Source organism: Phyllostomus discolor, chromosome X, assembly GCF_004126475.2.
Source record: "Phyllostomus discolor isolate MPI-MPIP mPhyDis1 chromosome X, mPhyDis1.pri.v3, whole genome shotgun sequence".
NCBI classification, from domain to species: Eukaryota; Metazoa; Chordata; class Mammalia; order Chiroptera; family Phyllostomidae; genus Phyllostomus; species Phyllostomus discolor.
The window spans coordinates 10,806,200-10,915,617 of record NC_050198.1 but is presented as its reverse complement, the minus strand read 5'-3'; the positions used below and the strand labels follow the sequence as shown (position 1 = coordinate 10,915,617).

Below are 109,418 nucleotides of genomic sequence, written 5' to 3'. Positions count from 1 at the left end.
AATGTCAAGTTTGCAAAAGAAATTACGAGGCATGCAAAGAAACAGAAAAGTGTGACCCCTACCTGGACAGATAAGGAGTCAATAACAAACTGTTTTAGGGATCAGAGTGTTAGGGAGAGCAGTATAATTATAGTATTATATCCTGTATTTCACATAAAATTTTATTAGAAACAATTTCACAAGTCATTACAATTTCTTTGAAAATAACACTTACTGATTGCTTCATGTTCCATAATATGTCTATCATAATTTATGTAATCATGCTCCTACTGTGAGACATGACTACATTTTCAAAGTAGTTCTTTCATTTGATTTATGTTATATATTATCTATACTTCCAATTACTTCCTGAATGCAGTTTTCTAAAGGTGAAAGAAAATGAACTATTTAAAGTCCCTGACAAATACTGCTAGATGAAACTCCAGGAAAGTTGTATAATATTAGACTCACATCAGCAATTAATATGTATTTCTTTTTAAAATTTTTTAAATTTATTTTTAGAGAGGAAGGGGAGGAGAAAGAGAGGGAGAGAAACATCAGTGTGTGGTTGCCTCTTGTGTGCCCCCCACTGGGGACCTGGCCCAAAACCCAGGTATGTGCCCTGACTGGGAATCAAACCAGTGACCCTTTGGTTCATAGGCCGGCACTCAATCCACTGAGCCACACCAGCCAGGGCTGAATATGAATTTCTTTATTACCACACTCTATACTTGAAAAAGAAATAAAGAATTATTAGCAATCTGATAGGTGAAAGTTGTATCTTCATTTTAATTTTTTTGATTATAGTCAGGGTTGACTAATTTTTCACCTCTGTGTGCCAATATGTCATTTATGCATTTTCAGTGGTATTTTACTGTTTTTGTTAATTGATTTGGAAGGATTTCTCATAAACTATGCTTGCCACATGAGTACACTATCCCAAATGATGACTAGGTATCTTTAACTATTGGGGCAATTTAAAAAAATCATATAATCACATTTCATTAAGTGTGGAAAGCAAGTAAAACAATTTAGAGAAAACAAAAGGGATGGGAATTATATCAATGGAGCAAAATGATTAAGAATCAACTATGTTTAAGAGATAGCAGCAGCTGACAAAGACATTATGAAAGGCATGGTATACATTATAGGGTCAAAAGAAACCCTATTCAAAAAATTCTCTAAGGAAAATTAACAGCATTCTCCCTAGATCTAGGGTGTGAGAGGTTTCTGTAATGAAAACATACACTCAAACATCTATTGAATAACTGCAGTGCATACTAGTGAGTGAAAAACAAGGTCCACTCTGCTCTCAATCTAGTGAGGAATCATAAGTAACTAAAACTCACTTAAGGCAAGTAAAAATGAATAAGGCAAGAGGAAAAAGCAGGGTGCTGTGGAGCGCAGCAAGTTAGAATTACTGTATTTTGCCGTGTATAATGCACACTTTTTGCCCAAATTTTTGAAGGGAAAAATAAGGATGCACATTATACATGGGTAGTACTGAAATACCCTGCATCTGTTCTTGTGTTTTCTAATTATTTTTGACATAAAATTTTTTGTACCATAATATGTTCAAAAATAAATGCTAAAATTCCTTTATAATACAAAAAACTAGTATCTAAGTATAAATAAATAAATAAGTAAATAAATACTTGAATAAATAATTGAATTAAAAACTTAAAAGATTTTTTTCATGAAAGTTTGGGCCAAAAGCATAAGTGTACATTATACACAACAAAATACAGTACTATTGATGAGACTCAGGAAATTGTTCATGGAGGAATGGGTATTTCTACTTGGTCATGTAGACTAAGTAGGATTTCTCTAGGTGGAGATGACAGAAAAGCGTTCTCAAGAAAGGATGTGCCCTGGCTGGTGTAGCTCAGTGGATTGAGCGCGGGCTGGGAACCAAAGTGTCCCAGGTTCGATTCCCAGCCAGGGTGCATTCCTGGGTTGCAGGCCAGAACCCCCAGCAACCGCACATTGATGTTTCTCTCTCTCTCTTTCTCTCTCTCTCTCTCTCTCTCTCTCCCTCCCTTCCCTCTCTAAAAATAAATAAATAAAATCTTTAAAAAAAAAAGAAAGGATGTGCAAAAAAGCACCAAAGGTCACAGGAGGCAGAAAGTTCTGACCCAGGCATGCACCCAGATCCAATCTATCAGTCTTCCACTCAGATGGATTCTGGTACTGGTGTAGATAACATAAAATACCACATAGTAAAATTCATTATGAATGAAAAAAATGGGTGAAGACCCATCTTATTTTACTTTTTTTTAATTCTATTGTATTGTTTATGCTATTACACTTGTCCCCATTTTCTCCCCTTTGCCTCCCTCTACCCAGCCCCACTCCCGGCCCCCTCAGGAAATCTGCACACCACTTTCCACATCCATGGGCCATGCATATGTGTTCTTTGGCTACTTATATTTCCTATGTTGTACTTTACATCCCCATGACTATTCTGTAAATACCAATTTGTACTTCTTTTAATCCCTTCACCGGTTTTGCTCATCCCTCAACCCCCTCCCCTATCTGGCAACCATCAAAACATTCTTTGTGTCTATGATTCTGTTTCTGTTCTTTTTGTTTGTTTCTTTTTTAGATTCAATTATTTTTTATTTTTAAAGTATTTTTATTGATTATGCTATTACAATTTTTCCCCCTTTATACCTCTCCACCCTGCCCCCCTAACCCTCCAGCATTCCCCACCCCCTCAGTTCATGTCCATGGGTTGTACATGTAAGTTCTTTGAATTCTCTGTTTCCTGTACCATGTTTTATCTCTCCCCATCTATTTTGTACCTACTAATTATGCTGCTTCTTTCCTGTACCTTTCCCCCCTACTCTTCCCTTTCCCCTCCCCACTGAACTCCCTCTGTGTGATGTCCATTTCTCTGATTCTGTTCCTATTCTGGTTGTTTGCTTAGTTTTTGTTTTTGTTGTTTTTCTTTTCTTTTAGGTTCATTTGTTGACAGTTGTGGGTTCATTGTCATTTTACTGTTCATATTTTTGATCTTCTTTTTCGTAGATAAGTCCCTTTAACATTTCACATAATAAGATCCGGGCGATGACGAACTCCTTTAACTTGACCTTATCTGGGAAGCACTTTATCTGCCCTTCCATTCTAAATGATAGCTTTGCTGGATAGAGTAATCTTGGATGTAAGTCCTTGCCTTTCATGACTTCAAATACTTCTTTCCATCCCCTTCTTGCCTGCAAGGTTTCTTTTGACAAATCAGCTGACAGTCTGATGGGAACTCCTTTGTAGGTAACTGTCTCCTTTCTTTTTGCTTCTTTTAGGATTCTTTGTCTTTAATCTTGGGTAACTTAATGATGATGTGCCTTGGTGTGTTCCTCTTTGGGTCCAACTTTGTTGGGACTCTCTGAGCTTCCTGGACTTTCTGGAAATCTATTTCCTTCACCAAATTGGGGAAGTTTTCCTTCATTATTTGTTCAAATAAGTTTTCAATTTCTTGCTGTTATTCTTCTTCCAGCACCCCTATAATTTGGATATTGGAACATTTCAGGTTTTCCCAGAGGTTTGTAAGAGTCTCTTCATTTTTCTGAATTCTTGTTTCTTTATTTTGTTCCGGATGGATATTTATTTTTCCTTTTTGTTCCAAACTGTTGCTTTGACTCCTAATTTCCTTCCTGTCGCTGTTGGTCCCCTGAATATTTTGTTTTATTTCACTTTGGGTATCCTTCATTTGTTTTTTCATTTTTCAGACAAGCTCAATCAGATCTATGAGCATTTTCATTACCAGGACTTTAAATTCTCCATCAGATAGGTTGGCAATCTCCTCATAGCTGAGCTCTCTTTCTGAGGCTTTACTCTGTTCTTTCATTTGGGCCACATTTCTTTGTCTTGGCGCAGCTGATAGGTTGTAAGGGGTTGGGGAAACCCTGCTGCGCTGTGGCGCTGCCTATGGGGGAAGGGCCAGAGAGGGAACAATGCAGCTCACCTGCTTGTCTCTAGCGCACTTTCCAGTGGACTCTCCTGTGAGACTGGGAGTTTCTCCCACCGTAGCAACCACCATAGCCCGCAGTCACCTCTGAGTCGCAGTTTCGCTTTCAGTCAGCCCTGCCCGCAGCCCGCAGCCCGCAGCCCGCAGCCCGCAGCCTTGAGGCAGCAGGCCCCACCTGCTCGGTCCGCTGCAGTTCTTTTGAGTTGGCCTGTGTGCTCTGCTGCCTTACGGGTCTGTTTATTCTGTTTTTTTTTTTTTTTTTTCTTAAATTCCTTGGTAGTCGGAGTTCCATGCAGTTTGATTTTCTGGTGCTTTTGGTTGTTTATTGATTTTAGAGTGGTTGTTATCCTCCTTTTGGTTGTGTGAGGAAGTGAAGGGTTTCTACCTACACCTCCGTCTTGGCCAGAACTCTCTAGCTTCAATTATTGATAGATATGTATTTATTGCCATTTTGTTGTTCATAGTTTTGATCTTCTTAAAGAAGACCCTTTAACATTTCATATACTAAGGGCTTGGTGATGATGAACTCCTTTAACTTGACCTTATCTGGGAAGCACTTTATCTGCCCTTCCATTCTAAATGAAAGTGTTGCTGGATACAGTAATCTAGGTTGTAGGTCCTCGCTTTTCAGGACTTGGAATACTTCTTTCCAGCCCCTTCTTGCCTGCAAGGTTTCTTTTGAGAATTCAGCTGACAGTCTGATGGGAACTCTTTTGTAGGTAACCAACTGCTTTTCTCTTGCTGATTTTAAGATTCTCTCTTGTACTGAAGACCCATTTTAACTCGTTAAAACATTTTTTATAAGACACTGACATGGAAAATTTAGACTCCACAAAAATAGTCAACACAGTAAAACTGACAATGGCAAAACTTTATACAATTAAACTTGCAGTCTTAGCTTGGGCTCCCTGCAAGCAGACTCCGAGGTGAGAATGAGAGTTTAAGTGTTAGTTTATTTGAGAGGTCATTCTAGAAAGCATCAGCAGGTGGGCGGGAGCAATACAGGGACTGGAATGAGCCAGTAAAGGGTGCATCATCAAGCAGTTTTCCACTGGGGGTGAATGGGTTCAATCCTCAACACCCAGGCAACTGGGGAAAAAAAGGCATAGAACATACCTAAGAGGAATCTCACCAGAGGAGGAGGAAGCTGGGGTATTCATCCTCCGTCTGCCATCTGTCATTGGCACATTAAGTCCCAGCACTTCCAGCCCGGGAGCGTCCAGGCTGAGAGAAAGCCCAGGTTGGGAGTTACAGGTCTTCACACTCAGAAGCCACCCACCATCTTGTGTACTGGAGGGTAAGTGCCAACGAGGCATGGGTGGGCCACCACTATTACCCACTACGTATGTTATTGACTCACAACTATTGGAAGAACCACATTTTGACAAAACTTAGGCCCCCAAAATTTGCACCACAGGAAATTGGTAGACATAATTGCCATAAAAGTAAACTCACTTGTAAAAGGTTAAAAGTTTAAAAAAATTTATTTGGACAAATGTTAAAACAAATCTTCATGGTGACATTTTTATGAAGAAACATTTTCCAGATGAAAATAGTTTCAGTAATTCTTAATCCTTTCACAAATTGGTAGTTACAGAATAGTCATGGGGATGTAAAGCACAGCATAGGGAATGTCATCAATTATATTGCGATAACTATGTATGGTGCCAGGTGGGTACTGTAAATATCAGGGGGACATTCTGTAAGGTACATGATTATCTAATCACCATGCCGTACACCTGAAACCAATACAAAATAATATTGAATGTAAACTAATTGAAAAATTAAAATTAAAAAGCAAAAGAAAATAAAATCAAAGCAAATAGAAATAGCTAGAAACATTTAACCTGAATTATATAGAAAATTGATATCAAGGAATTAAATTGACTTGAATTTGCTCAGGAAAATATGTTCTTCATAAAATTTCATCGATGCTGGCATGATTCTGATTTAGAGTGTTTTTACTCACAAACATGGAGTCACAGTGTCCTCCGGCTCAAAACAAGAGAAGGATCGAAACATCCTGTTCTTGAGCTGCTAGAGGCCAAAAAATGAAGAGGATTTGTGCCAGGGGAAATTGCATGGGTAAATGCAGAGTGGAAAAGCATATGGAATGCTTTGGGAATGATGAATTCCTCACTGACAGAGCTATGAGAGCAGATGTTAAGCAAAAAAAAAAAATCATTCATGAATATTCTGTGGATCTGCAGATTTCTTTGTTGAAAGAGGATAAGAGAAAAATTGGATCTTACTGCTTTTCAGTGTAACTCTTCGCAACTTTTCACTGAAATATCCATGACCTTACAGGAAAAGAATAAAAACCCATTAAAATAATGAGAGATTGACAGACAACATAATGTAAAATTGTGAGCAGCCTTGAAAATAATCTTAAGGCAAATGGAGTTTGAGAAAAATAGATCCACACTTCTTCACCTTATAGAATACACAAGCCTTCTTCATGAAAGAGCAACTAGAGAAAGATTTTTTTTTTTAAAGTATACTGCTGTTGCCCCACCAACCATATCCTGACTCAGAGATTCTGGCCTTTGCTAGCCAGAGGGCTGGGCATTCATCTCCCTTGACCCCTTCAGTTTACCCACCGTCTTTTTACAGTTTTGCATGGAAAAAGAACCACCACAGTAATCACCTACACAGGAAGGAAGGGCAGACTGGCCATGGTATAAAGAGTATCCTACTAGAGGTGACCGCAGACATAGGAAGAGCTATTTCACTGCTGTTGGCTTCTGGTACCAGAGAAGGAGACAATGTGAGGAGAGCCGTAACCACCAGAGTACAAAGAGGTACAGTAACAGAAAGCCCATTAGAAGCTGAAATGTAGACTGGAAGCTGTGCCCATCAACTCACCCCCTTTCCAGGTACAGACTTACAAGGGGGTGGAGCCACTACCTAAATGGATAGAGGTTGGGACTCAAGGCAACCCACATATTCTATTGACACACTGAGTCTAGAAGGAGCTTCCCTTGTTTGGGTATGAGTTAAGAGAAAAAACAAATTGGGGGCTACAAACAAAGACAAGATAAAAAGAAGAGTCAGAGGAAGGGAATATGCTTCTGGAATATTATTTGCTTTCAGAGCCAGAGGAAAAAGTCAAGCTATTGCAAAAGGTCGTAGGTAATACCTGAAAACTATACAATTTTATTAACAATGTTACCCCAACAAATTTAATTTAAAGATCAAAGGTAGATGCAGAGCAAAAGTTGAAAAGTTAGTTGACTCAAAGAAAGACTGTAAGAACATTCCGAAGACCGCAGCAGAATTCAAATCCCTATGCAGTCAGTAAAGCACAGAAAGGGTGGGGCAGAAATCCACCTGCTGATATCAAAGATATACTTGAGATGCTTCCCAGAGTGCAGATGAAAATGACAGGTTCAGATCTTCACCACATGCTTCATGAATACTTATGTGCCAGTCAGTCTGCTAGGTGCTGGACCTAAAGGCTTTCACATTATCTATCCTCAGAGTGTGAGAGGCAGCCGTTAAACCCTTAAACAAGTTAACAAGTTAATGCATAATTGCAAATCATGGTAGCTGCCTCAACTGAAAACTGGCACTATATGAGTTGCCCATGCAGGGGAAGCCAGTTCCAACCACGTGGTTAGGGAAGGCCTAGCTAAAGAAGGAGTAGCCTTGGGTGGTGTGGCTCAGTGGATTGAGTGTGGGCCTGTGAACCAAAGGGTCACCGGTATGATTCCCAGTCAAGGCACATGCTTGGGTGGCAGGCCAGGTCCCCAGTGAGGGGTGCATGAAAGGCAACCACACATTGATGTTTCTCTCCCTCTTTCCCTCCCTTCCCCTCTCTTGAAAATGAATAAAAGCTTTTAAAAAGAGTGAAGAGAGCCCTGGCTGGCGTAGCTCAGTGGATTGAGCTCGGGCTGTGAAGCAAAGCATCGCAGGTTCGATTCCCAGTCAGGGTACATGCCTGGGTTGCAGGCCATGGCCCCCAGCAACCGCACATTGATGTCCCTCCCTCCCTCCCTCCCTCCCTCTCTCTCTCTCTCTCTCTCTCTCCCTCCCTCCCTCCCTTCCCTCTCTAAAAATAAATAAATAAAATCTTTAAAAAATGAATAAAGATGCATTAAAAAAAAGAGTGAAGAGGTAAAAAACAGCACTGAATACATAAATCTGGATGAAGCTCAGGAGAGAGGCTGGAACTGAAAACCCTCTACTATTACAAATAGTACTTATTTACTTGGGTTTTATGTATCCTTTTCTTATGGAAATACTCAGAGATACACAAAAGCAGACAAAATAGCATACTGAATCTCTATATACCCATCATAGTACAAATCATATTTTGCCAAGAAAATGCTAAGTCTCCTAGAAAAGAGAAATATCCCAATCACTCCAGTCCAAGTTTTCCCATCTGAAAAATGGGAACATTGCAACTGACCTCATGGAGTTCTGGTGAGAACACGAAATTAACCATGTCAACAGTGTGCAGTAAACCGATTTTAGCTGATTAATATTTTGTTGTTTTGGGGTTGGCAATATTGACCCAATATTGGAGAAGGAAAATATATCAGGCTTAAAGAGAGGTTTAACGAGCTCCAGGGCGATGCTGAGGACCTGGGCTCTCTGGGACCCTGCAGGGCTCCGACCTGGCTCCTCACTCTGACTCTGCGTCAAGTCTGTCACTGAGAAATTCTGTAGCGCAAACACCTGCTCGCACGGCTGCTAGAAAGACAGCGGGATGGGCACACGGCAAAAACCCATTTCCTCTGAAACCTTCCATCCAGGGGAGGGGCTGGGTTCTGTGTCAGCCAGGGGCTTAGAGTCCTCCCGTGGGCATGAGATGGCCCAGGAGGGTTGGGGGCATCAGCAGCTCTGGACATTGATACTGTGTCACCCACATCCGTGCCCCCAGGAACCTGATGTTCAGAGGCGGAGACAGAAAATGACACAGAACAGACACTGAACAACAAATTACAGGTGCGTAATGTTCCTGGCCGAGAGACACAGGTGAAAGATCTTTGAGAATAAGGTTCTCCTAAGCCTGAGGGAGATCTCTATGTGGAGACTCAAAGAACTTACCCCATTTCAGGGAGAATTACCTATCTACCCACAAACACATTTGGCAACGAGTGTTAGCTACAACAGAAAAACACCTGCAATCATCAAGACAGTGGAAAACAAATCATCATTTGTTCTGCACACTACTTGGTGCTTTACAGAAATTCTCTCATGTAGACCTCACAGCATTCCAATAAAGGGTGGTGCTGGCCTTCAAGTTGACCAGATTCAGGAATTTGAACCATGTTGACAGGTTTCCTCCTGACATGACACCGGCAGCCCCGTGCTCACATTCTCCTAGCTCAGTAGCCCCAGGAGAAAGAGACGGGGTCTCTTTCCTGGTCTCACCATACCAGGGCTCCAGCCAACGTGTATGCCATGTGCTCGCCCTTGAATCCATCCCAGTGACCAAGAGAATGGACTGAAGATAATTGGCCAGGTGCTGAGGTACTATGATTAGAAATCCCACCAGATTTAAAAGGGTGGAGTGAGAAAAAATAAACGAATAAAGAGAGGTTTGGCCAACAAATGCAAAAGGTCCTCGAGGGGACAGTCTATGAGTTGCCCCGCTGTACAGATGAGGACAGTGAGGATGAGAGAGGCCAAGTAACTTGCCCAAGGTCGCCCCTGCAGTACACATCAGTCAGCCAGGGTGCAAACCAAGGCAGTCGGACCAGAGCTCTTAACCACTGTGCTACAAGGCAACGAAGTCAGTTTGGTTTCAGACTTCTCTGCGGCAACAGCTTTTGGAAGAAAATGCAGCAACAGCTAGACTTTTTAGAGTAAAAAGACCGTACCCAAAGAGTCTTCCACTCTGCCAAACTGTCCTTCACAATATAGCTAACAGATATTAAACATGCACCGTGTGACAGGCACTGTTGTAAGTGCTTTATGTATATTGAGTCATTCATGAACAATCCTGTAAGACAGGAATTCTTTTTTTAAAGATTTTATTTATTTCCCTTTAGAGAAAGGAGAAGGGAGGGAGAAAGCAAGAACCATCAGTGTGCAAGAGATACATCAATTGGTTGCCTCTCTCATGCCCCCAACTGGGGACCTGGCCCACAATCCAGGCAGGCGCCCTGACTGGGAATCAAACCAGAGACCCTTTGGGTTCACAGGCTGGTGCTCAATCCACTGAGCCATACAGCCAGGGCACAAGAATTCTTATTATCCTCCTTTTACACAAGAAAACTGAAGCCCAGAGAACTTAGGTAACTTATCTCAGAGCTAAGATGGCACCTATGCAATCTGGTCTTCTGACCCACGGTGTGAACTGCCCTTCCATACTGCCAGGGTTCAAAAGCATACCATCGATGCTCACTTCTTGAAAAAAACTACATTAAAATAGACATCGCAATGACAAGAGATCAAAAACAATTAAAAAATGAGACAACCTTGTGAAAACTACAAAGTTAGTTTTTAAAAGTCTAAAAGATTCATCTATATCTAAATCTAAGATTTTATTAAAGAGAAGAAAAAGGAAAGTAAAAGTGAGCTCAACTTGGCTGAATCAGGGGGAACTAAAAGACTATCATTTCATGTTAAGAACAGTATAGGAAATTGAAAAGCCAAAGAGCTTACACGCACGACGGATGGACAAGAACAAAGGGGCAGGGATTGCTGAAGGGAAGAGAGTTACGGGCAGAGGGGGGCAGAGGGGGAAAACTGGGACAACTATAATAGCATAGTCAATAAAATACCCTGAAAACAATATAAATAAAAAAATAAAAAAGATTACCATTTCAGTTTAAGAATTCTGATAATTTAAGAAATATAGGCCACAGAATGAATGCTTTTAAAATTGTTCTGTTTGACTCTTTTTTTTTAGCAGTTTTCTCAATACAACTGGTGCCATAAACTCCTCTACAGGAAAACAATAAGGTTTTTTTTTCCAAAGGTAAACAGGAGGTTTTTAAAAATATGAACACACAGATTCAAACTTATTTGATGTGTTTCATCCATGCAATTATCTTTCCTGATGCTCAAATTATCCCACCTGTGACTAGCTGGGACTTTAATTTGGCACGAGTCCTGTTACCGTGACCTAGCAGACTCTGAAAGCTTTACTGCCATCGAAACACTGTGTATGTCTTTTCCCAGACCCACAGAAAGCTTAAAGGTCATATTTACAATTCTGAAAGGTGTATATATGCTTTCCAAAGCAAAGAAGATACTAGCAAAGAAAATACTCAGAGAAACAAATCATTAAAAAAAAAAAAAGAAATAGCAAAGAGGCATTAAAAAGTAGCATAGAAAAAGATGAAATATAGGCTAAATGTATCAGTTATAATGATAAATATAAATGAAACCTACTTCCGTATTTAAAAATAATGTTTCCCCGGCTGGATTTTTAAAAATTAGTTCTGTGATATTTAAAAGAATCATAAAATGGCACAAGAAGATCCATGTAAAAGAACCAGGAAAATATGCAAAACAGACACAAATGAAGGGAAACCAAAGGTTGAAATACTTAAATTAGTTAAATTTGAGACCCAAAAAACCTGCATAAAATGGCATTGAAATGTATAAACCCAAAATTAGAATAGAGATTCACTTAATAATACAATTAATGTCTTATTTAATAGCTTCCTGGAAAGAAGCATGCATACTAGACAAATAGACCTTTTTTCCTGGTGCCCATGGGACACATAAAAATTGAGCATGTAGCTGTACTAACAGTGGCACTTCAACAGGGTTCAGTTGCTGAATTAGACTCATGGAACTTAAAAGGACAAAGCTTTCAAATACACAATTTATTACAGGGAACAGACACACTATAGCAAGAGCCTGAAAATCAGAATAAACGTCAGCACATGACTCACAGTGGGGGTCTGGCGAGGCCAGGTGCAGACTCCTAATGTCCTCTCTCTCTAAGGGCCAGGCCAGATGTCTGTGGATGGGCAACCCCTGATGTGTGCACAGAACACTTCGGAACCAGGGGGACAAAAAATGAATTCTTTGCTGAAGTTTTTTCTATTGTGCTTGTCACCTAGGCATATCCTTGCTGTGGAGCCGGTGGAAACTGGGGCGGGGGGTGGGGGGGATGGTGGCTGGGGAGTGGCACGTGCAGACCGGGTGCAACCCCCCAAGCTCGTTGTTATTTGTAAACGGTGCTGACAAGCTGGGTCAAACTCCCCTGAAACTCTTTGGATTGACTCATGGTTCCACAGAGACACTACACATCAATGTTTCATGCTTTGACCAGGAGTCATGTCAGGCAGGAGCTTTAATTTAACCAAACAGCTCAGGTTAATTGTAAACCTGCCATGATTAAGCTTTACAGCGCAAAAGCAAAGCACAAAGTCCATCTCAAGAATTTCCAAAATGCTGAAACCACACAAGCCCTATTTTCAGACCAGGATTCAAACAAAAAATGAATAAATATGATAAATACAAAGTAATCAAAATGCAAATTAAAACAAGGTGCCTTTTTTTTTAACACTGTAAGCCTGATGAAAATGAATATAGGCATGATCGTATCCAGTGTCAGTGAGGATCAAGGGGAACTAGGCCTCTTCGTTCACTGCTCTTGGAAACGTAAATTTGTAGAATCTTTCTCAGGTAAGTACCAATCATTTTGGTAAGCTGGATTAAAAAAAATCCTTCAAAAGGTACATTCTCTTGGCCCAGAAATTATATATTTGGCATTTCATCCTGAAGACACTAATCGAGGATATTGACAGGCAAGAATGCTTATTGCAGCACGGTGGATAACAACAAAATGTTGGAAACAGTCAAAACGTCCAGCAATATGGGGACTCTTTCACTACGTTAGCGCCATAGCCAACTGTCTGTGGCAGGCTCCACTGGGTCCATGTCTACAATGATGTCCCCTCTTCTCCTGTAGTAACGCAACCACCAGCAGTGCTCACTGCTCCCGGCACAGAATCTGACAGTGCTGTTCCCACTTGCTGAGCTTGCCCTGCACCTAGGGGTGACCATGTGATCCAGTTCTGGTCCATGAGATGTAAGGAGAAGTCTATCAGGGGCTCTGAGAGAGATTTTACTTTCCTAATGAAAGGAAAAAACGCTGTTGATGCTACAGCTATCACCTACTATTAAGTGAGAAAGATGAACTGTTTGTTGAGCAAGAGTTGTTTGGGTTCTCTGATAATTGGAGCCCAAAGAGTCCCTAATTCTGGTGGATACTGTGATGGGCCTCCCCAAATCCCCTCAGGACTCCCAGAAGCTGGGAGTGTTACGGGCTGACAGTTGTCAGCTCTCTCCAGGAATTGAACTCATTGGGTCGGCTGCCTTGCCCAGTCCCCTTCCTGGGAGGCAGCCCATAGGAGTATAAAGGCTCAGCCTTCTTTCTTGAATTTGGGACACAGGGCCCTGCCAGCTCCGGAGCTGCAGCCCTTGTCACTACCGCACTGCCTAGCTTCCCCTTGTGCCTAAACCTGCTTGATTCCCTTTCTTGATGGTATCTTAAGAGCACTTCTTAATAAACTTCCTGCACTCAAATCTCTCTCTTAGAGAGAGGGGAAGGGAAGGAGAGAAACATCAATGTGCGAGAGAAACATTGATCAGTGCCTCTAACACACCTCAAACTGGGGACTTGCCCTGCAACCCAGGCATGTGCCCTGATCAGGAATTGAACTGGTGAACCTTTGGTTTACAGGCCGGCACTCAATCCACTGAGCCACACCGCGGCTGGCACTCAGAGTCTGTTTCCTAAGGAGCTCTACCCACAGCATCACTGACACATTTGTTCATGTAAAAAGATGTTCAAAATATATTGCTAAATGACACAAAAGGAGGTTCTAAAGCAGCATGCATGGTGTTTTTTATTATATCAATTATACAGAGGTGGGGAAAGGTAGGTTAATAATAATAATACAATGATTAATAAATAACGATACAAGAATAAACTCTGTTTCATGTACTCACAACTGTAAACTTACTTTAGCCCCACCCTATACCTCTGCATAGTAAAAAAGCAAAGGAAAACACTTAAATGCCAAAAAATAAGTTTTAATATTTTAATACATAGAGTAGTGGTGAGAAAGCAAAGGAATCCCAAGGGTGGTGGTCAGGGTGCAGAAATGATTGGCAAGCACCAGTCCACAAGAGCTAGAGGCCAGATTTACTCTGGAGGTGGCTGCTGACTCCTGAGGGCCTACAGCCAGGTTTGCCTGAGTCATTGCTATGGGGGATGGGAGACAAAGCCTAGAACTTGAGCAGTGTGAGAGTTCAGGATGGACACCCTTGCATTAAGGCAGGAGAGCCAAAGAGCAACAAATAGCCTTAAGAAGTCCAACTGGAAAAGCCCACCCTGTAGATGGTGCCAGGAGAAGTCAACTCCATGGGAACCACCAGGCACAAGCAAGTTCACCGAACTGTACTTAACCACTAAGATGGCAAATTTATTTTATGTGTGTTTTACCATAGTAAAAACAGGGTGGGGGGGGGGATGGAATGAAGTACTGACACACGATACAACATGATGAACCTTGAAAACATTAGGCTAAGTGGAAGAAGCCAGACACAAATACCACATATTGCATGACTCCATTTATATGAAGTGCTCAGAATAGGCAAACCTACAGAGACATAAAATAGGCTGATGGTTGCACAGGGGAGCAATGGGCTGCAGCAGCTCATCCTGGGCTTACCCCCTGATCCTGTCTCCAGGGACCCTTCCTTTGCCTCACTGTCCCAAGCTTTAATATCCTTACTCTCACTTTCACCTGCCCTTGTGTCTTGAAATTTTCCCTGCACAAGTCAAGAACCTGGTGGTGCCCTGACACTGAGATCCTGGACCTTGGCAAGGCAAGTCCAGCCCCGCCCCCCCCCGCCCCGCCCCCCCCCCCCCCCCCCCGCCGGAAGCTGGTAACTGGTAACATTTTTGCATCTAAGATAACGTGCTCCAGAAGGTCAGTCACCTGCTTTTCCAGATCCCTCAGGGCACACACACACACAAAGGATGATGCTATCAGTTTGAGGAGGTTCCGCTGTATTTCTAATTTGCTGAGAGTGTTTATTATGAATGGATATTTAATTTTGTTAAATGCTTTTCTGCATCAATTATATTATCATGTGATTATTCTACTTTAGCCTGTTAATACGATTGGTTACACTAACTGATTTTTAAATATTGAACCTTGACAGCCTGAAATAAACCCCACTTGGTCATGGTATAAACTTCCTCTTATGTATTGCTGAATTCCATTTGCTAAATTTCTTTTGAGGATTTTGGTGTCTAACTTTATGAGTGATACTGTTCTGTAGTTTTCTTTTTTGTAGTGCTTTTACCTGGTTTTGGAATTACGTTGTCCTCAAAATGAGTTGGAAAGTACTCCCTCCTATTCAATTTTCTTTTTTCTTTTAAAGGTATTTTAATTAATTATTCATTTATATATTTTTAAAGATTTTATTTATTTACTTATTTATCTTCAAATAAATAAAGGAGGAGAAAAGAGGGAGAAAGAGAGGGAAAGACACATCAATGTGTGGTTGCCTCTCATGTGCCCCCTGCTGGGGACCTGGCCCACAACCCAGGCATGTGCTCTATACTGGGAATTGAATTGGCAACCCTTTGGTTTGCAGGCTGGGCCTCAATCCACTGAGGCACTCCAGCCAGGGCCCTCCTATTCAATTTTCTGGACTACTTTCCATAGAATTGTTGCTAAAACTCATACAATTTTAAAGCTGGGAGACACCCTGGAAATCACTAAGTACTGACCAGGAATTTGATTTGACTTCATCAGACACCAGAGACCCCCACCCCTTTTTCTGCAGGTAGCCAAATTCAATGGTAGATGTCTACACCTTGGAGGGTTAGCAAAGGAATGAAATGATTTTTCTTGACATTGTGTAAAAAGAAGATAATATGTTCAGAAGGAGCTGAAAAGTAATTTCCTCACAAAGTTGACAGTTGCTCTCTTCATTGTATTATAAAACCAGGAAATAACAAATGAATTGAAATGTTGAGGAAAGAATAAAACAAAGGAGGAAGAGCTGCTGAGTCTTTGGTTGGTTTTCCCCAGAAGCTGACTGTGAGGCAAGGGTTCTAGTGCAAGTAGTTTATTTAGAAGGCACAAACACAAACACCTCAGTAGGAGAATGAGGAAGTTACTGGAGAAGTGAGATGAAGACAAGGTGGCCACTAGAATGCCCAGAAGTGATCAAGGTGAGGAAATACGGGCGGCATATCTATAGCATCTGCCACAGCCTGGGAGGAGAATCACGTTTGAGGCAGAGAGAGAAATTACCTCCCAGAAAAAGATTTGTGTGATTTTAGAAGGGAAGTGTAAGTACCACGATTTAATTTATTCTAAAATTACTCACACTATAGAAATATATTCCTGAGGGTGACACTGTAAGGTTTTTGTCAAAAATAATACTCATTTGATGCTTTGCCTTAAGAAATAATCTGTGAAGGCAAAAAGCAACTGGCAAGCCATAGTCTTTGTATTGAGCATTTTGATTCGCTTTAAATTAATGCAAACCTGGATATCCTCATCTGATCCTATTTTCTTTAGCATGTTAAAAGAATTACATTAACTTATTTGTGCTAAGTGAGAAAATACTCTGAATGAGAAAAAACGTAATGGATTGCATGCTGAGAATAACCTATGGATTAATATTTAAATGTTCTCAAGAGATGATGTCATGACTAAACTCCCTGGAACAGAGAGTATAATGGTATTAGTCATAGATGTTTGGAAATGCTGCTCCAACAACTTTTAACACTGGAAGCTTTTTATTTATAGAAACCCATAATAATTATTGATCCAAAATAACTCAGGTTGTGTCTGAATCTTTCTTAATGTTCTGTGATGGAATGGTATACTTTTTGGCACTTATTTTTTTTTTAGTCTGGTCTATAACCATCATATCTTGATTATTTCACTCTCAGAAAGTTCCTCATAGCTCTGCAAATGTTGGAGAATTTTGGAGCATATCATTTTGACAGGCTAATTTTAATGCCTTAATTTATCCGGGAGAAATGCATATTCACTTTTGCAAAAATACAGGAAGAAATGACTTACTTTTGGAGAACTTTTAAAAAATGACCCACTTGAATATTTCAAACTTAATGTCATTTCTGTGAATCATGCTGAATATAATACTGTAAACTTATAGAGTAGGGTTGAACATTTTTGGTTTTGGGGTAATCTTCATTCTCTCATAGCTTCCTGGTCCACAAATCTGAGCATTTCTCCTTGCTTCCAAGCAAAGAATTCATAGCAGAAGTGAAGTTCTTGATGCTAAAACTTCATTAATTTTATAAACATTATATATATATAAAACATAAAACATTCACTAGTACACTATGAGAATAAGCCACAAAACTATTTTAAATTAAACCACACTTTAAATAATTTAGCCAAGTACTGTTCATACAGGAAGCCTTGATGTTTGATTTTAAGCACATGAGCATATCTTTAGGTTGCCAATATTCTTCTAGCAATAATTAGGGACTAGTTCGGGAGACTGCATTATTGGTTCATCATAGGAAAAAGTTATAGAGAGCATTGAGTTATAGAATCTTATTATTCTGTGGCCTTTTAAAAAATTTTAAGGTTCTGATTATTTAGAAATATGTAACTAAATTTCCTCCTCTTCCTTTTAAAAATCCTTTATTGCTGAGTTTCTACGAACTGTTCTATGAAATCTGCAATTATCGTCAGTGGTACTTCGTAAATGTACCATTATTAAAACCAGCCTTGAAAAACAGACAGAGGTTTCTATACAAGGGGTTATGTAGTTAATAATTTCTTCAGGAAGGCATTCCTGTACTATGTCTATATTATTATCAGGAGTCTCTTTGTCAGTTAATATATATTTCACACATAAGGCCTAACACTTTTGGAGATGCCTTCTGAGTTGGCGACCAAGCTAATATTACAGAGCAGGGGTGTCAAACTCATTTTCACTGAGGGCCACATCAGCCTCACCGTTGCCTTCAAAGGGCTGAGTGTCATTTTAGGACTGTATACATGTAACTACTCCTTAACCATTAAAGAGCTGAAATTACATTCAGCCCTTTGAAGGCAACGGTGAGGCTGATGTGGCCTCTGGTGAAAAGGAGTGTGACACCCCTGAATATAGAGTGAACTGTAACAATCTGTCCCTAGAATCAGACAGATTCTGTCAGTTGCCTGAAATAATGAATTCTTTAAAAAATATGTATTTTTATAGCTTCCCATTCAGGCATGCAAGAAATGTTCAATGTGCATTTGCTGAATTAGTGTTTTTGTTGTTGTCATCGTTAAATAATAAAGAGCAAGTCTCTAGATCCACCCACCAATTTATAGGAAATACAGCAGGCAGAAGAACATGTTAAGCTATCCCAGAGGAATTCAGTCAGCAAAATCCAGATCATGGGAGATGGCACAGATAAACAATCCAGTTTTATCAGCAAATTGTAAAAAGAAAGAAAAGAGGTAGACAGGGAACCTACAGATTAAAAAGAGGCAAAAACTGTGTAAGCATAAGAGGTGAAATTAAACTAAAGTGTTTATGGATGCATGCTTAGGTGATGAAACTATAAAGTGCTGAAGTGATTACCATAAAAGTACAAAGTGGAATCTAATCAACAAAACAAACAAGCGAGCAAAATAGAAGCAGAGACATGGAAATAAAGAACAAACTGACGGTGACCAGAGTGGGGCGGGGGGGGGGGGGGGAGGGGATAAATGGGGAAAGAAGGGGAAGGGGCAAGGCAAGGAGCATGTATGAAGGACCCATGGGCAAATCCAAAGTGGGGAAGGATTGAGGGTGGGAGGTGGGGGTGGGTGGGGTAGGGGAGAGTAATGAGGGGAAATGGGGACAATTGTAATTGAACAAGGAAATTTTTTAAAGAAGTATGGTTACTCTTAGAAGAGGGGGAGCAGATGGAGAGCTTTTGGGGTGGTCAGCTGTGGTTCTTTTTCTGACATGGATGGTAGTTACAAAGGTGTCTTGCCTTACAATAATACCTTAAACACTATGTTTTATGTGGTTTTCTTTTTTAAAGTATTTTTATTGATTATACTATTACAATTTTCCAATTTTCCCCCCTTATCTCCTCTCCACACTGTCCCCACAACCCTCCAGCATTCCCCCCCTTAGTTCATGTCCATGGGTTGTACATGTAAGTTCTTTGAGTTCTCTTGTTTCCTATACCATGTTTTATCTCTCCCCATCTATTTTGTGCCTACTAATTATGCTTCTTCTTCCCTGTACTTTTTTCCCCTATTCTGCCCTTCCCCCTCCCCACTGAACTCCCTCTGTGTGATGTCCATTTCTCTGATTCTGTTCCTGTTCTGGTGGTTTGCTTAATTCTTGTTTTCATTGTTTTTCTTTTCTTTTACATTCATTTGTTGATAGTTGTGAATTTGTTGTCATTTTACTGTTCAAAGTTTTGATCTTCTTTTTCTTAGATAGGTCCCTTTAACGTTTCATAAAATAATGGCTCGGGGATGATGAACTCCTTTAACTTGACCTTATCTGGGAAGCATTTTATCTGCCCTTCCATTCTAAATGAAAGCTTTGCTGGATAGAGTAATCTTGGATGTAAGTCCTTGCCTTTCATGACTTCAAATACTTCTTTCTAGCCCCTTCTTGCCTGCAAGATTTCTTTTGACAAATCAGCTGATAGTCTCATGGGAACTCTTTTGTAGGTTACTATCTCCTTTTCTCTGGCTTCTTTTAGGATTTTCTCCTTATCTTTAATCTTGGGTAACTTAAAGCAAAATATTCAGGGAACCAACAGTGACAGGAAGGAAACCAGGACTCAAAGCAACGATTTGGATCAAAAGAAAGAAATAAACATCTATCCAGAAGAAAAGGAAGAAACAAGAATTTAAAAAAATGAAGAGAGACTTAGGAACCTCTGGGACAACTTGAAACGTTCCAATATCCGAATTATAGGGGTGCCAGAAGAAGAACAACAGCAAGAAGTTGAAAACTTATTTGAACAAATAATGAAGGAGAACTTCCCCAATATGGCAAAGGAAATAGACTTCCAGGAAGTCCAGGAAGCTCAAAGAGTCCCAAAGAAGTTGTTTTATGTGGTTTTCTATAGATGTGTATATACTTAACAATAAAAAGTTTAAGAAATAACAAGAAATACATATATTTTCAAGTTACCAACATGACATCACAACAGGTACACCAGGCACATCAAGATTATAGATCACAGTAAAATGTAGTAAAATAATTAGGAAGTGATGAGTTTTGAGTAACTAACTGTGCATTTAATATAATAGTTTACTTAACTGTAAGTTTACATGATTTAGTTTTTAATGATAGCTGCATTTAACAAGTAGCTCACAAAATTCCTAGAACTTTAACAACCAGCTTGAACAAGCTAAGGATGAGCTACTCCAGCACACTCCCGCCTGTACCCGAACAGTTCTCCTGCTTTCTTACATTTGAAAAAAATGCCTAGTTTTCAAATCAGGCTTGGCTGGTGTGGCTCAGTGGGTTGAGTGCCAGCCTGTGAACCAAAGGGTTGCCGGTTCAATTCTCAGTCAGGACACATGCCTGGGTTGCAGGCCAGGTCCCCAGTAGGAGGTGCGCAAGAGGCAAACACACATTGCTGTTTCTCTCCCTCTCTATCTCCTTCCCTTCCCCTCTCTCTTAAAAAAATAAATAAATAAATAAAACCTTTAAAATGAAATGCATAGTTGCACAGTTTTAAAAGTCAAATAGTTGTACAATAGTTATAAAATCTGCTAGACTCTCCTTCGCTTCCCCCCATGTTCTTATCCTTAGAGGTAACCATTTCAATTCTTTTAATTTAACTGATTGTGTCTTTACATGCCTGTCTTCTTATAAAGACACCAATTCTGTTGGATTATGGCCCCACCCTACTCTAGTATGATTTCATCTTAACTAATTACATCTGCAACAACTCTATTTCCAAATAAGGTCACATTCTTAGGTACTGGGGGTTAAGCCTTCAAATCATCTTTTCTGGGGGACGGAAAGGAGCACAATTCAACCCATAACAGTGGGGAAGGAATCTGGTATTCTAATTGCTTCTTAAGCAGATTTTCAGCCAATTCTTCCTCCTTTACCCCTCACTTCCAAATGTAAACACTTTGCTGTTGCCAATTCCCGAGGCCTTTGGAGGGCCCCACAGGGTAAACTGGTTTGCTTTTTAGCTTATCTCAAGGCCAGTGTAAGATACAGTTTTCTCAGATCTGCTATGTCAACTACCACTCATATGTTTTCCAACCGACAAAATTTTGGTGCTACTTCCTCTGATTTCTACCACTGACGGTTTGTCTTTAAAAGAAAAACCTCTTTACTGTTATTTTAGTGGGCTTGAAGGGGAAGCATTTTTAGTCAGAAGTCCTTCCACATGTATCTTCATTCTGTCCTTCTCAAGCGGTACCTTCTTCCTGAGCTCTCTTGCATCTCAAACCACAACCAAGCTCTTAAGGGAAAGATTTCTGTAATTGCTATATATGTGAATAGTGAAGGGATAGAAAGAGATGGAGTAGGGGGAGACAGAATTGTATGTGACCTATTCAAAGCCCATACTCTCTAATGCCACTCTGCCTCTGTGAGAGAGGCAGAGTGGTGGCCACTCAGAAAGAGGATGATGGGAAAGCAATTCGACAATGCGTATGAACAGCCCTAAAAATATTTCAAGTCTCTGATGCTGTTAAGTGGTCCTACTCTCAAGATTCTATCCTAAGGATATAATTCAATAGAATGAAGTGACAATGTGGACTTTCACTTAGGAGAAAATGGTAGACGAAATGTTCCACAAAACCTGCCCACTGCAAAACCATAGAAACCCTACCTAAAATATAAAAAGAAATCCCCATCTTTTAAAAACTACAGCTGAGCTTGTAAGAAGGAAAAGAGGAGCGAAAAATAAACAGGGAGCTGCAAACTAGCATGGTAAGTGACTGATAACCCTGAGCCCAATCACCACTCCCAGGAACCTCAAATCTCAGGTCTTGATGACCTCATGTTTGCGGGAGACACCATCTTGGGCTCAGGGAAGGTAGAGAATTGGCACGGAGACTTCTGCATACAGCCAGATGCTCTGAGGACACTAAGATGAAACCAAATGGAGATAAACTGTGGGAGAGTCAATCTGCTTCAGTTGTGGCCACAGAGCACAAAATACAAGGAGAAAAATCTTAAAAGTTGACAGAGAGGAAAGAGAGATCAGCTAAAAGGAACGACCGGACTGGCAATCACAGTGGAACAATAATTTAAGATTGCTAAGAGAAAACCACTGTCAATGTAGAATTTGATATCTACTTAAATTATGTACACTGTATTTAAAAGTAAGGGTGAAATGAGGACATTTTCAGAAAATCCCAAACTGAACTGAGTTATCACCAAAGGATACTCGTTAAAGGAGTTTCTAAGAGTATATGTTAGGATAAAGAAAAAATGACCCCAGAAGAAGTTTGAGATTTATAAAACAACAATAATGTCTAATTTAGAGGTTAAAAACAAGGTGGTGCTAAAATATTGGATAATAATAACTTTTAAGACAAGAAGATGGTGGTGGTTAGCATTCTGACACCCTTGGGTGGTGGAGCTATTTTGATGTAGACTTTGAGTACACATGCTAAAATTTAAGAGTCATCACTAAATAAAAATAGAGCATATAACTTCCAAAACAATAGAGAGGAAAATGTGGAATCAATCTGAAAGAACACAGGAAAGGGGGGAAAAGACAATGGAAAAAGCAGGAGAGAGCGCATGAAATAAAATGCTAAAGATAATTCCATATATCAACAATTAAAATGAGAATAAAGTATAAATGGTCTAAACTCACTAGTTACAACAAAGATATCCCCGAACTGACTGAAAACAAAACAATCCAGACATCTGCTGTATCCTAGAGGAAGCCTAAAACACAAAGACGTGGTACATCAGGATAACTAACATTAGCTACTGTAATGAACAACCTCTAAACTCGCTGGGGCTTTAACACAACAAAGTTTATTTCTTGCTCACATCACAGCCCATCAGGTCCGGTTGCTTCTCTGGGTGTCACCCTTTCAATCAGTGACATAGGAGTCTGGGATCCTTTAATCCTAGTTCTGCCACTTGGGAGTTCTTTGCCTGCAGACATGTGAACAGGGGAGACAGCACACAGAAGATCACACATGACATTTTTGCCAAGTCTAGAAGTGGCATATATCACATCTGCCCATATTCCTCTGGTGGTTCCAACATAATTACAAAAAGAGCTGGAAAACGTAGTCCTGTGTTCACAGGAAGAGAAAATGAAATGAGTGAGCACCTAGCCAGTCTCTGACACACAACAAGGTTGGAAATAAGAACAGACGCAGAAGGATATGGCAGGCAGACGATAAGCAGAGGAAAGCTCGAGTCGTTCTGCTCACATTGGACAAAATATTCTTCAAGGCAAAATGCATTAACAGGACTAATGATAATAACTACATAAAGATAACAGATTCAATTCGCCAGAAAGAGATGTAGCTAATGACATCTTCAAATTACAGCAAAAATTGACAGAATTATTAGGAGACACTGACAAACTCACAACCACAGGATGTAACATATGCCCTGCTTAGTCACTGATGTCACACAGACCAAAAATGAATAGCATATAGAAAATATAAATAATATATCTAACAAGCTTGATCAAAAGGACACATATAGGAAGACGTCTTCAATTAGTAATTAATTGCACCTTGGATAAACCTCATTGGGCTGTGATAATGCCACGGCACAATGCTGAAAATAGGACATGTATAGAATCTTGTATCCAGTGACAGAGAATGCACATTTTTCTCTCTCTACACTGGATGCTTCTTTCTCTTCTTCCTTAAGAATGCAAGAATCACTTACCCAAACTGAACATATACTTGCCTATAAAACCAGCCTCAAAAAATTTCCCAGAATCAGCATCACCCAAATCGTGTTCTCTGATTACAGTGGAATTGTTAAAAATAAATAACAGAAAGATAACCAAAAGAAAGAAAACTGTGTATGAAGACGTTTACTCTAGTGTTAATTACCTACAATAGTGAAAAATTAGAAGCACTAAAATATCCAATGATATGGGTATGTCTAAGTAAATTATGCTTCATCAACCCAATGGGTTATTATGTGGCCATAAAAATTATTTTTAAGTGGACTATGTTTAATGTACAACATTAAGTGAAAATTTTAAATCTACAGGGGCGGTAGGATCTGGTTTCTCTTCAGATTATACAAATCTTTTGCCTTTTTAAATCTACAGGGGTGGGCAAACGTAGGTTTACAGTTATAATACAAATAATACAATAATTAATAACAAATAATGCAACAGTAAACTGTTTCACATACAACTGTAAACCTACTTTAGCCACGCTTGTATGTTATTTATGATTATAATCATGTGAAAGCCTGTGTACATTTAGACAGATTAGATATAAACAAATGAAAACATCTGTTATATTATAGTGATGAGATAACGTGCAGTTCTACTTTTAAAAGGATTTTCTATGATGCAGTTACACTGTTTAATGCAAATAAAAAGAAGCAGTAGAAGATAATCTCTGGCAGTTGATGCTAATTATGTCTTAATATCCATTATCCTCTTCTTTTTTCCCTCAAAGATTTTATGTATTTATTTTTAGAAAGAGGGGAAGGGGAGAGGGAGAGAAACATCAGTGTGTTGTTACCTCTTGTGTGCCCCCCTACTGGGGACCTGGTCTGCAACCCAGGCATGTGCCTTGACTGGGAATCAAATTGGTGACCCTTTGGTTCACAGGCTGGCACTCAATCCACTGAGCCACACAAATCAGGGCTATCCTATTCTTTTACAACAACAGAATTTTAGTTTGATACATAACTGCCCAAAATAAGAGTATATTTCCTGGCCTCCCCTGCAGCTGGGAGGAATACAGCTGGCATTACGATGGGACAGAGGCATAGCTAATACAAGAAGTGGCTGCCCTTGAACAGACTCTTTAGTCTGTTTTTCCTGTGTCATTTTCCTTCATCTTGTTACCTTAAATCTCCCTTAGCTTTGTTATTGCACATACTATGGGTAGACTGGATCTGTTATGCATTTGATTGAAATAGGGACTGCTTCATAATTTAACAAATGAGAATATGTATGCCTCATGAGGTAAGTACATGTTTTCTATTCAACCAGTGTCCAGAACAAGCTCTGAAAACAAGGGGATTATCTATCCCGCTTGGAGATCAAATGAGGATATATTAATATTGAAGAGTGCATGTTTATGTTGAATATATTCTAGTGGGAATCGCACACGTTTACTACAATATTCTTTATCATTTAAGAGAATGTTTTAGCAGAGAATGAGATCCATTTATAGGCTGCTTGCCTGAGTTAAATCAGTGATCAACCTCCACATTTTAAATGTTAAACAAAATGAAAAATTGTATTTTTAAAGTTAAATAAATAATGTACCTTGTTTAACTATGATGGTCTCTGGTAAGGTTTGATATAATTCAATAGCCTAAATCACAAAAATATCAATCATTTGTACTCTATCAGGAAGGAGAACTTATCAATTCAGAAGGAAATTGATAAATATTATTCAAAACAGTCTTCATACTTGAAAAATATCTGAAGTACAACATTAAAGCAGATGCAACACTCTGTCCCAAGTGCTTACGATGCTCAGTAATGGTTAGGTATGCTATATATCACGCTGGCCGTAGCAACAAATTCATTATTAATTTTATTATAATTGAGAATAGGTCAATCACAAGCTGTTCTGTAAAAACAACGTGCTACTAAAAAAAAAAAGACACTGGAGGCTGACTCTGCAGAAGCCTTTTATTCTGAGAGCTCTAATATTTATGCTAAACATAGCCTGGTTAGATATTTGTTAACAATGAAGGAAAATTAAAAATTGAAAAATGTTCCAGGGATTAATTTACTCATCATTTCTCAAGCAAAACTGTATCTAGCTAGTCGGAGGGCATCTAGTTGAAATAATTTATTCAGATTAAAATTCTGTCAGTAAAAAATATTTGTATCCATGGTAATACAAAAAGGCTTAAAAAATCTGTCACGCGTTTGGTTAAGAAAGCATACCGAGGCCTTGTTTATAGTCTGTTTTCCTTTAGGACTCATATTTAAATCACTTATAGACAGATAAGCAAATCATGAAATAACTTGGTTTTCTGTTAATGAGCTGTGCACTGACGTGGTGGAAAATGATGAGCACGCATCTGTCCATGACAGGCTCATGGTCCCTTTTTGTTTTTTTTCCAATTTGTCATTCGATTTCAGTTCCTTAATGTCCAGTGTCCAAAGGTGAGGAGCACACAATCGTCTGTTGGTACTTTTCGTCTCCCGTCTCTCATTGAGGTTCCTAGGTAGAATTATACATAAAAGTGGAAAGTGTTTTATATTTGGTTTTCACTACTTTATGTTTTTATATTTGACTTTTTATACTTAGCCTCATCTCAAAAAATGTGTAGTGTATTTTTAACAGATTACAAAGTAATACATTAATATATATGTGTTCATTGTAAATATTCCTACAACATAGGAGTATACTGAAGCAGAATTTGTGCAGTATGGATTTTAAGAAGTTCAGATAGAACTGGCTTCCTCTTTGAGAAATGTACCATTAGGACTGTGTTGACTCATCAGTGTCAACATACAGAGGGTTGTTTTCTTTTTTTGTTTGTTTTTGCCAGCTCATGAGGTATTGATCAGGTTTAAGAATTTCAAAAATATGTGTTACCAAGAGAAATGTAGCTTTATACTATCATCCAAGGTAATAACAAAGGTTTTTCAGCCTTGAACTTGTAGATTAAAAAAATTCTACTTATGGATGTAGAATTATTTACAGTTTGCATATTGTCTAAACGATGAATTCAGTACAGGTTAAACTTACAGTCCCCACAGAAATGTTTCTTTCTCTTGCCATTCCACAAGCTTTTTTCATTTTTTCAACTTTCATTTCAGCTTGCTTGGATCGACAACCCAGATGTTTAATCTGACTTTGCTATTGGTAGGGCCGATATAAAGTTTGGCTCCTTGACACATACGAACTGTACAATATCTGTATTGTAGACAGAAAAATTGCACAAAATAAAATTTAAATATATAGCAAGTTCCTAATTCTCTTAAAGCATCCTCTAGCAAATGTATCATAGACCTCAGTACTTGCGGCAATACTGCATGTATATTTTTAAGCCAGAGTTATCATTTCTGTTTGAGTGACATAGCACAGTTCTTTACCTGCCATGATGACAGTGATGACGATAATGATGAAAATTATAAAACATCGTATCAATTTAAAATCAGTCTTCCTGGAAAATACCATGTAGTAGCCATTGGATTTTTTTTTTACTATATACTAACACAAAAAGGTATTAAATGTCATAATGGATGAAAAAACAAACTTTTTAAAATCAGTGTCAGACTCAGACATAGTTGGTAGCATGCCCACAGTCCGTCACCTTGGCCTTACCACTGCAGGGCACATAGGCCCGACTTCCACCTGCTAGCAGGGGCCTTACTCAGCCTGAGAGCTTTCTTGTGAAAACAAAAACCCATGTGCGGGGAAACTGCCCGAGAATTAACACCCTCTCTTCCTAAGCAACCCTTAACCAATGACTAATGGGCATCGGTGTATAGCTGTCCTAACTCCTTTGCCCCTGTGGGATGACTGGAGTTGTGTGTTCTATAGGGGTTCAGACATTCCCAGGAGAGATTATGCTCCAGTTACCCACAGGGGTAACTTGCTCGCTGACACACCCAGTTTTGGCTGCCTGCCCTTTTGTTTCATTCCTCCACCCCATCTCGTCAGCGGTTCCCGGGATTGCCTGTCAAACTACTCATACTCAAATCCCAAAGTAAGGCTACATTCAAAGAATTCTTAAAAAAAAATACTTTTTACTCTTCAATTGGTTTAGAATTTGGCTACTTATTTGGCTCTTTAAAGCGACTTATTCTTGGATAATCAGTAGCATGCACCCAAATAGCAAGGAGTCTAGGGTTACATATGGTGGCAGAGAAAATCACACCATTTATTTGACCTTGGTGGTAATAGGGTTAAGTTCTATATTCAGTGCTTATATGGATGAGCTAGTGTAAATCTATTTCATGACAGACCAGACCGCCTATACCCTGTACCAGGCCATCCGTCTGGCAAATGTATGGTCTTGATCATAAAAATAAATGGACTAAATTACGTTATTGAGTCAGCACCACTCATCTCTTCTCCTGGAAAAAAAACAAAAAAACAAAAAAAAACAACCAGTATGTTTGTGTGACAATGGGTCACCAGCGTCTTCTTCAGGTACTAAAAGAGTATTTTTCATTTCAAATATGACTGTGTGAAAATGGACTGCCAATAGGTCCTTTTCTGTCTTATTATCTCTTTTTCTTAAGAAAGCAAGCTTAATCTGTAAACAAGATAGACTAGGTGAGACTTGGTAATGGAAAGAAAAAAGAAATATAATTGGAGCAGTCATATTCTGTTCATGTTGCTTCAGATCATAATACAGTCTATTTTGCTACAACATGCATTTCTATCATGTGAATTGGCTCACATGCTACTTGGTAAAGAAGGGAATAATGTCACTGTAATTTATATGCAATTTATCTTCAGCAAGGGGCCCAGTACAGCAAGAGCAGAATTGTAACCTTCAGCAGAAAGGAAAACGTCCTTAGCTCTGTGCAGCATAGGCAAAGGGAGCCCTTCTGGCTGTATTTTAAAAACAACAATTAGCATCTGCACCTAGGGCTCTCTCCCTGGAGAGGGGCCCCACTCCCACACTATCCACCTTTACAGTCTCCACCCTACACCCCACCTTGGGTGGTTCTTGGTTCAAGGCAAGTCAAACTGCCTCTCATGTCCACTTAAAAGGCAACCACACTGGACTGGGGCTCCACTTCCATCTGCACCAACTCAGTGCTTACAACTTGCTCTAATTCAAGAGTTGTGCCCTGGCTGGTGTGGTTTAGTGGATTGAGCGCCAGCCTGAAAACCAAAGGGTTGCTGGTTTGATTCCCAGTTAGGGCACATGCCTGGGTTGTGGGCTAGGTCACCAGTGAGGGGTGCACAAGAGGTAACCACACATTGATGTTTCTCTTGGTTTCTTTCTCCCTCCCTTCCCCTCTGTCTAAAAATAAATAAATGAAATATTTAAAAAAAAGAGTTGTTAGCATTCCTACCCTGTTGTACATGTTAAATATTTGCTGTGGGGGCCTCCAGCTATCCTGAACTGCCTGTCTGGTGATACGAGTTATCTCCCCATGTACCAGTTGTCCTTTTTGTTGGTGTTCTGTTTACAAAGTTGCACAAGTTTTGAGCAATCTGCCCCAACCCTATTTTTCCCATATGCCCTATTTTTTTTCAGTCCTCACTTGAAGATATGTGCTTATTGATTTTAGAGAGGGGGGAAGGGAAGGAGAGAGGGGGAGACACACCGATGCGATAGAGAAACACTGATAGGCTGCCTCTCGTAAGCACCCCAAGGACTGAACCCACAACCCAGGTATGTGTCCTGAGTGGGAATCCAACCTGCTACCTTTCAGTTTGCGGGAGGATGCCCAACCAACTGAGCCACACTGGCCAGGACCCTATACCTTCCATGAGCCATTTGGCACAATGTGCCCATTTCCAGTAATGTCCCTGGGATTGTAACCCCAGTGAAGGATCACTTTTACCTAACTTCAGAAACAACACGTAGCTGGTCCTGAAGCATGTCTTCTGTTTGTGGTCTCTGTAACAGATACTTCATTTCTTTTCACAGACAGTTTGAGATTATTCCAAATTTTGCATACTTAACTATGTCATACACCATCCTTGTCCTGGGAATGTCATTGAGGCATACTCTTCTCCAACTGTTATTTCTTCCACCAGAAGATGCAGGGATCTTATCCAGTAGGCTACAGGGAGGGGCAAAAGTAGGTTTACAGTGTGAATATGCAAAACATAGTTTATTCTTATATTATTATTTACTAATTATTGTATTGTTTTCCATAAGAACAACTGTAAACCTACTTTCCCCACCCTGTATATGGGGAAAAACAATGAAAAAGGATTGGTTGTAGATGCTCTAGAACAGAGGTGTCAAACTCATTTTCACCAGGGGCCACATCAGCCTCGCAGCTGTCTTCAAAGGGCTGAATGTAACTTTAGGACTCCTCCTTAACAGTTAAGTGAGAGGTTGGCACTGCTGCTGGGTAGAAACAAGGTGCCAGGTCGGATAAAACAAGGTGGAGGGCCAGATTTAGCCCGTGGGCCTTGTGTTTGCCACCTGTGCTCTAGAATGTTTTTTAGATATATTTCCCAAGGTTCCACTCAAATGTCACCTCATTCAGAAAGCATTCCTTTGTCACATCTCTGAATTTTATTGGCATCTCTCTTCTATGACTCTTATTACTGACTACCTGATGCTTTAGTTGTATCATGCATGGAATACCACACTCACTAAATGTTTCTTTAATACATAAACATTTTAATGGCAAATATAACTCAGATAAATTGAACTCACAATGACCCTAAAAACTGATAATAGCTATGTGATCTTCATTCCTGGTAGTGCTCCTTCATGACATGCGTGGGTTGAGATGACATTTGCAGAAATCTTTTTAGAAATGAGTTCATCTCTGGTGCTAAGTGGCGAATTGCGTTATTATCATTTGAAACACTTATAGAAATCACACTTTTTAAGAATTTTAAAATGTAAAATTAGGAATTAAAAATGCAAAGGCAAACATATAATTAATTCAACCTCATAAATGCTCATTTAGCAGCTACGGGCAGGGAGGGAGGATCCATGATGCCAGGAAATGGAGTAACAGCTGGGCAGTTAGGGTATAAGGGCCCCCCCACACACGCACTCTCTTCTCTCACACATGCAGGCAGTTTTCCCTTTGTATTATTTAGGCATGCATAAGTTTTAATTATCACCATTTAGTCAAATAAGCCCAGTCCTCCAACAACATGGTTCAAATTTCAGTTACCACAGTATAATTGAGTAATTGCATCAAGTACAAACTCTGCTGCTACCTCTTCAGTCCACAAATCACTGCATAAATAACAGATGTGTTTGGTGATTAGTGACAAATCATGTCACTTCTCTCAAAGTGTGTCAATGATCGGTCACTGCGGATTTGTTATTTAGTTCACAAAAACAGCCAAGTATGTAGTTGTGTCGCCTCTTTGTCTCCCAGTGATGAAAAAAAAATCAAAAGAGGTAACAGCCAAAAAAGAAACAAAAAGTGGTAATGCTGGAAGTATAATCCAAATAGAATGTAAATGGAATTTTAAAAGAAATAGGGGACCTGGGGCGGGGACACTGTCATCACGGAAGAGACTGTAAGAGGCAGCTGGAGGAAGTTGGTGAAGGTGAAGTTATCAACACAAATGAGGAAAGTGGCTGTAACAAACAGGATTAAGCAGTTGCAGAGGAAGTGACGCTAGCAAAAAAAGACACTTCACAGTACAGGAACTGAGATATAGCACAACGTTTAAAGGCCAGAGGAGAGAATGTTGGTGGGTGATCCACACTCAGAAAGAAGTATGACAATTTGCCAAGGCACAGAGAAGATGTTCACTGTGTATTGTAAGTAATGTAAGAACAAGAAGGCAAGCACTGTTTAAACTACTCTAGATAAACTGTTTTTTAATAGTTTTGTTGAGATTCATGTCCCATACAATTCACCCATTTAAAGTGTATAATTCAATGGTTTTTAGTATGTTCACAGCTGATAAATTTAAGTTTTTTACAAAGAAATCAAACTTTACTTCTCAATATTTTATAGTATATTAAATAAATCTTTCTCTTTTTTAATTTTCCTATATAACAGACAGTAAGAGTGTTTTTAATGTTTTGATGAGGTTTCTTAAAGGCAGGGGACAATCACAATTTTTCCCATTGATTATACAGTTTGCTTTGCATCGTTTCAGTTTGCATGGTCCTTTCCATGGCCCTGCACTACTGTGTAAAGTGAGGACTGCCTGTATATTTTATTTCCTGAGAGTGGAGTAGTAAACTGGGGAGACATCTCAGAACAGTCAATGATCTGCTCTGCACTTATTAGCTATGTGACCTTGGGCAAGTTTTAAAAAATCTCATTAAACTCAGTTTTTCTCATCTGTTAAAGGGTCCCCTAACTTATAAACTTGAAGGTTAAAGGAGATTATACTATGCGTATAAAGAGCTGAAAACTATGCTGTGTCCATAAAGGGCTCAATAAATATCAGCAATCATCATATCTCCTCCCTCTACCAATATATCCTCCTGGAGACTTTTTCTATGACACCAATCCTTGGCATAGTCACAGCCTGCAAGTATGAGCACCATGTCCTTAGCAAAGACAGTTGGCACACCCAAGCTCTACTTATTTCCTGGGCCAATGCCCTAATCTTCTAGGTTGAGGCTTCGAGAGGAAGCGAACAGAACTGGGGGTCCCTACAGCACTGGACTAATTTCATGTTTCACATTGAAGCAACTGAGTGAACAGTTAAGGCCATACATTATTATTATGAGCTAGAATTTTGGGATCCCTTGTTCCTTACAATGTGTAAAATAGGGTAATAACAGTACCTACCTCTTAGGGTTGTTATGAGACTAAAAGGTGCTGGTATTACAGCTATGTGCCACATAATGATGTTTAGGTCAACAGACTACCTATATGATGGTTGTCCCATAACATTACAGTGGAGCTGAAACATTCCTATCACTGAGTGATATCGTAGCCGTTGTAAAACCATAGCACAATGCGTTACTCACACGTTTGTGGTGATGCTGTGAACAAACCTACTACACTGCCAGTTGTATAAAAGTGTAGCACATACAATTATAGTAGCAAGCTATACCATGTAGATTTATGTTAAGGAGCCATGTTGGACACCTTCCTTTAGTTTACCATCCTGTCACCAAGGCCCATTCCCTTAAAAATTTTTTTTTAATTGATTTTTTAGAGAGAGAAGGGGGGGGAGAGAGAAACATTGATTGATTGATTTGTCCAGTTATTTATGCACTCATTGATTGATTCTTATATGTACCCTGACCAGGGATTGAACCTGCAACCTTGGTATATCGGGACAATGCTCTTACCAACTGAGTTACCCAGCCAGGGCCAAGACAGACTGCTTTTATTCTCTAACTATCTTTTGCATCTCCAGTCTCACAGCCCTAAACCAAGATACCACCATCTCTCCGAAAATACTGCAGTAACCTCCAAACTAGGAGAAGGCTGTTGCTGTCCTCTTAATCCACACTCTGCATTGCTGCCACACGGATCTCCTCACTCATTAGATTCGATCACCTCATTACACTGTGCTAGCTTCTAGTTGTGCACAGAATCAAAACTAACTAACTAACTAACTAACTAACTAAATATCTCACTATGGTTGAAAGCCCTGCTTGGTGATCTCTTCCCAGCCCTCTGGCCTGACTACATGCCACACTCTCTGTGCTCTCTCTCCTCCAGTCCATGGACCTGCTCTCAGGCTCTGCATTTCCTCTTGCCACAGCGTCTTTGCCTTGGGTATGCCATCTCCTTAGCCCCAGACTGAGGTTGTGACCCATTGTTGATCTCCTACCCATCAACTATTTCTCACTTCTCCCTTTCTCCTGGAGCCCTGACTTTTTTTCTAGGTATAGAACAGCAACATGCTCCGGGAAGGAGGGCCCCAGCATATGAACCGTGACCCAGTTCTGACCAGTAGGGCCTGAGGGGAGGTCTGTTGGTGTCTTCTGGGAGAGAGTTTTCTTAAGATAAAAAGACTCAAGGAGTCTCCTTCCTGCCTTTGAAGGTAGTTGAGAATGTGATAGTCATCTTGTTACCATGTGAAGGAAGCCAAGAGAAGTAAGTACAGAGAAGTTGACTCAGAACCCTGATGTCCATGAGCTGCTTGCTACATTAGCTAGTCCAGGACCCTCCTATCTGGGGACTTGATTGATACATGGGACAATAAATATCCTTTATTGTTTAAGCCTCTTGTGGCTGGAAATACTCCATTATTTATAGCAGAAGGCACCCAAACAATAACAGGATCTTCATTATTAGGTCAAATCCCCGTGCAGTCTCTTAGCACCATGTATTTATTTTTGATTTTTTATTGAGATAAAATTGAGATAATATAAAATTCACCCACTTAAGCATTTTGAAGTGTGCAATTCAGTGGTTTTTAGAAGTTCACATCGTAAGTCACCACTGTCTAATTCCAAAACACTTCCATCACACAGAAAAGTAACCCCACATTCCTTAGCTATCACTCCCCAGACACAAAAAGCCACAGATTGCATGATTCCATTAGTACGAAATCTCCAGAATGGGCAAATTCTGAGACTGAAAGCGGATTAGTGGTTGATAAGGGCTGCAGTGATGGAAGAACAAGGAGTGACTGCTTAATGGATGTGAGGTTTCCCTTTGGGGATGACAAAGAGGTTCTGAAACTAGATGGTGGTAATGTGTGCACAACACTGTGGATGCACTTCATGCCACTGAATTTCACTTTAAAATGGCACGTTTTAGCCCTGGCTGGGTGGCTTAGTGGGTTGGAGCATTGTCCCGATATGACAAGGTTGTGGATTTGATCCCCAGTCAGGGCACATACAAGAATCAACCAACGAATAAATAAGTGGAACAACAAATCAATGTTTCTCTCGCTCTCAAAAAAAAACCCCCACAAATAAAAAATTAAAATTAAAAAATAAAACAGTACATTTTATATTGTGTATATTTTGCCACAGTAAAAAATGTATGATTCTTGGAGGATAAGGTCAGAAGGCTTTTTGTTGTTGTTTGTACATTTTCAATATCCAAACCTAAATTCCTTACTTTCATGCGACCTTATAAGGTGACAATGTCTGTTTCATCAGTTATTTTGAATTCCTGGGGAAAGACATTCATCTTCCATAAGTTGTTCATGAAACTTCTTCTTCCCCATTACTTTGCAAGCATCAGTGGATGCCTATAAATAGAATAGAAAATAGATTCTTAAAATAGTAGTATAATAGTAATAATTATTATTGCGCACTTCACATATTTTTCTGACAAGTACGTCAAATATTGTTCCTTTCTTCTAGCAGCTTGCTATTTAACAAATGGATTATGTTTACAAGAATATTATACAGGGATTTAAAAAACCACTTAAAATTTGTCCCCATAACCACATCTACAGTTTGAAGAAGTAGCTAGAGGAGTAGCTGAGTCTACGGTTTTTGAAGGATCAGTTTTTAGAAGATGATTTTTACCCCTTAAAAACAAAACAAAACAAATCTGTGATGCCATTTGTGGTGTCCATGCAGAGAACACTTACCTGGTTATTAAAAAGGCTAGCCTAGGTACTGCAATGAAAGGTGTTATTGGGCCAACTCTCTCTCTTTTTTTTTTTTTTAGATTTTATTTATTTATTTATTTATTTATTTGTAGAGAGGGAAAGGAGGGAGAGGGAGAGAGAAAGTGAAATCAATGTGCGGTTGCTGGGGGTCATGGCCTGCAACCCAGGCATGTGCCCTGACTGGGAATCGAACCTGCAACACTTTGGTTCGCAGCCGGCGCTCAATCCAACTCTCTTTTATGTGTTACTTCATATATGGCCTTGGAATGGAACCACGTATGTTTCAGATTGCTCAGACCTCCCTCTCCTTCAGACTTCATTCTCAGGAGCCAAAGATTGGCAAACAAAGGGTGTTGTTGTTTTTTTGTTTTGTTTTGTTTGTTTGTTTTTTTACATTTGGTACTCAAAGAAAGCACCAGAAAGGGCAAAGGTAGAAAAACCAAAGAAAATACTGAGGCCCAAATCCCATCTGGCTCTATCTGTACTAAACTCTTCCACGCACATCAATCCTTGCACTAAGAGCTATACACAGACTGTGAGTAGAGCTTTAAGTACTCCCCACCCTCCTTCCCACTGCCCATAAGTATGTGCTGTCTCTTCCAACCCATATTTGTATTACATATCTGTGTTTCTGGCCACAGAGGGTATGCTTATGTGAAGGGAGACTGGTGTACATGAAAATTCAAATATCTTTTGATTCCAAATCAGTCTCTCTTTCCCTTTGTATCTCTAAGTATGGGAACTCTGTGTTATATAATGCTGATATAAGACCACAGAGGAATGATTGAGATAGGATTGAAGTTCAGAATCTGTTCTTTTTACTTAACACACAATACAACAGCAAACCTGTTGTATTTTCTATCCCAACTCTCACTTTTATCTACAATAGTCCTTTTTTTTTATTCTAAAGCTTAGAACACAGACATACATGAAAAATGAAAGAAAATACATGGTGGGGCAAAAGTAGGTTTACAGTTGCGAGTATGCAAAACACAGAGTCTGTTCTTATATAATTATTTATTAATTATTGCATTATTTTTCTTTTTAAAAAATATTTTATTTCTTTTTAGACAGAGGGAAAGGGAGAGAGAAAGAGAGGGAGAAAAACATCAACGTGTGCTTGCATCTCGCATGCTTCCTACCGGGGACCTGGCCTGCAACCCAGGCATGTGCCCCAACCAGGAATCAAACCAGCAGCCCCTTGGTTTGCAGGCTGGTGCTCAATCCAGTGAGCCATACCCGCCAGGGCTATCGCATTATTTTTCCATGCAAACGACTGTAAACCTACTTTTGCCCCACTCTGTATTCAAATGGTTGTGTGTAGTTTTATTCCTAATGTAATATAGTAAAAGGACAGAAATAGTTTACTAAAAATGTGGTGAAACCTTCCTTTAGGCAGATTGTTTTCATTTTTCATTTCATTAGTTTCTTTATACACTATGGATCTAAACAAAAGGCAGTATTGGCACATATCTCCATTATGCTTTCCTGTAATTAATTTTCTGTGGGTTCTAATTAGCCATTCCCACAGGGACACTAGAAGTAAAAACAAATAGTTACACACTAAAGAGGTCTGAAAAATCATTTAATTCCTGTTTTGAGCATTTCTTTGGATATTATTATATTTTACTTTAGATCAAGTTATTTGAAAACGTATTTCTTGTTAGTTCCTCTGAACTCTACTTCACTCAGCCAATCCCCACCAATCTCCCCACGCCCCAGATTCTTTATTTGCACAGGGCCTCACAGAGGCCCATCCTAGTCTCTGAGGCAGAAAACCTTCTGTCTGGCAGCACAGGGTAGTTTTGCTGCCCTCTTGTGACAGAGGTTTGAAAAAAGTTTGCCCTCGAATAGCCAAGATGTTCTTGCCCATACATCTGCCCTGTATGGCCAAAATCAGGAAAGTCCTTCTGGATAGGAAGCGGGGAGGTGGGTGGGGGTGGGGAGGAGAGAACTCAGTCCCCCCAAAAAAGGGAAAGGTGAAAAGTAGGCAAGGATTCCAGGATAGCAGCTAATCACACTAGGATTCAAGAGGCAGGTTCCTTTCTTAGTGGGGGACTGAAAGGGTCAGAGGGGGGTATCTATAAATTTGACACCTCCCCTGATACCTGGCATCAATGTGGCCCAGAAGCCCCCACAGCCCTGTGCCTACTTGCTGGCCTAGATCCATACTTGGGCTTATCAAGTTACTCTAATATCTCAAGTCTCATTCCCTGCCCAGCCAGACATTCTCACTCACCAAGGAAGTAATGAGTGGCATCTCTGCACAGGAACCGGTTATTGGTTTGAAACAGTTCAATTATATACAGGCTCAGAATTAATCAAACCACCATAACTGTATCAGAATGTGCACAATACATGGAGAAGGATTCAAGTCTCAGTCCTGTGCCTGACAAGCCTCCCCGAGTTTCGCCTTCTTCTTAGGAAAATGGGAATACCATGTTTACCAGGAGGCCACATGAGAGAACGTATTTAGTGGGGTCCTGACTCGGAAGTGGTGAACAGCCTGAGCTCTGGAGTCAGGCTCACTGAGTTTTGATGTCATTTCCTTCACTTTCTAGTTATGAGACCTTAGGCAAGTTACTTCGTCTCTTTAAAATGAAGATAATAGCAGAATCTACAGTCTAGAGTTTAGGAGAATTAAATGATGATGTACATAAAATGTTTAACATAATACTTGATAATACTCAACAAGGGCAGCTATTATTAATACTAATATTTTTCCTTTTCACATAAATGCACAATCCTCAAGAAGAATGGGATCTTCAATTTAAAATAACAGCTATTGAATGTGAATGTTTACGAACTGTCAGTTACCCAGAGGTGTTCCAGGCCATGGTGGGGGCACCTTTAGAACAGTGCTCATCCAACTATATTGCATCTAGGACCACCTGGGCGTCTTGCTAAATGGCAGATGCTAATTTGGTGGGTCTGGGGTGGGGCCCAAGAGTCTGCATTTTTAAGAAGTTCCAGGGGATGCCAGTGTTGTGGGTCTGCAGACCACCCGTTGAGTAGCAAGGCTTTAGAATATTCTAAATAATAGTTGGTGGACTAACTACAGTGACAACCCTCTGTAAATAAGCATTACTTTGAAAATAGATTATTGAAGTAGATAACAGAGACAAGATCTCTTTTTTGTACACATGGCTATCCAATTGTTCTAGCACCATTTGAAATGCCTTGGCACTTTTGTTGCAAATTAATTGGCCCTGGCTGGTGTGGCACAGTGGATTGAGTGCCGGCCTGGTCCCCAGTTGGGGGTATGCAAGAGGCAACTGATCGATGTATCTCTCGCATATCGATGCTTTCCCTTTCTTTCTCCCTCCTTTCCCCTCTCTCTAAAACTAAATAAAATCTTTAAAAAATCAATTGATCATCTTTGTATAGGTCTATTTCTGAGTTCTCTATTCTATCTCATTGATCTCCATGTCTATCTTTACATTATCACTATACTGTTGGGATTACTGTGGCTTTTTACATCTTGAAATCAGTAGTGTAAATTTTCTAACTTTGCTCTTCTTCTCCAAAATTTCTTAGACTGGCTATTCTACATCTTTTCACTTGTTTTTTCTTGCATGTGTGTGTGTGTGTGTGTGTGTGTGTGAATACATGAAAGATGCTATTGGAAAATAATAAGGAAATGAAACTAGAAGTGGCAATAGAAACGAGAGAAAAGCTGGAATGACAACAATAATCTGCGAAACACCCCTCCTTCGTAAGTGAACTTAGATTAAACATCTGAACGGACTAAAATGGATTTATGTCTTTCATATTAAGAAATAAGTAAACTTAGGAAAGTAGGATCAGTTTGCTAAAGACACAATTTCTACATTCAAAGAGCAAAAGAGTTGAGTAAACTTATAGTGAGAAACATTCCACTTCTATCAACCATTAATCCAAGGGTTACCAGAGTTTGTTTTGGAAGTGAACTAAAGGGAAAAAGGAACCCTAAATTGTTCTCAACAAATTGGGTAGTCCTAATCATTTAAAACCCTTATAATGTTTAGTGAAAAACTCAAGCTGAATGGTATGATTGCATTTTTATAATAAAAAAATTTAAAAATATATTTGTGTATGTTTTCATGAGGAAAAAATAAAGGATATTTAGCACACTATTAACAGTAATCACCCCAGGCGAGTGAAAATTGCAGCACAGTAAAGAAAGGCAAATTTTCCTTTTAAAAAAATCTCCGTGCTATTTTCTCTTTTAAACAGCTACTTTGTAATCTAAATAAAAAATATAAGTTATGATACAGCATTTTTATGAGTTTTAATACACACACAGAGCTTTCCAGTCACGGCGTCCAAGCTTCTCATTTGCTCCAGCCTGGGGACAGCCGGGGCCTCCAGGAGCTGACCCAGGAGATTTTCAGTTCCTGGAAAGGCCCCATTATATAACCTCAGAAAAGCAGCAGTTGATGATATTTTACAGGGCCAACTCTGAGCTTATTCTGTAGATAAATGTGGCATGAACATAAAATAAACATTTACTTCGCATTTGAAGTCATCCTATATAAATGAACATATATTAATGTTTCTGAAACACTACATTGCACATGAAAACACATAATCCATTTACTACATTTCTGAAGCTGAGCTAAATTTTCTCCGACATCGCCTGAGAGCAGAAAAAAAAAGCAGTCTCTTTTCCTTTTCTAATATTCTTCAGAGAATAAAGGCTATACATGCTGGATCCGATCAGACACTGCCAGGCTGTGTGGTCTTCTATCCATAATTCATGCCAGTGCTGATTATTTCAGATGGGCCATACTTTTCATGTAAAATATTTCCAAAGGCTACAGGAAAACAACCTTTGATTTATGGCTTATAAAACGCTAAATATAAGAATGCACACTTTTTTTTTTACTCAATTGCAGTCGCATATAAGGGTCAAAGGAGTAAACCCTGTGTTGTAGATCCTTGCTATTACAAATGTGGCCTGTGGACTAGGAGCAGTGGCCATACCTGGGAGCTGGTTAGGCTCAGTCCATCCCAGATCTACTGAATCCGCAACTGCATTTTAAACAAGATCCTCAGATGATTCCTCTGCTGTAGACACAATTTTGCTGAATATTCGTGAAACTTAAAAGTATAAGAGCTCACATAAAAAAGGATAAATATTTTAAAAGCTCATTTCCAACAGTTCAGCGTGGCTTTTCTAAATATGCTACCAGGGCTGAAGAAACAATGATAAAGTGTCATTAGACAAAATTGCATCAAATGTGCTGCATACTTTTTAAAGGATTTTATTTATTTATTTTTAGAGAGGAGAAAGGAGGTAGAAAGAGACTGAGAGAAGCATCAATGTGTGGTTGCCTCTTACATGTCCAGCCCCGGGGACCTGGCCCGCAACCCAGGCATGTGTCCTAGACTAGGAATAGAACTGGCGACCCTTTGGTTCTCAGGCTGGCATTCAATCCACTGAGCCACACTAGCCAGGGCTGTATAATTTAAAAAAAAAGATTTTATTTATTTATTTTTAGAGAGAGGGGAAGGGAAGGAGAAAGAGAGGGAAACATCAACGTGTGGCTGCCTCTCGAGCTCCCCCTACTGGGGGCCTGGGCTGCAATCCAGGCATGTGCTCTGACTAGAAATCAAACTGTTCACAGGCCAGCGCTCAATCCCCTGAGCCACACCAACCAGGGCTGTTCTGCATAATTTTAAAGCTGTGACTAATAGACCACATTAGTCTGTTAAAGGGGTGGACAAAAGTGTGTTTACAGTTGTGAGTACGTGAAACACAGAGCTTATTCTTGTATTATTATTTATTAATTATTGTATTACTTAATATTATTAACTTATTTTTGCCCACCCCTGTATTAACAAACCAAAATTGTAATACAAAGAATATTGGTGGATATTTTCTAAGGCCTTATATAAGTAATTACTTCATATATTTTTAGCTAATAAACAGAGACACTTTGAAACATATGCTTAAAAAGTACTAACTGCCTGCTGGGATGTTTAATGGTGAAATAATTTAGTCTGTATACTTAAATGCAATTCAGATACTACATATCTGCATTATGATATTAAGAATTATAAGAAGCTAAATTAACATAAAATGTACATTGTGAAACATCACCTTGCTTGACTACTTGAATATATTTTTTCCCACTGAAATACTTGTAACCCTGGCCTCCTTTGGGAATGAAAATTTTAAACACCATAACAAGTGGCAATTTTCACCAATTTGAAAGAACAAAAATTTGTCATTTGGCATCAGGTTTGGGACTTCTCCCCCTTGTACTTAACATATTTCACACAGTTTCTTGCATGCAGGGTAAAGGCTAAGTCACAGCACAGAAAAAACTGGTAATGAAGTGGATTACAGAAGATGAAACAGCCACACTTACATGTGTGTGTGTCACAACTATTCTCATGTGTGTGTCAGACTGGACATGTCACAGAAGATGAGAGCCACTCTCAAGGCAACTTTTGGCCCAAGAGTCATGCCTCAGTTTCTTCCCATAATAAATATAAGTAAGAACACATTTACTTTGTAATTATATACTGAGAAGTGAGGATGACTTAAGAAAACAAACTTCTAAGATATTTTCACATTAACTAAGTACTTTTTGAAATAAAGCAGCATAGAAACATTACCTGAATCTAATTTTACACTCCACGCTAGGATCTTTAACAAGCTCGGCCTCTATGGGGCTCACGTTCTTTAGTATTTCATGTGCCACACGATATCCCTGAAATAGATGATAGTGCTATAAATGGAAGGTGGTACCCTGACCAGATGCAATTTATTCAAAATAACAGAGGTGGCATGATAAAGTGAACAGTACATCAGACTTGAAGTTCTGAAGACTTGGGTTCTAGTCTTGGCTTCTCCACTTATCGTCCGTGTTGCCTTGAGTCAGTTACTTCATCCTTCTGGCTTCCAAGTTTGGGTACGTGTTCCTCCTCGAGATCCCAAGCACTGTTCTTTCCCTATGACACTTCTCACAATGTATTGTAATAGACTATAAACTCCTTTGTGTCTCCTACTAGACTTCAAGCTTAACGAAGTCAGGAGCAGTGTTCCTTTTTTACCACTGTGTTCCCAGCATCTAGTACACTGCCTGGAACACAGCAGGTGCTTAGCCAGTATTTAATATTGAATGAATCACTGTAAAATGAGGGTGATAATAGTTCTGTTACTAGCTTTTAAGCACATTTTACATACCACATACTATGTTAGGTGCCTTATTCACATAACCTTATGTAATCCTTATGATTCAGCAATATTATTTGAATATTATCATTCCCATTTTAAAGGTGAGCAGGCTGAGGCTCTGGGAGTCTCTGTAACTTGTCCAAAGGCATATGGGTGGTAAATGGGGAAGCCAGGATTCAAACCTTAATCTGTTGGATTTTAAAGCCTCCACTTTTGCCTCCATGTGACCCTGCCCAACATTTATGCCTGTGACAATCACATAAAAATGTATGCCAAAAGGCTTTTAAAATGGCAAAGCATTATCAATGTAAGCTAATAACTTGAAGCATTAGGATAACATGAAAAAAGAATTAATTTCCTTCTTTCTGTTACTAAATGAAAATTATAACAAAACCACTGCCATGATACTTAAATACAAGTTCTGTATGTAAAGACAACAGGTGATGGACCTGCAATGTTGCCAGTTTACCTGGGTGGCTTTTCTCTGCAGGATTCTGCTTTCACTGACATCAGAAATGGATCTGTGGGTCAGATGGTGAAGAAGTGCATACATTGCTCAGACCTGATCATTTTTTCAGAGGGGCTAAAATTCCCTCAATGTGACTATTGCTAATTATAGACTACTATAATCACGGGTGATTTTATTAGGACACCATTTGGTACTATATGAGGGAAGTCTTAATATCCTTCCAGGGTTGCCAGAGTTATTTTTGGGGGGAGAGGCAGGGAGCAGTGGAGGGTATGCATTTTTTTTTACTCAGATAGGACCATATTACTCACACAGTTCTGCACTTGCCTTTTTCACTAACACAATATCTTGGCTATCTTTCTACTGCAGATTCATATGCAAGGCTTCAAGGCTTAACACTATGAAAGCACCAACACTTATTTAACCAGCATCATATTGATGAACATCATATGGTTTACTTTCTTCACTGTTACAAACAATACTGCTGTGAAATTAAATCTGTCAGACAAAATAAAAAGCAAAATGCATACCGCTGCAAAAACTGTGTGCTTTAGGAGATAAAATATTCTTTTGTCCATATGAGATAGCCAAGCTCTTTATATCGTTAGAGCTGCAATATCTTTCTGACTTCCGAGAGAGAGAGAGAAAAAAGAGGTTAAGATCTGTGAAGTCATTTTCATTTTCCTAAAATCTTAGGGAACTCTGAATTTATGCTTCCTCCTCCTGCACCTCCCCCTCCCCCACCGCGAGACTGACCTAATGAGGAACATTTGGATGTGGCAATTGGAACTGGTCATTTGCAAAATCCAGTTAGAATGAGGATATGAAATACTTGAGAATATTTCCCTTAAGATTAAAAAACCACCCTGGCTAAAACTTTATCATCAAAAGGAATGGGTGTGTGTGTGTATAAAATATTGTAAGTAATATGTGAGGGGACAAACTTGTTTTCGAAAACCACCCATGACCTAAAATGATTCCACTGTAGTTAGTTCTTAAAAACACTGTCCATCTAGTTCAAATACTAAGAAAAGAGAATGTGGACTCATCGAAGTTTCCAGTAGGCTGAATTCTCTTGAAGGAGCAGATGCCCACGCCCTAGGAAAGAAACTCCTTTCTGATATATGCTTGAACCAGGTTCAGCCCAGGCAGGTCAGAGAATTATTTTGTGAACTAGCAGGTCCCAGGGATCTCCCTCTCCCCAACCCCCTTGTAGTCATCACCGCTCACAGGACTACATGCAAGGAGAGAGATTTTTGTATAACGTCACCATCACTGTTGGCTGGCAAAATGCAGGCTACAATGTGTAGAGTAGAAAAAGCCTGGAGTATGGGAAAAATCCTTTGAATCTGAGCCTATGCCATTTATTTAGCTGTCTAACCTTCTGCAAACCACTTACCTTCTCCCAGTTGCTGCTTCCTCACGTATAAAATGTAGTGAGACTGCTTCACAGAGTTGTGTCAGGATCAAAAAGATGTGCGTTAACATGCTTTGTAAACTATGAAATAGTATAATTATAATAATTATTCAATTCAAAAGTAATTTTAAAACACACACAAACCCTATAATTTACAAAACAAGAAGTGTTTGATGTTACCTGGGTAAATACCGTATGAAACTGTTCAGTCGTGGAAAATGATACAAGGTGAATGATGGCTACTTACAGTGGTGCTTCCTTTTTCTTTTCAATACTTGGCAAAATTACTCTGTGGCCTTTTACCCAGCTTGGATGAACTGATTTTCAAGCACCAGTAATTGCTGCTTTTGAGAAATGATTCATCTTTCTTCTAACAAAAATACTCTGAAAGTATATAAATTAAGCATTTGAGGTCATAATCTGTATTATCACACTGGATGAGACTCAAGTATCATCTGCTCATTGCACTAATTCCAGAGCCCCTCAAAAAGGAAAGCTGAGTGTATCTCTTAATATTGCTTACAGTTTACAGTCTTTGCGTACTAAAAATATTATGAGGGATATGGGAAAGATAAGGGGATCTTTCCAATCACCTTCTCACTGGTCTCCCTGTCTCCAGGCTCTTTGTCCTCCTATTCTTTCTCCACACTGCAGCTGGAGTTAACTTTTTCGATCAATAATCCCACCTTATCACTCCCCAACTTACCATCTTTCAGGGATACCTCATTTCCTCCTGGCTGAAGTCTAGAGTCTTCGGAGTGCCATTCAAGCCTTTTCACAATCTAGCTCCATTCTCTCTTTCAAATCTCAAAATACAACTTTCATTAGCGTTCTTCTCTATACTCTGTGAGAACAAGAACTTCTTGCCAAAATCAGTGAATGTTTTACAATTCTGGGCTGTTAATCATGCCACATCCTCTACCTGGAACGACTTCCCTGCCACCAGCAAACATCAATTCCTTCTTGAAGACCCCTTGAGCTAACTGATGCTAATTGATGCCTCTTTTCTTAAGTTTTCCACTTTTTCACAGAACTGCACACTCCTGTCTCCAAGGTCCCATAATACTGTATATGTTTTCCTTATACGTTACTTCTCATATTGCATCATAATTTGTTTTCTTGGCTGTCACCAAACCAGTCTCATTGAGGTGAGGAGGCACCTTGCTAACTACGGAATCCTCGACACTTAGCAGAGTAGAGGATTTTTACCTGCTTGTCTAAAATATTTCCACCCCAATTTTGTCATGATATAGCTATGAAACTTTGGTCAAGTCCCCTAACCTCTCAGTAGCACAGTTCCCACCTTGGTAAAGTATGAGGGTGTGTACTAAATCGTCTGGCTCCATCTCTGATTTTCTGTCCTTTGATGCATTACTCTAATTTGGATGCAGTTCCCAAATTCTTAGTTACTGCTTAGTCTCTTTTACTAAACCAGGGGCTCTTTATCTCTTCTCTTGGTGTCATGGACCTCTATGGGTACATTCCTTCGAAGAACTGTTTTTAAAAATGCATAGCCCTGGCCAGTGTGGCTCAGTTGGCTGCAGTGCCATCCTGTAAACCAAAGATCACAGGTTAGATTCCTGGTCACGACACATGCCTGGGTTGCTGGTTCCCTCCCCAGTTGGGATGCATAAGTTTCTCTCTCACATCGATGTTTCTCTCCCTCCCTTCCCCTCTCTCTAAAATCAATAAGCATGTCCTTGGGTGAGGATAAAAAAAGTAAAAATGCATAACATAAAATATACAGGATTACAAAAAACTTTAATTATATTAAAATCATTGTTGCAATATTTTCAGAAAACAAAATTATAGAAACATGTGCTTTCTTTATGCATTAAATGAGAGCTCTAATCACTACTGTACTTGTGAGGTGGTAATGAGTAGAAATGATATTATCTAAAGAAGTCTTCCATAACTATAACATGATATGAAGATATCGGTGCTTTCCTTTAAATATTTTATTTTATTTATTTTTAGACAGAGGGGAAGCGAGGGAGAAAGAGAAGGAGAGAAACATCAATGTGTGGTTGCCTCTCACACAGCCACTACTGGGGACCTGGCCTGCAACCAGGCATGTGCTCTGACTAGGAATTGAATTTGCGGGGACCTGGCCTGCGACCCAAGCATGTGCCCTGACTGAGAATCAAATTGGTGACCCTTTGGTTTGCAGGCCGGTGCTCAAGCCACTGAACCACACCAGCCAGGGCTCTGTACTTTCTACTGATGGCAAAGTCACAGGTACTGCTCTAGTACTGTGGTTTGTTGCCTCCACTGTAAATGAAAGAAATGCTAAAGTTCAGTTAGAAGTTAGTAAAAATAAAGTTGTAGTTTTTCCCTATCTGACTTCACATACCCCCCTGAATTAAGAACTTCTGCCATAATTTACCACTATACTTCACATTTTCATATACATATGACATTCCATTCTTAATGCAGAGCCTTCAGAGTCTTCTCAATATTTCTCCTTAGGAATGCGGATGGGGGTGGCTTGGAATATACAATTCACTTGAGAAGGAGAAAAGCAGCCCTGAACATCTGGGAGCTGGCCGGGCACTCACAGCTGGGTTTTGGTATTAGGTGGCTTCCTAACAACACCTAATTCAGAGCAAAGCCCTGCTTCCTTGAACTTGCCCCCACATCACCCAACCAAGCCCAAATCCTATAATAAATCCTCCTAACACCCTCTCACGGTGTTGCCCCACTGTTTCCCAAAGCGTGTGTTTTCCTCTCAGCAATGAGAAAAGAAACAAACCCAACTTGTTCAACTACAGAGGTGTTCCAAGTGGTCTTTGGCTGGTGAACACCACCGCACAAACCTCCCAAATCATCTAGTTGCCCGCCTGGATGGGTTTATACGTTCTACAGCATTAGAGCATGAAATACAAAATGAAATATCAAACACACCTCCATTATGATACACTATAACAATTATTTAGGTGAGATCACTCTTTAAACGCAGACGACCTAGGTTTGGATCCTGGCTTCCCACTCTTCTGTGTGGCTTTGTACAAATTACTTCTCCGTGCCTCAGTTTCCTCAGATTGGGAATAATATCCACCGATTTCGGTTGTTGAAAAGATTAGATGAATATGTGTAAGGAGTTAGGACTGAGCTGGGCACATAGTAAACGCCATGGTAGAACTTACTATTCTTGTCAGTAAGGTAATTGTCATTATTACTTCTACTAGTATTAAGGGACAAACATTTGATTCCTAGTTAGGTGCATACACTTAAGTATATCGATGAGAAAACAAGAGGTCAGGGCCTTTGCAGACTAAAGGACGTAGCAAATTAGTTTAAACTTAAGATCTAAGAAACTTCAGCACACGGTTAAAAAAAATAGTGAAAACCTTTTGGGAGGTAAACCCAGGTTCCAAACTCGGCGGTTTCCGGCTATGAGGCTTTCCACGCCGCCCAGGGTTCACCGGGCGCCCCCGCGCGGTGGCCTAGAGCACAAATTCTCAGTTTACGTCACTGGGCGCCCAATCCGGGCGGGGAAAGATAGTGGCGCTAGTCTTCCCGCGCCTCCCTCCTCCCACCGCTGGTGCCGCCCTCTAGGAGCTGGCGGTTTCTGGCCGCCTAGCAACCATCGGCGCAGGGGCGGAGCCTCCGGAAGGCGGGGCTTGAGTTTGCCGGCCGCGCGAAGCTCGACGTGCCGTAGCTTAACGCCTCGCGCCGCAGTGTAGCGCCACGCGCCGTATCGCCACGCGCCGCAGCTTAGCGCGACGCGCCGCAGCTTCGCGACGTCGCTTCTAGCCCAGGCTTCCGAACTAAGCTTTCGCGAGATCAACTTGGCTGTACCGCCTTCGCCCGCAACGCGACCCACCTGCGGTCGGAAGAATCAGGGCCTTATCCGGCCGCCGTAGCGGCCTCTCTGTAGTGGGCGGGGCCTAGGCCGGGGTGACCCCGCCGGAGCCGCCGCTGCCAGCGACATGTTCAAGGTGAGAGCGTGGAGCCGGGTCACAGTTGTCACCGCTCCCTCCCGGCCTCCCGGAGCCCTTCCCGCGCTCTCATGGGCCTTTCTGGGGACCAAGCCCTGCTCACCGCGAGGCTTTTCTCGCTTCCGGCCGGCTCCGTGTCGGTCCGGGAGTTCATTCACTTGTCCGCCTTGAGCCGGCGGTTGCCAGGTGGAGGCGTGAGACTCCGGGGTGGGTGGGTGGGGCCATTTGGGTCGTACTCTCGTGAATAAAACATTCTAAAAAATTCAAGTAACCCCCAAAGTATCCACCCTCTTCCCCCGGTTCCCTCTTGGGTTTGTGGGTAGGGTGAGGCCATCTCCAGGCACTGCGGGGTCCGGCTTCGGTTGCTCGGTAGGGTCAGGTTTCAGAACCTAGTGTGTGAATGGGGGAGGGCAACCCACTTGAGAAGCAGTTGCAGGATGCGGGGGTTGCTGGCACTGGAGTGGCTGGGTTGAGGGAGTGGGAAGCTGGAGCTTGCTCCTCTCCTTAGTGAACGTTATCTCGTAGGAACAAGTTGACCTCTTTACATTTTATGAATTCGTGTCCTTTGAAAGAAATGGACTTGTACAGTGAAGACTGTTCGAAAGTCTTCATTTTAACGTGAAGTTATCTTTCTACTACTTAAAGTAAATGATAGTTTCTGTCATGAAAAAGGAGCTACCAGAAATTAGTCTGCAAGAAGTGTAACTCCGATAAAATAATGCTAATGAAATTTCAAAAATACTACTCAAAAGTTTTGTCGAGCCCCTGCAGTGTACTTTGGGCACATTAGTACAGGCTATAAAAATCAGGACACAGATTTCACCTTCCAATCCTGGCATCGCCACTTTCTAGCTGTGTGACCTTGAGCAAGTCACTTAACTGCTTTGTACCTGTTTTCCTATTGGTGAAATTGGGGGAATAGCACATACCTCATAGGGGTGTTATAAAGAATTAATAAGTTAGTATGTGTAAAGCACTTGGAAGGAGCTCTGGCACATAGAAATACCATCTGGGCATTCGCTTTTATTTTGTCTTCAGGCAGCTCCCAGTTTAGTCAAGATGACAGATCCCATAAGCAGCTTGCATTCACTTGATTAATTTGTGTTGAACACCCATATGTGTTAGAAGCTCAGCTCAGTTTTAGGGTTGCAACGACAAGGGACATACTGCGATCAGTTTATGTGGGTATCAACAACATACTGTGGTAGTAAAAAAGGGGAGCAGTATCTTCTCTGCCTAACCAGGGGTTCTTATCCTGAGGACCACAGCCCCTCAAAAGTATCTGGAGAGAATCCTGGGAAACCCTGATTTCTGATGGAAAAAGAATCTTTATTTTCACCAATCTCCAACTGAAATTTAGCAATTTCTTCAGTTATAAATGTAGGCAACTGTCTCATTTATCTATTGCTGGAGAATAAACCACTGTAAGCCAGTGCCTTAAAACAATGATTTGTTCTTGCCATCTGTAGGCTGGCTGAGCAGTTCTGCTGGCATTCCCCCAGCAGCTGAATTCAGCAGGTGGCTACACTACAGGGTGGTCTTACTCCCGTATCTGGGGGCTTGGTACCTCTCAGTGTGCCTAAGTTGGGCTTCCTCACATGGTTACTGGGTTCCAAGAGAGCAAGTCCCAATGTGCAAACTTGCCTGCTTGCTTCACATTTGGTGATGTCAAGACAAGTCACCTGGCCAACTCCAGAGTCAGTATGGTTGGGGATTACATGGATATGAGGAGGGGTCGTGTGGTTCGCTGGGACCCATTAATTAATTAATTCTTAAAAATATATAATCTTTATTATATTTCTTTGCATTATCATTCTGTCCCCTTGTACCCCCTTCCCCCAGGAATCACTATACTGTTGTCCATCTCCCTGAGTCCTTTTTCCTTTTTGCTCAATCTGTCCACCCCCTAACCTCCCCACCACTAGCTGTCATCTGTTGGAACCCATTAAATAATAAGCTACCACAGCAACAAATTAGTTGTATTAGCAGTACCTGTCACCAGTAGAAGTGCAAGACCAGTGCAAGTCACAGACATTTTCACGTCATATTACGGTTGTTGCAGATGTCATTTATGCTCATTGCTACTTCAAAATTACAGTAGTTACAGGACTCACTGTTAGATCTTTTTCTTTAATGAGCTAATAAACATATTACTCTATCAGATTTGGGGTTTTAAAATATTTCTATAATTATTACAATATAATTGGTATTTTAGACAATTAGAAGCATTACTTTGAGAAGGGGTCCATAGGGCTCACTAGACTGCTAAAGAAGTCCATGGCACAAAAAGGCAAGGAACCCCTGGAGACTTCAGGAGAGGCTTCACAGTGGAGACATTGAAATTTAGTTTTGAAAGGCAAATAGGAGTCCCTGAGGTGGATAGGCTGGGGAACAGCACTGGTACTCTACTGGCAGAAGTGCCATGAACTCAGTTCTGCTGTGACCAGGGAAAGATAGAGTGAGCTGAAATGATTGAAACATGTAGTTGGAGTAGAAAAGATACAAGAAACCTTGGAGAACACCAAAATACAAGGAGTAGGCAGCGGAAGAGGGGTGGTCAGCGATTTTTGAGAAGTAGAGGAACAAGAAGAGTGATGTTTTGAAAACTGAGGGAGGAAAGTTTCAAGAATGATAGGCTATATTAGGCTGCTTTCAGTTGGGAAAACCCAGTTGCCTAAATAGTAAGGGAAATTATGTCATAAAGTCCAGAGGAAGGGTGGACTTCTGTGGGTCAATCGTGTCATCAAAGGCCCTGTCTCTTGGCTTTCAACATTAAGATTGGTTCCCCTATGGTTGCAAGGTGACTGCCTATAACACAAGCATTCCCATTCATTAGAGCAGGGGCGTCAAACTCATTTTCACCCGGAGGGGACACATCAGCCTCGAGGTTGCCTTCAAAGGACCAAAATAATTTTAGGACTGTATAAATGTACCTACTCCTTAACTGTTAAGGAGTTCAAATTACATTCAGCCCTTTGAAAGCAACTACAAGGCTGATGTGGCCCCTGATGAAAATGAGTTTGACACCCCTGCACTAGCGCAAGAGAGAGGACAGGATTCCCATGCTTGGATTATGCTCTTCCTTCAGTCTGATCTGACCAACTTAGGTCAGGTGTCTGCCCCTGACCCTTTAGGAGTCTTGACCCTTTAGTGGCTGGGGAAATGCCATGCTGTGATTGGCTTAGACACAGGATCATATCCAGATAGGGTCACTTCACCTTAATCACATGGGAGGGAAATGAATTCATGAACACGGTGGGAATGGAGACTTGATGCACAACCAACAATGTCCATTACAGAAAGATGAGTTCAGTGGGTTTGGGGAAGTATTTATCGATTTGGGCAATCTGGAAAGCTTTCGTGATACATGTAGGTTTACTAATGGAAGTGAAAGCTGGATTAACATGGTTGGTGACAAAGAGAGGTATAAACGTACACAATGATTGATAAACTTGACCGCCAAGGGAAGGAGAGAGAATATGCTGCCAGAGGGACATGTTGGATCAAGATTCTAGAGTTGCTTTCCAGTTGTTGGAGTATTCAAGATGTGGCAGTGTTTATGGCCTAGGGAGGAGTGTGGGGAGGGAGCCTTCACAAGAGAGAGTTCCTCAGCTATCAAAGGAGGAGAGATATTCCCTCCCTCCTGTGAGGTGGAAGGAGAGGGATGGGAGTGATTGTGGACATCAGTTCTCATCTGGATGGTACCAACCCTTCTGAGTACTTGAGTTGTTCTTCACATCTTTAATTTAGTTCTGTTGAGCATTTACATACTGAAATATAATTCTTACAAATCTTTCCTTTTTGTTCTCCATTATGTTGCCATGAAATCAGTCTGCTGGTCTCTTATTGGACTTATGCATGTAACTAGGTGATGAATTTTATTCAAGCATAGCAAAAGAGTTACTTTAAAAATAATCTGCCATAAAATGGTGGTGTTAGGTCTGGTTGTTGAGAACCAGTGCTTCTCGAGCCATAATGTGCATGCGACTCTTCCTAAAATGCAGCTTCAGACCTAAAATGCAGATTGTCCATTTTTAACATGTTCCTGGAAGACACAGGTGCTGCTGCTCCCCCATCATAGTTTTAATACCAAGAACTGAGGCAAATTGATAGATGAATGGTTTCTTGTGTTTTCATGTGAGTAGTTTTATGAGTGTGGTGGAATTTGGGAGAGGCACTGAGCAAGGAACAAAAAGGATAAGTGAGAGGCTTTGAGGGCTCTGCTGAGTGCTGCCAGGGCAGGTCTGTCATGAGTGCACCTCGGGAGTGGGGACAGAGCAAATAGTAGGATCCATCTGGGTTTGTGAGTTATCAGCTTGGATCAGCTAGGACTGGAGGGCACAGGAGTTGATAGTATAGGTGTTGGCAGAAAAAGTAGTGTGTGTGACTAGTTACGTGCATACACCATTAAAATATTTGAACTGTTTTGATTTAGCTATTCATCTTCATGTCAGTAGAGGGCACTAGAGGATTAAAAATGACATTTGAAAGGCTGGCCAGTATTTGAATTACTTTGTAGGAAGCAGCTTTTTAGGCTGATGTTTTAGGAAGCTTGAATATTGAATTTGTACACCCAGTTCCCAGATTCACATTACTAGATTTCATTCATTACACAAACGTTTACCATGGTCCAGCTATGGCCTGGGTACCATTCTGTGCCCTGGTGGGTACAAATGAAAAGACCCAGTTTTTACCTAGAAGAGAGTCCCCAAGTTTGGCTGTACATCAGAATTAGTCAAAAGATTAGTAGTTTCCAGGGTCATGGCCACACATCAGAGTTAGTTTATAAGTGAGGTCCAGGAACCTCTAGGTATTTTTTGTTGTCATTTTAAAATTATTCTATTGTTCAGTTACAGTTGTCTGCATGTATCCCCTAGCACTCCCCCCCACCCCAGCCAAACCCACCTCCCTCCCTTGCTTCCACCATCCCCCCCTTGGTTTTGTCCCTGTGCTTCTGAAAACCCTTTCACCCATTATCCCCTCCCACCTCCCCTCTGGTTACTGTCAGATTGTTCTTAATTTCAATGTCTCTGGTTATATTTTGCTTGTTTTTTTTCTTTTGTTGATTAGGTTCCTGTTAAAGGTGAGATCATATGGTATTTGTCCCTCACTGCCTGGCACTTCACTTAGCATAATGCTCTCCAGTTCCATCCATGCTGTCACAAAGGGTAGGAGCTCCTTTCTGCTGCATAGTATTCTACTGTGTAAATGTACCATAGTTTTTTGATCCATTCATTTACTGATGGGCACCTAGCAAGGCTGCTTCCAGCACTTGGCTATTGTAAGTCGTGCTGCTATGAACATTGGGGTGCATAGGTTCTTTTGGATTCCTGGTTCAGGGTTCTTAGGGTATAATCCCAGCAGTGGAATTGCTGGGTCAAAAGGCAGTTCCATTTTTAGTTTTCTGAGGAAATTCCATACTGTTTTCCACAGTGGCTGCACCAGTCTGCATTCCCATCAACAGTGCACTAGGTAGCGACCTGAAGTTTTGAAGGAAAAAAAAAAACACCTCAGGTGACTGTGAAACTTCCATTTTAGGAGCTCACAGTACTGTTTGCACAAACAAGCAGACCATTCCAATGCAATGGGGTAGGTGCTCTGATGTATATGTGTTGAGGAAACGTAGAGCAATGGGTCTCAACCTTGGCTGCATATCAAAACCAGCTGTGGGGCTTCTATAAGCCCCAGTGCCCAGGCTGCACCCAGACCAATGCCATCAGAATCTGTAGGGTTGAGATCTAGGCATCTAGTTTTTAGAGCTTGCTGCCAACTTTGAGAACCACTGATTTAGAGGAACGAGCACCAGCAGGGGGCATCAGGAGACTTTGTAGAGGAGACGGAGCTTGTGCTGACCTTTGAAGCTGGACGAACAGGTTGTGAAAGGGCCTTCCAAGTAGAGCAGAAAAGTGCACACAAGGACAGAGAAGTGAGAATTCAGCACAATGTTAAGACCTTGGACCTCACCTGTTACCGTGGGCGAGATACCAGAGTTCTCTGTAGCTGTGTCCTCATCTGTAAAACAAGCATGAGGCTAGCACCAACCTCAAATTGTAGTGTGGATTACATTAACTCAGACCTAAAGCTTAGGATGGTGCTTGGTATAAAGTCAGTCTCAATAAATGTGAGCTGTTAGTAACTTTTGGTTGGCCTCTTGTAGGAGGCTGCTACAGAAGTGTTGTGGTGGTGTACATTTTGGGGGCTTTCTGAAAGTATTCATTCAAAACTTCGTAGTTGCCCTGGCTGGCGTAGCTCAGTGGATTGAGCACAGGCTGTGAACCAAAGTGTCGCAGGTTTGATTCCCAGCCAGAGTGCATTCCTGGGTTGCAGGCCATAACCCCCAGCAACTGCACATTGATGTTTCTCTATCTCCCTTCCTTCCCTCTGTAAAAATAAATAAATAAAATCTTTAAAAAATTATTTAAAAAAACACAACTTCGTAGTTAACTGAATGTGGCAGAGGAGGGAGAAGAATACAAGGATGCTGTTCAGGCTTTTGGATTGGAAAATTCAGTGGCTGTTCGAACCATTCATTGAGGTGGGAAAGTGGAAGAAGGCCAAGTTTGTTTTGGGAGGAGATGATAATTTGATTTTGAAGAGGTTGGGCTTGTTGAAATATCTGTGGACATGAAGAGGTGATATTCAGCTGACATGGAACCCAAGGCTATGGCGTTTTCATGAGAGAGATGTGGGCTGGAGATGATGGGAGAATCCTCAGATGCCTCAAGGGCCAGAAGGTAGACAGTAAAACCTGGTCTGCATCAGTTTGTTCCCTAAGGACAGATGTGACCTGTATTCAGAGCCTGAGATGACTGGATCTTTTTGTTCGTAGGGCATTATTACCTCACGTATTCTCTGTGGCTGTTTGGTCTTTCTTATGTATTGATTTGAGAGGAAGGGAGGAAGGGAGAGAAGGAGTTGAGGAGTGGGGAGGAAGGAAGGGAGAGAAGGAGTTGAGGAGCGGGGAGGAAGAAAGGGAGAGAGAAACATTGATTTGTCATTCCACTTATTTGCACATTCATTGGTTGCTTCTTGTATGTGCCCTGACCGGGGATCAAACCCACATCCTTGGTGTATTAGGATGATGCTTTAACCAACTGAGCTGCAGGGGCTGTTTGGTCTTGATGTAATGCCTTTATTGCCTATCTTACTTTCTGAAATGAATCTTCTTACCGTGAATAATATGTTACTAGTACAATCTGAGAGGAGAATGCACTGTTCAATGGAAAAGTGAAATCATCTGTAAATTGGAAAAGAAATACTGCAACTGTATTTTCCTTGCCATTATTTTAAATGCCACGTATTTTAAAGATAATAAAGATTTTTTTCCTCTCACAATTTAAGCATCTCTGAGGGAATTTCTCATGAATAGTGAATACATTTTTACTCACATAAATGCATACTTCTGTGCAGAATAGTGAATACGTTTTTACTCACATAAATGCATATTTCTGTGCAGAATTAATTTGATTTTTTTCCTGCTGGGTGGTGGATCACAAAGAAGAAGAAAAAAACTGCTCTGCACTGCTGGACATAGTCAGAAAGCACAGGCTTGGCTTCTAGTTGTAGTGTTTCGGGTGTCTGGCTAAGCAACCTTAATGAGATTTCTTTCTCTCTTGGAGTCCCCTTATTAAGGTACTGTGGTGACAGTAATATGCTCCTCCATATCACACAGGATATTTGGGAGGTACAAATGAGATGACGTATGTGAACAGTACACTACAAAGCACGATATGAATGTAAAGTATTTTCAATTCCTTCTGCATCACATCTGCACAGTGATCTAGAATTTCAGGTTAGTGCTGTGGACTTGAGACTATAAAAAGTAGATCTGACTTAAATAAATTCACTTCTCATTTGGAACTGAATTCTGCTTAGGCCACTGTAACACTCTTCCATCCGCTTCTAAAATACAAATAGCCTCTCATTTGCAGCTAACGCTGGAAGAGGAGAAAGGAGTAGATGAATTAGACCTTAAAAGAACGGGGTGGGGGGCAAAGACAAAATGCAGAGCAGCAGATAATGTACTAAACATTTTTGATGAATGAATATATCACCCAATGAGGCTTATGCATATTTGTAGACTTTTATGATATAAAGGTTTAATTTATAGTCTGTATGTTTATGTATTCCATGCCCATATCCTTTCTAGACTAAACTGGAACTTCTTAGAGGCTAGGAAATGAATTTTGGTATTTGTGTGGTACATTTACAATTACTGCAAGTAGTTAAATACATGGGAAAGCTCTAAAAAAGAGAAATCTCTATAGCAAACATAAATATCTATTTCAAAAAATTGAGATTTGAGTTATTTATATTATGATAGGAAGGTATCAAAAGATTTTTTAAATGAAGGGATTAAAAGAGCTTGTATTAATTGATTTTTCTGCAGTAATACTTAAGTGGAATTTTAGAAGCGCATACAACATGAAACTATGTAGATATTTTCAGTGAAAAAATCTCAGTCTAAAGATATATTTTTGAACTTAGAAGTTATGTGTTTTTTTACTTTTGCTGAGTTTTTCTCTTTTTTTCTTTTTTCATTTAATCCTCACCTGAGGATATATTTATTGATTTTAGAGAGAGAGAGGAAGTGGGAGAGAGAGAGACAGACAGACAGATATCGATGTGAGAGAGAAACAAACATCAATTGGTTGCCTCCTGCATGCTCCTTGACTGGTGATCAAACCTGCAACCTAGGTGTGTGCCTTGACCACAGACCAAATCCACAGTCTTATTGTATAGACAGCACTCCAACCAACTGAGCCACTACACCATGGTGCTGAGTTTTTCTTAATTTTAGCATGGCCTCATGCTAGTTTTATTGGAAAGTTTCATCAATACCAATTAATGTAGTGGGTTTTAAAACTTGTGTTCATCATACACAAAAACTTGTAGAGGCAAGAATTTAGAGCAAAGATGTAGTTTTCAATATGATGAGAGCCTATAATTTTGACTGGTAAGTTGCATCTTCATGATAATAGCATTATAAATAGTACAGTTGTGTTTTGAATGAATATTGTCTTAAAGGCACTTTAAATACTGTCACTCTTTGTTTTCCTACTTCTTTCTGACTCCTTGAAGCAATGTTGTGTTTTATTCAGAGCCCACACTGGTTCCAATTTAAGGATGTCTTTAGTTGGGAGAGGATGAATAACTTTCTGTGGGAGCTAGAGATAGATTCTCAAGTGCATGTTCATTGCTTTAGTTGGGGATGGGGATACCCAGTGGTCTCTTTTTCATACATGTTTGATCCTTTGAATGGTCTTTTAAATAGGAGATATAAAAATAATAATGGTACATTCCCCCCCATCCCACAAATGTCAGTCCTTTTGAAATAACAGACTATTTTACTTCATGCCTATTGAAATGAATCTCCTCTTCATTAGAGGGGCTGATTTGTGTGTTGCATTATGACACGAGTTAAACTGGTGACTGAGTAAGCAAGCACCAAGTGATAGGAGGACTTCAACAAGTTTACCAAATCCTCTGATGATGGCTTGCCTCACTTGACTAATATTGACTCTGAGCCTGTTTATGAGGTCGCATCATCTGGGGGCACTGTTGTGCATAGTCCCAAAACTGAGTTTTCCTACTTTTGTTCCTTATTTTCGCAGAATGTTTCATTATGAATCCAGATTACTGTAGCTGAATTGAGCCTTGCACATGATTTCTTTTCAAAAGAAGTTTGCAGTTTTCTTTTCCTTAAAGATGATACAGCCTGTGACTAAGTGAGATGAGGTGGAAGGTAGTTGTCGTCAGTGAACCTGGCATTCTCTGTGCACAGAGTTGTTGGTCTGTTAGGAAATGAAACCTATTAGGAAATGTTCTCTGTGCACACGGTGGTATGTTAGGAAATGAAGACTAGATAGACTTGACTTAGAATAGCTCTTCCTCTTAGAAAATGTAGATTTTTTTTAAGTTTTTTGAAAATACAGAAGCATTTGAAAGGCAAGTCTTAAAGTAAATGTTCCTTTGTGATTTTTTTCCTACCTATATTCCCTTAACTCAGAAAAGAATGAATGGATTTTGGGATGCCATTCCCAAAGAGAAAATTGTATAGATATATATACATATACATACATAGACATATATGTGCATATACATACATACATACATATGTTTTGGAGATGTACGTAAGCAGTGGTAAATTTCTGTCTGAATGAGGAAGTACAAAATATTTGAAATGTGGTAAATTACATGTCATTTCTGTTCCATGCCTGTGAAACCAGTACAGCCCAACCAGATGACTCAAAACCTGCCTGAAGAAACAATTATCTCATTCTTTGGCCCTGAGGTTTCCTTCCTGTTTATCAGACAAATTTATTATTTTTTGAGTGAATTTAACAGAATCTGATAACTATTTTTAATGATAGGAAATGGAACAATTACAGCTAAGATAGTTTTTGTTTTTGTTTTTGTTTTTGTTTTTTTTGCTTTGCTGACCTAATTTTGTGGTGAATTCTGCTTTCCAAAGATAAAATAGTAGTTGGTTTTCTGTAAGAAAAAGATAAACGTTGATCTTGAAAACAGCCTCATTTTTTTTCCTTTAGTCATCCTTTAGATCACAGTGTGTTTACAGTGGATGAGGAAGAACTAGGAAATATCAATTACTCCAGTACAGAATTGAAAGTTTGTCATAAAATAGTTCTGTGTTTGTCATAGTTGGAAGACAGTTTTTCTTTGTCTTAACGTCTGAACTCTCAAAATACTTGGCTTCATAATCCCTTCACTATGAAACAGACTGGAGTCATTGTGGTTTGCATTGTTGAAGTATAAGTGCTCCCAAATGTATACATTCAAATGAGTGCCTGTCAGAAGTCATTTTGACAGGGACAGGTTTAATTTTTCTGTCAGTATATTTTTTCCAAACATACTGTCACTCGTCAATATATTTATTCCAAAAATATCATCAAAGATAGCCAAAAATATCTTCGTTTGGGGTTATCTTCATACTTTGTGGTAAATCCTTTAGAATATACTCAGGAGCCAGCCATTTTTGCTTTTTGCATATTACAGCACAAATCAATATTCATTGTAAAAACTTGAGGAAATACAGATAATACTAGAGAATCCTGCTTATCTGTAGGTAACCACTGTTAACATCTTTTCAGACTCATTTCTGGGCATACTTTTATATACCCTCAGCTTGATGTTTTAAAAAAACTCACAAATCCCCCACCTTTTAAATAAACACCATTTTCTAATCTGCTGTCTCATTTTTATTTCATATATATTGAGACTGATTTTCTTAGAAGGTGAAAATTTGATCTGAGGACATTTAGAAGTAGAAGCCATATAATCACATATTAAAAGTAACTTTCTTTACTAACTTTTTATATAGCTACTTGCAATAAATTCTGACTCAGTATATGATTTACCAAGATTACCACTTTGAAGAAAATCACTTTTTTTTTCAGGAGGCATACTGTTTATTTTTCTTTCTGGCTGCATTGATTTTTTTTCTTTTTTACCATCTTAACCATTTTTCTAGTTCCATATGTCTTTTATTGTGCTAAAAAGTTACGTAAAATTTATCAGCTTAATCATTTTTAAGTGTACAGTTCAGTAATGTTAACTGTATTTACACTGATGTGGAAAAGAGCTCCTGAACTTTTTCATCTTGCCAAACAGAAATTCTATACCCATTAAACAACTATTTCCTCCTTCCTCCAGCTCCTGGTAACCACCATTTACTTCCTGTTTCCGTGAATTTGACTACTTTAAATATCTCATATAAATTAAATTATACAGCATTCCAAGGCTCTAGTACTCCATTGTATGTATATGCCGCATTTTCTTTACCCATTCATCTTTCCATGGGCACTTAGGTTGCTTCCACTTTTTGGCTATTGTGAATAATGTTGTTATGAACATGGATGTGCAAATATAATCTTAAGACCCCGCTTTCAATTCTTTTGGATAAACACCCAGAAGTGGATTTGCTGGATCATATGGTAGTTCTATTTTTAAGTTTTTTGAGGAACCTCCATACTGTTTTCTTTAATAGCTGCACCATTTTACAATCCCACCAACAGTGCACAAGGATTTCAGTTTCTCTATATCCTTGCCAACAATTGTTATTTTCTGAGAGAAGAGGGGAGGGAGAAAGAGGGGGAGAGAAACATCAATGTGTGAGAGAGACATTGATCATTTGCCTCTCACACAACCCCAACTGGGGACCTGGCCTGCAACCCAGGCATGTGCCCTGACTGGGAATCGAACTGGTGGGCTTTTGGTTCACAGGCTGGCACTCAATCCACTGAGCCACACCAGCCAGGACTTTCTGATTTTTTGATAGTGACCATCCTAAGGGGTGTGAGGTGAGAAAATATCTATTAAAAATGGTGTAAGTAACACTGAAATAACTTTTCCTTGAAAAAAGTCAAGACAGTACAGTTAAGGTAATTGTCAGGTTTCCATTGTCTGCTTCTCTCTAACCCCCTTCTCAGAGAAAGCCTCTATTACCAGTTTGGTGTGTGGCCCTCCAGATTAGAAAGAATTGTTGTATAAAATGTAGGTACTGTAGTGAATGCTCCTTTTGGGGGTGAGGGCAAATTCTTTTGGTGTACCACGAGCATGGACTCACTTAGTTTCTCTTTGTTTTTAATTCAGGACAGTAGTGTGGCCTGATTTGGGAAAAACTGTTGATTTGTTTCATTTTTTTTTAGATTTTATTTATTATTTTTAGAGAGAGGGGAAGGGAGGGAGAGAGGGAGAGAAACATCACTCTGTTGTGTCTTGTACATGCCTGACCAGGAACTGAACCCACAACACAGGCCTGTGCCCTGGGTGGGAATCAGACCAGTGACCCTTCTTGGTGGGATGCTGCCCAGCCACCTTAGCCACACTGGTCAAGGCTTGATGTACAGGTGATGTAACAGCTAAAATGCTATAATTGAAGCATTAGATTTATTTACGCAATTTTTTGAATTGGCAGAACTTTTTTTCATTTTTAGATTTGTGTTTTTTCCATTACCATTTATCTTCCCTATACCCTCTGCCACCTCCACCCACCTCCCTCCCCACTGCAATCACCACCACACTGTTGTCCATGTCCGTAAGTTCTTTCTTTTGATACCAAATTATTTTGAGTGGATTTACCACTGAAACCCTATCTGCCCTTCGTATTAAAAGGGAAAATTTTGATTAAGAATATTTTTGAGCCATGGCCCATGTGGCTCAGTTGATTGGAGCATTGTCCTATAAACAGAAAGGTCACAGGTTCAATTCCCTCCCTGGTCAGGGCACATGCCTGGGTTGTGGATTGTTCCCTGGTGGGGGTGTGTATGGGAGGCAATGGAATTGATCCATGTTTCTCTCTTCCTCCCTTCTCTCTCTGAAAGCAGTGAAAAGAAAATGTCCTCAGATGAGGATTTAAAAAAAGAATTTTTGATATTAAAGTAACAGCCGTGGTTTACAGTTGCCTATATTTGCTTTGTCTAGCAGTTGAATCTACTCATGGGTGTAGCTGAAAAGATTGTGGTATGTCAAAAGTGCTCATATTCCAAACCTTTGTTCTCTTTATGGTGCCTGTTCTTAGTGATGCTGAGTCTCAACATCAGTCTGATGGGCGACCTGACTAAAAAAGAAGAAGGGTGGGAGGGAGGGTGGCAAGCAAGCAGGCATAAACTTTTTGATGATTGATTCCACTGTTCTCTCTGCAGTTGTTTCCCACAGTTTCTAGTTGTGGTACATTATTCCTTTTTCTGTATTACTTCTGTCCCTTGTCTGTTAGTGCACTTATCACAGGTGGTGTAGTTATTTGTTTATCCTCTTTACTAGATTGTGAAGGCAGAGACCACATGTTATTGCTTTTGAAGTCTGTTTTCATTGTTGCATTAAAGAGTTGCTTTGATGTTGCTCTTTGACTGTGTGGCTTGTAGGGCTATTAAATGAGGTAGAGAAACTCAGAGAAAACCAGGTTTTGGAGAAAGAAAATCCATTATGAGGTAGTAATTGAAAAACTTGGTGAAGGTGTCCCTGGGGAGTTAGACACACAAGCCGAAGGCTTAGGGAGAGGTCCCGGCTGGGAATGCTGATTTGGGCATCAAAAGTGTAGGGTTGGATTTAAAGCCTTAGATTTAAATGAAATTGCTCTGGTGTGGAGAAGAGGAGAGGGCTTAAGGACTGGGTTAAGGACTGCATTAAGGACTCATCAACTTTGAAGAGATGGACAGAGGAAGAGAAGACCCATAATGAGAGTGAAGGAGTGCCCTACAAAGCTTCCAGAACAGAGCTAGAGGAGAATCTTGAAACAAAGGAAGAGAGAGTTCGAAGACAGTGGAGTGTTACCCATTTCAGGGTGCAACCAAGATTCCAGAGGTCCATTGAAGTTTAGTAACTGGGAGGCCTTGGGAAGAACAGTTTTGGGTACCTTGAGTAGTGAAGGGAGGAAGGGAAAAGGAAAGAAAGCAAATAGAGGCTTTTTAACTTGGTGTTGAAATATAACATGCATACAGTAGAGTGCACAGATCACAGGTGAGTTTTTACGAACTGGCCACACTAGTCTATCTGGCACTCTGGAAGCCCTTGTCAATGTCAGAAACGTCCAAACCTGTAGAGAATTTTTATGAGTTCATTTGAACCAAACTGACTACAGTTGCCAGGTAGCAAAATGTCAGTGGACTGAGAAAATGCCTCAGAGATTGGCAGTTTTACCACCTTATACATCAGAATCGAAGGAGAAGATGTAAGGGGGTTGGTTATTTGAAATCCATTGGTGGTAGATTAGGGAGGCGGGAGAAAGCAAAGCCAGGACATCTCTGAGGTTGGATGCAGAGTAGAAGGGATAGACACATACCCCTGTTGCATTGGTGGGTACAGGATGGTGAACAAGGAACTTGTGCACCACATGCCGATGGTGTGGGGGAGACAAGATAACAAGGTGGGGTGCCGTGGTCTGTGCTGTGGGGAGGGATTGTGCCCTGAGGGGTCTGGAAAAATGGAAATTACCCTGACATTCCAAAGATAGGTTATCGTAGATGTAAAAACACAACAGACAGGCTTAGTTATCATAAAGGTTGACCTTCATTAAAGGACAATACAGGCCTAGGATGTGACTGCCCACCACGAACTGCTTTTAGTTAAGAAGGTTTAATTTCAAACCACCCCATGTCCTTACTTTAGTCTCTTAGTTTGTAAGGCCACCATGCGGGTCACCCCTGAGTTTGTCAGGGTTAGTGTGTGGCCTCTTTTTCTCCTACACCCTCATGGCCCTCCTAGTCACTCTCTAGCTTTCTAAGGGTATCCACTATTCTGCCTTCTAAACATAGTCATAGTCTATTTTTTAAAATTGATTTGAGAGAGAGAGAGAAAGAGGGAGGAAGAGGTGCAGAGAGAGAGAGAGAGAGAGAGAGAGAGAAACATCGATTTGTTGCTCCACTTATTTATGCATTCATTGGTTGCTTCTTGTACGTGCCCTGACCAGGGATCTAACCCACAACCTTGGTGTATCTGGATGATGCTCTAACCAACTGGATACCCGGCCATGGTCTAATCATAGTCTATTTTTAAAATTTTTATTTTATTTTAAAATATATTTTATTGATTATGTTATTACAGTTCCAATTTTTCTCCTTTTCCCCCTCCATTCAGTACCCCCCTTCCCTCCAGCAGTCCCCTGCTTAGTTCATGTCCATGGGTCATGCATATAAGTTCTTTGCCTTCTCCATTTCCTATACTGTTCTTAACATCCCTATTTTGTACCTTCCAATTTATACTTCTCTTTTTGTTCCTAGGTTTTATTTAAGAACATCTAAAAAATGTGTCAGATAAATGAATTTTTAAAAAGATTTTATTTATTTATTTTTAGAGAGGGGAAGGGAGGGAGAAAGAATGAGAGAGAGAATCATCAATGTGTGGTTGCCTCTCACATGGCCCCCACTGGGCACCTGGCCTGCAACTCAGGTATGTACCCTGACTGGGAATCGCACCTGCTATGCTCTGGTTCACAGCCCGTGCTCAATCCACTGAGCTACGCCAGCCAGGGTAGATAAATGAGTTTTAATCCTCCTCATCTTCCTCCTCTTCTTCATCCTGGTTTATCTGGAAGTAATGCAATTTGTAACTCTCTCTGCTGTTAGCAAATACATACAACCAGTCACATAGATTATTCCTCTTCAAATATTTTTTGGTGAGATATTTCAAATACCTTTTGGACAAAGGTGTCTCAGAAGTAACAGTGATCTTACTCTTGCTTCTTTCAATGGTTACAACCCTTCCACCAAGGTTCCCAGCTTTTCCATTCACTTTGATTCTCTCCTGAAGAAACTGCTCAAAATTGGCAGGATCCGTGATTCCCTCTTCTACAGAGTGGGTGCAGTTAAGGGTGAACTTCAGAACCTGCTTCTTTTGTTTTTGTCCCCCTTCACCACAAGCTTTTTCATGGGAGCCATGGCTGCTGTGGAGACAGAAAGGACCAATTTGTGCTTCTGAATCCTTGCACCTTTCCCTCCATTCTCCTCCTCCCCACTCCCAGCTGATAACCCTCCAAATGATCTTCATGGCTATGATTCTATTCCTGTTCTGCTTGTTTGCTTAGTTTGTAATTTAGACGCGATTACTGATAGCTGTGAATTTATTGCCATTTTAATGTTCATAATTTTATTGTCTTTTTCTTAGATAAGTCCCTTTAACATTTCATATAATAACAGCTTGGTGATGATCAACTCCTTTAGTTTTGGTTGATGGGCTCCCATACCGCTCGATTTTCTGACAGTTCTGGGTGATATTTTTTGTAGTCTAGTTATAATTTTAGCTATAGTTGAACGAGAAAGTGAGGCGTGAAAGTGAGTCTACGCCTCCATCTTGACTGGAAGTCCAACCATAGTCTATTTTTAAAATATATTCGTCAGTGGAGGGAAATGGAAGGATTGGGTGGTAGTTAGAAATTAGGTGTGGAGGATATTAGTTATGTATTGTTTAAGCTGGGTAAGATTTTCTTGAATGTTAAATAAATCCCCTAACTTCTCTAGCAGGTGGCCAGTTACTATTTCTTTTTAAGTTTAGGACAATCTTCATTTCATTCTTTCAGATGGTTTTAAAAGTAAGTATGTTTGAGTATTTATACAAATTCAATTGAGTAACTGTTCTCCAAGCATCTGTTTGTGCATTAGTGGTTCTAAACCTGGCTGATCGTGGGAATAGATCCTTGGACCCCTTTTAGTTGTACTAAATGAGACACCCTGGGAATCTTTGCTTCTAAAAAAACTCCCAAGTGATTTTGAAACCTTGTGTACACAGGCCTGTAAAGCTTACATTTTATCGAAAAGGAAACTGGTATATATATTTTCTTAAGTATTTTATTTATTTATTTTTAGAGAGAAGGGAAAGAGGGTAGAAAGAGTGGGAGAGAAACATTGATGTGTGAGAGATGCATTGACTGGTTGCCTCTTGCACACTCCCAGCTGGGAACCTGGCCTATAACCCAGGCATGTGCCCTGATTGGGAATTGAACTGGCGACCTTTTGGTTCACAGGCTGATGCTCAATCCACTGAGCCACACCAGCCAAGGGAAAGCTGGTATATATTTTAAATGGAAGGTCTAATGAGGCAATAGATCCATAATCGTGGGAGAATAAAGTGTCACCCTTCTTAAAAATGGGAGTGACTAGATACTGGATTCTCCATAAAGTTGAAAAACACAGCCAGTTTTCAGGGTTTGGGGGCCCATCGTTATTAAACATCCTTGAGGGTAGCTTAAATAGCCTGAAGATTTTGTCTTTAAAGCTGTTTTACTGGGACACAATGAGAAAGAGGTCCTGGAGTTCTGGACCAGAATTCTGGGTGGTGCACTTTTATTGCCAGACAAGGACAACTGCCAATCCCGGTGCTCAGTTTCCATTGACAGGGAAGGTGCCTGTGGACTATGTAAAACAAAAGTTGAAAGACAAAGAGAGAGAGAGAGTTCAAAGGTCTAAAATGGAGACAATATCTTGATAGGGAGAATACGAATAAGATACCTAGCTAGGGAGTAGAATCAGACAGACAGTTTAGCCATGTGAGCCAGGGAACTTAGTGACACTTTCCATGAGGTCACCAGCTCACCTTTGTTTGAGCCAAATTTTAGTTTTCTCTGTCACTATGGGGTCCTTACTTTGAGACCCCCAACCAGCTGAATTCTGGGAGTCGCATCTAATAACTGAAGGGTACACTCCAGAGGATAGGCTCCATAATAAAGCAGCACAGCTTTTGGATCTAGTTTAGTCTGTTGCTGTAGCTTAGTGCTCATTGAAGATGCAGCTCTTAACATAGTGGGCTTGACTTTGGTCTAGCAAGCTGAACTCCTCCGATCCAAAGTCGAACATGTCTACTGAGCCCTTGAAAGGTACATATGTACCTACTCTCTGACCTAAGCCATCTGCCCTGGGTAGAGAGGTGAGCCTGGCAAACAAGGATTCTCAAGGACTGTCGCTTGGGATAGAGTGTGCTCAGGCCATAGGCATATGCATGGTAGAGGTTCCAGCCCTTCCTCAAAAACGGTCCAGGGGAGCTCTCACTTCCCAAGAGGTACTTTCAATCTGGTTGTACCATAATGGGTCTCATGGGGAGAGAACAGCTTTTTGTTCGTGTTTTACACGACAACCCAACAGGAGTACCCACAGGAGGAAGGTGATAAAGCCAGAGCTTCGGTGATTATGACCCACACCGTGGAAGTTGGTTAAATCTTTCTTCAGAACATTTAACTTTCAGATTAGTGTTCTTTTACTTCCTTGGGGAGACAGAAGATTGAAGAAAATGCTTCTTTTGCCCTCATACATACCTGGGGATGATCTCTGCACATTTTAACACCCTTTTTCTTTTTAAATTCTGATATTGAATGGGTTAGCCTGAATACTCAATATGAACCCTAACAAATTATGATAGCCACCTGACAGGGGTCCAGTGTCCACAATTCCCATTCATGATAACATCTGGTCTGGCTAATGCAGATTGGGATACTGTCACCAAGAAGAGCCCCCTTTGATGCCAGAAAGGAAAGCAAACTAGCCAGGATATTGGGAAGCACATCAGCATCAGGCTTGTCTGCCTGTGGACCTTTTACCCAGGCTCCTCCTGTGGTTTTCCTCACGCATTCAGTGCTACCTGTCCTTTATACCTTCTGTAACCCACACACCAATCAAAATATAGAGCATTTCTGTTACCCCCTTCTCAGTAAGTCTACCTCCTCTTCCACACTTAATCCCCAAGCATCGAGTATTTTGATTTCTATTACTGTGTATGAGCTTTGAGGCTATACAGTTTGAAACATACAGAGTTTCTTAAAGTCTAGATGGTGAGAGATGTCAGCATATAATGTTAATTCAAGTAAATCAGTGCTTCTAAATGGGGGTTGGCAGACACCCCCTGGGAGACTTGGCGGGGTCTAAAGACATTTTTGATTCATGACCGGGAGGGGGTGCTCCTGGCATCTAGTGGGTGCAGGCCAGGGGTGCTGCTAAGCCTCCTACACTGCACAGGACAGCCTGACAACAAAGAGTGATCCAGCCTCAAATGTCAACAGTGCTAAGATTGAGAAACCCTGAAGTAAACCATGTGCTCTTTGCCCTGGGGAGTGTTAGTCTGTGGATCTCCCAAATCCCCTGGGATGATGTTTGTTTTACTCTTTGTTTTGTTTATTTGTTGAGAGCCTGCAGGGAGCTGAAAGGGCAGCCTTAGGAGGGGACATTGTTGGGCGCTACTGGCCTGTGGCCGCATTCTTGCTGTGGAGCAGGAGTGAGGGTGGGCTTGTGTGGTAGACTATCAGGAGACATGGAAGAAGAGGAAAACAACTTGGGTAACAAAGGGGCAGGCTTAGCATAATGTTAAAAGGAGAAAAATGGAAAAGAGTGGAAAATAAAGTAGAAGCGAATAATCAAGAATCCAGTAAAATGTTATATTTTAAAAGTAAACAAGCTAAGATTGAAAAGAAAAGATGAACAGGAGAATAATCATTAAAAACATAAAAAGTAGAGATCTGAATTGAAACAGTAGAAGGCCATGAGATTGAAAAAATGAAATATGTGGAAAGTAGGTAGGAATAATGATTGAAAGCAGAGACTTAATAAGGTCAACATAAGGCGTTCTGTCAAACGAGGATGAAGATAGGGGACAACATGATCCTGAAAGGCTTGGAGGCTCCGGTGCTGGGTGAGGAGTGAGAAGAGGGCCGGGCACCAGCTATTGCCTGTGAGGAAGGGAATCAGGAACAAAGTCCAGGGTGGGGCCAGCTGGCTTAGTAGAAAGTCCCCAGTTCAAGCAGTATTATTAGTTGGTGGTGGGCAGACCTAGAGGGCAGAGAGCATGAGCTGACATCTCCAGATACCGGCAGCCTAACAGGCCCTCTCCTGGGGTGCAGGGAGGGACCATACTGACTGCATCAGCAGGAGCTGGCTGACCTTTACCCTGGAAGCAAAAGAAATGTCTAGCAATATTTCTTTGAAATTACAACCTTCCAAGATGAACACGTAATACTTTCAGGGTGTGTTAATTATTTTTAAACCAGTTAAAGTAATAACTACTTTTTAAAAATAACTTCTAGCTCTTTGGTTGCTTCTGAAATATGGGAATTTCCTTTTGTGTGTGTGACTCCAGGCATACCGTACTTTTCAGTGGACACTTTAGTTATGTTTTATCTATGTTTTGTGAATATAACAGAATAGCTCAGTCTTTCACATCACAGACACTACAAATCTCAGCAATATGATTTCTGTGATGCTAAATCATGCATAAGTACTTAGAATAAGTCAGTAATTTCTTTTTCACCTCCCTCTGTCCATGTAGGCAGGCAATAAACAGTATTTGGGCATTTCTTATATGCTGGGCAGTCCTGGGCACTAGGAATACAAAGTAGGACATGGCCCTATCCTGAAAGGGCTTCCAATCTGACAGGGAGAACTTGATAGACATAAATAAATGGACACATAAGAAAAGAAAAGCAGTGAATCTCTATGCTCTTAGGTAGTGGTGCAGAAGGACAAAGCAAGTATAAAACATTCTAGGCAGAGGAATCAGCGTGTGGGAACCCATGAAGCTGGAAAACAGCATGGGAGAAGCATAGGGAGTTCAAGTTTTGTGGGAGAAGGCGGAATGATCAAGAGATGAGGTTAGAGAAGGTGGTCGGGGTGAGATTTTCACAGGCCTTGTTAGACCCCCATAAAAGTCCTGGGTAATGAGTTACAAAGGATCTCAAATGAGGATAGAAGATAATCAGGTTTGGTTGTTTACAAAGATCATTCTTTCACAGTGTGGTCATCAGAGGCCAGGTGAGCAGTTAGAATGCTACTAAAATAATCCAAGAAAGAAATGGGGGCCCAAGGGAAAACTGTACAGGAGGGGATCGCAAGAGAGAGTGAATTGCCATCATTTAATAGGCAGAATTAAGAGGATTTAATGACCAACAGAATGGGGGTGGTGGTGAAGGATGACCTCAGAGTTTATGATTATGTTGTCTAGGTGGGTGAGAAAGTAGAGGAAGAGGGACAGGGCTGGGGAAAAGATGCTAGGTGGTCAAGAGCTGTGTAAATGTAGGGGATTATTGAGAAAAAGCTTTCTGACTTGATTCCACAGCACACATCCACCCATCGGGCCTACTGTGCTCTTGGAGGCACAGACACGACCCTGATGAGTTGGTTTTGGACATGCTTGATCTGGGGAGCCTGTGTCCCGTCCAAGTGGACATGTCCAGCAGTCGTAGGGTGACTGAATTGGTAGCTCAGGAGAGAGCTCTGGGCTGGAGCTTTATATCTGCAAGTCACTAGATGTGAGTGACTCCCAGTCAGGGACAGCAAGGCACAGAGAGAGACTGAGTTTGGGAACTGAGAGCAGGGGAGACCAGCTCTGGATGGGAATGGGAAGGGGGAGCTTCTGAAAGTTTGATTAGTAGAATTACAGAAATAATCTGCACTCTGTTCAATGAATTACTAAGTGAGATCATTAAAAACTTCCCCTGTTGTTGGTGCATGTTCGTATGTATATATCATTTATTTTATCTGAAAGACTAAGTAGAAAGACTTAGAAACTGTTGTCTTTGGGAAATTAAGATAAAGGTGACCTGAAACTTTAAGTCCCTGAGAACATGGCTTTTAGTTTCCGACTTCCATGAAATTTCAGGAATACATTTATTTCTCCAAAAGCACAGTCACCCTCTCAGGGCAGGAGTGGCCGACGTTAGGAAGGTGCTCGTGTTGTACACATTCATTTTGTAGCATTGAGAGAAAGAAGGCTTAAGATTGCTTCTCTGTTTCAGGTAATTCAGAGGTCCGTGGGGCCGGCCAGCCTGAGTCTGCTCACCTTCAAAGTCTATGCATCACAGAAGAAGGACTCACCTCACAAAACTTCCGTGAAGGTTGATGAGGTAACGTGCTGTTCATGTTGTGAAATAGTTTGAACATCTGATTTACTTACTGTAGGAAGGATACAGATTATGTATCAGGAAGACGTGACATTTTAGAGGATATTGAATAGGAGGAGATATATTTCCTTATGGTTTATTTTGTGGGAAGCTCCTAGACTGGCTTTTTCAACAGATACACTTTAGTTAATGGTACATGATATTTCTTAGATTTTTAGTGAGGAATCCGCTGTGTTGCAGTAGAATGCAAGCAGTTTGCTTCTGAGTCATCTGCCTGACTCTAGACTGCTTATCAAGCCAAGAAAACATGTTACATTTTACCTGAGAAATTAAAGACCTGGCCTCATTCTGCTTCTTGGCCGGATTAGAGGCTCACAAGTAGATGATTAACGGATACTAAAGAAACAAAACAAGAAATCATCTTTCCATTGTTCACAGTCTTTTTGTCTATACTTGCAGTGGATTACTTTGGATATTTGGTTTCTGTTCAGACTGAGTCAAGTGACCTAAGGGTCTACCTTCAGTCGCAAGCAAGGTTACTTGACCATGTTTACATAAAACTAATTAGCTTATCTTTTTGCCCTTTACTCTCTTCTTCTCAGGCCTTGGGGCAGTGGCATTTTTGAGGGTGAAGAAGGCAGCCACTAGTGGCTGTGAAAGGTTTCTTCTCTGGATGGGGAATGAACCTGCTATCCTGGTTTGGTTAGCAGCAGACTGATCATTTGAAATACATAACATGTTCTTCAGTTACTCTCAAGCTTTTTTTTTTTTAATTTTCTTTTAGAGAGACAGAAAGGGAGGGAGAAAGAGAGGGAGAGAGACATCGAATGACTACCTCTCACATGTCCCCGACCCCCCATTCCTGGGCATCAACCTGGCTCACAACCCAGACATATGCCCTGACTAGGAATCAAACTGGTGACCTTTCAGTTTGCAGGCTGGCACCCAACTCACTGGGCCACACCAGCCAGGGCTCAAGCTTTTTTAAAAAACCCCAATCCAACACACCCTTTAGAGTAATATTATCCTTTTCCCAAATGAAATATAAGGGGAAATACCAAATTTTAGTATATATAACAAATAAAGGAGAGCTGCTTTGTCTGCTACCAGTCGGGTGGTAGGTGGATGGTAGAATACCTCATAGCCTTGCCCTCTTGGCCTCTTGGCCTTATTGATTAAGTAATAAATAAGGTGCCCTGGCCAGTATGGCTCAGTGGGTTGGGCATTGTCCTGCAAAGCAAAAGGTCACTGGTTTGATTCCTAGTCAGGACATGGTTCAGGGTGTGTGAGAGGCAACGGATCGATGTTTCTCTTCCTCTCGTTCTCCCTCCCTTCCCATCTCTCTGAAAATAAACAGACAAACTCTTTAAAAAAAAGAAGTTGGAAGCCTTTTTTAAAAGAAAAAGGTAGTAAGTAAGGTGCAGAGATCCTCTGAAAGAAGAAGGTTCAGGATGCACACAGCCCTTAGAGTGTCTGCAGTTCATGAATTACTAGAATCGCAGTTCATTTGTATTACAATGCTTACAAATGTGGTCATTGATTATGTTATCTCATTGCTGTATAGACATTTTAATTTTTTTGTTTTGTTTTTTAATGTATGCAGCTTTCACTGTACTCTGTTCCCGAGGGTCAATCTAAATATGTGGAGGAACCAAGGACTCAGCTTGAAGAAAGCATCTCACACCTCCGACACTATTGTGAGCCATATACCAGCCGGTGTCAGGTACTACTCTTCTGAAAATGGAGTGAATGCATTCCTGTTTAGAGTCAGTAGTGAGAAGTCTGTATCGGCTGTATGTTTTCAGAGAAAGGCATGATAAAGGGCCCCAACCTAAGACTGCCCAACTTATAAACGCTCATGGTACCATCTGAGGGGGCTTGGTTGGGCAGAGAGCCCGGCTACCTGGTGGTTCCTGTTGCCAGAGCTGCACAGAGAATTTCCCTCCCACTGGGTAGGTCTAGCACCATGACCAGGGAGTGGAGGGCTGGTAAGTAACTTGTTGGTCACAGCTATGAAAACACTATTGTCTAGAGGAAGGAAAAGGACACAATGTAACCATTTATGTCAAAATTGGGAAGTCCCCTGTCCCCACTGCCACCCGCCAGAGATTCTACAAATCAGTACCACTTTAGATAGTAATTGTTACAGAGCATTTTGAATGCTATAATAGGAGGGTAAATAACTTAAAAAAGGATGGAATTACATATTGGAATACTGAACTGTTTGCCCCAGTAATCCAAGAACTGCTTATACAGATTGGCTTCTGTCACTACTCAGGTTTTAGATCAGCCTTTGTGTTTCAGGAAGGCATTTCTGTCATTTTTAACATCTGAAACCGAAGTTTACAATCTGCAGAATGCTTCCTTGCGCCATGATACATGTATTTGCTGTACTTGATCTTGGTTTTGAAAACTGATGAAAATTAGTAAAAAGTATGTAGATGTGTGTGTGTGTGACATGGTTTACATTTACTTTGCTTGAGACTTACAAACTCAATTTTCATCCAGAACTTATTTAAAAATTTTTACTTTATGTCACTGCTGAACCAACTTAGAAAGAAAATAGTAAGCATAGGCTCTATCAACAATATAAATTATGCTATTATACATAAATATTATAGCCATATTATTGAGTTATGAAATACCTGAAGACTACATTGTATTGTAAAACACTTAGACTTTATCCGCTTGTTCTAGAAGATTTTTTTAAAGATGGTATTTATTTCTTGGCCCTGGCTGGCGTAGCTCAGTGAATTGAGCGCGGGCTGTGAACCAAAGTGTGACAGGTTCGATTCCCAGTCAGGATACATGCCTGGGTTGCAGGCCATGGCCCCCAGCAACCTCACATTGATGTTTCTCTCTCTTTCTTTCTCCCTCCCTTCCCTCTCTAAAAATAAATAAATAAAATATTTTTTAAAAAGATGTTATTTATTTCTAGAGAGAGGGGAAGGGAGGTAGAAAGGGAGAGAAACATCAATCACTTGCGTCTCACACATGCCCACCTGGAGTCCTGGCCTGCAACCCAGGCATGTGCCCTGACTAGGTATCAAACAAGTCAGTAACCTTTCAGTTCACAGGCTGTCACTCAATCCACTGAGCCACACCAGACATGGCTGTTCTAGAAGATTTTTAAACCATATGCTTAGTGGTTAGGATAAGGTCAGCAGGCCTGGTTGGTGTTCCTCATTGGATTGAGTGCAGGTCTGCAAACTAGCATGGCACTGGTTTGATTCCCACTCAGGGCACATGCCTGAGTTGTGGGCCAGGTCCTTGGTAGGGGCCATACGAGAGGCAGCCACACATTGATGTTTCCCTCCCTCTCTTTCTCCTTCCTTTCCCCTCTCTCTAAAAATAAATAAATAAAATCTTAGAAAAAAGATAAGGTTGGCAAACATTTTTGTATCATGTAGGCGTGACTATTGTTGTTTCTCTCTCTCTGTTTGGTTATGAAAGTATTTTGTCTCTTTAGCTTTCAGCCTAAGGTTGCTTTTTGTTTTTTACTTTTTCATCTGTGCACAGTCCTCAGTGCAGCAAAATACCTCTCTAGATGATATAATGGTTATCAACACATTTATTTGGAGTACTTTTAAATACTTCTTTTTGTTATGATGGTTTCATTTTTCTATAGAATAAAGTCTTCATGAATAGAAATATTTTTAATTCTTGGCTTGTTTTTCAGGCCAACAATTTCTGTTCCATTTCTTCAAGACCTAATTTAATTTTTCTTTATAGTAAAAAGATTATGCAGCAAAAAGAAGTGGGCAGTCACTCTAGACATTGATCCATAGCTTTTCTTTTCTTCTTTCTTTTTTAAAAAAGATTTTATTTATTTTTAGAGAAGGGAACGGAGGGAGAAAGAGAGGGAGAGAAACATCAGTGTGTGGTTGTCTCTTGTGCACCCCCACTGAGGACCTGGTCCACAACATAAGCATGTGCCCTGACTGGGAATCGAACTGGCAATCCTTTGGTTCACAGGCCGGCACTCAGTCCACTGAGCCACAGCAGCCAGGGCTCTTTTTTTTTTTTTATGGGCAGCAAAAATCAATAGTGAATTTCAATGAAGTGATATTCAGTTATTTTGTGTTTTTTAAAAGAGTTTATTTATTTTTAGAGAGAGGGAAAAGAAGGGAGAAAAAGAGGGAGAGAAACATTAATATGTCTTTGCCTCCCGCACGCTCCCCACTGGTGACCTGGCCCACAGCCCAGGGATGTGCTCTGACTGGGAATGGAACCAGTGACCCTTTGGTTCTCACACCAGCACTCAATCCACTGAGCCACACCAGCCAGGGTCGTCATTTTATGTTTTTATGTCCTCTTCCAAATTTAACATATCTTATTTAGGCTCATTTAACAGTGTTAGGATCATTTGTTTTGACTTGAGCTAAATTATATTTAAAAATCCTTTTCCAAGTGGCAACTGGTTCTGATGCCTTCTGATACCCATACATCTCTTTTCGTATCTTCACTGTAGACTTCTTGAAGGTGCATAGCTTCTAGCTAGTTCTTTGTTTTCTTTAGGATCATCTGACATTCATGTGTAAAGCTTTTTTATTGTTGTTGTTGTTAAGAGAATGTTAATATTTCACTTGCTTTAGGACTAGGATAAGTGTCTTTCCAAACTTAGATATAGACTTCTTTTGTCCCATTAAAGCTAGTCATTCTTTCTTCAGATGGGCAGTTCTTTAGATATAGGCTCTAAAGTCATGGCAAATCAGGAATTAGACTTAACATGAAAGACAGATTTCACAGGGAAAGGATTGCTGCTTTAATTATCAAGGGACGGATTTTGTCCATTCTCTTGTATGTTAATAGCAAATGAAGAGGCTGGGTTGTTGAAACCACTCCACTTGAAATCTTTGCTTCCTGTGGCAGTCATAAGCCATTCTGCTGAGCAATTTGTGGTGAAGGGGAAATTACAAAAGATAATAAAAACACAAAAAGTCCAGATCGACAGTAAATCTTTGTTCAAAAAGTGTTAATAACATAATTTATTAAGTAAAGACAAATACATTTACTGTTACTTTTTAATCAGCAAATCCTACTCATTCATTTTCTTTTCACCTTTTTAGGAAATATACTCCCAAACTGAGCCCAAGATGCAAAGTTTGGTTCAGTGGGGGTTAGGTAAGTTGGTTTTTAATGATGTAAAATCAGTTTCTTCATTTACATTGGACTCTTTAACGGGTTCCATGGATGGGTTTCAAGGAGAGTTGTGAATTCCTTAAAATTGTATGCAGAATTTTAGAACTATATAGATTTTTTTCTGGAAAGGTGATCTGTTATTTTCATCATATTTCAGAGGGTTAGTACCCCAAAATACTCAGGTAAGTCTCTTCAACATCATTAGGATTGTTGGGCTAGCAAGTACAGATTTCCTGTATTTTTTCCTTTAAATTTATTCTAGGTACAAGGCCCCTAACTCATGCTAACCTACACTAACTCATCAATAGTTTTTCAGAATCAGGAGAGCTCTTATGCACAGCTCTTAATATATTTTATAGAAATTTAAAGGTAGGGAGGAACTGGGTTGGTATGCCTAGGAAAGGCCTTGTTGCACAGTTAGTAGTGTTTTTACATCTTTCATTGGTTTTTATTCTTTATTTGTTCAATTTATAAGAGAAAGTCTATTTAGAAAGTCACAGGTAGCAAAGGTGAGCCAGCTGAGCTCTGTGGGCTCAGGAAAGGAGAGACGGGCAAAAGAAGGGCCCTTGGAGTTTAGGAAAAAGAATGGCAGAGAGAAAGCACCTGGGGGAAGGAGGAGCAGAAAGGTGTGTGTGGATGGAGGGAGGGAGGGGGGACAGACAGAAAGACAACAGCAGACACAGACTCATACTATGAGACTTGCCCTGGGGAAAGAGGGGGCGGGGAAAGGCGCTGGCTTGCTCAAGAAAGCTGCCTTCATTGGTTTTTATTGTCCTTGATTGTTTTTCATAATCACTTATCACATAGACTCATTCATAGTGTATGTGTTGACTAATCTCACCAGGAAGTACTAACATATTTCATGCCCTTTATTGGGCATCTCAACAAATTAAACTCTTATTTTTATAAGTGTTTGCTTCCATGACGGAAGAAAATAAAAGGAGTATAGTTTATTTCTTTGCAAAGATTATCATAGGGTATTGATGAGCTGATAGCCCTGAAACTACCAGATAAAGACATTTTTTGTTTGAAGACAGACATATTAATAGCCTACTGGTTCTTTAAATTATTCGTGTATGTTAATAACTAATATCTTTAAAAAAATTATTTTTAGAAGATTTTATTTATTTTTATTTTTAGAGAGAGGGGAAGGGAGGGGGAAAGAGAGGGAGAGAAGCATATATGTGTGAGAGATATCCATTGCCCCTTGCATGCCCCCAAATGGGGACCTGGCCCACAACCCAGGCATGTGCCCTGACTGGGAATCGAACTGGTGACCCTTTGGTTCACAGGCTGGCGCTCAGTCCACTGAGTCACACCAGCCAGCATAGAAGATAGAAAATTAAGGTTAAAGGCAAAGTAAGTGAAAGGCCAGTCAGGAATTAATACCAACAACACAAGCCCGATAGTAATATTTAAAATGATTACCACATTTCTCAAAGAACCCAGGAAAAGGAAAATTGACATGTGTCTGGTATTATCTGGGAGAGAGAATTACTGAGTATTACAATTACTTCAGTTCCACGTAAGTTATAATGACAAGCATTGAAGATTGAGGCTGATTACGACAGTGGTCCCAACCACTGCTGTGTATTATAAATTATTCAATATTAGCACAAACACAGAGATAATCACAGACCACTCTCAAAGGTACAGAGGGAGAAGACTAGTTTAATAGAGACTGGGAAGATGGGAACAGTCGGGGGGAGATTTCTGAGATAAATACTGAAGAAACAAAGGTGGCCACACAGAGGGCACGGCACCACCAAGGCTTGGATATACAACTCAGTGTTGCATATGCCGGGAACTGGAAGCAGACCATTGAAGATGGGGTTGAGGAAGAGATATGAGGCTTTTTAAGTCATGATCTAGCTAAAAACCATTTGTTAATTCACTCAGTATTCATTAACTCCTAGTAGTACTTTTAATTAATGACCTGTTGAATGAACATCCACTGTTACCACCGAGGAAAGCAGCATAGAAGTCTAGGCAGTGCATCATTAAGGAGTGTATATTCTCCTTGTGGAGACATAAAACACACCCCTGCTTAATGAAACAAGGTGCTGCTATAGGAGTAGATACCCAATTATGGTACAGAGAATAAATATGATGGGACTTTAGAGGAGGAAGAGAGCTATGAGCTGATGAGCATAGGAAAAGCTTTTCTGAGGAATTGGGGCTTAAACTGGCTGTTATTTGGGGGGATTGGCTCAGTGGAGAGGAGATGTGTGATCATGCGAATGAGGTATAAGGCATGTTCAGTCATGGCGGAGAGGCTTACGTGTTGCTTGTATTTTTATTTATTTTACCACTACCAACAGTGACTATTTCCTCACATACATTTGTGCTACAAGTTCCCTTCATTATCCAAATTTATTCTGTTCTTGGGTTTGAATAATGAGCTCAGATGACAAAAAATAATTTTTTCCTTGAGTTTAATGTATTTGGTTGCTGAGCATCAGAGAACAGGCAGCAACGCTTCTGAGAGCGATAGATTTATCCAAATATTCAGGCATACCTCATTTTTTTGTGCTTTGCTTTATTGAAAAAAAATTTTTTTACAAGTTGGAGTTTTGTGGCAACCCTGCACTGAACAGGTCTGTCAGCACCAAATTTTCCAACAGGCTCAGATGGTGGTTAGCGTTTTTTAGCAATAAAATACGTTTTACTTAAGGTATCTACATTGCTCTTTTAGACATAATGCACACTTAATAGACTGCACCACAGCAGAAACATAACTTCTATATGCACTGGGAAATCAAAAAATTCATGTGACTCGCTGTATTGTGGTGGTCTGAAACCAAACCCTCAGTATCTCCAAGGCCTGCCTGTGTTTTGTGTTTCTGTGTTGGGATAACAGGAGTTTGGATAGCAAGGGATCCCTGTATTTGTATTTTTCCCTGTGTGAATAGTTGATTCACGCCGGTAGCCTTTAGGAATATGAAGGTAATCTAACATTACTGTACTGTCAGTAGGATGTCAGACAAAAAGTGTTTGGAAATTGGATACTTGCTATGTGAATAGTAAATCATGTTTATCACGTACAAAGAATGTGTTGAAAAGAAGCATGTTAGCCAAAAGCCAAGAATACATTATTTGAAAAGCATTTGATACTGCAAGTACTAGTTAGACTTTAAGATTTGTTTTGTGTCTTTAATGAGCAATTTATGGAACTGTTTCCTTGTCTGATTCTATTGTAGACAGCTATGAATATCTCCAAAATGCACCTCCTGGATTTTTTCCAAGACTTGGTGTTATTGGGTTTGCTGGCATTGTTGGACTCCTTTTCGCCAGAGGTAGGTACAGTTTTGTTTTTTTAAAAGCCAGTTCATAAGGGAGAGAGAAGATATATATTCGGTTCTTTGTTTTCATTTACTAGTTTTTAGAACAATGAGTTGGATCCATTGATATGTTTTTTTCTCCAGTATACTTGATTTTAAGCATATATAGAAATTGTTAAAAAAAATGAAATGAAAGAAATTATATACTCTTGGTTGAAAAAAGATATTAGTTATCCTTTATATGAACATTTACTTGATCAAATTACTGTTGCTGTTTGGTACAGAAAGAGGGAACCTTTGTTAACCAAAGTCTGTCATACCTGAGACACTGTTTTCAAATGCTTCACTGTTAAGATCAGGCTCTTAATTACAGTAAATAGAACACTGATTTTATAGAGATTGTATTGATCTTTTGATGTGTCGTAGCTTCAGTCATTGAGGATATAAAATTTTTAAAACAAATTGAAAGCTAACAAATGCCAACTTAAAAATATTACTACACTGCACTGCTGGATTGTAAAACATAGGAAACAAAGGATGGTAAACTTCATTATAACGAGTGAATTCGTTATGAACTACTTGAAGTTTCACTGATTGTGAAATTCAGACTTTACAAAAATTCCCAAAATAGAAAGTTTATGAACCCTGTAATCAGACCCCCCATAAAAGATAACTATGGAGACTAGTCTGGCATCCAGCCTTGCAGTTTTAAAAACCTTTGCTAATACACGCCTTAATTGTTACGTCAGAATTGGTAGAGACGTGTGTACTGGTGCCACTCCTGCAGCCTGTGGAATGAACTCTTGTTGGAGTTTCTGTGTCCTCTTCCCATCTATATAAGCATTACATTGAGAGTTTATTTTTACTAATCAACTTGCGAAATAGTTGAACAAACTCTCCTCTTTCCTGTAAAGCTGTCCAGCAAAGCATTCCAGTCTTATTTAACTAGTGTTTGGAATGTAGGAGAGTCCCAAGGCCAAGGTATTGGAATCTTGGGTACTAATTGACACATCTTCTCCCATAATTACCTTTTTGTATGTGTGTATGTGATGAGAGTACACAAAATCTCTTAGTAAATTTCCAGGATTCAATAATATGAACTGTAGGGGCCTTGCTATACATTAGATCTCTGGACTCATTCATCCTACATAACATCTGACCATTTTCCCACCTCTCTGCCCCTAGTAACCACCCTAATACTCATGTATTTGATTATCTATGTGCTTGATTTTTTAAAAGATTTTATTTATTTATTTTTAGAGAGGGAATGGAGGGAGAAAGAGAGAGAGAGAGAGAGAGAAACATTAATGTGCAGTTGCTGGGGGTCATGGCCTGCAACCCAGGCATGTATCCCGACTGGGAATCAAACCTGTGACACTTTGGTTCACAGCCCACGCTCAATCCACTGAGCTACGCCAGCCAGGGCTGATTTTTAAAGATCCTACACATCAGTGAGATCATGCAGGTTTTTTTTCTTTCTGTGTCTGGATTATTTCACTTAGCACAGTGCCCTCCAGGTTCACCCATGTTGTTGCAAATGGCAGGGTGTCCTTTTTTAAGGCTGAATAACCTTCCATTGTATATAGACACAACAATTTCTTTATCAATTCATCCTTCGTTGGACACTTAGGTTGTTTCCATGTCTTGGCTATTGTGAATAATGCTGCAATGAACTGGGAATACAGATAACTCTTTGAGAAAGATTTCATTTCTTTGGCGTATATACCCAGAAGAAGGTTTGTTAGACCATATGATTGGGTTTCTGGAGCATATCTGCTGAGGTAGTCTGCCTCAGTTGATGGGGATGAGTGACAAGTGGCATCTCTCTGGTAAGAGAGGGGAGTGGATGATCAGTCAGAGGAAATGAGCCCAACCAGGCCACTTGTGGGGCAGGTGGTTGTCACTTACTATTGTTGCTTCTTGGTGTCTCCCCCAAGCACTGGCAGCCAGGGGTTCCCCTTTGGCAATGCTGATAGCTACAGCTCAGATTCCTGGCTTCTTGGGAGGTATGGGCATGGAGATGGCGGAAGTGGAGGTTGCACTTCCTTCCTAAAATTCTGGGGTTCCCAGCTCATTGTGTGAACCAGTAGGAGCTGAAGACCCAAGAGCTGCTGCTTATCAGCTTTCCCTAGGGGAATGGAAAGTAGCAGGTTGGCAGGTTTGCTGCCCTTCACTTGGTCCTCGCCTGTGTGAACTGCCCAGGTGCTTAAAGCCTCAAGTGTACAGGTGGGATCCCAGGGGGAGCAACAGGCTTTTCTCCTTTGGAGTGATTATGTCTTTTAAATCAAGGCAATGGGGCAGAGAGAGAAACATTAATATATTAAGAGTGTACATTAACCTGGCTGGCGTAGCTCAGTGGATTGAGCGCGGGCTGCGAAACCAAAGTGTCGCAGGTTCGATTCCCAGTCAGGGTACATGCCTGGGTTGCAGGCCATGACCCCCAGCAACCACACATTGATGTTTCTCTCTCTCTCTCTCTCTCCCTCCCTTCCTTCTCTAAAAATAAATAAATAAAATCTTTAAAAAAAGAGTCTACATTAATAATATTTGTATTCTCTTCTGCAATACCCATTCCATCTTTGGGGGTTTATTTATTTAAAGTTAAACAACACTTATACATTATTCTGTATAAGTGTTAATACCATCCCATTGCACATGGGATACATACATCTTTATGTATCCCGTGTACAAACTGTGTCTCTCAGTGGAGACTGTTTCTAATGCAAGTCCATTTCAAGTGTATTTTCCTGTTTTACCCTCTACCTACCTGTTTTCCTAACCGCGTTTTCAGGTTTCTCCCAGCTCTCCATCCTGCTCAGTTCCCCCTTCCCAGGGCTGCACACCCTCTCAGTCTGGACTGAGACTCCACACAGCTGTTGTCTGGAGACACTGCCTCACTCTTCCTTGGATTTGGCCCCCTTTTCCAGTTCTGTGTCATCATGTCCTTGTTTTGCTCTGCCATGCTGTTCAACTACATGCTTAAGTCACTCTCAAAAAAGCCTATGTAGGAGGTAAACTTTCCAAAAATTACTTTCTGTCCTCATACCATAGGATAGTTTGGTTGGGTGTATAGTTTGTTTTCCATCAAGACTTTGAAGGCCGTGTGTTCTAGCATCCAGAGTTGCAGATGTGAGAGTCAGCAGCCAGTCTGGAAGTTTGATCCTTTTGAAGTGATTCATTTATTTTTCCTGGAAGCTTTGAGGATCTTCTCTTAATCTCCAGTGCTCTGAATTTCCATGGTGCTGTGACTATATATAGTTGCTTGTTTCCTGGTTGGGCATTTTGGTGGCTTGCAGCCTTCAGCTGTAGGAAGATGTCTATCCTGTATTTCTTTGAAAATTTACCCTCATCTTTTTCCTTCCTGAACTCGTATTAGCGATTAAGCTATTTAAACTGACCCTATATGTCTCTTATATTTTCCTGATTATTTTATTTTATTCCTTTTGATTTTTTTACTCAGTCATTTCCAAGACCTCTTTTTTGTTCTCTGAATGTTCTTTTTCTTATAACTCTTTTTTTCTTTTAATGTAGCAGCTTCTTTAATTTATTCAGTGATACTTAATTACAGGTTTAGTTTTGTTTTAAACTTCTATTTCCAATAGGTTCCATTTTTTTCCTTCTTGCTTATCTCAATCTTGTCTTATATTGTTGGCTTTCCTCAAATAAATAGTGATCCTTGGTTGTACATCATGTTTAAGGAGAAAGCGATTGAAATGCCAGCAAGAACTTTTTGTGTATAGATGGGGCTTGCTGGCAGGCAGGTTCTACCTCAGGGTGAGCTGAATGGAGAGTGACTTTAATATGGGCGGTACCTACCCTCAGTGCCCGAGTGAGGAAGGCTTTACTCTCATGCACTTACATGTATGCGCGCACACACCAGTTATCTTGGTTCTCAACAGAAAATCCATGGCATTTCTCTAGAAATACCCTATCTACTTTTAAAATTTTTGCCTGGGGAGATGCCTGGCCATAGGCAGTTTTGCTCTGGGATGGGGTGGGGGACGGAGAAGGCCAGCTGGTCCATGCACAGGACTTGCATTTATAACCCTGTCTTGATCCCTGGTTGCCCTGTCCCCCCTTCACAGGGACCCCCATCTCTGGGCTGCTGGGACATTCTGTTCCCTCCTCCACTATAGCCCCTCCTTAGGACTTCCAAGGCTGTGTGTCCTCTTGCTTCTGTCCACTCTCCATTTTATATTTTTATTAAGGATTTTATTTATTTACTTTTAGAGAGAGGAAGGAAGGGAGAAAGAGAGGAACAGAAACATGAATGTATGAGAGATACAGTGATCAGTTGCCTCTCGCATGGCCCCAACCAGGACTTGGTCCGCAAACCAGGCATGTGGCCTGACCAGGAGTCGAACCAGTAACCCTTCAGCTTGCGGGCTGGTACTCAGTGCCCTGAGCCACACCAGCCAGGGCCACTTTCCATTTTCTGAACATTGCCCCTCCAGTGGCCCTTCCACATATTTTCTCTTTGTTGCGGGTTTATCATCTGTATTTTATTATTGTACTATTATTATCATGGAGTATTAGAAAGGAGAAGAGAGGAATATTTGTGTTCATTATGTAAATAGGAAGCCAGCTTACTATAAAAAAAACATAAACCTTAAAAATCAAAAGAATGTGTGTGTTTTTTCCATAACAATCTTTTTTCTATTTCCTTAGAAATGGTGGTTCTCTTAAACATTATGCTGATGAAAGAAGCCAGTTGCAAGGACCACATGTCATATCATTCCATTTATATGAAATGTCCAAGTGGGCAAATACTTAGAGATAGAAAGTAGATTAGTGTCTCCCTAGGGCTGGGGGTGATGGAGGATTTGGGGGTGACTGCTAATGGATGTGGGGTTTCTTTTGGGACTGATGAAATTATTCTAAAATTGATTGTGGTGACGGTTGCACACCTCTGTGAATACAGTAAAAGCCATTGAATTGTACATTTTAAACAGGTGAATTGTGTCTCACTGAAGCTATGAAAATGCGGTGGTTCTTTTTGATATGTTTGATGTTACTAAGTACATTCTGTCAGTCTAGGAGTATGAGCCCCAACCAGGGATCAAACCCACACCTTGGCGTATTGGAATGACACTAACCAACTGAGCTACCTGGCCAGGGCCCTCTAGAAGTCCTTTTTTTTTTGAGGTTTTATTTATTTATTCTTTAGAGAGAGGGGAAGGGAAGGAGGAAGAGAGGGAGAGAAACATCAGTGTGTGGTTGCCCAGTACATTCCCCCAACTGGGGACCTGTCCTGCAACCCAGGTATGTGCCCTGACTGGGAACCAAACCAGCAACCACTTAGTTTACGAGCCTGTGCTCAATCCACTGAGCTACACCAGCCAGGGCCCAAAGAAGTCTTATTTACTGTTGGATATACAGGCAAATTAAGATGGTTAAGACAGAATCATCTAACAGTGTCCACAACCTTTTATTTAATAGGTTCAAAAATAAAGAAGCTGGTGTATCCCCCTTGTTTCATGGGAATAGCTGCCTCTCTTTATTACCCACAACAAGCCATCGTATTTTTCCAGGTAAGGTAGACCAAGTAAGTTAAGATGTCCCTTATTCTTGCTTATGTATGTATGAGTTTACTTCTTTATTTTAATTTAATTTTATTTTACAGCTTTTATAACAGACTAAAATTTGTTTGCAAATATAAATGAGTAAAGCAAATTTAAATGTTTTTCTTCACAATGTACCTCAATTCTGGCCCTCCTAATCATTTCGGTGGTCTGAGAATGCACACTAATTTGAGTATTAAAGAAAACTTAAGATACCTTTTTTTGTGCATGTTGACATGGATGTGTAGAGACTCAAATTCTAAAGTTGATAGTTATGGGTCATTCTCAGTTCAGGCATATCTGGGTCACAACCTGCCTTCCTTGAGTTGCAGGCACAGGCCTATGCTCGACCCTCCATGCCTTGTCTGTGGCCCTGGAGCTGGCCTGGCTTTCCTTGCTGGGCCCTTCAGGGAGCACAGTCCCCTCTGCTGGGAGCATCCTGGCGGGTAAAACACGGTGGCAGGCAACATGGCTAAAGCTGATGTCTTAGCCAGCTCGAGCTGCCATAACAAAACACCGTAGACTGTGGGGCTTAAATAACAGAAATTTATTTTCTCAGTTCTGGAGAGTGGAAGTCTAAGATCAAGGTGTCAGCGAAGTTGGTTTCTCTTGAGGCCTCTCTCCTTGGCCTGCAGATGGCCGCCTTCCCACTGTGTCTTCACATGCCTTTTCATTGTGTGCACACATCCCTGGTGTCTTGTCCTCATCGTACAGTGACACCAGTCATATTGGATTAGAGACCCTCCCTTTATAACCTCATTTAATCTTAAAAGGCCCTATCTAAATAGAGTCACATTGTGGGTTAAGGCTTTACCATGTGAATTTGGCAGGGGGCATAATTCAGGCCATAACAGCTGGACCAGCAGGTCTCAAAGTATGGTCCCTGGACCACTAGTATCAGAATCTTTTGGGAACTTGTTAGAAATGCAAATCCTCATGGAACCTGCAGGAACTAACCATGTGGACAAATGAAAAATGTATTTGTCTACAAATTGCAGTGACCATACATAAACATGGAGGTCTCTGTCCGGCTTAGGACAGCTGACTGAGTTTGATCGTCTCCCTCCATACAGGCTTTAAAACCAGCAATTGCAGGTACCACTTTCCTTGCTGCTTTGTTTACTGTCTCTGCTGATGAAGGGTTCTGGGTTATTAAAAGGCAGCCAAGTGAGGTTATTTCCTCATCCATCTTAACTGTTTTCTGAGGTGTCTTTTTGAAAATAGGAGTCCCCTGTGCTGATTGCCGCTAACAGTTTGGGTATAGTTAAGGTGCTGGAGTTGATATGAAGGGTTTACTTAAGTTAAATTGTACTTGATCCTGCTGAAATACACTTGCAGCTAAGAATGAAAGAAGACAGAAACTACCCATGTCATGTCTGTCCCGAAAGTCATCATGGGTTTTGGATTTGTTTTGAGGATTTTTTTCTTTTACTCTTTTCCTCCTTTAGGACCTTTGGGGCACAGGAATACCCAGTGAACACTCCCTCATCAGTGTAACTGTACAGACTTTGCTACTGTTGGTGGTGGGGTTATCATATTTTTGTGATAGGGAAACACATTCTCTTGGATAAAATAAATAGCAAAAACAATTTTTTTCGAGTTTAAAAAAGAAGTGAAAATTATCAGGCCCCAGCCCAGACCTACTGACCCAGACACTGAGAGTTAGGGTTCCCGTCTGTTTTAGTGAGTGCGCCAGAGGATTTCAATGCCTCCAACATTTGAAAACCACTGATGTAGACTAGATTCCTTCAGGGCAGTGGCATTTGGACTTGGTGGGACTCTAGACACAGAGTTTCTTGGAAAACTGGCAAGAGCAAAGCAGGCTCTAGGTTTTCAGTTCCTGGACAGCTTATGGGGGCAGGGACCAGTTGCCAGAACAGAACTGCCATATCACACGGAGACCCAGTCCTAGGAGGAGCAGCTGTGCCGTCACCAGAATTGGCCTCTGAGGACTCTAAGCCAGACCGACATGACACTGAGCTCCCTGGAGTCCTCATGATAGGATTGAGTCTAGATTCCTGGATCATGCTACAGTTGTAGGTGGGAGTCCATTGGCTCCAGCTGTGGGAAATGGATGGCTTTGGAGACAGTTGCCAGTAAGATCTCTTTAGCATGGGCTTGACATTGTTCACAGCAGTCCTGGAAGCAGATAGTTAATGTTCCTCTGCCTGTTGCAGCCCCAGCTCAGGAACGGGGGATCATTCTGCTTGCTCTAGGTCATAAAAGTCATCTACCATTATGTTAGTCTGTTATGACTTAAATAGTAAATGGATAGTGTGGGCATGGCTCCTGGCCAAGAAGCATAGGTGGCTGCCCCCTGAGTAGAAGTCTTTTCTAAATCTTATATGCCCTAGCATATGTTGGAAACGCTCTTTTGGGTTCACAACCAAGGTAATAGGATGCAAATCGGAGTTGTAATGTATTTTTAAAGTCAATGGGAAGGAGTTTGGCCTTTTATTTTATACCTAGGGTAAGCCAGAGCAAAATAATTAACTTTATTTTCACTGGGTATCAAACATTAGTGATCTGTTTGGGATAATAAAAAAACTTTCAGAAATGGATACTGGTGATGGTTGCATAACATTGTGAATGAATTTCTTTAATGTCACTGAATTGTACGCCTAAAAATGGTTACAATGGTACATTTTATGTTAAATGTATTTTGCCAGAATAAAACAAAACAGACTTCAGTGATTGAAAAAGATTTTCTGATGTCATTTGGTTCCTATTTAACAGTTTAAATTTTTGTGTTTGTGTGTTTTTAATGACTACTCTGACTTTGGACAAGCCTCTTAATTGCATACATTCTATTTTCTGTTCAGTGGTGTTTGGATAAAGGTACTGTAAGAAAACCATTAAAATGACAGTGAATGTTATTTTCCTCTCAGAAATTTCTAACAGCAAAAAAACAGTACCGTATATGAGGTAAATGCTCAAAATGTCTCCCGGTGGGTCCAAGAATCATGTCATACCATATTCTAAGAACATTTGGAACAACTGGAAGAATATAACTTGTAAGAACCCAGCATGTTGCAATGACCAGTGGATTTACTAGCACCATGACCTTAGACAAGTCACTTGGTCTCTGAATATTTCCTTATCATCTTTGCCTACTTACTGCACAGGGTTATTATATAATAGAGATAATTCATGTGAATGTGCTTTATAAACTAAAATGCTATGTATGGAGAAATTATTATAAAAATTAGGAAGAGGAATAATAGCTTTTCAGAAATTTGAAGTACCGTCATGTGGAAGAGTAATCAACATCTTTGGTTATAACTAGGACCAATTAATGCAAATTACTGGAAGCATTTTTTTTAAAAGAAAGCTCAGTACTTACCAAAAGAAGTTTCCAGCCATTAAAGCTAGCTAGCCAAAGGTGGACAAGTACTTTTTTAAGGTTGTGAACCTCCTACCCCCAAATATTCCCTGACTCTGGGACCTCAGGATGTTGTAGAAAAGATTTCTGATTAGGAGGCAAAATCCCTATGGAAACTCAAAGACTTTATGTTTTGGGGGACCTGGGAAAGCTGAGAACATCTTAATTGGGTTCACCAGTTTTTTTACCTAAGCTCCTACAATGAATGATTTTCAGCTTGGTAAAAAATGTGACTTGGTTGGCCATTATGTGCTAGATGTGGTAGGCAGAGTTTTAGGAATTTCCCACGTCAGCAGTGATCTCCTATATTTTTTTCCTCGAAACTGTGAAACTTTGGAATATATACATGATTGAGAGCAGATTATTTTAAATGATAACTGTACATAATCAAACTTTTTCTTCTTATTCTATTCTTATTATTTTTATTTACTTATGTTGCACAGTTTTTAATGTATATTATCCAAGACGTCTATAGTTGTCATATGCTCCAATAGAGTTATATTGGAAAAAGGAAAATTCTCTTCCTTACCAGTCATGTATGGACTAGCAATGGATCTTTTATGTTTTATTTCAAGGTCAGTGGGGAGAAATTATATGACTGGGGTTTACGAGGATACATAGTCATAGAAGATTTGTGGAAGGAGAACTTTCAAAAGGTGAGAAATCTTTTTCATTATCTTCCCTTTGGTTTAAATATGTGGTTTCCCCAGGATTCTGTAAAATTCTTGATAACCCTGTTGCTCAGTCTTGTCTGTTCTGTTTATTTGTTACACCGCTCTCTCAGATTCTCTGGTAACCCTTAGTGGAGGGGCAGCAGGTCTCCCATACTTTTGCTTAATATCAGCAGGGCTGAGTAAATAGTACCCATCAGATGCATTCCACAGCAGTCTGAGATCCTAAGTGCCACTGTACTGCCGTTACAATTTGCTCAAAAGTATAGCATATTATATGAAAGTTTTATCAAAACTGGAGGCAAAGGGAACATAACTATGCTTCTAGGCAAAAGGCAGATAACCAAGACTACTCTTGCTATTTCACTTATCATAAGTGCCTGTTCTTTCCTTTAGCAATACTGTATCTCAGCTACAGGCCAGATTCTCTGTGCTGACTGAGGGACCAGAGGCAGGGGGAGGAGGTTGTGTGACTGACTGTAAGGGGGTGTCCCCTTTTATCTCTTCTCACAGTTGCATAGTTGATTGGATGTTGTTTGTGTTTGCTGGCATTTTCTCTCTTTCCCTGATAAGGAAGAATGAGTACAGAACAAGGCATCATGTCTCCTCTGAGCACTTAGAGACACAACTCACTAAGGAAGAATTAGAATCCTTACATTAACATACCTTCTACATTGTGAACTTAAAGAAGTTGATTTACACTCCTGCCATCTCAAATCAAAATGCTCTTTAAAAAATATAAATAACTCTCTCAAAATTAAAATCCAGAATTTGGAGCTGGAATTTGGAAGTAATATTAGAGAATAAATTATAAGTCCTCTTCATTGTATGCATAAGTAATCTCCTATTGATATCTGGACTGATTTTTTGCACTGATAGTTTCTAAAGGCATTAGTCTCTATTGAGCCTATTTAAACTAATTCTTGAGGAGGAAGTTCTGTATTAATATCAAGTGCCCTTTGGCAATCCATTTTAAAGAGTAAACACTCATTGTTTTACTTTCATTTCTGATATTTTCTTTGGAAGCTTCCTTTCCTGTTATAAAGAATTCCTTAAGTCCACACTGAGTTTTCTGTGGAAAAGAAAACACTAATGTCAGGGAAGCTATACACAGCCCTCAAAAGACGTGTGGAAAGTGAAACTCGGCCTTAGTCCTGAGTGTTCCCTGTGTTGTCAGGCAGACACATGCACACCAAAGCCAAGCGGGGTCCCCCCGGAGCCTCTCGCTCGGAAATAGTTTTCTCTGCTCTGATTCAGCCCAGTGCACAAGCAGTGGGACTCTGGTTGGAATGCAAGTTAAACAGCATTTTATGATAATTCGAAAACGTTAGGTTTTAAAGCTACTCACATTTATTTGCATGCGTTTGGGGAATAAGGTAATAAAGATGTCTAATTAGCTCATGGTTGCTCTGCATTCTTCTCTCCTCTCCCAAGCCCTTACCCTTGTCAGAGTCCTGAAGAACTCAGTGTCCTTTCATTTGTTTACCCTCAAAGCATATTTTTCTTGTCTGTTCTCAATAGAAGGTAATAAAATCAATGTTGACTACCTAAACATTTAGCACAAGTTTTAAATGAAAGCTAGCAGATGGCTCTATTAATTCAAGATTTGATATTCTTAGATTTCAGGAATTCGTAGTGAAATGCCGTTGTTTGTTTATTGATTCCCCTGCCCTGCCCTCCTCATTTGGTTTTGTGAGTTTCTGTGATTTTTTGTTTGTTTGTTTTATTAATGAGAACAAAGGTTTAATCTACCCTGAAACCGGAATCGTTTAGGGCTCAGGAACGATCTCTTTGAAGAAATCGAGAGACACTTTATGAAGGCGATTTTTGTTTGTTTCTTAGCCTGTCTGAAGAATGGTTTTCTGTGCTCGCTTCGGCGGCACATATACTAAAATTGGAACAATACAGAGAAGATTAGCATGGCCCCTGCACAAGGATGACATGCAAATTCATGAAGCATTCCAGATTAAAAAAAAAAAAAAGAATGGTTTTCTAGTCAGGCTTCAGTGATCAATCTCTATTAGATGCAATTTAATTCATAATTATTTATATTATAATGGTGTAACAGATATACATGATTTAGCTTTGCAAACAAAGAAATTTGTAGATACTCTGTTTAAAAGAAGGCCCAGGAATTTTAAGTGGTATGAATGATGGCTCAATTCTCAATTTTATTGTTTCCCATGGAGTTGTATTACTCTCAAAGACCTTAAATGAGTTTGGGGCATTTTTCTACTCTGCCACATCCCTTTTCCCTTTTAGAAATGCTAAGTGTTGCACTGAGTCCTGTACCAATAAAGTTTGGACGAGGTTGCCTTTCAGTTTAATCATTGGTCAGTTAAGAGGAATTTATGTGCTTCAGCTACAGTGAACTCTTGTCAGAACCGTGAAGCAAAGATGAGTGTATCCAGAAATACTGTCATCATAAGGTGGTCTAAGGTTTGTTTTTCTGTGAGATAAAAGAACATATAATGTACAGTTGACCCTTGCACAACACGGATTAGGGGCGCCAACCCCCCACATAGTCAAATCATGTATAACTTTTGACTTACCACAAACTTAGTTGCCCTTTGGTATCTGTGGGAGATTGGTTCCAGGACCCCCCAAGGACACGGAAACCTGTGGATGTTCAAGTCTTCTATTGGAAATGGCATAGATCAAGACTTACAGTCGGCCTGCACATCCACACATGCCCATCCTCTGATCCCAATAGTATAGGAATTTATTGAAAAAAATCATATGTAAGTGGACCCACTCAGTTCAAACCCGTGTTCAAGGATCAACTATATATATACAGTTTAAAATCAAACAGTATAACGACCACACATGTAGCAATCACCCATCTACCTTTAAAAATGGGAAATTACTATGTCTTTTAAGTTCTCCATGGGCTCCTCCATGCCCCCAGATTCTTGTTTTTCATTCCCTTGTTTCTCTTTAAACTTTTCTTAGTTTAACCACATACATGCATATTCTAAAACACTGTAGTTGAGCTTGTCTTTTATAATATAAATATATATCAAAAACAAGTATAAAAGACAGGCTCAGCTACAGTGTTACAGAATATAATAGAATATTAGAATAGAATAGACCATAGTTGAGCTTGCTTTTATAATATAAATATATATCAAAAACAAATGTGCCCTGGCTGGTGTGGCTCATTGGATTGAGTGCTGACCTACGAAGCAAAAGGTCACTGCTTCAATTCCCAGTCAGGGCACATGCCTGGGTTGCGTGCCAGGTCCCCAGTTAAGTGCGCGAGAGGCAACCACACATTGATGTTTCTCTCCCTCTCTTTCTCCCTCGCCCTCCCTCTCTCTTAAAATAAATAAATAAAATCTTTCAAAAAAAAAAAAAAGATACCTAGCTTTAAAAAAGCAAATCAATACATAGAGTTTATCTAGAGGAAGTCTTTCCATGCGTATTATTTTATAACTTTTGTTCCCTTAACATTATGTTTATTGGTTATGTATGGTTGTAGTTTACTCATTTTCACTGCTGTAGAATACTCGTGTATCTTTGTGGGAAAATGCCCATGCCATTGGCAGTTTTCATTATATTATTGTTGCACACACACCTGGGAGCATTTTTGTGCATGTGTCATGGTTTATTAAGAGTTTTTCAAGGCTGGGATTCCTGATTCATGGGGCCTGCACATCAGTTTTACTAGATAGTGCCAAGGAGGCTTCCAAAGTGGTTGTTTCCATTTTTGCCAGTCAGCTGGCTTTAAAATCATTTGTGCATGCGTGCATGCACATGTGTGTGGTTTTACTTTATCCCCCAATTTTTATTTTGAAAAAAAAAATCTCAAAACTACAGAAAGTTGCTCCAAGAGTACAATGACTATGCCTTCACTTAGATTCACCAATTAATACTTTGCTACATTTGCTTTATCTTTTTATACATGCGTGGGTGCTCACACACACTTGTATTTTATTTTTCTGAACCATTTAAGAGTTAATTGTAGATATCATTGCATTTTCAGCATGTATTTCTAAAGAACTTGTCTTATATAATCATAGTATTATTGTACCGAGGAGAATTAACATTTCATTGTTTAAATGAACATTCATTACCTAATGTACAGTTCATATTCACATTTCTCCAGGTGCCCCAAGAATGTGCTTTCCTTCAACAACTTAATTTTTTTTATAGCTGAGGGAATTATAAGGCAAATACCCTTGTAACCATCATCTAGGACAAAAAAAAAAAAGAACTTTGCTAGCCACCCCAGGAGCCCCTGTGTGTAGCCCACCCTAATCATAGTCTTCCTCTGTCCAAATATACCTACCACCCTGACTTTTATACTAATAACTATATTCTCTTCTTTATGACTTTTCACCTAAGTATTTATCCCTGTCACTTTAGTCGTGCCTGTTGTTATTTCTGGCTTCATATACCTTTTTAAGTCTTTTTTTTTTTCTTGCCTTTTAAGCCACTTTTAATCTACAGGTTCCCCTTCTCTCCTTTTATCTTCCTCACAATGTGTCTGTTAAAAAAACCTAGCATGTTGGACCTGCAAAGTCTCTAACAGTTTGAGTTTTGCTAATTGTACACTCATAGTGTAGTTGAACAGGTTCTGCTCTTCTCTGCATTTTCTGCAAATTGGTGGCTGGATCCAGAGGCTGCTTAATCAGGGTCACGTTTGATCCTGTTGACAAGGCTATGTAGACACATCAGTCTGGTTTTTACTTTGATATTTTGGTGTTAGGGCTGTCGATGCTCAATGCCTAGACCCATTGGTTCACTGGGCGTGGAAAACGGTGTCTTTTTACTTCTGTCATTTCATTTTCACATATTAGCTGGAGTACTTGAATAAGGAACCACTTTTCCTCACCTACATTTACCTGGTTATGGGAAAGACAAGGATGAATGCTTGATCTTTTTAATACCTTATTTAGACAATTTTATTTTCTATTCATTTTTTTTTTTTTTTTTTTTGGAGAGAGGGGGCAGAGAGAGAGAGGGAGGGAAACATGAATGTGTGAGAGAAACATCCATTGGTTGGCTCTCGCACCACCTGGCCCACAACCCAGGCATGTGCTCTAACCGGGAATCAAACCGGTGACCTTTTCAGTTTGCAGGTTGGCCCTCAACCCACGAGGCACACCAACCGGGGCTCATTTTTGTTTTAATGCACCTTTCCTTGATTACTAATGAAGTCAAGCATCTTTTCACATATTTATTGATCTCTTCTTCTTGAAATGCCTGTTTATGTCTTCTGGCCAATTTTTTATATGGGTCATTTTTCCATCTCAATGATTTATAAAAGTTCTTTGTTTCCCAGATACTCATATTTTTTTTGGTCACATGTTTACAAATATCTTTTCCCAATTTGAGGCTTATCTTTTTAGTTTTGGTGTATTTTGATGATCAGAAGTTCTTAATATAGTTGTTTTATTGATTTTTTTCCATTATGGTTTTCATTCCTTAACTGTAGGAGCTTAATAAAAGCATGGGACTATTTATTGATCATCCATTGCTAATTTGTTCAGAGAATAGTCTCAGTCCAGCGTCTGAGTATCAGAGATGCAGGCCAGTTGTGGGTGTTAGGCACCAGGGTCACAGATTGGAGTTGTCCTATAAATAGGCAAACACAGCAGTATGTCTCAGTAAATGTCATGTTTGTTTTCATGAGGTTTTTAAAACATGGAACAAGTTACTATCAAAGAATTGTAGAGTGACAATTAGAGTCTGACAACTAAAAAGAAAAATCTTAATTTTTCAAAGGGCAGGAAAATACATAAAGAAATATATAAACCCATTACTAACATGAAAACCGAGCAGAACTTCTGAAGCCGACCTTCTAATAGTTGTATTCAGGGCCTTGCTGGCTCAGCGGGAACACAAAGGGGAAGCAGCAGCGACCACTCTGAGTAAATATATCCTGCTTTCTCTTCCTCCATTTAAAAGTTCCTTAACTTTCTAAGCACACTCCACTTTACCTATAAGTTGCGTGATTTAAATGATTTAAAACGATCATCTTTGAAATAAGCCAGTCACAAGAGAAATACTACACAATTCCACTAACACGAAGAATTAAAATAGTCAAGCTCATAGAAGCAATGAGCAGAATGGTGGTTGGCAGGGGCTGGAGCAGAGAGAAACGGGGAGAGGGGGTTGTTCAACTGGTATAAAGTATCCGTTATGCAAGATAAATCCATTCTAGAGATCTGCTGTACAACATTGTGTCTGTAGTTAGCAATACTGTATTGTCCACTTAAAAGTTTGTCAGGAGGGTAGAGCCCATGTTAAGTGTTCTCCCCACAATAAAATAAAAATAAAAATAAGGACAATGTGGTGAGTTTTCTATAAAGCTACATTTGTTTTGAATTTGTGCCCCCTTTAGCTTTTGCTGTTTAAAATTCTAGGAAAAGCCGGTACTAGACAATGAATTTTTTTTTAATGTTATTACTTAGAAAAATAAAAAGTCACAAATCTTGAAGGAAAAATTTTTTTTTTGAAAAGACATACACTTTTTGATAGCAGAAAAGGTGGGCCTGGCAGGATGCAGCAGGGCCTGGAGGCCGAGAGAGTGGACTTCACAGTGGGCGCGTGAGGCTCCATCCCCAGCCCACCTCTTACAAGACTGGAAACCTTTTGGAAATTGCTCCAGAGCCCTGAGAAATGGGTGTAGTAGCTCATGGGGGCTGTTTTGAGGATTAAGTGAGTTTACCTGTGTGAGAAACACATAAAGCAGACAGACACTAGCACACTAGTCATGATAGATGTCATATGACACTGCACATTTTTGCTTCTGACCAAGGAGAAAACATCCAATGGAAAAGGGAGCCATAGGGCTTATCCCCATTAGTCAAGTCCTCCCTATCAGTGTTTTAGTTTTTTATTACTGCCATAATAAATGACCACGAATTTATTGGCTGAAAGTAACACAGATTTATCTTAGACTCTGTAGGTCAGGAGTCTGGTGCTAAATCAAGGTGTCAGCTGGACCGCAGTCCTTTCTAGAGGCTCCAGGGGAGAACCCTGCTCATTCAGGTTGTTGACAGAATTCAGATCCTTGCACTCACAAGACCAAGGTCTGTGTTGCTGGCCATCAGCTGAGGGGCTACTCCCAGCTTCTAGAGGCTGCAGCATTCCTCGGGTCAGAGCCCTCCATCCCCGTCTTCAAAGCCAGCTACTGCAGGTTGAGTCCTTTGTACTTCTCATTTCTCTGACCCTGTCTTCTGCCTCTGTCTTAGCTGTAGGAACCCATGCAATTCCATTGGGCCCATCCAGATAATCCCAAATAATCTCCCCATTGTAATGTTAGCTGATTAGCACCCTCAGTTTCAGTGCTACTTTAGTTCTCCCCTGCCACATAAAGTAACACACTCACGGGATCCAGGATTAGGATGCAGACATCTTTGGGGGTTAGGGAGAGCATTATTTAGCCTGCCACATTTAGTGAACCGGAATTTTACTGAGGTCTTTAACAGATCATTTGTCCTTGTCTTTTATTTCTTTATCCAAAAAGCTAGGTGATGTACCACATAAAACAGGTAATGTTTATTGAGCACTTGCTGTGAACTTGGCTCTGGACACTAAACTCTTTGCTCCTGGAAGAGTCTGTGAGGCAGGTTCCGTTACTATCCCAGTTTTACAAATGAGGAAGCTGCAGTTTGGAAAAGTTAAATAATAGATCAAAATAATTTGGCTGGTGAGGCCTCAGACATTTCAGGGGACCGCTGTACCTCAAAGGTTTGGCTGAAAGTTCCTCTTCATGTGGCAGTGCATACTAATTACAAACATTTTGATTAAAACATGTTTTAATTTTGCTAATAGAAATGATTCGTGTTTGTGCACAAACATGAACTTTTTCCTATGAATTGTCTACTATAGCGTAGCCAAGTTGACACATAAAACTAACCATCACAGTGCTGTTTGGCTTATTCCTCTAGCCCTGTGTAGTTCAGTATGGCAGCCACTAGCTGTTGAGTGCTTGAACTGGAGCTAGTCTGAATTGAGGTATGCTATAAGTATAAATCCACACCAAAGTTACAAGACATGATAGAAATAAAAAGAATGTAAACTATCTCATTATTTTATATCGATCATATGTGAAAGTAATAATTTATTTTTCAAAGAATTTATTTATTTATTTTTAGAGAGAGGGGAAGGCAGGGAGAAAAAGGGGGAGAGAGACATCTATCCTCTGCCTCTCGCATGCCCCAAACTGGGGACCCGGCCTGCAACCCAGGCCTGTGACCCAACCAGGAATTGAACTGGTGACCTTTGACACCCAGCTCACTGAGCCATGACACTCAGGGCTGAAATAATATTTTAGGTATATTGGGTTAAATAAATGTATTGATTACTAAAAAACAATGAAACCCAGTATATATTAAAATCAGGTTATAAAGAGAATGAATGAGTTATAAAATATTTTAAATAAAATTTTTTGTCTGAAAATGCAGAAAGTTAATTTCTGGCTTGTTCTAAATCACAAACTGTCTTTTGAAGTCAGAATGTTGTGTTTTTTTTTTCTGAGATCATTAAGGTTTCTGCCAAGAGAGATCTGATTTGTAATAGGGTGGATGGGTTCAATATTTCTTTAGTGAGATATTTGACTGTCTTGTTTTATTATACTATAAGTGATATGTAACCAAACAAAAAATTTTCCTAGCAACAGAGTTGTTTTCCTCAACCAAAAGAATGTTTTCATGTGCTCATTTTCTTAATGTCCAAAAGATTTTAAAAAGCCTATGAATTTCACAGCTTATATTTTTGAGGTTGCGATCCTAGCAAGTATAGATAGTGGACTATATAAGAATACCACTAGAAGTACTTGGCAAGCATTATGTTAAGGTAATTCAGATCTAAGTATATTTAACCAGGTAGAGAACCACATTTTTTTTAATCCTCTCCTGAGAATAGACTTGTAAATTGATTTTAGAGAGACTGGAAGGGAGAGAACGAGAGACAAAACATCAATGTGAGAGAGAAACATTGATCAGTTGCCTCTTGTACCTGCCCCATCTGGGGACCAAACCTTCAACCCAGGTATGTGCCATGATGGGGAATTGAACCCATGACCTTTCAGTGCACAGACAATGCCCCAACCAACCAAGCCACACTGGTCAGGGCAAAAACCAGATAGTTTTTATGACAGACCCAATTGTTGGACATGGTTATCTCACTTATCTTCGTAATTCTCTTCCTGTTCTTCATTATTGCATATCCAAACTTAAAAAAAATTATTGATTGATTTTAGAGGGTGATAAAGACAGACAGACAGACATTGATTTGTTGTTCCACTCATCTATACATTCATTGGTTGATTCCTGTATATGCTCTGATTGGGGATCAAACCCACAACCTTGGCATATCAGGATGACGCTACAACCAATCAAGTTATCCGACCAGGGTTTACCCAAACTTATTTTATACAAGTGTTTGAATACTATGTGTTAGGAGGTCGTAAGGATATTGTGCCCTCATGCAGCTTATTTGTTAGTGAAAGATTCAGACGTGAGTGAAAGATTTACATAAATCGGGAAGCTCATGGGTGCTTTGAATGTGAATTAAAGGTTCTTATCTAAATCAAAGGGTAGCAGACAGGGGAAAACCTTGATCTAAAGGATGAGTAGCATTTAGCCAGGCAAAAATTGGGATTGGTCAGTCTAGGTCAAGGATACATTTTGCAAAGGTTTCCCAGGAAAGAGCTTGGCAAGTTGGAAGAGCAATAGCAGGAAGATCCCTGGGATTGTGGGGGGGGGGGGGGGGGGGGGGGGGGGGGCCTTGGAGGAATAGAGTAAGGCACACAGGCAATCAGCCCTGTAGAACTCTGTTCACAGCAACCAGTAGACCTGAGTATTGTATGATGATCCATCAAGCAGTACTTACGGCTTTGTTGCCCAGAGCTCAGTCGTCAGGTGGATATGGTTTCTGGATAGGGTGACTATATAATTTATCATCCAAACTAGGATACTGTAGAGCAGGGGTGTCACACTCATTTTCACTGGGGGCCTCATCAGCCTCTTGGTTGCCTTCAAAGGGCCGGGTGTAATTTCAACTCCTTCATAGTTAGGGAGTATTTACATTTATACAGCCCTAAAATTATTTCGGCCCTTTGAAGGCAGCTGTGAGGCTGATGTTGCCTCTGGTGAAAATGAGCTTGACACTCCTGCTCTAGAGAGTAAAAGGGTAGGTACTGTGAATTATGCTGGGACAATAGGTATAAACCAGTATAACTTGGACAAGCCAAGATGTATAACCCCCATGCTTAGGGACCAGGTCGCAAACATTCCAGTAAGCCTGACGTTGCCTAGAAACCATGCTCTGAAATTACAGGATTAGTCAGACGTTTCTGCTTTCTTACTCCCCCGACCCTCTCCTTCACGCGTGGATAACTCTGAGAGAAGTCTGGCAGGAGAACCTGCACCAAGTCTAGACCACAGAGTCACAGCCGCATTGCCCACTGAACGGCAGCCTGGTGTTTTTCAGGTTGCCGTCTCATGAGAGCTCAGATCCTTGATGATGTCAGGTCTTACCAACATGTTCTAAGAATTAAAGTCTTAAAGACATATAGGAAAGAAAGTAAGGCCTTAAACATTTAGCACATAAACTTCTCCCACTAGAAACTTTGCTACATCACTTCTCATGGATGACATGACCTAATTATATGTTCCCAGATGGTGGCCAGGCCAAATGGGTGTGGTCCGTTACAACCTCTTTCAGAGTAAACATTTTGTGATTTGGCCCCTATGATGGACAATAGATACACAGAGGGGAGTTCTTACAGGATGCATCCCATAGGTGTAAAACCTTCTTTAACAGTGACTGTGGCATGAAGTAGTAAAGAAATCTTCTCACTACTGATTTGATGTTTTTGTAGAATCAGCTGTTTGCCTGACTCTGTATAATGGGAGTTGATGGAACTTGATTTCCTGCTCTCTTCTGTACCAAAGTCAGTCCCTAACGCATGGCCCTCCAGGAGCCTTAGTATTGATAATTCCTTAAGTTTACTGAGAAGTGGGTCACTTTGCATTATAATAGTATTTAGTGTTTGTATCAGCCAAATGCTGAAGACTGGCACCTTGAGATGTTCCACCATTTCTTTACAAGTTTCACTCTTCCTTTTCAAGCTGTACTAATATTCTTCCTTTTTGTTTTATAAGCCCGGAAATGTGAAGAATTCACCTGGAAATAAGTAGAATACTCCATGTTCTGCCCATTTTAATCAGGTAAAGGATAAAAACCTGTGGTTATTTTTTAGCATTGTTAGCACCAGCTCAAGTGATCTATCTGTAATTAAATTTTAATTGTAATTAATTCTGTAAATTAATTATAACAGTTTCAACTTTATGTGGAAACAGGGTTAGGATGATATTTCATTCCATCTTTAATTTATGGGTTTAAATGCCATGACTTATATAATTGTGTTTGTTCCTGAGGTGTACCTGGGTTTTTTAGACAAGCTAGAGCTTGACAATTGTGATTTACAATTCCAAACAATTGAAAAATGCCATTATTTCTTAGGTTTATTTTTTTCAAACTCCACTGTAGTAAGTATACTTGTACTCATCTAATAGTTATTCATTGAACGTTCATTGAACAATGAATAGTTATTCATTGAATACATAGTTATTTATTCAATGTATGACTGTTGTAGAGAAGTTCAAAATGATATGGAGATATTATTGTAACCGACATAGGGAATTTGTAGGTATAGTTATTCTTTCTTTAAAGATTGAGTAACCCCAGACTGGAGAAATTTAGGATGATATGAGATGAAGTCAGACAATCAGTTTGACTCCTTCTGATCTTATAGTCAGTTCACCATTTATTTTCATTCATTTGTTTAATATTTATGCATTGAGTGCCTGCTAAGTGCAAAACACTAGTCAATAATATTAATATTATTTCACATACATATTAAAAATTATAGGGTAGCACTTGTGATTTCCTGGTAGTTAGACTATATTAAATTTGGAAACAATGTAAATATTCAACTGCAGGAAAATGACTTATCATGGTCTATCCATAAAGAGGAATGTCACTATGTTTTAATAATATTTAATTCCATGGGAATATGTACACAATTATTGTTGAATGAAGGAAATAAAAGATAGTACAATATATCTTTAGAGAGGCTAAGGACCAAGAAATAAAACAGAATATTTAACTGTTTCCCCCTTACCCACAGCTTCAATTGCCATGGTTTCATTTACTTGCAGTCAACTGTGGTCCAAAAGTATTAAGTGGAAAATTCCAGAAGTAAACAATTTACAAGTTTTAAATGACATGTTCTGAATAGCGTGATGAAATCTTGCGCCGTCCTGCTCTGTCCCACCCAGGACGTGAATCATGCCTTTGTCTTACATTTCACAGCATACCTTTTTGAGAGACCACAATCACACAACTTCTGTTACAGTATATTGTTCTAATTGTTCTATTTTATTGTTGTCATTAATCTCTTACTGTCCCTAACTTACAAATTAAACTTTATTATAGATATGCCTATCTCGAAAAAAACATAGTATATGTAGGGTTTGGTATTATCCACAATCTCAGGCATCCACTGGGGGGTCTAAGGACGTATCCCATGCGAATAAGGGGGACTATGGTACAATAGTAGAATTCTTGTCATAGTAGAATTATAGATGATTTTTGTATTTTTCCTTTATATTACTCTGTATTTTTAAATTTCACAATGAATATGAATTTTATTTTATAATAAAAAATTTATATCAGCTTTACATTTATTGTAAATTCTGGCAGCTATTTAAAATTCATGAAAGCCTCAGGTTTGAGATTTTTCTCTCAAGCTGTCTTCCTATTATTGGAGACCCAGAGAGTCATATAATCTTTGAATTTGAGAAGGGTCATCTGGCCCAACTCCCAGCCTCCAGTTTGTGTTCCCACTTTTCACCTCCACTGATACAAAGCACACCTTATCGGGCAGCTATCTTTGGATCGTTCTGATTTTTAGGAAGCTATTTCTTACACTAAGCAAAAATGTATCTGCTTATAACTCCTTCTACACAATGGTCCTGACCCTGTGTTAGGAGTCACAGAAAACAAATCCAGATTCTCTTTCATATCACAGCTTTTCATATAGTAAGCCTAAGTCAGCAGTTCTCAAATCTCATTATAGAAACAAATTACTTGGGAAGCTGATGAAAGGCAGAGGCCTAGGCCCCATCCCAGAATAGGCATCTCTGGCAAGTGGGGCCAGATGTGCATCCCATGTGCTGTTAGAAGAGAGATGAGGTTGCACAGCAAGGAAGACACACCTATCCTCCAGAGACTACTTTGAACATGGTTCTATTTCTCTATGGGGCCAATGAGACATGGAGTAAAGGGAAACTATGTAAATATCTATTTCATTTTCTAAAAGGATTGTGGATCAGAGTTCAACTTATGGTATACGTGACCTTGATTTCATTATGTCTAGAGCTTTATTGGCAATGTATTTTTGAATATACAAGTGATGCATATTTATTATAAAGAAAAAATTTTTAGATAAATATTTTTTAAAGATTTTACTTATTTTGAGAGAGCCAGGGGGAAGGGGAGAGAAAGAGAGGGGAAAAAACACTGATGTGTGAGAGGAACATCAATCGGTTGCCTCTCACAGCCCCCCCCATAATCAGGGACCAGATTGCAACCCAGGCATATATGTGCCCCAACCGGAAATAGAACCAGCAACTTTTTGCTTTGCGGGACGACACCCAACCAGCTGAGCCACACTGGTCAGGGCCTAGATAATTATTTTTACAGCATTTTTGTTTTCTATTTTTTTTCCTATGTGTCAATATGCATCCATACATGCTTTTGGTTTTTTGACAGAATGAGGTCATATTCCTTATATTGCTCTATAAGAACACTGAAAGCTCCATGAGGGCACACACTGCAATTTTATTATCCCAGCTAAAGAAATTGACCCTAATTCCTTAATATTATCTACTGTCCAGACAGTATGCAGACTCCCCTGGTTGTCTCATTAATAACTTTCTGCACTTGGTTTGTTTGAATCAAAATCTAAACAAGATCAGCCCATTGCATTTGACCGACAGGTCTCATAAGTGCCTTTTAAACTGTAATAGTTCCTTCTCCCTCATTTTCCGTTGCCATTTATTTGTTGAAAACCTGGGCTTACTTGTCCTTTAGAATTTCCCATGTTGTGGCCCTGGCTGAGTGCATCCATTTAGTGTTATTCTGTTTATCTTTTGGATCTTCTCTTCTCTGCCCTTCTCATCAACCGATGGATCTGAAGACTTAATCAGATTTAGGTTCAATTTTTTTGGTAAGAATACTACACAGACAGTATGTTATGTTTAACTATATTGAATGAATGAACTTGCCTTTCTTCACTTAATATATTGTGTACATCTTTCCCTGTTGATACTTACTGATCTATCTCATTCCTCCTGTGGCTGCATGATAATTTCCTAGCATGGCCTACCATGATCTATTGAATCCTCACTAGTATAGGCTGTTTCTGGTTTATAGTTTTTAGCAATGTAGTAAATCTATTGAACTGTTAGAGAACTCCAAAACAGATTAATAAACTGAGATAGAAAAGGTAAGCTAGTGGCTTACATGTTTAAGAATTTCTGGTTTTATCTTAAAAAGCCAAATGAGTAGTCACTGGACTCTAAAATATTTACAAACCTTTAATTGCTAAGTAGATTCTTTACATAGTAGGAAAAGGCATTATGGAGAAGAGCCGGTTTAGCTTTGGTGTGTCTTTGGATTGCTGGGTGTCTCATTCCAGAAAAGAATGACGGGGTGACGTGAGGAAAGGTAGATGTCAGATGGACAGCGATACAACCATGTTCTCCTCCAGCAGATGGGCGGAAATGTAATTGTTTAGTTTTCAGAAAGGGAGGATGTGGTGTTGCTGTACTATTTCTGCCTTTATTTTTTATTTATAAATCCACCCTTGCAATTACGCTCAGTACACAGCCAGTGGAGAATCTGAATGTAGTATCGATGAAGCACAAAACCTTTCTGGTATTTGGTTTACCTGTCTATAAAAGAGGAACAATTACCCTTTTCTCGCACTCTATATGATCCTCATGGTCATACAAGGGTAATGTAAATATTTGTTATGATTTCTCTATGTAAAACTAAAGCATTTTCAAAATGCAAAATTTTAGAGTTGTTTTTATTTTTCTAGCACAGATTACTTAATTTTTTTCTTTTAGTTATAGGTAAACGTTGGAAACTCCATACACTAAACCAGTATTTCTACAGAAAAACGGAATAGAAGTCAGTATTGAATGTAATAAACTGGCTTTCTTCTTCAGGAAAAATATACCAGGCCTCTTTGTTATCTTGGGTGACGCCATACTACAAAGGGACTAATCTGGAATCTTTTCACCTATAGATAATGTACAAGCCTTAGGACTTCTCGTTCTCATGTTGCTATTTATGTACATAATTAAAATTCCAAGTTAAAGAATGTTGTCCTTTTTTTTTTCCCCCTGATAGTATGGAGTAACAGTTTAAGCATATCTAGTGCCAGTGTGTATGGGGTGATGTATGGTGTCTCTAAGTATACATGTATGTGTGTATGTGAGTGTGTGAGCATATATGTATGCGGAGGCAGGTGTGACATGTATGTGGTACCTGTTCATGTGTGTAGCATGTTTGTGATGTGTAACTGAGTATAGTGTGTGTGTGTGTGTGTGAAAAATGGTAACTCTTAGAGCAGTATCAGCTGGCAACCTGCATAGCCTATATCCCACAAGAGAGTCGAGTTGACAAGAGCAGCTCCGGAGCCAAGAGCTGATGCTTCGATAGCTAGCACAAGGAACAAAACCTGTAAGTAATAGTCTGCCTGGCCCTGATTAGAAGGCATGCAAAAGAAAATAGTGCCTGGGAATCCTTGTGTCTCATTGCCTCCCAGCTCGTACATAGCTTCTGTTTCTTCAGTGCCAGTGGGAGATACATAGTAAGTACAAAGGGGGACCTTCAGAAAACCAGAATTATTTTCTGGTTTTATAGAAAATAATACAAACTTGCCCCTCTAGGTGAGTGTTCAAGGAACCCATCTGTATCAGTGTACCAACCAGCTGGTGTCATTGTCAGAGGCTGCATTTGTCAGTGAATGTTTTTGGAGACACTTACAATGCATTTGCCCATTTCATGATGGGAAGTTTACAAGCACAACTGCCCACACTGTGCTGAGTGTTCAGCAGTTTTGGACCAAAAACCACATGACCCCCGTGCCTCACCCTCCCTATTCACCTGATCTCACCCAAAGCAACTTTTGTTTCCCTGATGAAACAAGTTAAAGGAAAACATTTTGCCGACGTGGAAGAGGTGAGAAAAAAAATGGCAGAAGCACTAAAAGGCATCAAAATGGACGAGTTCAAAAGCTGTTTGAGTGGTAGAAAACATGTCTCAATAGGGGTATTGCATTAAATGGAGAGTGATTTGAAGGTGACTGAAGTTTAAACATGTCAGAATAAAGACACGCTTTTTTATAAATAAATTCCAGGTTTTTGGGGTCCCCCCGCCTTGTAGGCTCTGTCTTCTGCCAATGTGGGAATGCTAGGTGGTGGTGTGTGTCGGTTCTCTGTACGTAGGCCTTGTATTCGCCTTTGTGGCCCCTGAATGCACAGCTCATTGCACCCCGTGTTCCCAGTGCTGGTGGGAATAGCAGGGGCCTCTTTTGACTTGTCAGCCAGCCAGGAAGGATGGTCGGGAACAGTGTGTGAAAGAGAATTGAGATTTTTCAAATTTCAATCAGATTTAGAAATTAAAGGTCATATTTATAGTCCTGTAGCATCAACTTAATTCCTAACTGTTGACCTTCCAGAACCAATAGCAGTTGGTAAGATAGCAGGATATAAATGGAACATGCACATGTTAATATTATATTTAATAGATTCAAAGTGGCTGGAATGGTGCCTGCATTGCTACAGGATTAATGAGCCGAAGCACCCTTGTCATAGAATAATCCTGCCAGTGACCCAGTGACCAATCATTTCAGTATATTGAAACTGTGCCTAAATTATATCATTATATTATCTCCTTATAATATCTCAGTATATTATTATTTCAGGCCTTTCCCATTGGCTTGGCTTCCTATATCACCTCCAGAAAATAGAGATTCCACAAGTTTCCTCATTCTTAAGATTACTTGACCTAGAGAAGATGAAGAAATGGCCCATGTCACAGCATGCTCTGGGGATCATTAATCAAAAGGTATTTCAGTGCCTCCTAACTAAGATATTCCCCCTTTTAACCTTTTATTCAATATTGAAACATTGCCTTAAAACCTCTTAACTTCTCCAAGGGGAAGTAAGGGTGGGAGTCCAGGACCGGCTTCCAGTGGTACCTGACCCACATCTAGGACAGCAGGGGACTCACCTTCCAGCCAGTGTAACTCAGTTACGCTTTATATTGTACTGTGATCTTTGCCTTTTGTAGTTGTTTGCACCTAGCAATGCCTTCTTTTTATATTTAACGCTTTTTGCATGCCTTCCATGAACACCCAACTGTAGGGAATATAAAATTTGCATATCATATTATCTTGCATTTCTCCAGCTCTTTATGCCTTCTGGAGTGCTGTTTCATACCTTCTCTTCCTTGGCTTTTTTTTTTTTTTAAGATTTTATTTTTAGAGTTGGGAAGGGAGGGAGAAAGGGAGAGAGAGAAACATCAATGTGTTGTTGCCTCTCACATGGCCCCCACTAGGGACCTAGCCCGCAACCCAGGCCAGTGCCCTGACTGGGAATCAAACCTACAACCCTTTGGTTCAAAGCCCATGCTCAATGACTGAGCCACGCCAGCCAGGTCCTTGGCTTATTTCTGACCTCAGTGTGCTTGTACTATTTTTCTCTGTCCCAAGGTAATACTCCCTACTTAACATTTACACTTTTATTCTATTTCTTATGAACATTTCCCCTTATAATAAAACTATAAATCTCCCGTTTATCTGTAACTTAGTCAACATGATGCTATTTGAATAACTTAAGGGGTTTGCAGGGAATATTCTGTACCATACAGAGTGCTTTCAGCTCATTTAAAGCGACAAATGTGGTGTAGTCTGTTCTATGATGTGGTAGTTGGAGTCCTAAGAAAAGTTACTTGGTCAAAATCAAGATTTAAAAGCAGTTGCTTCAGTGGGGGCAAAAGGAATAGGAGCACTAGAAAATGTCTTCATCAGTCTTATCGCTTGTGTCACCTCTTGGGACAAAATCTAAAATCAAAACAGAAGTAGTACAATAGGAAGGGCCACCCACCCGGGCAGTGGAGCAACAAGTGCCAGGGCTACTGGGTCAGCAGTTTTTGTCCTGAGTGTGGCTGGATCCCAGCCCAGTAGTGGCCTGTGTAATGGATCAATGACGTCATATCCAGGTGGCCTAAAGAAAGTTCAAAGTCAAGGCAAAGTGCCTGTGTTCACAAATACAGGTGGAAAAATGTGGCTGGCTTGTGGTTAACTACCAAATCAATGACAGTTAAAATTAGGCCATGTAGTGAGTATTACTGATTTTTATTAGTTTAAAGATAAAGTTCAGAATCCTTGAATTCAGCGGGAAAAGAGAGATTTTGTTCTCTTCATTGTCCTGTTTTTTTTAAAATTGACTTAGAAAGAGGGAGGAAGGGGGAGAGAAAGGAGAGAGGAAGAGAGGCAGAGAAATCGATTCATTGCTCCACTTATTTAGGCATTCATTGGTTGCTTCTTCTATGTGCCCTGACCAGGGATCAAACCTGCAACTTTGGCGCATTGGGACAATGTTCCAACTGAGCTACCCAGCCAGGGCTTTCATTGTTCTGTTTTAATTCATCTTTTGGGCAAGGCTTGATATTTAGAGAAACATTTTTCTTTGTGACCAGTAGTATTCATGCTCATTATGCAAGCTGAATGATTTACCCTGAGTGTGAAAGTTTTTACTTTTTAGTTTAATGCACCCACACAGTCTAATGCAAACACCACTGTCAGACAGACCAGCAATATATTTGTGGGTCTAAACTCTTGCCCCAGGCTTAATTTTAATTAAGGTAAATATTTGAAATAATGGTTTCATTCACCACTGGTTGAAAGAAACCTGCTCGGAGTTTTGGTTTTCACCCTGTAGTACTCCTCCCGTCTGATGTTTTGTTTTCTTTCTGATAGGTTCAAATTTCAAGTCAGTAATCAGCCAGCACATAGTTCTAAAGGTACGATTAGGTCAAACTTCAGACATGACCGTAGTTCAGGCTTATTTATGTTTATGAAATGATAGCCAAGGAAATTTGTGTATGGAGCAAAAGCTTATTTTCATAAGGCAAGCGTTTCACTATTTCACATTTCATTCCCTTAGCAGCGCTGAATGAGCCACCTATATTTCATATTTAAGGGCCATTATCTTCTTAATCAGCTGTATAGCTTTTTTGTTGGACTTTAGCTGTGGCTCTGGAAGGCAAGGAATAGTGAAGGAAGTGGCTCTTCTCCCTGCCCGTCCCCAACCTGTGAAACAGTCTTCAGACTCAGTGTATTCCCAGAGTCAGTCTGAGAATGCTCTCCTCCCCCCGCCCCCTCGGTGCTGGCCTGTCTTGGGAGTAGACAGGACAGGTGGGAGAAGGAGAAAAAGGCAAAGATGGAAAGAAACACAGGATTCAAAGACTGCTCCTGACACTCAAAAGGGAAGTCACAGTGAGTCCCTCCAATGCTGAAGTGGTGCAATACTGGGATGTTGTTAGTAACCCCAAATTTGAGTGGGGTTGGAGGAATGATTTTAAACGTTTTGTTCGCTACAGGGAAAATACCAGCCGCCTAATTTATCTTCAATATCTCTTCTAAATCAGGAGAAAATGGCCTTCAAGTAATGATGCTGTCACAGTACATACATTATTTCCTCCTGAAACCCCTGGAAGACAAGAGGGAAGGGGGTTTGGAGATGGCATTAGGACACAGGGAAGGATAGGGAGAGGGAGACAATGGGACTCTTGTTTTGCAACAGACTTGGTGATAACTGTTTGACTTTTGAAACTCTGTGCCCGTGTAACATCGACACAAATAAAAATAACAAAAACATTTAGAAACGAATTCTAAGAAAAACAAGGAAGTTAATATTAAAAACATCATTTACTTTGCAAACTTTGGTTCCATGCATCAAACCGGGGCCCTTCTGTGATTAATGCAATATGATACATTTCTTTACATTTTTTAAAAAGTTTTAGAAGGTTGTGGTGTGTCTTTGTGTCTGGGGCATTTGGGGTAATATCTCTGATTCATTTTCTGAATCCTTCATCATGAAGGCAACCCTCAATTACGGCATTGCTCAAGAGGGAGGCTGTGATCTGCTTGGGGGCGTGTTCCCCGGGGCTGGGAATCGGGTCGTTTCCTCGAAGAAAAGCAGAGCCTGCTTTACTGCACTATTGCCCCGCAGAGGCTGTTCAGAACTGGAGGTGGCCGAGGTGCACCCGGCGTCTTCCCTGCATCCTTCACCCCACTTGCCGTTGTTGGTGAGGGTGCAGAGGAAGATGGGTGTCCTTTCTGCACCTCCCCTCTGTCCTGTCAAGCAGACATGGCACCGGTGTCCACTCCTCACTTTGCGTTACTGGCTCTTAGTGAGCCCATTGACCTAAAGATACTTAACTTACTTCTGATAGATTTCTTGGTGTGATTGCTCAATTAACAAGATATGAGATTAGGGAAACCTGGAACTGTTGTAAAACCTTTTTGCCTTGTTTGGATTCCTGTTGAATTCACCATCACTCCTACGTTTCTGAAGAACTGAATTTCCAGACATTTTCTCACGGAACTCCTGGATCACTTTCTGGATTTCTCACGGCCTTGTACATGTTCTACCCTTGTTAGTTCACACTTGATCTCTAGTAGACTACAGTCTCCTGAGGCCAGGGTAGCTATCTGTCGTCTTAGTGTACACACGGTATATAATATAATGTAAAGTAA

At 40.2% G+C, this 109,418-nt stretch overlaps 2 protein-coding genes, 2 non-coding genes and 1 pseudogene across 4 annotated transcripts; 3 read left to right on the top strand and 2 right to left on the bottom strand.

Moving 5' to 3' along the window:
• Positions 1-24,708: 24,708 nt before the first annotated feature.
• CXHXorf58 (chromosome X CXorf58 homolog) lies at positions 24,709-47,793 on the bottom strand. Its single transcript, XM_036016849.1, is given in 8 exon segments — positions 24,709-26,949; positions 29,570-29,786; positions 34,708-34,751; positions 34,753-34,827; positions 41,256-41,395; positions 41,801-41,897; positions 43,364-44,634; positions 47,601-47,793. Coding segments are annotated over 7 exon segments (924 nt in total). The 5' UTR covers positions 43,514-44,634; positions 47,601-47,793; the 3' UTR covers positions 24,709-26,748.
• A 178-nt stretch (positions 47,794-47,971) lies between these two features.
• On the top strand, positions 47,972-103,967 carry APOO (apolipoprotein O). The gene is made up of 9 exons (XM_028522654.2): positions 47,972-48,191; positions 70,417-70,524; positions 72,125-72,244; positions 75,591-75,645; positions 78,864-78,959; positions 84,384-84,475; positions 88,463-88,543; positions 99,679-99,744; positions 103,714-103,967. Exons 1-8 carry the CDS (start codon positions 48,183-48,185, stop codon positions 99,712-99,714), a joined length of 597 nt encoding a protein of 198 aa, XP_028378455.1. The 5' UTR covers positions 47,972-48,182; the 3' UTR covers positions 99,715-99,744; positions 103,714-103,967.
• Positions 64,194-64,600, bottom strand: LOC114504830 (annotated as a pseudogene).
• Positions 85,441-85,579, top strand: LOC114505880. The gene has a single exon (XR_003685331.1).
• On the top strand, positions 90,423-90,529 carry LOC114505790. Its single transcript, XR_003685262.1, has one exon. It is a non-coding gene; the product is annotated as a U6 spliceosomal RNA (small nuclear RNA).
• Positions 103,968-109,418: the final 5,451 nt, after the last annotated feature.

Excerpts from the sequence above, each read along its gene's own strand:
- APOO (XM_028522654.2), top strand. Across the intron at positions 72,245-75,590 it reads CATATACCAGCCGGTGTCAG|GAAATATACTCCCAAACTGA; the intron begins GTACTACTCTTC and ends TCACCTTTTTAG. Across the intron at positions 78,960-84,383 it reads TGGACTCCTTTTCGCCAGAG|GTTCAAAAATAAAGAAGCTG; the intron begins GTAGGTACAGTT and ends TTTATTTAATAG.